General features: G+C 42.9%; 1 protein-coding gene across 18 annotated transcripts; it reads left to right on the plus strand.

Annotated features, from left to right (window-relative positions):
* Positions 1–20,582: 20,582 nt before the first annotated feature.
* Positions 20,583–104,624, plus strand: Cd44 (CD44 molecule (IN blood group)). Of its 18 annotated transcripts, XM_076847044.2 has the most exons (19): positions 20,583–20,782; positions 53,703–53,868; positions 57,871–58,004; positions 63,181–63,252; positions 65,888–66,112; positions 70,183–70,302; positions 72,425–72,550; positions 73,844–73,969; positions 76,593–76,706; positions 77,185–77,301; positions 79,030–79,158; positions 80,632–80,760; positions 83,480–83,581; positions 85,434–85,523; positions 86,404–86,607; positions 89,325–89,378; positions 92,964–93,035; positions 95,129–95,207; positions 101,594–104,624. In XM_076847044.2, the coding sequence occupies exons 1-19, from the start codon at positions 20,710–20,712 to the stop codon at positions 101,796–101,798; spliced, it is 2,337 nt and encodes a 778-aa protein (XP_076703159.2). In that variant the 5' UTR covers positions 20,583–20,709; the 3' UTR covers positions 101,799–104,624. The 18 variants fall into 18 exon arrangements, with proteins under 18 accessions (XP_076703159.2, XP_076703160.2, XP_076703161.2 ...); XM_076847045.2 differs by lacking the exon at positions 70,183–70,302 and having other exon boundaries at positions 20,622–20,782; positions 80,629–80,760; XM_076847046.2 differs by lacking the exon at positions 70,183–70,302 and having other exon boundaries at positions 20,622–20,782.
* The last annotated feature ends 24,687 nt before the right edge of the window (positions 104,625–129,311 follow it).

A 129,311-nucleotide genomic window follows, 5' to 3' on the forward strand; every position in this document is an offset into this window, starting at 1 on the left:
CACAGAGTAGAAAGAAGCAGAGTTGGGATTCACTTCCTCTTCCGATGGGCTCCGGTGCCTTTGGATCTGGTTGCTCAAGTTCCACTCATGTCTGTTACCACCATGTGCAGAGTTTGTAAGGCCCGCTCTTAGGAGAAGCTGCCCTAATGGAGGCTACCCGCTGTGATGTGTGATGGCAGCATTTCCTACAAACAGGCCTTTGGAGAAGCAGCATGAATTGGCCAACATTGAGGACACAATGCTGGAGGAAGCAACAGATCTCATCTGGGGACCAGAGTCATGGCTTGCTATGTGGGATGGGGCAATGATTCTGTCAAAACAAACTTTCCCTGAGCTCTGTGGCAATGGTGACAAGACCTGTCATCCACCATTAGGTTAGTTAACTTTCCGTTGCTGTATCAACTACTTGGAATAATCAATTTAGGAGAAAGGTTTACTTTTGCTCAGAGTTTTGGAGGTGTCTGGACATGATCAGGTGGGCCTATTGCTTTTAGGTTTCTGGGGTGTAGGGGCGTGTAGCATATCATGGTGGGAATGTTAGTGGAACAAACCCTTCCCACCAGGACATGGACACGAAAGAGGAAGGAGAGGAGGAGACTGAAATCCCACTATCCCCTTTAAGGACACCCCCAATAACCCAAAGACTTCCCACTAGCACCCACTTCTTAGAGTTTCACTTCCTCCCAATAGCACCAAAGTGGGAACCCACCCTTAAACACATGGGCCTTGGGGGGCATTTTAGACCCCAAACTATAGTGCCCGATCTGCCGACAGCAGGAAGGCTGGGAGACTCCCACCTGGCAGGTAGCCCTCTTGGGATAGCCCAGAGAGGTGGGCCCGTCTTGAGGATCTTGGCATCATATGTGCAAGTGGCAGCCAAAGGTGGGTGAGATGTACCCGTTTGAAAGATCAGACTGGGCTCTGAAGTTTCCTGGAGGGTGTGGCCTGGGGCTGGGAGAGTTCTCAGGAGGGCCATCTGAGCTTATCTCCCTCCTCCCCACATCCCACATCTCAGAAATCAGGCTTGGCCTCTGCCTGCAATGGCCAGGCCCGCTCTCAGCTGAGCTGGTGGTGAGGCCGGGGTCTGGCACCCAGCCCTTCCCCTGGAGACCCAGGAGTGCCCTGAGCGGGAGCTGCTGCTCCCAGACGGCAGCAAGACTGCTGTCATGGCCGCCTGCCCGCAGGTCTGAGCTTGTCTAGCTCCACAGGAAGGGGAACCGCCCCCGCCTCCCTCCCGCAGTGGGTGCAGTCTACCCGGGAGCTGCAGCCAGCCGAGCCTGTCTGGGCGAGGGTGACAGCAGACCCTGGCACTTCACCGATTTATTTTGTATTCTTTGAAAATCAATGTTTCAGGATTAAATGGTTTCCAGATAAGGAATTTAGAAAGTAGGTTGAAGGCAAAAGAAGAAGGAAATGAGAGCCCTCCAGGATCCTGACTCCTTCCGGGAAGTCCCTGCTTTTCTTCTCAGCCTTCATCTATGCCTGTGTAGGCTCCTTATCCAAATGGAGGCCACAGGATGCATTCTGCTTTGGAAATCTCTTCCTTTTTCATTTAGCGCTGCAGGGTAAATATCTTTCCATGTGAAAGTTCCGATAGGTCCTCCCTCAAAGGTGGGTAGGACTTGAAGGGGGCTGGCTGTGGACTGGGGCCATAGATCCCAAGTGATTTATGGGGTTTAGCCTTTCTCAGTAACAGTCCTGGGGCAGGCTCTGTGGTTCTGCACAGTGGAGAAGCCCCGGGCTCACTGTTGGCAGCCAGGTGTTCCTGCCCCAGCCCTACCTGACTCAGGGCACCATCTTAGACTAGTCACTCCTTCCCTCTGGGCCTCAGTTTCTTCATCTATAAAACGGGATGCTCAGGAGGGTTTTGCCAGCTCTAATGTTCCATGACTAAGCACTTACGGGCTCACAGAAGATTCTGGCAGCATTAGCGGCCCAGGGGGAAGTTGCTTCTCCCCGGTGGGTAGGCCGGCTTCCAGTTCAAGGCAGACGGAGGGGCTGGGGATGTTGGTGGGGAAACTAAAACCCCTTTGGGGTTACCAGTGCCCTGTGTTAGCGATGGCCCCCAGGGCTCTGCGGGTCACTGGCTCAATCTAGCTTCCGGTTCCCCACCCCTGCAGAGAGGGAAGTTGTAGTCCCAGTGCCAGACTGAGCTCACAGCTCCTCTGCCTCTGGGTCATGGTATTAGCAGCCAGAGCCAGAGGCCAACAGCTGCTGGTTACAATCTGAGATGCAAACCATGTGACTGGGCAGAGAGAGAGCACAGCCTCGGGCAGGGCCAAGGCCAAGGCCTGGGGACCTAAAGGGCTGAGGGTCCTGGGGATCTGAGAAGGGCCTGGGCCTTGCTTCCTTGGGTGGGCAGGCCTTCTTTTATCACCTCCCCTTCAGAAGCAAAAGCTGGGTTTTGTCAGTATACTTTGAAGAGTCTTGCCATGAAACTTGGAGGCCAAGGCAGCTGTTTATGGAGGCTTCAAGGGGTAGGACTGACATGAAATATGAGCACCAAGATCCCTAGAGCTTGGGCAGCTTACCCTCCAAATTCTCAAGTAGAAACAACAGCAATAGACCCATACAGCTTCTGTATTACAGCTACTTGGCATATGCTGGGCAATGGGCTGGATGTTCCACTAGTTTCCTCTGTTCATTAGACAGCTTTCTTATTCATAAGCACCTTTGTCTTATTCACTATGCATAGTGAAGTCCAACAGTATTATCTCCATTTCACAGGCGAGGGCATGAAAGCTCCCAAGGATTCCCAGTAATGAGTTCTAGTGCCACAACACAGACTCAGGACTGTCTGTCCCTGAGTTTGGTCTCTTAAGAACCCTATCCTTCCACCTACTTGAAGCTGCATGCTTCATGATTCAACTGGGAATCTCCCACTGTGGCTTCAGCTTTTCCTTAGATAGAGAAATTCCTGGAGGCTTCAAAACTTATCATTTCCAAGCATCTATGTGCTGGTTCTCATACTCTGCAATGGTGTATGCAAAAATGTGTAAACCTTGGTCTGCAAACACTAGAAGTTTAGTATTTCATTGATGAGATAAAAGATACAGATCCCATGGTTCTAGAATGCATTTATCTTTTCATGGCATTCTGGAAATAATAATTTTTAAAATGTTTCTATCGGTGCATTGTGCTCCTACATAACAGTGGAGTTCCTTTTGACATATTCATAAATGCATATAACATAATTTGTTCCATTTCAATCCCCAGTTCTTCCCTTTTCCTTCCCCTCCCCATCCCAAGCTCCTTCCTCTACCCTACAGACTTTCCTTCTGATTACTATTGTTTAAATAGATACACTGTAGCTAGGCATAAAAGTGGAATGAAATTGATCAAATGGTGCTATGTGCATGTCTATATCGCAATAAATCCACTTTTAAGACTGTTTTGGGGCCATGCTTTCTGCAACCTGCCAGCTGTGTGCCTCTGGATTAAATGTCTTATCCTCTCTGTTTCTCAGATTCCTTATCTCTCAAACAAAGAGAATACTATCCATTTTACAGAATTGACTCTTCAGGATTCAAGAAGAGGTATGTAGAGTACCATCACATAATAAATGTTAGCTATTATTTTAAAGTCTAAAACGATGGGGCCCTAAGTCAGACAGCTTGGATTTTATTCCACCTTATCTGCTTAATCAGTTGTGTGACTTTGATTGCTTACTCTGTCCTCCAATTAAGAACAGGATTGTTGAAGGAGTAAATGAATACACATGTATATATGTACATATGTATACACTGATACATATGTATTATGTGTCTAGCACAGTATGTATGTGTGTGTGTTTACTATGTGCCTGACACATATTCATATATGAACTGTTTCATGCATGCTAATGGGTGTGAGGTTGTATCTTACTGTGATTTTGATTTGCATTTCCTTAAATGACTACTTATGTTGAGCATCTTTTCAACAGTTTGTTGGCCTGCTGTGCTTCAATTTTTTTTTTTTTTTTTTTTTTGCATTTTTTCATCATATATAGAGGTCAAAGAGAAACTCTTATCCCAGTGAGAGGTGCTTCCAGTTCCCACTGATCAACTCTGCAAACAACTGCTCAGGTCTGGAACAAGCTACACCATGGCAGGGTAGGGAGTGCTCATGGGTAGGGTATTGTGCTCGTCAGATGCAAGGTTTACACAGCAGTTTGTAGTTTATAGGTATTATCTCACTTGCTCATCAGTGCAGCCTTGCAAGGTGCAGAAGGCAGATGAGGAAATTGAGGTTCAGAGATGAGAAGACAGAGATGGAAGGAGATTGGCCCTTTAAAATCATAGGCACGGACACAAGTGACAGGTGATACATGACAGACAGGGCTGCCTCCCAGCCCCACATCCGTTCTCCACTTGGCCTCTCATCAGAGCCTCGGGTTTGTTCTTTACCCTCTCTGCTCATAGCTTCAAGAATATGCCTAAGACAATAATGGCAGCTGCATTACTTGCCAGGAGATTGGTGTTGCAGTGGCTAATATAATGTGGTTCCTATGTGGGATGCCCAGAATTGCAGCATCTATCTCAGGGGATCAGACTAAGGAGGAAGCCCAGGAACAGAAAGAAGAACCTGGGTCCGATACCATTGTGTTCTCTATAATAACACCCTGGGTTTCTCCTTACTTCTCCTGGTATGAACTAATAAATTTCCTGCTTGCTGAACTCAATTTGGATTGTGATTGTTTTAGAGATGATTTTTATTTACAATAAAATTGATCCCATGAAATGGTGGATGAATCCTAAACTGACGGGAAAGCAGTGTGAAAACTTGATTTCAAAAGCACAAATGTTGGGGCTGAGGATGTGGCTCAAGCGGTAACGTGCCCGCCTGGCATGTGCGGGGCGCTGGGTTCAATCCTCAGCACCACATACAAATAAAATAAAGATGTTGTGTCCACCGAAAACTGAAAAATAAATATTAAAAAAAAGAAATTCTCTCTCTCTCTCTCTAAAAAAAAAAAAAAAATTGAAAAAAATAAGCACAAATGTCACAGCCTTGCTTCCCCATCTTGGGGGTGCTGGTTAGTAGGTCAGCCAGCTCAGGGACTGGACCAGGGAAGGGCCAGGCGAGAAGAAAGGACAGGGTGGGCTTGAACATGTCTGTGAGCAGCAACAAAGGTCCAAATAGTGAGAATGAACCTCTTGTCACCATGCCCAAAGCATTCATCCAGGAGGAGACAGGGGGTCTGAGAAGAAACTGATCCTATTTTGGCCTGATATTTTCATGTTAAGGAACGGGCCTCTCCGGCCATGCTTTACCCACTCCTTCCCTTGAGAGGCAGAGAGAACTCTCTTGACTGACAGTGAGTTTGGAAAATAGCTGCCACTTTTCACTGGGCACCTCCTACCCTTTCTGTTCCAGATGAGGCCCCTGCAGTGAGGGTCCATTCTAGGCTGCAGCCCACTCTGGCAAGTGGAGAACTCAGAAGTGGGTTAGGGTATTTTTGTTTATTTGGTTTTTGGCCAGGAAGGGGCTATCAAATGAAGCTACATTTTTTTTTTTCTTCAGTTTTTCCTAACAATAAAGTGGATACTGATCTGCATCTCAGAGCCTCCTGAATGTATTTGGTTCTAAACTCAGGACAGTAGGGGGAAGGCATGATTCACTGGATCCTAAATCCTAACCCAAACCTACAAAATCAAAACTTGTATCAGGAAAATGAAATTAAAATATGATAACCACATGATGTTGGAACATTATATCACCTCTACTAGCCTACTGCTCTTACATAATTTTATTATATAAAATAATTATAATTTTATTTCCTATAGGGTATGTATGTGGCAAGGGGGAGATCTGGAGGTGATTTCCAAAATTCAGAGAGCTGGACTTTAAAGACCCTTAAAAGAGATGGGCTAGGATGTGAGTTTTATTTATTTATTTATTTATTTAGAGAGAGTGAGAGAGGAGGAGAGAGAGAGAGAGAGAGAGAGAGAGAGAGAGAGAATTTTTTAACACTTATCTTTTAGTTCTCAGCGGACACAACATCCTTGTTGGTATGTGGTGCTGAGAATCGAGCCCGGGCGGCACGCACGCCAGGCGAGCGCGCCACCACTTGAGCCACATCCCCAGCCAAGGATGTGAGTTTTAAATGAAGTCTTTGACCTATGGTGGATGAGAGATGTGAGTGGGAGGAAGAAGATCTAAAATAATTTGACCTGCTGGATGACTGCAAACCAGGCTGCAGAACAGCCTCTAGGAAATATTTTAAATTTCAGGTGCGTGGTTTTTGCGTCAGCCTCCTCTAAAGGAAAGAAAATGAGCGTCACAGGAATTATAGCAGCAGTCATGTCAGTATTAACTAAAATAGTATGATATGCATTATTATATTCAGTCCCACTACAACTCCATATATATAGCCCTATTTGACATTTAATGCAATGGAAGTTTAGAGAGATTATGAGGTTTGTCCAAGAAGGGCCTGTAGTGACACATACCTATAATCCCAGTTACTTGGGAGGCTGAGGCAGGAGGATTACAAGTTCAAGCCTACCCTGGGCAACTTATTAAGAACCTGTCCCCCCCCCCAAAAAAAATACAAAAGGCTAGGGGTGTAGCTTGGTATAGTAGAATACCCCTGGGTTCTATTCCCAGTAACAAATACTCACATCATACACACACACACACACACACACACACACACACACACACATTGTTCAAGGTACAAGCTAGAAAGTGCTCAAATATGGGTTTTTAAACAAGTCATTGGGGGCTGGGATTGTGGCTCAGTGGTAGAGCGCTTGCCTAGCACGTGTGAAGCCTTGGGTTCAATCTTCAGCACCACATAAAAATAAATAAATAAAGTGAAGATATTGTGTCCAACTACAACTAAAAAAATTTTTAAAAATTAAAAATAGATAAATAAAAAAGTCATTGGAACTCCACTCTTAATACTAACTTCTTTTTTTAAATTTTTTTATTAGTTGCTCAAAACATTACAATGATCTTGACATATCATACATTTGATTCAAATGGGGTACGTTAATACTAACTTCTTTTTGCAATCAAACTGTTCATAACTGTTTCTGTTCCTGATTGAGCCTCTGAGAAAATAACTCAATCGGACAAAGACTACATGCACAAAAATTTCCATCGGAGTGTTTTATATCATCAAAGGAAGCAACTTAAATGCACATCAGGGAAATTTTGAATAAATTATGCCATATCCCATGAGTGGAATGCTAGATGAGGAACTTCAACTAAAATATGCCTGGACTTTCTGGCCATTCTTTACCCTCTTTGTCCCAACTGGAGAACTCTCTTGACTGACTGTGTGTTTGGAGAAAAGCTGGACATTATTCACCAGGCACCTCCAACCAGTCCCCTTCTCTTCCAGATATGTCCCCCGCAGTGAGGGTCCACTCTGGGCTACAACCCCTCTCTGGCAAGTGAAGAAACAGGAAGCAGATTTTCAAGGGGTGGAGTTGGGAGAAGGGAGAGTAATATAAACATTATTTTAAAAAATAATAACTCTTGAACTTACATTGAAAAATGAGCAATAACGAAAACAAAGTAGAAAATAAGGTGTGCACTATGAAAGCAGAATGTTAAAAAAAAATCTGTGCACACATGATCATGATTGAACACTGAACAGAAATATGCCAAACAAAACTACAACTTTTGATAATAAGTTGGATTATAGGTGAACTCCCCCATCCTCATTCTATCAAAGATGCTTTCAACATTGCAGAAGCATTTAATTGTGAAGAAGAGCAGAACAGATCTGCCAGGGGCCATATGGCAGCAGAATCACCTGTGTGAGGCAGCTAGTTCACTGGTGGGAGAAAGGCCACTGGGTACATATATGTCTGGGAGCATGATGGTCCTGGCTGAGACGTGGCTCAACTTCACCCGACCTGCAAATATCAGCCTGCCCTTCGAGAAGGCTGAAGCCAGTTGGGATTCTCCTCTGCTGATCCCAGCTTTCTTTTCAGTCTGAAGTAGAGAATGGAGTCCTGAGCATAGGTCCCTACAAGCACCCTACAGAGAAGGAAATTTTTGCTCTAACTCCAGACAGTCTGAATCCTGAAGCTCCATGGGGTGGGGAGGATTTTCTGGAGCTTGATCAAGATGCTGGTGACATCATCAAGGTGTGGGCAGAGATGCAAAGACACACACACACCATAAAATTTTCTAGAGGAAATGAGATGCAAATGAGCAAGGGGTAGGAAGAGAGAAACACATGCTAAGGTGTTGGATGGTAAGAGAGACTTTCTCAGATGGTTAGCCCAAAGAAGGGCAGTAGAGCAGGCTGGCACCCTCCTCTTCTCCATTCCCAGAAGCCTTTGTTACAGTGGAATGAACAGGGCTTTGGTATGAGACCAGCTGCCATCTCTGCCTTCTTGGGTTCCTAGCTGTGTGTGTGCAGACAAGCACTTAACCTCTCTGATTCTCAAGTTCTTTAAGTGAAAGTAGCCAGTGCTCCAGCACAGAAGAATAGTGAGATGTCCTGAGACAGCCCTTCTCCCAGTGTCCAAATTGTTCTTACCACTGAAATGGGGATCTCTAAAACCATCTCCAGTGTAGGCTTAGCTCCAGACTTAACACCAGGCAGCCAAGCATTTCCTGGACCCCTAGGCCCACACCATGAGATAACTGTCAATCATTCTCCCTTCTTCTCCAGCAAGGGCCAGAGAAGCCAGCCATGGCTTTCCTTAAAGAGATGGGAAGGGGAGGTGCCCTGAGGGCTGCACTCCAGAGCTACCCCCTGCTCTGGGGGGTGAGTTTCCAGATGGTGAGTGTTGAACCTGGAAACATAACCTTGAAAGGCCTGAAGGAGGCCACCCAGAGCCTGCATTCTGTGGGTGGGGGAACAGAAAGGGAGAAACCCAGGCTGAGGAGGTGGCAAGCAGCAGGAAGACCCAGGGTGGAGAAGAGAGAGTGAATTTAAACAAGTGAAATACACTTACGACGTTCCTAAGTGTACCCAGTGTGTGACCTGGGGGAGGCTGATGGGATAAGAATTCAATTGGCAAATGTTTACTGAGTATAGCCTGTTGGATGGGAGGAAGGGGTTTCTGCATGATGAACTGGCCCTTAGAGAGAAATGAGGAAGTGAGGAAGAGAGGGGGAAACGAGAAAGGGAGAGAAGGCAGGAGAAAGATAGAAGTTTAAAAAAGGAAGAAGGGGTGGTGAGATGGACCAGCACCACCTGAGAGTCCCCACCATTCCTCTGCACCATGGAGCCCAATGAATCACCGGCCCTCCGCCTGGGTGCATTATGAACACGGCCTGGTGGGGCAGCTCTGTGTTCCCGGATGTACGACTATTTCTCCATCAGACGAGGCAATGGCAATGTCATTGGTGCCAGGATAAAGATAGTTTTCCATCCGTGCAAAACAGCAAGCAATGGTGGGAACAGTGCCAATTACCCTTGGCAGAGCCTCATCTGGACTGGGAGAGGGGACCGGGATTTCTTCTGGGAAGGCCAGACTTGGTTACAGTTGGGACTAAAGCCAAATTTGTCTTTCTGGGTCTTCCCTCTAGTGCTCAGATTTCTCATGCCCTTGACCCTGGGCCACACTTGGCTGATGAAGGCAGATCTTCTAAATTCACTGACCTAAAAGCAAAAGGGATTTGAAGTTCAGATGGTGAACCTGGAGGCATCAACCAGCAAAAGAGGGGCCGGTAGGGTCTTCTCAGAAGGACATCAGATGGTGACCCGCATCCTTCTTCGGAGGCTGGGTCATCTCCCCAGCATCACTTTTTCAGAGGACATTTGATTGGCTGGTCACAATGATTGTGCTGTGAGCTGCATGTAAATCTGGGCCAGGGAGCCCTCACACCTTGCATCTCACAAGGCTCAGGTGAGGATGGGCGGGGCTTCCTTCTCCATTCTCCCGCAGGCAGAACCGAGCCGGGCAGGCGCAGCTGGCAAGGGGTCCAGAGTGCCCTCCGGACCAGGGCGTTTCCCTAGAGATGACGTCAGAGCTACTCAGTGTACGTGCATGTGCGCGTGCCCACGCACGTGAACACGCCAATTACCTGCACTGCGTCTTAATATGCTTTACTAATAAGATTGTTAGATAAAGTCATATATATATTTTTATCTCACATACATGAAACCTCTAATGGAAGAAATTTTAAATTACCAATAATGTTATAGTATTTTGGTTATGTTATTCTAAAGAGTCACGATCTTAGAGATACATACTGAAATATTTACAGGTGAAAGGATACGATGGCATTTATTTCAAAATAATCCAGCAATGGGGAAAGAAGTAGGAAGCAGAGATAGATAAAATGGGCCATGAGTGGAAGCTGGGGGCTGGTCACGTGGTGATTCATTATAATTTTCTCTCTACCTGTTTAGATAGGTATGGTTAACTTTTCAATAGTCAAAGTGTTTTTTTTTTAAAAGAGAATTTTGTCTTCCTTTTGTATCAGAGGTCTCCTTCCCTTAACTGCATCTTCATTCAGTCCTTTTTCTATAGATAAATGTGAAAAGAGACTGAGAAATTATACTCTTCATTGTTTGTTGGATGTATTGAAAATAAGGTCATATTTCTTTGGTCAATATTAATGTGTTGTACATTCTATTTCAGGAATTTCAAATTCATGTTTGGTACTAAATTCTTGAGATAGTCCTCAAAAAAAGAGCGTGTCTATGATCAAATGATCTTGGAGAAAACTGCTCACTATGTACAACACTCCTGTCCTGGTGAGCAGGGACTAAGTGGGCTTGCTCCCCACTGACCCAGTGTCTAACACAGGGCCTGGCAGCAGCCAACACTCAACAAGTGATTGAGAGGTGAAAAAATTAAGGACTAGCTCCATAAACAAAGAAACCTGTTAGCCTGTTTAACTGGTGTTACCCTCTCCCCACAAAAAAAAAAAAAAAAAAAAAAAAAAAAAAACACCTATCTATGAAAGCCTCTTATCAATAGCCTCTTATATTAATAGCCCTTGATAATTAACATTTGGGGAAATGGTTCAAAGCATTTTGTAAATAACGTTAAAATTAATCTCACAATGTCCCAGTGAGTTGACAGAGAAGACACAAGTTTACAGGCCAAGATTACTGGGACTGTTTGATCACCTGTAAACTGTGTCCAATTTCCCAGATGGCTGAACTGGCAATCAAACCCACGTTGGTACCCTGCTCAGCTTCTTTCTGCCCAAAACCCTTTCCCAATGTCTTGGGTTGCACAAACCTATTGTTCTGGTGGAGGATGCAGAAGAAGAGTGAATAGGAACTTTTGGAAGGTGTATTGAATAAGGATCAGTCAAGTGTCCCCTTTCCACCATTAATTGTGGCATAGCTGGCAGCATCAGTCTAGGAAATAAGTGAAGGACCAGCACACTGACTTGGCCAGCCCCATATTAAGGAGAAGAGATGGGGGAAAGGGCCCAAGGAGGAGCCAGGGATGGAGTGAGATGTGTATCAAAAGATAGCAGTTTACTAAACTCTGTTCTCCCCTTTCCCCTGGACTCACAGGTGGACTACATTTCCCAGCTTTCCTTGCACATAGGGTTCCAATTGATAGTATGGAAGTGGAAATGATGGTCCCCTAAACAGGCCTGGCCTCCCAAAGTGTACTCTTCCATGCTTCTTTCCTTTCCACCAACTGAATGGAAATGACCCCACACATTTTGGAAGTCGCGTGTTGAAAATTACAGAACTTTCATCAGCCCAAATTCTCCATCCTGCCTCACCATCCATCTGTGCAGAAACTCCTGACCCATTTTATCTATCTCTGCTTCCTACTTCTTTCCAAATGGCTGGGTTATTTTCCACAAAACTAGATGACTCCCTCCCATCTCCTGCCAATTTTCTACATGTTTGTCATTGCACATTATTGAATCAATTTGTTTTTTTATTATTTTTGGTAAACTTCCCCCCACCAAGCCAGTGAACTACTGCATAGGAAAGGATTGTCTTGGAGAGTGACCTGGACCCATAGCTGACTTAACATAGCAAGAAATCATCTGAGTAGTTGTGCTAAACTATTGATTGTACTGCAGCATAATCCAGACCATCCTGCCCCATACAAATTAATCCTCCATTATGATCAGAGATATCAAATATTAATTATTATTATTTCTTTTTTCTTTTTGGTGGTACTGGAAATAAAACTCAGGGCTTATTGTGTGCTAAGCAAGTGTTCTACCAATGAACTACATCCCTACTCCTTATCATTTCTTCATCCTGAAAACACTAATAGATTATTAATTCATCAAGGGCTTTCACCCAATAAGCTCTAAATTTTTGGAGCCTTATCACAGTAAACCTAAGTTTTCACTAGTAATTATTAAGTGAAACCCACTAAAATCATTCCATTGCCTCAGCATAAAATTCAGACTTCTTACCAAGGCCTATAAGACTGCACAAAAGCTGGTCTTACCCACCTCTTCAATCTCATTTCCTGCTCTTTGTTTTTCTGTTCACTCTGTGTCAGGCATATTAACCATTTCTGTTCCTCAAAACCACCAAGAATTCTTGAGTCTTTACTTTTGCTGTGTCTTTTTTTAAAAATCTCAGATTTGTTTCAGATTGGCTCAAATGTCACCTCTTCTCTTTATACAGACCTTCCCTGACCACCCTGCACCTTCTTCCCATTTCCTTGGTAATAACAAACTATGAATCTGTCTTTCTGCGCTGTTGTATCCTTAGTATCCTGGATAGTGCCTGGGACACAGAGGTGCTTCCTTAATCCTGCCTGAACTAATGGGGCAGTGGATCCGCCAACCCTGAACTGGACCATAATCTCTTTGAGAAGTGAGGGCATGTCCTGTTCATTGTTGGATTTTCCTCTGTACTTAGGCCATGCCGTGTATACAAAAGGTATCTATTAAGTTCATTGATGATGAGAAACTTCTATTTTCCTTCATATCCTGGTGGATTCATGCCTGGGTTTTGTCCTTTCACCTCCCTACACTCTATCAAGATACCTCTTTCTTCTCTCTCCTTTTCCCTCCCTCCCCACATCCTCCTCTAATTAAGTTCAGTTCATCAAGTCTCTTTCTCACCCACACAGTGCTGTCTGGAATAGCAGTCTTCTGTGGTTGAGGAACAGTATCCAGCAATGAACTTGATTTTGACCTGGCTTCACCTCTGTATTCCATACATCTTTTCTGCAATTGTTGATGCTGAGCCCATTCAAGACTTGGCTGGAGCCTTTTGCCTGAACACTGGAGCCCAGAAGTCTTACCCCATGGGTGTTTAAAAAATGTTGCCATCTGCCAACTCAAAGATTTTTGCCTTTCAGGTAGGCTGTGAGGCACGTTCAGGCAGAAAGGAGCTCCCTGCATAGGCCTGAGATGGCACGACCCCGAAGACCTGCCAGTCATCTGGATTTTCATGCCACCACATGGGCAAATCATCTGGGATGCCTAGTTTCTGCCACAGAAAAGAAGAGATCATTGCATTCTTTGGATAGAATGAGATGATGTTGGGGAGAGGTCCTAAGTGAGGCTAAGTGGTAAAAAAAAAAGAGCATAGAACTTGGAAGACTTGAGATTTCTGGTCAAATCCTGAATTCAAGACCTAGTAGTAGGCATATATAGTGTCCACATGAGCCTCTGTTTACCTGTCTGTAGAACAGGGGAATGAACTCCTGCAACTTCAAGTCCTTTGGGTTGCAAGGAAACCCGCTTAGGCTAACTAAGAATGAAAGGAATGCATTATAAGGACACAAGGATACCCCACAGCAACCAAGGAACCTGCAAAGTGCCCAGACTTTAGAAATATTTTATGCTTCTGTTTTTCTCTGAACTTCTGCCTTCTTCTTATTTTGCCTTCTTCTTATTTTTCCTACTCTCCTACTTCATATGGAGGGAGGTATATGGCTACCCCACAGCTTCTAAATTTATGTCATATATATTCGATCACAGTTCAATCCCAAATTTCAGGAACAACTCTGATTGGCCAGGCTTGTGTTGACCACTGGATCCAGTCAGTCATGGGATGGAGGTTGGGGTTACACAGTGAACTTATTGCTGCTGGGTGCTACTTTTCAAGATCAGAGAAGGAACTCTAACTTGTGGGCTGCCCTCAAATCCAAAGGGTCTCATGAGAAGGATAGTCACTGAGTGAACTCTCAGGTTCTATACACAGCATGGTGTTCATTTCTAATCAGAGCACACAGACATCTCATGATGAATCTCTAGGGAATAAAGGTCTAGCACTTTGCAAATCCCAGATTTCCAATAAGTTTTCAATGCCTGAGTCTATGCACTCAAAATAGTTGTATTCTAGGATTCTAATTTTTAGGGAGCTGTGAGAATCCCATATTCTGTCTTCTACCTTATCAACCCCATTCCACCTCCCCAGCTCCAACAAAAGATTCCAGAGGAGACTTTTTCCTTCTTAAAAGGAACTGACTAGAATCAAACTTGGTGAAGTCTAACTTGAACTCCATTGATTGAGCACTCTTTCCAGATCAAGAATCAGGAAGGAAGAAAACTTTTCTATTCTTATGTCTCTGAATGACAGTTGCTAAGTAAAATGAAGATGTGGAATAGTCACCTAACTTATCTCAGTGTTTTTCTGATTTGTAGAGAAGGAATACCTTTTCACAGGATTGTTGTGATAAATAAAGGACACTAGCCTTGACAGGTAGTAAATTCTGGTTATTATTGTTGAAGACAATGGTGGTTGTGGTGATGGTAGTGATAATGCTAGAGGTGATAATGGATGATGCTGGTGGTGATGGTGGAAATGGTGTTGTTCATGATGGTGGTGATGTAAATGGAGGAGCTGTGGTGATTAAATATGAAAAAACCAAGAAGGCATAAAGTTTGCCCAATAGGTAGTGGTCACATACTCAATAAATGAAGAAGACAAACGTTTCCAAGTGTACCGGTTACCACCTAGGTATCAATCATAGATCTGATCAACATAAGCCATGTCAGTAGATGTTTACCAAACTGTTCTGCATGAAATGAGAAAAGAGAATTTAGTTACTATATGCACTTAAAAGGAATAAAGTTACATTTATTTGAAATAATAGCGCACAATTATCAAAAATACAAGCAACAATAAATGTTGGTGAGGATGTAAAGAAAAAGTTACACTCCTACATTGCTGGTGGGACTGTAAATTGGTGCAACCACTGTGGAAAGCAGTATGGAGATTCCTCAGAAAACTGGGAATGGAACCACCATTTAACCCAGCTATCCCATTCCTCAGTTTATACCCAAAGGACTTAAAACCAGGATACCAGTGACACAGCCACATCAATGTTCATAGCTGCTCAATTCACAATAGCCAAGCTATGGAACCAATCTAGATGGCCTTCAACAGATGAATGGATAAAGAAAATATGATACATATACACAATGGAATATTAGTCAGCTTCAAAGAAGAATGAAATTATGGCCCTTGCTGGTAAATGGAGCTAGAGAATATTATGCTAAGCAAAATAAGCCAATCCCCCCCAAACAAAAGGCCCAATGTTTTCTTTGATATAGGGATGCTAATTCACAATAGTGGGGTGCTAGGGAAAAACAGAGGTACTTTGGATTGGGCAGAGGGGAGGAGTAGAGGAGGGGATATGGGAGTAGGAAGAATAGTAGAATGAATTGGACATTTTTACCCTATGTGCATATATGACTACATGACCAGTGTGATTCTACACCATGTACAATAGAAAAATGAAAAGTTATACTCCTTTTATGTATGATGTATCAACATGCATTCTACTGTCATGTACAGCAAATTATAACAAATATTTAAAAAGAAAAAAATAATAGCACACAAAACAGACTTTTTCATTGTCTTCCTTGCAAAGACCTTATTATACTCACCATTAATTCCAATTATATCTTCAAATATGCACATTTCTAAATTTGCTACTGTCTGACTGTGGAAATTGTTCTATTCATATACCATTTTGACCTCCCAATTTTTGTGTAAACCCATTTTGTGACTGACATGAGCACATCTAGAATCAAGGGGCACCTGTTCCCTGGGCATTTCCAGCCGCACCCACTACTTTATTGACCACAATTTGAAAGCCCTGCTAATCCTAAAGGCTTAGCTCCACGATCGCGCTTGGTTAGCTTGAGACCAATCATTCAAAGTCACTTATTTATCAGGAAGGTTGCTTCCCAGTTACCTATTTATTTGGACTATTTTAGTAATATTTATTTTATGAACTTTTTAAAAATTTCTCACCAGTACTCATTTGCATGTGTACCATTCACCCCGTGAGTGTGAACCAAGAATGGATTTCTTGAGGAGTTCAAGTTTAAAGGGAATAGCACTCTTTCTTTACTTTGATGGATTGCTCCTTTTCTGGGAAACAGCTCTGTGAAAGAATGGAACATTGTCCCTTTAAAAGAATTCATGACCTGTTGCATTTACAGTCCTTGAATTCAGCCCCAAGTCCCCAGCCTTGCTCCTCAGAATCCTATTCACATTTGGTTGAGATTTGACTTTGCTTAAGAAGAGCAAGATTTATATATTACTAGTCAGAAGCCATTAGGTCCCAGTATTTCAGCAAAAAAACCCTAGTCTGCCAGAGTGAGCAATGATGCGGCCCCACCTCACTCTCACTAAACCAGTCTCCCCAGATATGGAACTGCTGCTTGCATCTATTTAGAAATTTTCAAGTTGTCTAAGTGCTTCCACCTATTAGCCCATGTGATTCCTGAAACACCTCCAGCTGCAGTGATGGGAAGCAAAAGAAGAACAGTAATTCATGCATTTGTGTAATGCTTATTTATGGAGCCAGAGAGATATGGAGAGATATGCCAGAGGCTGGGATGTATCAGACACCGAGACCGAGTCTGTACTGGTGCCCAACACGGGCATGTCCCAGTTCTCAAGTAGTTTTGAGGGTGGTAGATCACTGACCCCTCCATAAGGCAAGAAAAGAATCCTCATGGCTTATTTCACTTACTGCTCACAAACTATGAGAGAGCGCTTATCACCCTCATTTTGTACCCGAAACTCCCAGAGGTTAAGTCACTCAACTGATAAGAGGAGAGACGATGCTCAGACTCTAGCCTTTGAATGCCAAGACCGCTGATTGCATTCTGGATTCTCTCCAAATAGTGTGATCTCATGTCAACCCAGATCAATTCAAGCTCTCCTTCCCAGTTTCCCACATGCCCTGGTTCAGCCTAGGTAGGTGGCTGGTGCAACACACAACAGACTGACTGAGCATTTCAAATGAATTGCTCTAAGGATTTCAACCTTGATAGAGGCTCAGAGGAGATGCTCGCCTGGACTTTGTGTGACTAGTGGTGTGGGTAGGTTGTGTTTGGGGTGGAAAGTGGATAGCAGGGTTGCTGGGAAAGGTGATCCAGGAATTCCCAAGGGATGGCCCTGACTCAGTAAGTCACCAGGCCAGTTATTTAAAATGAGTCATTTGGGGCATGATGGCAAGCAGCCTCAGTCCCTCTTTAAACTATCGGGAAGCCGGCAGCCAAAATATTCCCCTCTGAGAGAATAATCCTAATAATAATTGCTAGAATTTGCATGCCCCTCTACAGTTTGCAAAGCACTTTCAGACCCAGTTTTTTCATTAACTGGTGTTGTTTACTGGACTAGTTGCAAAAGGGAACAGGGCTCACACTTACCTAGTTTGATGGGTTTTTCTATATTTTTAAGAGTAAAATCCTTCATCAAAATGAAATCTCTCTCAGGACTCTAGTATTTAAACTGATGCAAATGGAATTTCTATGGTGGGAGGGGACAGGGAAGGGGCACAGTCCACTCTTAAACAACTTTGCTCTGACCACTATGTCTCCAAGGAACCCCCAGGACAAAAAAAAAAAAAAAAAAAAAAAAACCTGCACAAAACCAACATTCTTCCTAGTGACAACTCCCTTCACTCCCCACCTCTTTCTAGAAAGGAAGGCTGAAAGCCCTTGGAGGTGACATCAGGTTTAAAAGCCATTCTCATCCAGGAACCCACTGGGGCTGTTCTCTCACAGGGCTATAGCCAGAAGCTCTACCTGGGAGCCAGCCTGCCCCAGGCTTTTCAGGCAAGCAATGTCCTGGTCACAGACAGTAGCAGGGACAGCCCTTTCCTGCTATGGCAGCCTCTTCAGGTGAGGGCTCAGAGGTACCATCTTCACTTCAGATGTGGAATGCCCCACCACTGGGAGGGTAGGCAGTATTTCTAAACAGTGATTTTTCAGCCCCAAATGTTCTCTCTGAAAATGCAAGAAAATGTAAGGCTCTCCCCAACTGAAAAGCTTCAGTTAGACTAGATGGTGGTGAGGGTTGGGAAATATGGTGAATGTACTGAATGCCACACACTTGAAGGTAAGATGGCAAGCTTTATATTGTATGTATTTTATCATCATCATCATCATCATCATCATCTTAAAAACATACACTGCTCTTTAGTTTCTACAGGATCAAGTTCAAACTCACGGACCTAATTTAAAATCTGGACCCTGTCTATCTCTCTAGCTTCAGGTCTTGCTGTTCCCCCATCCCATCTCTTCATTTGATCTAATATTCAAGTTATTCCATGTACATGGTGCTTACTATATATACACATTCATTTATCTAGTACTTAATAGATGCAGGAATTTTGAGTCATTTAATCTTCATCAATTCTATGAAGTAGATACTATTATGAAGCTCACTTTATACTTAAGGAAACTGAGCTACATACAGGCTCATTGCCTTATTCAAGGTCAAGCAGCCCAGATGGGATTTGAACCTGGACGTTCTGTTCCTGAACCCATAGTATTCCTCACTACAAGACTACTGCCTGTGGATGACCTGTCCCTACAATTTTATCAGAAGACTTTCTCTTCCTCCTTCTAGACCTGGCTCAAATATCACCTCCCCTGGGAAGTTAGGAAAGTGGGTGACTTCTTTCTCTAGGACTGATGGCACTCTGAACATACATACAGTCATCCCTTGGTATTCATAGGGGATTATTTTTATGACACTCCCCTCACATGGATAGCAAACTCCTTAGATGCTGAAGTCCCTCATATAGAATGGTGTCATGTCTGCATATATCCTACTATCTTCCCATATGCTGTAAATCATCTCTAGATACTTACAGAAACTAACACAATGTAAATGCTATGCAAATGGTACTGGATGTATTGTTTAAGGAACAATGAGAATATCTTCAATCCACAGATACAGATAGTCGACTGTATTTGGCAGGATACTTCATATTGTGGGTGGCAGGCTGCTGAGTCTGGCTCCCTACTAGAGTGTGAGGCCTCTGAACACATGGCCAGGTCTTATTTATCTTGAAGTCCTTGGGTGCTCACGGCATGTATGATGAATGAGTGGACGGGTGGATAATTAGGTGCATTTCTCTCCATTTTTCATTTTCCTTTAATAAATTACAAAATCTTACCTTCCCTCAGAAGTTCCTTCAGGGTCTTACACAGCCACTGATAATCACTTGCATTTTTCTGTGTATCTCATCAGGCAAAAATTCCTGCTTTTGCTTTCCCAATATTAATTCATAGTATATTATGGGTAGATATGGATTAAAAATATGATTTTTCATGTTTTCCAACTTGAAATGCCTCCCGGGAAGAATATGATAATCTCTGTCCCTCTTTGAGATTTATTGGCCAGGATAAGGGGGGAAAGTGGATTAAGATTTGCAGAAGCAGGATATGTAGAAGCAAGAAAGAATGGGTGAATGGGTGGATGAATGAGAGGATGGATAAAATGATGGGTGGTTATGTTGATGGATGGCAGATGAGTGGAGGAATTCGTACATGGGTGGATGATGGAGAAGAGGATGGTGGAGGGATGCAGGTTCATGAAGAAATGTGGAAAAAGATGTATGGAATGATGGATAAGTTGTATGGTGGATGAGTGGAAGAACTAGTGGTTGGATGTGTGGTTGATCTAGTGGATGTTGGGAAGATGGATGAACATGGTGGATACTGGATGGACAGAAGGATGGATGGGAGGATGTAAAGAAAGATGGTAGATTGATGGATGGGTGGATGAAAAACTACTTGGGAGGATGAATGAGTGTGTAAGTGAGTGGAAGGACTGAGGTATCATCCTGGGACCTGAGGATGAACAACACATGGATTTGGGGAGGCAAATTCCAGCCCTGTGGCTGGCCATCAGTAGCTGCCCCTGACCCATCTGAGCAACACGGACTTCACTACTCTCTTAGGGGAAGAAGGACGAGCGCTCCCACAAGCTCTCCACCCCTCACTCTCCACTATGGCCCTGGAAGCGCCATCTGGGCAGGATTTCGCCATTGCCCCAGCTTCTCTCCCAGGATCTCCAGCCGTTCGCAGGGGAAAACCAGAGAATCCTTCCCAGCCTGACTCAGAGAAATTTAGCGGGAAAGGAGAGGCCAGAGGCAGAACTCAGCGGAGAGGTTTTAGAACTCAGTCATCCTCCGGCGGGGGGCGAACTGGCGGGAGAACCGGGCGGTGCGTCCGGCGGGTGGGCGCCTCCAGGCGCTGCCACGGTCCCTTCCCGGCAGCTCCGATTTACAACTTCCATTAAGAACCGGGCGGGGGCGGAGGGCCAGGGCCGAGGAGGGCTGGTACGTCTTTAAACCGCTGCTGGCTGCTTAGTCACAGCCCCTCGCTTGGGTGTGTCCTTCACTCGCTCCCTCCCTCTTAGGTCACTCTCTCAACCCTGGAATAAAAACTGCAGCCAACTTCCGAGGCGGCCTCATTGCCCAGCGGCCCCCAGCCTCTGACAGGTTCGGTCCGCCCTTGTCGCCGCGTCCTCGGCCCGCACCCCGCCCCGCGCCCCGGGACCCCCCAGCTCCACTTGCTTGCTCTCGCGGTTCGCGCACACACACCATGGACAAGCTCTGGTGGCGCGCAGCCTGGGGACTCTGCCTCGTGCAGCTGAGCCTGGCGCAGTTGCAGATCGGTGAGTGACCGCGGCCGTCGGGGCCAGCGGAGTGGGAACCCAGGACGGCGCCGCGGGAGCTCCGCGGGCAGAGTGGCCCTGGGGGACTGTAGTCCAGCCGAAGGCGAGCGACTTGGGTTGGATTCTGGAAAGCAGGGCTGGGATTGGCGCTGAACTGCCGGTAGACTCTGCTGGTGGGAAGCACCCTTGTGTTGAGAAGAACCGGGAAAGAGAGAGGAGGCTTCGCTGGGCAGGCTGCCCGCGCGCAGTTTTGGGTGAGGTCCTTAGGGCTGGAGCACATGGCCGCAAGTTAACTGTACTCCTGGATGCTTTGCTGGTGTCTGGACTAGCAGGCTCCTGCGCCCAAGGGCTCTCTGAGCCCCGCAGTCTGGTTGACAGGGCAGAGCTAGGCAGGGCACGGGCAGGAGCTGAGGCAGGTACTGGCACTGGGACAGGAGGGCTAGGTGCCTGGGTAAGGTGGCCACGCACTTAGAAGCCTGAGAGCCCTTGGCAATGAGCTTTCCAGAAAGACAACTGAGAAAGTAAGGGTGGCTCCCCCACTGAATCTGGTTTCCCAAGCCCTTATCGCCCCTCCAGTCACTGACCACCATAACTCTTGTGGAAACTTGAACCAGCTCTGAGGCCAGGTCTGGATGTCTATGAGGGACCAGCCCCGGCAGCTGGGCAGCGGCAGGGAGACTCTATAGGAGAGGCAATGACTGGGCCAGCTGCGACCTCCTGGTTCTGCCAATCAGTCAGGGAAAATCCAAACATTGATAGGGCTGCCTGGTAGCCTCGCAGCTGGAGGGAGCTTGGATATCAGGGTAACATCAGGGACCCAGAAGCTAAGGGTCCAGTATCCCATCCAGAGGAGGTTGGGGGCTTTGGGTGACTGTAGAGGGGAGGGGCTGTGAGGTATTCCAGCATGGCTCAACTCCAAGTGTTCCCTCTCTTTGTCTATATATGAACAGATAATTTTTACATGACCGATTTGCTTATCACTAGCAAAATTAATTTTTCTTTCAAGTAGTGCCAGCTGGGTCACAGAGACAGCTCAGCCTACAGTTAATTCTACTCAGCAAATACTTATTAAACCCAGTTCTTAGGAATACCAGGAAAGCAAAAGACAACCCAACCTGTGGGAACTAGAATTTTGATTCCTGGAACAGAAGCAATGCAAATGATGATAACAACAATAACAACAATAATAGCGCTGTGATAGCACTAGTCACTGTTGTATACTTTCACTGTGTTAAATCCTTTACATGTGTTATCTCATTTTACCCTTGCAATAGGAGGAAAACAGAGGCTCAGAGAGGTTAGGTGACTTGCTGAGGTTACACAGCCACAGGTGGTACTGAATATGAACTCAGGTTCATTGAGTTCTGAAGCCTAGGCTTAGAATATGTTAGAATGTACTCCAGGATGGGCGAAGTTGGATAGGATTTGGGGCAGGAGTAGACCAGAGGCCACAGGGAACTGGAGCTCCAAGGGGCCTTTGAAAGGCAGAAATGCTCTTATGGGAGGGGGAGCGGGCAGGAGCCCTGGGCCCAGCCTCAGAGAACAGAGGCCGGGGAGCTTCCCTGAGGCTTCCAGGGAAGGTTGCTGCATGTTACCCACCGGTGGTGTCTTCTGCTTTGTCTCTGAGTATCTTGATTCTTCTTAGCCTGTCTCCTTCTAAAGGGCCCCATCCTTGGGGTTCTCCCAGAGACCAGCAGGCTCACTCCTGCCTCGGGTTTCCTGGTCTCTTGGGGTGCATCATTCACAGAAGGCACGAGAAGTGCCAGCTGCAGTGAGCACCTGGGTCCTGACTTCCGTGTGCTTGTGAAGTTGTTTAAAAGGAACTGAGACTTGAAAAGGAGACGGGACTTAACGGCAGACCCAGGGCTGGGTAGGCAGAGGCGGAAGAAGAAGGAAGGGAGAGGAATGGAATGGCACCGCCATGGCCCATTCTTGGGTGTGGAAGACTCTGGAAGACCATGAAAATGGAAAGGGGCAAGGCTTTGAGCAGAGGAAAGAAAGGTCCAAACTCTGTATCAGAAATCAGAAAGCATAGCAATGGTCAAAGCTCTTTTAAGCACCTTTGAACCTAGAAACTCAGAGTTGGAGAACAGGTACCTTGAATGAGGTGTGGGGAGAAGAAAGTGGCCTTAGAGGCGGAGGAGTCCTCTGTACACCCATCGCCTTCCTCTGTGGTGAAAGGTCAGTGCTAGGGAACTGTACCCCTGGTTTTGAGAAAGAGGGGCGCCTCTGAGAACCCTGCTGCCTGGGGATGGCCGGTACCTTTCTGCTCCCACTGGGGCTTAGAGATGCCTCCATCTGCTGGGAGCCAGGGCTTTGGCTGTGTTCCCATGAAAGGAAACCAGGAAGCAGCGCTGCATCCCCTCGGGGGTTAGCACCGATTAATTCAGTGATTCCCCTGGCACACACGGGGCATCCTGAACACGCTTGGTGTGAGTACGTGAGTTGGAGGCTTTAGCCGCAGGAGAAGGGTCTATTTTCTTCCCAATCTTCCCACGTGGGAGGGGATGCTGGACCACATGAAATTCCTAGTTTATGACACATCCCCTTCCATTCATTCAAGAAATATTCCCTGATTCATTGTCATAAACTCAGAGCGGGGGACTCTAAGCATCATTTAGGGAAACACATACATAACACACACACACACACACACACACACACGCACATCAAAAAATCCCTTCTTTTTCCCAAGGAGGAAGTAGACCATGAAAGAGAGGGACTAGTGACTTGCCCTCTGAGACTGATTAGGGCAGGATACCTTTCATACATTTGGTCTCTAAAATACCTCTATCTTGGAGGTCTGTAGGAGGCTGCCCCAACCCTGCCGAATGCTTGTTTAACACCTTAAATACTGTCTTACCACTCATCCCAAGTCTGTAGTTTGCCCCCACAGTAGTTCTGTTTGAGCTTCATAAAGAATGATAATATGAAGGGAAGCTGGGGGAGGAGGAGGGAAACACTAGGGGAGAATAGTGACCAAATTTTATGGCCACAACAACATGTACATGTACAAATATGTAACAAAGAATTGAATCCATTATTATGTATGATCATAATGCACCAATAAAATAGGAATGAATATATATGTTCCTATTCCATAATATATGTATATAATATATTCCATGATACACACACACACACACACACACACATTATGGTAAAGCAAGTTCATGCTCAAGAACAATTCCACCTTGTCCTGGGGCTTCCGTTGCCTCCTGAGACATCTGTGGATGCCGGTTTTAAAATCTGGCACTTTGCTATTGTACCAGATGGTTCTATGCAAAGCAGGGTCCTAAGTTTCTAGGAAAATAGCACTCACTAAACACCAATTCTATGCTAAACATTGAGCTGGGGGTTGCCATGAGTCTCTTACGTAAGCCTCACAGCAGCCCTATGCACGAGTGTGTTCTTCACTCCATTTTCTTGATAAAGAATTTGAGGCTCCAACTTCACCCATCCTGGAGTACATTCTAACATATCCTCATTTGAGGATATCCTTACCCAAGTTTACAGTGGTAGAGTTATGTTTTCCCCGTGGTCTCAAATCCCCCCAGGTTGAACCTCAGGGCCTCTGCTCCGTCCATTCAGTACTTGCCTCTGGAGAACTTTGGGAACTGTGTGTGATCCTCCCATCCTCCTGTCTTCCGAGGCCAGCACAGCCTGGCATGAATGGCTTTGCCCTCCACCCTCGGGCTGGTTGTGGATTCTTGAATACCCTGCCCTGCCCTGCCCTGTCCTGACTCGTCACTCTGCAGGCCTGGCCGCAGCTGTCAGAGATGTCAGCCTTCTTAGTTGTTGCTAAAATAAGTCAGTCGATTCCCTTATCAGAGTCCAGCTGCCCTTCTAGACATGCTCTCATTTGCAAACTTGGAAAAAATGGAGAGGTTGCTCCCTAAGAGACAAGTCAGGGCAAAGGCCTCTCCTGAAATTGAGAAAGAGGCCCTGCAGATGCTCTCACACTGACCTTGCAGGCGCTTCTTATGCAGCAACCCGCGGGGGCCCTTGGTCACATGCTCATTAGCAGGTTATACCTGCCCCTGGTAAGGGGAAGTCTTGGTTCCCCCTTGGGCTGACATGGTTCTCTGCAAAAGTCAAGGATTTTGAGCCAAAACCAGTGTGGAATGCCAGGTGACATGGGGCCACCCAAGAGATGGTGAATCAGCCTGGAGTCTGCTGATGGTCAGGAGGTTGCAGGAGGCGAGCGAGGCCTCCCCAGCAGCCCAGCCAGGGGCTGAGGGAGAGATTAGCTGTGGTTGTTTCCCCAACACCTCTGTTTTAGTCAACTCCACCCAGACCCTGAAAGGGAAGTGATTCTTGTGAAAGAAGGAGCTGAAGCAGGTGGCAGAGGCCGCCTCCCACAGCGTCGTTTTCAAAGGGGATCTTTTGGACCCCAGAGAGAAATTCTGGGGGCTTGCACAGTGAGATGCCAATGACTCAATTTCCGTTGTGTCTCCGCTTGAAAGAGGACACGGGTGTTCTTTAGGGAGAACTGGTTCCTCCCATTTGAAATTTAAACCCTACTCTCCACTCATGGAGCAGATGAAATTTTTCTTAAAACACTCCCCCAAACCGGGTCTGAGAAGCCAGCCCCATCCGCCAAGAGGAATAGAAGGGGTATTTCTCTTATCTGTCTTCTACAGCTCTGTGGAGCCCCCTGATACCAGGGATCATATCTCCTTCATTTTTTGGAGTTCCAGACCCTAGAGCTGGTACACCTTTGTGACCAGAAACTATTTGTTGAACTGAGTTGAAGTTCTAGAATATAGACCTACTTCTCCATAGGAATGCTAGCTGGCTGGCTGGTCTGCTTAAGAGGCCAGTGCATTCATGTGCTGAATGTACGTGCCATCGGGGTGGGGGGGGGGCTGGCTGGCTTGGCTCTGGGCAGGGCTGAGGGGCAACTGCCTGCCACAGGGCTCATGTTTGGTCAGCCCGAGCAGAGAGCTCACTCATCTGCTTGTGGCTTTAGTGGCTGCTTGCTGTGGCCGGGGAGGGCAGGGTTGTATAGATGGTTAGGCCAAGAAGGGAAAGGGAGAGGATGACACCAACCCCAAACTGAAGCCTCAAAATATAACACTCCCCAGCAGTGCCCAGTGTGGAGGTCTGGCTATTTGGGAGCCTCCATGTTGAGGGTGGAATCCACAGGTGAGAGGCCAACCTAACCCCCACGCCTGCTTCTGAAAGGTGGTGGTGGCTGAGAGAGAAGCCGGAGGGCTTCACAGAAGCTTCTGGCTGTTTCCTGTGGGGCTCTCTGGGAGAGAGAGAATTATCAAGCTGCCTTCCAACATGATGGTGCTGCAGGAAAGAGGCCCATGTGCAGGGAAGCCTGACCTCTGGCAGAGAGCCACACTGACCTCCTCTTCCCAGTTTGCCAAGTGGGAAGTTGTCCACAACTGGGCCAAGTCCTGCCTTCCCATGGGTCCCCTGCCCCATGAGACTCAGACGGGAATTCAGGCACAAAATGAGTGCATGGGTATTACAGGGGACAGAAACTCATGGAACCAGATCTCCCCGAGTTTGGGGTGCACTGGCAACCTGGGTGTGTCCTCCTGAAGCAAGTGTCCTTCATAAGGGCAAGTGTGGGCAGATGGGTCTCAGGTGGGTGTGGAGGGGCTGAGTCACCAACCGCTTTGCAAAACTCAGATCCCTAAAACCTTCCTTGGGTCTTTACCTTTTTAAAATTTTTCTTTCTTTCTTTTTTTTTTTAACTAAAAATATTTTCTATTGGTTCTTTTTAGTTCTGCATGGCAGTAGAGTCCATTTTGACATAATTATACAAACATGGAATATATGTTGTTCTAATTCAGACCTCAGTAGGGTCTCGACCTTTTGAGAGTAAAAGTTAATTGCAAGACTTTGGTATGTGTGTGTGGGTATGCTCATCACCAGTCATTTTGAGCATTTACTATGGTGTCACAGCAAGTCTTTTCTGGTGGTGGCTGAAATTTCATGTTGTTGTTTCAGAGTTCTTGTATCTTCTGCACTTGCTTTTTTTGTGGCTGGTTCTATGTTTCTGAGATACCATCATCACCGTTGGTAATAATAGCAAACACGGTGTGCTGACGATGTGCTAGCACATACCAGTTGCTTCCTGTATGCTAACTCACCACACACCAGCCTCATGAAGGTGATGCTGTTGTTATTCTTCTTATACATATGAGGAAACTGAGCACGGGGAATTTAAGTAACTGGGCCAAGGTCACACAATTGGGATTTGATGGAGCTGGGATTCAGACCCAGCAGGTCTGGCTACAGAGTTCATGCTCTCGGTCAAAATTATGGTGATTTTCCTGGTATATTAAGATTTCAGGGCATCCCCCAAACCTGGATGATTTTACCTGGGAGTATTCTGGTTGTTTCCAAAAACTATTTGGGAATCTGGTTGTGTGTGGGATCATAATGCCCACAGAGCTGGTTTTGCTTTTCCTTTTCAAACACAATGTCAGAGGAGAGAATTGGAATTGCAAAAATGAAGGGGGGAGAAGTCGTCATGAAAACTCTTCCCATTCATACGATGAGTGGCTCATTCATTCCAATCCCTGCATGGAAGTTCTACACTCCTTTACTGATGGGATGTTGGGGAGGGTGTAGGACTGGAGAAGATGGTGAATTGAGTTCACTGTTACGTCAGTATTTCTCACCAGGATGAAAAGTGAAGGCTCTTGATTGGTATTTCTCCATCAGCTAGGACCATGACTCAAGATTGGGCAAAATGGAAATGAACCAACTGAATAGCAGCAAAATGTTGGCCTGTTTAAAAGCCCTAGGTTCAAGGGTCTTCTTTCTATCACTTACAACTGTAGGGAGGAGGCTATCAGGAGTCAGGCTCCCTGCATCCAGGGCACAAAGAACTCAGCCCAAGCCAAGTTTGGCCCAGTAGGTGAACATCAGTCACATCATGGAGCAAGTGAATTTTCTCCGCATACCCCTGGATGAAAAACAAGCCACCCAGGAAGGCAGGAGGCAAAGCCCCTTGGGGACATCTGATTTAGTTTGCAAGACAGAGTCCAGGGAGTTAGCATGGGAACAGGGAAGTGTCCAAGGTTCCCCATCGGTTTTGGTTTGGGTGCACTCAAGCGGGTCTTTGTGCCTTCTGGGAGGACCCGTGCACCAGTCAGAGAGTTAAGCCGCACCTTGTTGTACTTCATCTCCTTGAAGACATGGGTGATGACCGTAATGCCTCTTCACAGGTGTTCACACTATGCAAATTAAGGTGCCAGGGACTAATGAACAGTTCCATGCAGCCTCTGACCTAGAGTGTTGTTTTCACCCATACCTCTCGCCCCACACTTTGTAAACTATGAAAGCATTAAACGAGTGTCTCCTATATGTCAGCCACAGATGTTGCCAGTGCTGAACGTTCCCAGTTCAAAACCCAGAGTCCAGCAGGCCTGAGCACCCATCTGGCAGCCTTCAGAAGACCAGCCCTGTAGCCACTAGGGAGCTGCAGGCTCCACACCTTGGAGGGAGGACAGGAGCCCTGAACATACAGATGCAGACAAGAATTTGAAGAAGAAATCTCTTGCCCAGGAGACTGCCTTTGCACTGGATCCTCTGTGCTGGGACTAGCTGTTTTCATATGTCAGCCTTAGAGGTCAGGTTCATCCCTTTAGGCAACTTAAGTAACTTTCACTTTCCTTTATGATCTTCCAGTTGTTCCCCCTGATAATTTATAAAGACTCTGTGATATGCCTTCAGTTAAAAAGAGGTTCGAAGGATGCCTCTTAGCTGTGTAATGACTCTAAAGTCCCTTAGGGGAAAGCCCATGCCTTGGGTACATTTTTGTACAACTAGAGCTCCCAGCTGTTAGCATATCCCCCCAATTATAGTAAGTGCTAAATAAATACTTAGATGGTTGAATGAATAACATTTCTAGATTTGACTAGGAAAGCAATCCCCATCATTTACCATTTGTGATTTTTATAGGTTTGGTCTAATTCTTTTTCACGTTCTACAGGGGAAAAAATATTTTTCCTAATGCCTCTTGTAATGACTCTTGAACCTTGAAATATCTTTTCTCAGCACTGTCTCAGGTTTTAGTGGATCCTTCTTGAGGTTTGACATATCAGGCAATATAGGGGAAGTTTAGAGCTCATTCGTTTCCTTTAAGTCTGGCTCCTTCTATGCCTCAGTTTTTATTTTTTAATCTGGTTTCATGTATTATGAACTCTAACTCTCATAATCATATTCTCAATATGCTCAGAGAGAGTATGTTGGCTTTTTGGTCACTACGTTAAAAGGAAAATATAAAAAGTGTTGGTTCTTTCAATCCATGATTTAAAAATCTTCCAAACCAAGGATCACCTCCATATAACCACATAGCCCAAAGGAGGAGGCCGGGCCTTGTGGGAGGGTGCATGGAGGTGTTAGGGTTATAAAACAAGACAGACTTCAGTTTATTCCTCTCTCTCCTACGTGGAAGCAGTATGAGCTCAGGCAGTCGCACTGTTAAGCTTCAAGAAAGATATTTTGTTCATCATTTCTAAAGCTATGTGTCTAGTACATAGAAAGTACCCCAAGGGGCTGTGGTTTGGGCTCAGCGGTAGAGTGCTTGCCTTGCACATGTGAGGCCCTGGGTTTGATCCTCAGCACCACATAAAAAAAATAAATAAACAAAATAAAGGTATTGTGTTCATTTAAAACTAAAAATAAAAGAAATTACCCAAAGAATAGAAATGATTGTGCTATTTTAGTTCTGAGTACTGATTCATTATGTGATGTTCAGAAAATCTTTTTTAACCCAACTTTACCACCATTTTTCCATGTTTAAAATGAGAGGGCTGGATTCTAATGGATCTCTCAAGTTCTTTCCAGGCCTTGTGTTCTATAAATTCACCATTCTGTGGGCCCACTAATACCTCAGTTTCATAAAACTTAATGGAAAGAATAACACTATTATAATGCAGTACCAAAAAAATGTGATGTCTGGTTTATATTAAGTGTCAGAAGTGAATTATTGGTCCATGCCAGAAACAAGCATATGGACCCAGTTACCCTATAAATGCCAATAAGCCAGAATGACTCCGAGGGAGAAGGCACGTTGCCCGGAGTCCTCCACTCTCATCGCCTGGGGAGTGGACAGCTGAAGAAGCTCAGGTCAGAAAAGTTGACATGTCCCACCCACACAGCTGACACTCCAGGAATCCAGGCCTAGAGTTACCTGTAGGTTCTAAATGCAAGGTCCTTTAAACTGTCCTTCTGAAACATTGCTCCAAGTCAGAACAGCCAGCTCATAAAGGAAAGAAAAGATGGTGTCTTCACTCTTAAAGCTCCAGGAACACCTTTGAATTCTCAGCTTCCCTAAAGGAACCCTGCAACATGAACCACAACACTCAGCCAAAGCTCAACTTGGAGGATGAGCTTTAGTATCTTATGGAAAAACAATATGAGAATCTTAAAGAAAAAACAGAAAAGAAAAACAAAAGTACAAACCCATGTATGCACATATATACTACCTACATATAAAATTTAGTCAAGGCTCTGAGTTAGACAGGTCTGTGTGTTCGTGAGCTTCTACGGAGAGTCTCCCAGACTCCCTCTAAGTTTGTTTGTTTTCCCAGGAAGCCAGAGAAACTCTTGCTCTAAGTGGGCAGAGGAAAAAAAAAAAAAAAAAAAAAAAAAAGGAGCCTAAAGACTTTATTACTGAGGAGTTTGTCTAAATGGGTCAGAGGCTAAATCCTCTGTCTGGTTCCAGTCTTCTATCAGTCACTGAAAATCCTGGTCAGATTACAGCCTATTCTGATTGTTCCCAATTCACACCCATCACGAATCCTTTGACCATGGGTTTGGGTTGAAATTAAATTCCAGATGGGTTCAGGTCTCATGTCACATACAATGCCCTCCATTAGGGTTGAATGTGGTTGAGCCATCTGGATCTCCAGCTCATCATTCAGACACAAGTATTATTTTAGGAGAATTGAGAACCCACACATACCCAGCCAAGGTCTAGCATTTCTCCCTTAGACACAGGATGACAAGGGCAAGGTCCTTCCCTTATTGGTTGTTTCTCTTTCCCCAGTTGTAAAATGGTGACAAACAGACCCCTTTAGCTTATTAGAGTGTATGGTGTGATTGGTACTATGGAAAGAAGTGGGGGAGGTAGAAGAGCTAGTTTCCTCAGAATTTTACAGTTTAGTAGAAGAGAAGTTTAGTAGGTGAAAGAGTTGTACCTAAGAGCAAATAACCAAGTGTTGGTAGATCAGAAAACAAACAAACAAACAAACAAAACCATCATCTTCCTGAGCTGGGACTATATGGGAAGGCTTCAAGAATTTGAGGATGACTTGAATGTGGAAAGAAGGTGGATACAGAAGAGGAGAGAAACCCCAGGACAGGATAGAGCATGGACCAAAAGTTTAAAGCAGGAGAAATTAATATGACTGAATCAGGGACAGCAGAGGGGTCAGCCTGCCTGGATAAGAAAGTCCATGTTGGGGCTGGGGCTGGGGCTGGGGCTGAGTGGTACAGCACTCACTTAGCATGTGTGAGGCATTGGGTTCGATCCTCAGCACTGCATAAAGATAAATACAATAAAGGTATTGTGTCTATCCACAACTAAAAATATTAAAAAAAAAAAAAAAGGAAAGTCCACTTTGAAGAACAGTGAGGGATAGCGTTGGACTGATTCTAGGTAATTGGTTAATAGTGGCACTGCATTACTAACTTCCCTAGCGCAGAAGTCTGATGACTTATCTGTCAGGGCTAACAGAGTTTCAAAGCAAGACAGCTTCAGTATCGGCCGAGAGAGAACCCTGACAACTTGACCTGGGTTAGAAAGTGGCAGTTTAAGTGAATCCCAAACAGTCCTTAGCAGCCATAGCAAGTAGAAGTCAGCTCTTGTGACATTTCCTACTGACTCCCAGAGGCTTTCTGAAGTGCTGTACTAAGAAGTCAAACCTTGACTCAGCTACAGAGAGTGCTGTGATCCATTAGTGATGTCTGCCATGGGCAAAAAAAAAAAAAAAAAAAGGAAGATTTGACCCCCAGGTGATATCACTGGGCTATCACCATAGTAGAGCAACAGCTTTCTCCAGCTTATGCTTCTGATCGTTAGTATAGAATGTTCTGGGAGTTCAGTCATTCCTGAAGGTAGCCAACTAGCCACACTGTCGGCTCCACCTCCTTTCAGAGCAGTCTAAAAACAGTCTTACTGAGAGTTGCTTGGGCCTTCTCTTATGATTCACCCCCATTCTGTTTTCCCATCACCCCAAGTGCAGTTAGTTGCTGGGAGTCAGGAATCTCCTCTGAACAAGGGCCAGGCTTCCTGGCAAAGGGTGCCATCTCCGCATCGCCTTCTCCATCTGCAAACCGAGAAGACAAAAAATGACGCCTCACCCATGGGGGTGATAGGAGGAATAACAAGCTAATGGGGAAAAAGCCTTTGAAGATGAAAGGGTTGTACGTTGCATGTTAATTACAACTTTTATCAGCCCTGGAGCTTCTGCATTCTCAGCTGCCACGGGAGCTCTGCTTTGCCTCCCAAATGCAAAAAAATAGCAGCTTCCCGTGGACGGGCCCCACTGGGTCCTACTTGTAGCATCCAAAGTCAAGAAATCTGGATTCTGAACTCAGGCTGGCCAGCCAGCTTTGGGCCACTCAAGTTTCCTACTACTCATCCCCAAGGGGAAAAAAAATAGTCTCCCTACCTGGACAGGTAAGATAAGATAGAACCAAGGTATAAACAAAGGGCTCCATCAAGAGTCTACTAGAAATAGCCCCTGGGTAAGATTAGGACACTCTGCTCTAGTTCCCACCCTGTGAAAGCCTAATTGTGTGACCTTGGGCTATTGGCTCCAGTCTAATGCTTCAATATACTGTGTGAACCACCAGGGGATAATAATCCCTCTGCCTCCCCCAGACCTCTCCACCTTGGCCTCCTGGTGTGAAAGTGTTTTGTGCTGGTAGGCAGGAGCACGTGATGTAAAACTACAAGGTGCTATTATTACCTGAGGTGAATTTTGCCTTTATCTATGGCTCCTGTTGCTGGATGACCCCAATCATTGAAACTGTATTCTTCGGAATGCTCACCAACCTTCTGGGAGCTGCCTGCCATCCCCTGCTTATCTAGGAGGGCCCAGTCCTGGCTCAGACATCTTGGTTGTGGCCATTTCCTGAGGCATGAAAATTCATTCAGGCTGGCAGGGGACCAGGTACTCTGCCAAGATGGGTCTCAATGCCTTTGCGGGGGTAACTCCATAGAAGCACTCGGTGGGATGCTTCTCAGATGCTTTGCTAGGGTTGATGGGTCAGCTCGGAGGCTCAGGTTGAATGGAGCCTACACAGTAGCACTCAGAAGTAGAGAAAGAGAGGAAGGGCCCTCTGTGCGAAATTCGCCTGGCCTGGTGACCAAAAGTCAAAGACGATGGCATGTCAGAGTGGAAGGGGTGGTAGAAATAGTTTTATTGGACTAGACAAGGAAACAGAGCCTCGAGGACTTCAAGGGACTGGCTCGAGGTCATACAACTATTTAGTAGCAAAACGATCTGACTCCCGGACCTTTCCATTTTGTCCTCTGAAATGATAGAGGAGAAGGCACTGAGCAAGAGGACAATGGGCTGAAATTTCCCCAAGGAGACCTGAAGTTCACAAACAGAGGAAGACTAAATAAACGGTGTTTTGGTGACACAATGGGAAACGGTGAGGTGATTCCCCTCCGCTGGAGCCCGCGCAGCGCTGGACCTGGTTTCCTGTGACTATCTTGCATGTCCTTATTTGGTATCTGTTTTGATCCTTTTTTGCCTTAATGAACCTTTGGATCCAAAGGGCCCAAGAGCAACCTGGCCTGGGTTCTGCTCAGCCTCTCTGAGCAGTTCTATGAGTTGGATCAACAACCAGGGGTTTTCAAATGATTTTGTTTTTCACTCAGGGTGTATGCATGGAACACCGGTGTGTGTTCTGCTCTGCTAGGCATTGGGGTACAACTTGAAACCAGAGAGGCACGGCCGCTTCCGTGATAAGCTTACAGTCCATCGCCGAGACAGACGGTAAACAGCTAATAAGCCCCTATTTAATTATACTGTGTAAGTGTTATAAAGGAGAAGCCCAAGGTCCTGTGAAAGCGTGCAACAGGGAGCTCCCATCCAATCTAGGCCTCTTAGAACCTCCAGGTTGCCAGGTCCCCACAGTTCCTGGAGGACCCCACTTGTTGGATTTCTCAGAACCCTTCCTACTCTCATTTTGAGGATGGGATCAAAGCTTCCCACGGCAGCTCTAACTAGACTGTCCCCTCTCCTGACTGCCTCACAACTGGGTCCTCTGAGTAAGAAAGCAAGAAAAACACAGTTTCACTCCTCAAAAATTCTGAGAGCTGCTGGTTTGCCCTACCTGCTCTGCAACAGACAACGATGGGTTAAGAACCATGGGACCCTCCAAGCCGACTCTGGATTTTAGAAGCAGAGATGGGTTGAGAACCATAGGACCCTCCAAACTGACTCCGGATTTTAGAAGCAGATGGTGGAAGAGCATAGGAACCCAAATTCTAGAGAAAGAGAAAAAAAAAGGGGGCGCCATGTGGCTTGGAAGTCATTTTAGGCAGGGAAAGGGGAGGGTGTCATAACTGACTTAGGATCTTGAGTGTTGAATTTTGGTTTAGGGTTAAATCTCATCCATTTGCTTGACCCTTTCTTGGTCTTATAGCTGAAGCTTGGAACCAAGGTTTACTTAGCATATGTGTGCAGGGGGAGGGTGTTGCAGAATGACTTCTGGTGATTACGCAGGTGCATGTCGTGTGTCCAGGCAGGAGGAAAGGCAGGAACTCTGGGATATGAATGTCCAGCATCTGGCTAAAAGGGCCTCCATGTTTTATCTCCTTTGCTTCTGGTGACTTCTTGGGAGATGACAAGAGCAGATTCTTTCAAAACAGTGATACGGATGTGGCATTATTTAAGATCCTGTCAAATGTATGCACAGTCAATGATAAAGATATGTAACAATTGGTGGAGTGTAGGCAACTACTAATCCAAATGATCAGTGGTCAACAGCTGTGTCTGGTAAATGAGAACAGATTCAAGGTTATCCCCCACTAAGGGCACAAATATCTGTCTCACCACATTGAGTCAGATGTACTTTCTTGGATAGGAGAGTGAGGGTTATAACTCCCATGACTAAAGAGAAGCTGCAATCCATCTATGCATCAAACTATGAGATTGTTATCCATTGGGTCTTGGTTTGCAGCTATCGGTGCAGTGTAAGTAACAGAGCAATCAACTCTCCTAAAGTATTATCTTCCACAACAAGAAGTCTGGGATAAGACCATTCCAGGAGTTCAGTGATATTGATATTGATATTGGAGGAATGGTTTTTCCAGAAGTGCTTGATTGACTTCTGTTTACTTCTCATTGAACAAGTGGGATCACATCCCTAACCAGTCCCTGATGAGGAGAAACTGGACCTTAATGCTTCACCAAGGTCAATCATAACCTGTCCACTGGAGCTAGGAGTCTGGGCTTCTGCCCCCGCCCCAAAGCACAAGTTGAGGGTTTCCAGACAAAAGTTGGGTTAGTCAGAAGAAAACCATATTGCAGTGATAACAATGTGCATTAGAGTCAGTAAGAGCCACTTGGTGGAGTTGTGGTTTGAAACTCTATCTGGGCCAAAGAAAAAAGGTACAACTAAGTTCTTGCTTTCCTGAGCCACATCCTCCACTTTTTTTTTTTTTTTTTTTTTTCTGGGAAGACTCACTTAATGGATAGAATCCACATGGAGACACAATATAATTTGAGGCTTACATGGTCTTTGGCTTATTCTCAGTCATAGTAGTCACAACTTTATCCTTTCTTTTCTCCCATAAAAGGAAATAACTTCAGGGAATAACCTTAAGTTTGTTATAATTCCAAAAAATAGTCTATCTTTTGCATACTTGAGCACTTTATTATTAGAAACTCAGTATTTAATAGGCCATTTCAGCACTGTTGGAATAGCACCACACCCCAGGACTGCTATCATGATCCATTAACAACCAATCACCATGGCCTTGGATGAGCATCTCATCCTGTAAATTATGAAATGACGACCCCCAAGAGATATGGCTGGCTTCTTTTTTCTATTACACTTTTCTACTGGAGTGTTTTAATGGGTGTGAAGTGTTTTCGTCTCCATTATCTAATCTGGTCTTTACATTAATTTTGTGGTTGGCATTATCATCCTTTTGTATGGGAGGGAAACTTAATGACTTTCCCAAGGTCGTTACAAGTCAAGGTCATAGCTAATTAGGACAGGATGGAGATCTGAACCCCAGAGCTGATGTTCATGTCACCACACAACATTGGCTCCCCATGGATCTTATTTGGTTTTTAGGAGTCTGGGATTGGCTATTGAATTTTGGATTAATTGGTCTTTCAAAGGCAGAATCCTTCCTAATAGTTTCTTTGAGTTCAAAACTCAAGGGCCCAACATCTTGGCCTTTTAACACACCCAAAAATGAACAGGAGGGTTTTCTGGGCCAGTTCCCTGCCTCTATACACTTAGCACATGAATGTAACATCCTGGGGGAGGCCTTCAGGAATTTTTTGTGTGATTTTCACTTTTTTTTTTTAACACTTAAACAAAGTTAAAGGATCTATGATGACTCTATTCACATGTGTTTATAGATGGTTCTCACAGATGTGGTTGTTTCTTGCACAGGAAGGAAGCCAGTTCTTCTTAGTATCTAACCATGAAGAACTAGAAGAAATGGATTCTATTAAGCCAAAATGACTTATGCTTTATTTTGAGGCTGAATTTCCAGACTGGGAGCCTTGTTGAGCATTAGCCTGGCCAGCTAGTTCTAAATCCACCCCTCAGTCCTAAGCTGTAGTGCATTTCCTAAGGGAGGCTTCCCATGGGGACAGCAAGGGCCCTGGAGAGGAAAGGCTTCCGATTATAAGAAGCTTTCTACTGCAGCAGGCATTTCTGCTAGAATACTTGTCGTGCTGTGGGGTTGACTTGTTTAACATCTGTCTTCCCCACTCAACTGTAACTTTATGTTACCGTGACCTTGTCTGCTTTATCTGAAGTCCTGGTCCTACTAGCACATGTCTAGCACATGAAGGCACTGGACAGAACCTTGCTTGCTTGGTTGGAATTGGGGTTCTCTTTTGGAAGGCCTGTATCCACTTTAGTGTTGGGGAGGTTTGGATGAGATTGTGTTTTACCATGATGGATTCAGGTTAGGATTTCCAAATTCAACTTTTAATAATAACTTTATGGGCCAGGTGCAGTGGCACTCACCTGTAATCCCAGCAGCTCGGGAGGCTGAGGCAGGAGGATCACGAGTTCAAAGCCAGCCTCAGCAACAACAAGGCACTAAACAACTCAGTGAGACCCTGTCTCTAAATAATACAAAATAGGGCTGGGGATGTGGCTCAGTGGTTGAGTGCCCTGAGTTCAGTCCCTGGTACCCCCCCCAAATAACTTTATATCTATTAATCTCTATCATCTATTATCTATCTCTGTCTATCATCTCTATTACCCATTTCTCCATCATCTATCTTCTATTTATTCCTATTTCAATAAGAGACAAGTGTGTAAAGAGCGAGGGAGGGCCAGCCAGCAGGCCACCTCTCTCTCCTCCTTCTTCCCCGGGGCTGTGTGCCTCCCCACTTCTCTCGCCAGCTTTGTTAAGTGGCACTGTCTAAGAGTAGTGTCTCCCATGGTTTCCCGCAAGGGCCCCACAAGGGAAGCCGAATAAATGCAACATCTCATCACGTAGGATGGATGTAAAGGACAAGGGGGAAACTCTCTTCCAAAAGGAGAAAGTTGGGACAAGGTTCGGGGACGCAAACCAGGCTCCTTCTTTACTGGGGACCGAGAGAGGAGCTCCCTGCAGGTCCCTCCTGGGACATGTGGCAGCTCCTTCTCCCTTCCAACAAGCACCATCAGGTAGCTCACGGGCTCCTCCATCCTTTTGAAGCCTGTTGGAGCTTTCTGTTTTTATATTGTTTGGATGGTTAAAGTCAACAGCCACTTTTGTGTTCTGCATTGTTTGCATTGTTGAAAACTTTGAAAAACCCATCTGGTTTCTTCTCCAAAAGAGCTTCCCAGACCTCCTGGGATATGGTCAGAAACAGGCCCCTCTTTAAACAGGCACAGGAAACAGTGTTTCAAAACCAGGTCTCTATCTTCTTCTAAAGGCTAGACTGAGCACAATTACTCCAGCCTACATACTTGAGTCTCTGGGCTATTGGGGATCCTCTGATGTCCTGGGCGCTCAGAAAGCACTGTGGACCCTGTAGTGACAGCTACATTCGAGTGCTGTCACTCAACAATTACGTCTCTTTAAGCAATTCATTTACCTGCTCAGTGCCCTGATTTTCTCATCTTTAAAACAGAATTATAGTACCTATAGCTTAGGATCGTATTAGGACTGATGTGAGGGGGTCCATGAAGCCCTTGATAGAATTTCTGGCACGGAGTAAGCACTCAACAGTAATAATTATGATGGTTGTTATGATCATAACAATCATAGGCCTCTCCCTTCACCATTCACCCCTGACTGTGCTCCCGCCATACTCGAGAAGGCTTCCAGCTGCCTTTGACAGATTTCCGTTCCATTTCTGGGCATAACGTTTGCTAATAAAATCTCCTTTAATTTGGTGGGGCGGGCACCCCAGCGTGCTGACACACACATGTGCTTACTGGAACCGCTGCGGCAGAGCAGATAAGGTAGGCCGGGATGTTCCAGGAAGCTTTGCTGGAGCTGGTGAAGGCAGATGAAGGCGCACACTCCAGGTCCTGTCTTTACTTGCACAATTACAGTCAACCTCCCAGGCTGCTTGTCTCAGCAGGATCAAGCCTTTCCTGCCTTCTGTCTTGGCAGTTGGTGGTGGGGCTGGAGGAGGAGATAGCAGTTTCCTCCCTCTGGGGAGGAGGTGTTTCTTGACAGTGCTCTCCCTGGTCTCAGACGACAGAAGAGCCCTCAGAGGGGCTTTAACTTGGTAGCTTCCTTCTCATACGGGGAGTTCTGGACTTTTCCAGAACCTACCTCCTCCCCTAGAGCCCCAGCTTGGAATCTGTGGGTTGCCCATGGGGAGGGGGCAACTTCTGAGTACCTGAAAGTCCTGTCAATCATTAGGTTGTTCGGTTCTCTTATCTCCAAAAACACTTCATTTTTCTTTAACTGCTTAGTTCTGCTCCCCTCTAGAGGAAGGGGGGTCCGACCACTCTAGGCCACACCTCAGAAGTGAGTAAGACTTTTGCACTTTTTCATGGGAGTGTTTGCATCTAAGGCGGGTTCTCATCTTGCTTTTAATTTCATGAGGGTGGCTTTAGGCTGTTGCTTGGCACGAAACAGCAGATAATCAAAGTGTAAGTGATTTTTTGATGGCATAAATATATTATAAATTTAGAACCTATGGGTCCTCTCAGTATTGGGGAGCGCTAAGGCTGGTTGCTCAAAGTTTTATCTTCTGGGGGAAGAAGGAAAAGATTGACATCTATGGAGGACCTGTTAGGATACCTCCTGCATACTGATTCTTAACATATATTATCTAACTCCCTTTCACTTGTTTTTTGAGCAAATATATCTGGAATGAATGAGTGACTGAATTTCATACAAACCACGTTTACAGGCTGAGCAACTTAGGCTCACAGAGGGGAAGTGCTTGCCTCAGATGGCTCAGCTCTTGTGTACAGGCCTGGAATCGAATTCCGAGTGACCTTCTCCCTGTTAACATTACACTGCAAGTTCCCACTCAGCTTTATGGGGTTAAAACTCATCTTTCAATCCCAGAACTTAGAGGCCTTGAAAATTCAAGGATCTCTTTTTCTAAGAATTTTGATTTTTTTTTTTTTCTTGGCTCCTAGAGTATTAAGAGACTTGACGTAATGTAAACTGGCCAGCATCTTTGGGATAGGAGGTGATGGGAACTTCCCTCTCCAGACTCTTCCCAGGGCTGTGGGGCCTCCAAGACCACCAAAGATCAGGGAGTCATCGGAGGGGCCGTCTGCTCAGCAGCGCCGGAGGACTGTCTCAGGAAGGAAGAATGCTTTGAATTGGCCCAAAATGCTGAAATGCACCACAAGGAGCACTGGTGATGTTTGCAGTAATTGAGAAAGAGCCTCTCTAAGGAGATCAGTCACTGTGTGCCCGCCTCTTAATAGAAACCACTCGTTCCCTCCAGCATCCAGAAGGCCAGCAGTAGGCCTCTGTGCTCAGAGGCTTTGTTTGGTGTCATCTGAGAGCAAGGCACTCTCTCTCTCTCTCTCTCTAGTTTCGTCTATTCTTTCTTTTTACTGGCCAGAATACCCAGCCTGGCTATCCTCTGCACCATAGCCACCTTGATACAGTGAAATGCCACTGTCCCACGGGTAAGAGGGAGCCATTTGGGTTCCTGTAGTATTTGGAGGGTAAGTTAGGAGGAAACCCAGGCTTCTCTCAGAGGCAGGGAGGTAGGTTGAGGCCTGGAGGCCATCAAATCCAACTGCTTGCTTGTCTGATGAAGAAACTGATTCCCAGGGAGGCGAAGTGACTTCTCCAAGTGCTTGAAGCTTCTCAGTAAGCGGCTTGACACCAAACCCCGTGTCACTGGAATTTCAAATTAATATTTTTCCCACTTTAAAAAAAAAAAGACATTTATTGGGTATCATACTGTGTGTGGGACTCTGGGATGTGAAGGTGAATAAGCCTTTGTTCTCAAGGGGACCTGCTTTAGTTCCTTGGGTTAATACCACTTGTGGCAGGTCTTTCCTTGAGTTTTATAGGTAGACTATTTATGCATCTCCCTCTAAATTGTCGTATTGTCTCTATCAATCTGTCTCTTTCACATACTATATAGACTGCATCTGGAAAATTAGGCTCCTGAATCCTAATTAGCTGGAGTGCTGGAGGTCTCCAAGGGCTGTGACCAAGGATATAGTAAGCAACCGACCAGTTAATCAAGAATTAAGTTAGCCTGAGAGGCACTCCCCATCCAGGCTGCCTTGAGTACCCTTTAATCTTTGAGATGGTTGGCTAATAGCTATCAAGTACCAAGTGCTTTTCTAAGATTCAGATACTTTGCCAAGGGCTTTAGATGCATTTCTTCATGTAATCCTTGAAAGCAACCCATGAGAAAAGCATTACTTTCCCTTTCCTGATGAAGAAACTTAAAGACTAAGAAATCACAGCATGCTTAACATCCCAGAGCTGAGTCTAGGACCCATCTTTCCAAAGACGACCTCGGCCGTTATGATCTTACAATAAATACCATGCGGATAACACTGCAGTCGCCAGTTACTGTGAAATAATGAATGGCACAGATGCCCAGGGCCCAGGAGGGCCTTGGAAGGCGTTAGAGGGCTTGGGAGTGGCACCTCACAGGTTCACCCTGTTGGGCTCTTTGGGAACTCTGTGCCTGAATGGAATAGCCTTGACTTTCAGGCTAAGACCAGAAGGGGCAGACACAGCCCTCCTTTCACTCACTGTACTCAGCATGTGATTCAAATGAAACTCTTGTCCCCGAGGTCAGTCCATTTAGTTGTCATAGCCTTTTCCTTCCAATTCTTGCTTGTATATCCTGCTGAGTTCAAACTCCAAGGACATCTCTTTATGTGCAAGGCAAAGGTGACTTCCAAATCTCATTTAATCTGTGTATGGGGGCAGGGCTCCTTTTACCAGATATCTGAAACACCCCAAACCCCATAATAAATAAATAAAATATGCCCACAATTTCCCAGAAGAGTGAGCATCAGACCACACTGACCACCTGTCCATGCAGTCCCTGTCATTCTCTGTCACATCAGTACCAGAAATGACCTCATTCACAGACTGGCCACTTGTCTGTTTACCGTCTATGTCCTCACTCTTTGAGGGCAGGGATGGTATCTGTGTCCCCAGCATCTAGGGTCATAGCTGGCTCATAGCACACATATGGAAGATGGTGTGACTTGACACCTTATGTCACGCCTAGTGGGCTCCTGATGCTTCTGGAGGCACAGATTTCACAGGAAGAAGCCCATTTGTTCTCACCCAGAGATTTCTAGAACTCAGAAAGAATGAGCCATTACTGGGTGTGGTCCCTTGTCATGTTCATGGCCATTTATTTAAAGGCAAATCAACACCTTATTTTCTTCAACAGCTTCACAGAAGGATCATTTGAAGTCATATTCCTTAAAATCAGGAAGTTATGTTTGGCCTATTCCAGCTGAGCATGCAATAAACGGTAAAGACTTTGGTCCAAACCCCACAGCTAGAGCTGGATTTAAAAGCTTGTCAGCAACAAGTTCTCTGAAGCTTGGCATTTGAGACTGGCATCTGCTGTTACAGATAGGATGTCCCAGATTGAAAGCTCAGGAAGAGGTATGAATTACATGCTCTTCGTGCACAGGGCAATTGGAACTGTACTAATCCTGGAAATCTTTTGGCCCAGATTTTTGAACTATTCCCACAATCCAGGCTCTCCTGCTTTGAAATGTTTGTGTATCTCTCAGAAAGCATCTGAGCAACGAGCAACAGCAGAGTCATTGCACTGGGAACAGAGCTCTTGCTTCTCATGTGTGTGCACACATGTACACACGTGCTGCACGCACACACACACACACACACACACACACACACAAACACACACACACATCCCTGTTCACTGAAGCACTTGACAGAAAATGAGAAGAGAGAGATTGGGTTATTAAAATATCACCTGGCACTTTCTGAGCTTCCAAGTTCAGAATCAATGAAAATCTAGAACTCCACTTAGCCACTTGAAATGCTCCGTTGTTGCAAGTCAAGTGAATATTTTTGTAGCCACATCACTTCCCCATTGACATAATTGAAGAGGAAAAGGGAAAACCCAAAAACATGAATTTTGTTCTTTTTTAACCCATCTGTAGCTCAGAATTGGTTATCAGTAAACTATAGATAAAGTCCTATTGGCAGCCCAGTGTCAAGGTTTATGAATGACTTAGTTTTCTTATAGCAAAATCATGGTTATTTCTATAAAAGTGTATCAACTCACTTGTGTTCGGATGAGCCTTTTTGAGTGACAGGCAAAGAGGCCACTTGGATGATAGGCGTCTAGTACCCAATGGAGAATGACTGACATTGTGCTACCTATGAGTTGAAGTGATGGAAGTGGGGGGTAGAGGCTTAAAAAGCATCAGTCTGAGGAATATCTGAACTAGATCCCGTCTGTCATGAGAAGAGCAGAGCCGTTGACTGGTCCACTACCCCAGCCAGACAGAAATCCAATCCATTCATCAAGCTCTTATCTAGGTCCCTAGAGAGTCAACCCTATTTGGGCACAGGCCTCGAGTCCCAATGCAGGGCTGACATTTTCTAGGAAAGTCTCCCTATCTCTTTTGGTCCCTTAGCTACCCGCTGGAAGGAGAAGGTAGTAATCAGTTGTATTGTCTATTATTGGAACTCAACACTGTTCAAATTGCAGCAGTTAATAGAGGTGTTGACATGTGGTGGCTAAAAAGGAAGGGGGGAGTCTCCTGACCCCCTACAGTACAACTGTGGACATTTTCTTAGCTTCTTTCAGCCTCAGTTTTGTCACCTGTAAAAAGACTTAGTGACAGAATTGTGTTTACCTCATGCAACTATTATGGGGTTTGAGTTAGATAATATGAGGTGTCCCTTGTCGAGAGCCTGATGCATAGTTGATGCTCCGTTAGTATCAATGTGACTGAGAAACCCAGCCAGGGGCTCACTGGAGGAGCTGTCAGGACCCCAGTGCCCCAACCATACCTTTTGCCCTGTAGTTCTCTTGGATTTCAAGTCCCTAGTGTGAGCTTCTGTGCTGGCCAAGCAGACAGCTGTGGCTTTGATAAACCAAGTCTTGACTGACTCCTGTCAGAGATCGTGTGTCGTTCTGGAGTCTGACTCCTGCCTTTGGCCACTTTCCTAGTGGGATCCTGGGCCAGTTGTGCTGTGAACCTCACTCAGTTCGTCTGTGAAGTGGGAATGATAATTGGGCCTCTCAGGGCTGCTCTGAGAATTATGTGGAATAACATCTGGACCACATTGCCACACAGGAGCAGCTCCATACATTCCAGAATCCTCTCTTTCTCCCTGGAAAAGATACTAAAAGAAAGGCAAGAGGAAAGACAATCAAGATTGGAGATGCTGTGGACTGTGTGATAAAGCTAGGCCCCGTGGGAACGAGGGGTGGCCTTTCTCCCCTCCAGGGGCACGGCTCTGTCTTAAAGGACAAAATGGCTTAGTTGAGTTTCTGATTCTATAAATCTTGTCAAGCCCACTGTTCATCCAGGTCCAGCCCCCATAGAGTAGATTGGAAATTCAGGCTTGGCTCTCTCCTCTCTGCCCAGTGAACGAAGGATAATCTTTATCTTTATAACTGTAAGTTGCAAAGTATTTTTATGCTGATATGGTGAGGAAAAATATAAAAATAATAATGCTAAGCCTACATCACCCCCACAGCATGTTTGCAGGATGCATTTCCTATGAGCTGCTACCTTTGACCACAGAACCCTGTGAAAATTGCTTGACCATCTCTTTTCGTAGCCATGACATGGGTGACTGACCCTCCTGGTGCATTGCAGGACTTCCTGATAATCATCATCATGGCTATGGTTGGTCCCTACTGCACTGATTTCTAGATTGGTCCGTGTTGCGTCCTAGGGAATAGCCAGACCTCGGTGGGTAATGTGGGCACTGGGGGAGAATGAGCAGCTGGTGGATCAACCTGATACATCATGTAGTTCTGCCGGATACATCATGTAGTTCTGCCGGATACATCGTGGTGGGGAGGGGAAGAAAGTCCTCTCTGAGTGCAGTTACTGCTCCCTTTAGCCTGTGGACAAATCAAGGCAAAAGGGCAGTAGCCCCAGGAGGTAATGGGGAAACCCAGGGGACCTGGGGAATCTGCATTGACACCTGGGTTCTTCAAACTCTGTAAGATATTAAGTCTCCTAATCCTATTTCTTCATTTGTAAAATGAGTCCATTGCTTCTACTCTCTGGATCTTATAGGGCTTCTTTTGGGTATGAAAGTGCTTTATAATTGGCAAAGGAAACTCCGAAATGGCAAGACTATCTGCCACACTTTGATTCGTTCCATTCAGCAGAGGGTGAGACTTTAATGAGTCTCAATTCATATGTGATTTTTGAGAGGCTTTCTGAGATTTTCATACTGTCCCAAGCATGCATAGTTACCCTCCCCATTTTTTCCTACAAGCTCCAAGGATTTCCTAACTTCTTATTTCATCCTGGGAGGCAGGAAGATTAGGTGTGCCCAGAGGAGCTACTGTGAGTTACTCGAGGTCATGTAGCTTATAATTAACAGGATTTAGGCTAGAATCAGTGCGTCCTACTCCCAGATAGAGCCCCTGGCTCATCAGCACGTTGGTGACCTATTAATCACCCCTGAAATGCAGTTATTACCTGTGAGTAATAGTTTCTCCTTTTTCTCGACTCTCACAAGGTACTTCTCTCCATCTAACTGTTTCTTTAAAGTTCTGGCTGCAGACCTGAAAAGAAACTGGGTACAAATTAGATGATGTGGCAGTCACTGTAGCTACCCAGAAAAAAATATATATATAATTATAAAAAAAGGGGAACGATCCTTTTTCTATGTAGAACAGGAAAACCCCTATGTGGTCCCTGAGATGCCTTCTGAGATTATTGACCACATCCTGGGTTTGTGCTAGTCAATTTGCTAAATCAATAAGATGCAAAAAAGAAGAAAACAAAGGTTTTGACGACAGTGGATTTCCTGATTGCCATGGCGACACACAAGGGACACACTGTGGTTTCTTTCCGTCATCTGTCTTCCTGGAGCTTTGCTCTGTATGGACCACTTAGCCCTACAGAGTTCTTGTGCACGGAGGCAACCATTCAGGGCATGTAAAATCCTTTGCCAGGAAGACTGTGGACTCAGGCTCAGGAGTGGGGGCCTCAGCAGGCTTTCAGTATCCAAGTCCCATACTTGCACTTGAGGCGAGGAAAGCAACCCGATATTTTTCTAGATTGTGTGTTAGGTTGGTAATGTGGAGGCCTTGGCTGAAGAGCTAGAGGAACACTAGGAAAACAGTTGAGAGAACCCTTTGGAAAGTTCTCTGATTGATAGAGTGGAGATATGGTGGGCTCTACTGGTTCAGATTTGGCTGCCACGACAGTTTCCATGCTCCATAGACAAGAGACCGAGAGACCTGGGGCTTTAGCCAAGAAGTTGGGGCAGCTTTCTTCTCTAAGTACCAGGAGATGAATGGCTCAGTTGAAAGCAACCCAGAACACATTCTGGAGGAAATTCCCCTGGTATGATTGTGTATGACTGTTTTCTCTGCTCATTAAGCCCTCATCCACCTCCAGGGCAATTCCGGGAGAGACTGAGTCACTCGAGACTCATGGTCTGGACAGCCAAAGGCGACTCGGCCACCAAGTGTGATTTTGGCCTCATTTGGAAACAGATGCTGAACAATATCTCCTTTCACTAAGTGCCCATCACATGGGCGTCAGGAGATGGGAGCAAGTGACATGGGGGCAGCAGAAAGGCTGTCAGCCTCCTGGACTGGCAGGCCTGGGTGGCAGCAGGGGCTGTAATAGCTCGAAAGAGTCAAAAGATTCCCAGAGGGAGACTTCTGGACTTTGAAGACATCAAACAGATGAAGAACAGAAAGACTTCTTCATGTCCTGTTAAGACAGCAGGGCTGTGGCTTTATTGGGATCAGCTTGCTCGAACCTCTTATAACAGAGATTTTGGTGGCAAGAGTCCTGGACGAGGAGTCAGGAGTCTGCAGTTATGGTCCCCTGAGGTTCTGCTTTTCTCACAACTGTGTGGGAAACCATGCCCAGTCATTCTTGATTTAATTTTCTCTTGTCTCTCTATTGTTCTTCCTGGCTCTAAACATGGAAGATCTAAATAGCAATAATGCTTTAAAACATATTTGGCCCTTTCCCTCCCCACGTCCAGTCAGAATCAGCTCACTTAGGTTTCTGAGTTGCATCATCTTCCATTTTGGACACAAGCTCAACAAATCAGAAGGCAGAAACAGAATCCTGGCTTTTTAATGATCACTCCTATAAAAGTGAAAAACGTGGCGAGCTCACCAGTGCCTTGGGCTGCCACTGCCCAAGAGGTTGGTGTGGCTTGACTCCCAGGAGTCCCATCAAGTTGGATGCAGTCAGCCTAAAGTTGGGTGCCAGGTTCCAGCTCGATCAGCCTGGAGCCTAAATTTGATCTGTCTAGACCTTTGGGTTGGGCAGTAGACATCTCAAAGTGTCACAAGGGTAACATGGTGTGGCAACCCAGCCCTGGGCTCACTCTGAATCCCAGGGTCCTCTCCCCATAGCTCTGCCTGACTGTGACTAGAGCACTGAGGCTGTAAATGGCAAGTGGCTTGAGGGCTGTAGCTAGGATTGGACTCTCAGTTCCCAAAGACGCCACGGGAAGGGCAAAGGGCAGGAACAGAGCAAGGTAGCTGACTTACTGTCGGGAAGCCCGTGAACGTTAGGACTGTAGAACTTCTCCCCCTGGGAGAGAGCGGATGTTCCATTGTGAGGTTGTTTTCCACTGAAGCCTCACCAGGCCCTTGGGCGAAGGCCCCGCCCTTGAAGCCTTATGATCCAGAATCAAGGGAAGTCTGTTCTTAAATGATATTCAATAAGCTCAAGTTGTTCTCTCTTGAGCTCTCTTTTAATGATCACCTCCCAACACTTTAAAAACCACGTGGAGAATAGGTGGGGTTCTTCTAGTTTTAGAATCTGTCCCATGCATGAGCTGCCATTGAACACTGTGAAGGGATCAGCCAGACCAGCCTGGTCTGAAACCTGGCTCTACCAGGGACCTAACTTGTGACTTCTCCATGAATAGGTTAACTCAAAAGAAAAATGGAGATAATAAAAGTGCCCGTTGCGTCTTCACGGGAATAAAATGAGTTTATTTAGTGTGAAATGTTGAAAACTTTCAAACCGGAATAGATAATGTCTACACCTGCTGATGTTATCACTCCTGGTCTGTGATAAGTGAGCGTGGGAATTAGACGAGTCACTGAGTCGCCAGAACGGGTCTGACTCTCACCTTCAAGATAAAGCAACACCTCATCTCCACACACATAGCTGATTCCACAACCAAATTAGGAGGAAGATACCTAATTCTACCTCATCCCTCCTGTGGAGATGACAGACAGGGACCAGGCCCATTTGGTTGACTCCTTAGAGAAAAAAAATCCTTCATTTAGGGCTACCAAGAGAAGTGAGGTTTGGAGAAGTCACCTTCTCTCTTTGGGCACAGTATGGTGGCATGTCTTCTTCCTGAGATCTTCATAGGGCCTGCACTGTTGACATCCTCTGTCTGGCCTCAGCAACGGCCCTGTAATGGTACTTGAGCTGTACCCTTTGTGGAGAATATGGCTGGAAAGTTCAGACAGGTAAAGCCAGTTACAGAACTGAAAATGGGTGTTGGAAACATTTGCTTTCAAGGAAAAGAGCAAATGTTTCAGACTAAAGACATGTTTAGGGCCCAATAGGCAATTCTTATCAAAGCCCCACAAGTGAGTTTAGATATACGTGGGGAAGGGATCAGAGAGACATCCTTCTTGTGCCTCCTGAGTCTGCTTGTCCTGTGTGTTTGTGGCGGGTGGGGGGGGCATTCATTCTTATTCATTCATTCACTCACTCATCTATTCATTCATTTGTTCTCATTTGCTTGCCCTAGACAGCTATATGGAGTACTGGGTAGATAACGGTAGGAAGAGAGAGATAGTTCTAGCTGTCGTGAAGCCCACAGGGATTTGCAAAATTCCAGAATCCTTGAATTCCTGATGACCAAAGATAACAATTTGTTATACTCTTTACTGGGTTCTGTCACAGACTTCTTTGAGAAACTCCTGAGACTGAGGGTCAGTACGCCATCAAATCACCTGTGCCCATGAGTTCACACACAGCCAGTCTTACACACAGTCCCATGGTTCACAGAGTCCTTGAAGACCAGCCTCTGGATTCCAGGTGGAACACCTCTTGTCACCCAGCTCTGTCACTCTCCAGCTGTGTGAATACTTCCACTTGCTTCTTAAGCAAGTTTGGAAAGATGTAGATAACAGCAACCTGAGTGAAAATTACACAATAATTTCCTCCTTGAAGATGTTGCTTGTGATTTTCTACCACTTGGGAAATGACTGGACGGGACCAAGAAGCTTATTTCTCACAGGCTCCACAATGTAGGCAAAGTTTTGAAATGTGTGTGGGTGACTTTATTAGTGAGATTTATTTTTCTTGTTCTGAAGCTTAGGGGAAGCTATGGATAAGATTAGTGGTGTTACTGGTCTTCTGTGGCTTATCAAGTGATGATAAATTTAAACAGGAGCCAGGATAGAGATCCAGCTCTCCCACTTGGATGACTTTGGACAATTTACTTTACCACTTTGGGACTCAATGTCCTCCTTTCCTAAAAACGGATTTGAGAGTAGTGCCTACCTCATAGAATTGCTATGATATTTGAGTTAGCTAAAGTACTTCAGGCAGATAATAAGTTGCAATGCCCATTGGCTCTGTTTATTAAGTGCCAAGCCCCATATCAAGTGTTTGACATGTGTCACAAAATAGTCCCTCAAACACTGAGAGGTTGGTATTGTCATCCCATCAAAGGGGAGGCTGAGCATCTGAGGCGTTAAGTAATAAACTAGCTGTGAAGGAAAGATCTGAGCCCAAAGCAGCTTTGGCCAGGCCCCAAGTAAGCTGAACCATGAACCTATGGGCTCTATAGGCTGTGGAGTCTGGAAGAGCTCCTTCCCTTGGTCTTCCTGACAGGTCACAAGCCCACCTGGGTGGATGAGACTCCATGTAATGAGCATTCTGCAGGTTGGGTGACATCCTGGGGAGCCTTCCCTCTGAATCTGAAAGTGGTCTCAAAGAGTCAATGTTTTCCACTGGGCCTATTCCATCTCTCAGAGTGTTGTGTGTGGGGGGAAGGGGGGCTTGGGACAGTTTATTCCTTACATGATACAAGAGATTTATTGGAGACTCGAGGGTTCAATGGAAAACCTAACTTTATTTCCAGTTACAGAGGCTTGTTGGAGAGATGCAATCAGCCACTTAACATTCACTTCTTGAGTCAGAGTGGATTCTGAATCCACTCTTGGTTTCCCAGAAGACACATGAAAATATCTCAGGAGTCCTTCCTGCTGTGTTGGCAGCATGGCCAGCACCATTGCCGTGGACACTGCCACCCTATGCAGAGATGTTCTGTGGTCCATGAGGCTCAAATGTTACCCTTACTTTAATGCTACTTAAGTCTTGGGACTATTGTCAGCAATGCCTTGATGAGGTTAGAAGTTAAAAAAAAAAAATGGCCTAGCTCAAGGTTAGAGGACTGGGCAGTGGCAAAGTTTGTGGGCACCTGGAGCTCAGGCTGGTTAGATTTGGTCTTGGCTCCACTCTTATTACCTCTGTGAACTTAAGGGTTTTTTTTTTTTCTTTTTTTAAAAATAGCTTCCCTGCTCTGAGCCTTAGTTTCTGTATCTGAAAAGTGATGATGAAAATATCAACCACCTCATAGGGTTGTTTAAGGATAAAATGAATTAGTACTTGTAAAATGCTCACAAAAGTGCCTGGTATGTATGTAATAAGTGAATAATAAGTATTAGCTATGATTATTGCTGTTGGTATTGTGAACATCCTTTAGGGTGATAATTTGGGTTTTCATAAGTGTTAAAGAAGCCTGTTGGAACATCTTCATAAATTGTCAGGGCTTGGGTGATACACAGCCCCGAAGGCTTGGTCCCTTTTTAAGGCAAAAGGGACTTACAGGAAAGGGACTGTGAATGTTCGTGACAGTTGACTTCATTTTTACAATTCCTAAACGTTTGAATGCCATCAGAGTTAGGAGTGGAAACTTCTGGTGAGTTAACATAAATGCAAGCTGTGAGATTTTCACTTTGCCAAGAATTTCTTCCTCCATTCAGTAGCTCTGTATAGATACCTACAATGTATCAGGCCCTGTTTAAGCTTCAGAGTCTTGCAGAATTGAAGGTTGATGTTCTCTGTTTCATCCTGTCTGGGCTGGCCACAAGCCTACATACTCACTTACACGCATATCAGCATGCTCGCCCAATGCATGACGGTACTGTCTATAAAGTTACATTTGGTGCTGCACATGGAACTCAAGGGATTTTACTCAAAAATCTCAGCCTGCATTGATTTCTCTTACATTCACATCTTCTGTCTGCCAGGTGGCAAGCTAGAACTGATTTTGATAAGCAAGAAATTGCCATTCGGCTCCAAACCACTGTCTAGCCTCAGACTTTATTTTTAACCTGGGAGTGACAGCAGCCACCTGGGCCAGGAGCAGGTAGTTTGTCTCTCCTGGCATCTGACGGAGGCCTCCCCTGGCAGCCTCCCCTCCGAAAGCTGATTGGGATGTTTTGTTTTTCTTTTGCATGCTGGACAAGGAAAGGCCCGGAAAGGTTACAGAGTGACAGGTTCCCTTTGTGAGATTGGCCAACTGAGACTCAAGGTGAAAATGTCAGTAAAAACAAATAGTATTTCAAAAGGGCCTGTGCATTTCCTTCCTCCTCATTCTCATTGCCTCATGAGCCAAGTGTTGCAGGAGTGGTCTGGGAGGACCCATCAGACCTGATAAGGAACACTCTGCACAAGAGCATATTTTGTATTTCGCTGATTCTGATTTTTTTTTAATATTTATTTTTTAGTTGTAGTTGGACACAATATCTTTATTTTATTTATTCATTTATTTTTTTATGTGGTGCTAAGGATCGAACTCAGGGTCTCGCACCTGCTAGGTGAGCGCTCTACCACCGAGCCACAACCCCAGCCCTGATGTTTTTTCCTTTAAGCACCCACTTCCTAATGACACAAACAAAAGAAAACACAGTTGACGTTGGCTTATGTCTTTTCAAGTGCCACTTCTTCTTTCTTTTACTATTTTCAGAATAAGGGAAGATAATGTAGAATTTTAATAGTTCTCCCGTTTTTCATTTGCTGAACACTGATTTCTAGAGTTTGGAACCTCCTTTAGGCTCTAGCAGGGGAGAGTAGTTGGTTATCACCTGTGCACTCCATAAGAATGACCCTATCCTTCTCATCATGAAGCAACCATTCACATGTGCCTCTCCCTTTCCTATAGCTGGTCTAGTGACATAAAAGGACCCCCACAAAGCAGTTCAAAGCATGCCTTTGGTGCTAAACACAACTGTGATTGTTTTCTAGCTCTAACATTTAGTAGCTGGGTGATTTGGGGAAGCTGTTCAATTTTTCTGAGCTTTGGTTTCTTCACCTGTAAATAATACATAAAACTCACCTCTTGGAGTTCTGCTGAAGTTGAGGCAACACAGCCCCAAAGGGACTGGGTACCTAGGGACACTGCTGTGAAAGATCTCTCCCACAGCTGTCAGCTCAGAAAGGCAGGATAAAGCAACTGGGATTCAGGAGAAGCCTATGATTCTAGATGGAAATATTCATTTGGTTAGGCAACTCATTTCTCTGAACTTCAATTTTCTTATTGATAAATAAGTAGAATTTTCCCAACTTTCTTTGGACTTGCCCAAGGAAAAAGCCTGGAGTCTGGCTTGAAGCCAACCTTGTCATTCTATGTCTTAACTAACAGAATGCTGCCCCACGTGGCACCTGGGCGTTTGTCCATTGTCTCCTAGAGAACCACAGGCCCTGAGTCTCAAGGAAGCGCTCAGAAGGAATGGAACCTCACCAGGCCAATTCCAATGACTTCATTTATCTGGGCGGAGTTTACTCACGTGCAGACTGGGGATAATAGACTTCCAAAAGAGTAATGAGTTTTCAATTAAGGCCTTTGAAGTCTTTTGAGATTGTTACACACAGAATCAGGCAGAACCAGGATGATTTCCAGCTCCTGAGATTTCAGAGTAATGTCTACAAAAACTCACAGAATTCTTCCTGTTAAATAGTCATTTACCCAGCTTCGTTTTCAATGCCATTAATTCTTGGGAACAAATAGCAGGACATGGATCTGTCGCTATATTAAAAATGTGTTTTTGAGGAAATTTCAAGGAGTCGTTCATTCATTTGACAGACAGCTGAGGAGCATCTGCTCTCTGTTGGGCACTGTTATAGATGCTAGAGTGAAAACAAGTGAAAGGCCTTTGCTTTTTAGACTGTCACTTCAGGCAGACCAAGAGCCAAATGTCCAAATGGATGAGCATGTTCTTACGCAGACCCCAAAAGCCGGCAGAAGGAGAGGGAGAAGCTGGGGGCTGGTAAGAGTGATCAGGGAAGGACTCCAAAGGAAGGGGTCATAAAGTTGAAATTCTGAATGATGAACATGAGCCACCCATGTGAATCACTGAGGATGGAACATTCCGGGCAGAGGGAAAGCAGGTGTGTGTTCTAAGGAGCCAAAGTACCTGAGGGAATTGATGGAAAGCTTTTTGCTTAGAGCAGAGCAAACCATGTTGAGGCTGGAGAAGGAGACAGCAGCCAGAGGGCTTTGGTCTTGCCATGATGAGGACCTTTGTTCTGGGTACATCCAGAAGGTATTGGAGGTTATGGGTGGGGAGGCAATCACACTCGAGTGTGGAATAATGCTGTGAAGGTTAAGGTGAAGCAAGATTCCCAAATATAGGACCGTGAATCTAGTACTATTTCCACTATGCAGCCCTATGTGTGTACATATACATACGCATAGGTGTTCCATGTGGGGTGTGTATTCAGTAAACAAACTGGAGGAACATTCAGCAAAAGACTCTGGCTTTCTCAGTGGTACTCTTGTTTTTCTTCATTATTTTCCTCAATTTTGTAAGGTTTCCATGAGTTTGTGTTACTTTAAATCAGATGCTTAAAAAAAAAAAACAAAAAAACTCTTTTGCGTAGTAACACCCATGGGGACCATAAGCATGATGTGCTTTATTTACCAGGTCTCATCTCAAATTTGAGCTTATGGAATGTTCCTTTGATGTGCCTGAGTGAATCTTGAAGGCTCTGATCAGTAGAGTTGTTTATTTGAATATTTCCTGAGTCTTCCCTAAAATGATGCAAAGTCTGTCTGCAAAAGAGCTGACGTTTCTGTTTCATCCTACAGATCTGAATATAACCTGCCGCTACGCAGGTGTATTCCATGTGGAGAAAAACGGTCGCTACAGCATCTCTCGGACGGAGGCGCCTGACCTCTGCAAGGCTTTCAACAGCACCCTGCCCACCATGGCCCAGATGCAACAGGCTCTAGCCAAGGGATTTGAGACCTGCAGGTAAGGGACCAGCACCCACCCCTGGGAAAGCCAGTGGTCTGGGTCCAGGGGACCGGACTTAGAACTGAAGGCTCCTCCCCGGCAGCTGAATGGATTATTACCTAACCAGTCAGCCCCACCTATTAATTTGGCCAAGTCCATGTGAAACCAGCCTGACAACTGGAATTTCAAGTCAGCTAAAGACACTTTTGTGAGTCATAGAGAGGGAGGCCTGAGGAAGACGTGAAGGGTCATATCGGTTGGAATCCTCTTAGGTAATGTGCTTCCACAGCGCTCTCCTGGCTTTGAAGAAGCATGCAATATCATTGTCGGAACCACAAGAAAACATAAACCAAATAATAGTGTTTAAAATAAATATGTGGCTGGTTGAGTCTTGGCCCTGCAGACTTGGCCCAAAGCATGTTTTGCAAACGTGTGTGTGTGCGTGTGCGTGTGTGTGTGTTTATGTTGCTTGGTTTGAAAAAGTCAATAAATAGCCATGAAATAGTTTAGCCTATGTTCCATTAAGATACATCATTATATGCCTCAGGGACCCCAGTGCTCGGTAGAGCTTTCCTCAAATCAGTTTGTTCGTTTGTTCTAAGGTAATCACAATGGCCAGGGGCCCTGTTTTTAAAATTATTATGGCAAGGTTGCACACAAAGAGCAAGCCATGGTGACAACCACAGCGGAGTGCCTGGTTTTGGTTTAATTTCACTACAAGAGGTCAGAGTAGTGTTAGTAAACCCTCTGAAGTTTCCACTCTAGCTTGTGGTTCCGGAAAAGTGGGTCTCCTTTCTCTTCAATGCACACACACACACACACACACACACACACACACACACAGGCTGCTTTTGCAAAGTCAAGCTGCAGCACTTTTTATGAAAACTACTAAGTGTAAGTTAAATGCTGCTGTCCCCTGCCCTTGGGTACAGTCATGCATTCACCTCATGAGAGGTAGCTGAGATTCTTTTCCTAAAATGGAAGGGGAAAATCTTTAGTCTATGATGGTTCTCATATGGTAGCCATTAACCACATGTGCTGATTTCTACTTATATTAATTAAAATTAAAAATAATGAAAACTTGAGTGACTCTGGCTACATTTCAAATGCTCAACTAGCCACAAACGGCAAGTGGTTGTTGTATTGAATGACACAAATTATATGCAGAACATTTGCATCAGGGAAGAAAGTACTCTCAAGCAGTAACACTCTGAAACAAAGAGCAGATGTACTTGACATCTCTGTGTCTATATAGAGCTAAGTCTGGAGAATGTAAAAGGAGCAGAGGGAGGAAGATTTCTCCTGTACCTACGGAAACTGAGATGAAAGAAGACCCATTAGCAAATCAATTTATTGGATACCCAAGGTTAATTGTTCAAATTTGGCCTTGACTAGGCCACTAGGCTAAGAAAGTGGATTTAGGAAGTTGCACTTTGACTGTGAAATACAGACAAGTCTTTTGAGAGACGGAGAGGTGGTCTCATATGCTGAAACCAAGAGGAGATCTTGTTGTCAGGGCCATCAGGGAGTGCTGAGGTGCTGAGAGCCCTTCTGGCCCCTTAGCTGCATCTTCCACTTAGTCTTTAAACCATGCTGTGGATTGATTTTTTTACCCTGCTTTATGAATAAAGAACTGAGGCTTAGGTAAATTCCTCAGCTTTTCCTGAATCACACAGCTTGCACAGGAGTCAGGATTTGGTCTGCTTAGTCTGAGTCCAGGACAAGATTTTAGTGATCAAGCTTTCCTGAGGGGAAGAGGGAAGTTAAGCATGCTGTACTGATTTGCTGAACATTTCTTTCCTCCTTGTGCATCTCTCTCTCTCTCTCTCTCTCTCTCTCTCTCTCTCTCTCACACACACACACACACACACACACACACATACACACAGATCAATTTTAATATCCTCAACTTGTATATAGTGCACCACATAAAAATCACAGATAGCCAGGCATGGTGGTGCATGCCTGTAATCCCAGCAGCTCAGGAGGCTGAAGAAGGAGGATTGCAAGTTCAAAGTCAGCATCAGCAACTTAATCAATTTAGTGAGACCCTGTCTCTAAATAAAATACAAAAAGGGCTGGGGATGTGACTCAGTGGTTAAGCACCACTGAGTTCAATCCCCAGTACCAAAAAAAAAAAAAAATCACAGCATGATATGAGATAATATCAGTAATAATTTACAAAGCAAGTGTGTGTGTTCTAGAACATTAGCGTTGTACTTCCTTGTCAATGTGACATGATGCAGTAGGGTGAGGTGGGGAGGTAGGTTCACCAAGGAGTATTATTTAGCAAAAAGAAAAAAGTAAAACCAAGCCAAAGAAATAGATCATTTCACCCGTCACTGGTATTAAGTGTTGCAAAACTCCTTTCCATAATTTCACTCAGATAGCTCTGAATCAGACACCTGCCACAGGATAGATAGCAGAGTCTCACGGGTGAGAATAAAACCTCAGCAGCTACTCTTCTTTCACTTGCCCCACCCTGATCAGTAGCAACACTCAGATACATGAAAACCTATTAACATTTAATTGTGACACTCCCCCTCGCCAGCTAAGAAAACTTTGGGAAAATCAGTCTCTTGGTTTAGAGGAGGAATTAGTCATGCGAGCTATCGTTGCAACATAGACGTAATGAGCTCTGTGTGCTTAGAAACTTCCAACTCACACACATTTCCATGGATCTTGCAGGGCCATGCACTCTGTGCTGTTGCCCCTGGCAGGAAAGATGAAAGGCTCTGCACAGAGCCTTTTAGTCAGCGCTGCATTTTCAGAAACCTGCTGGATTTAGCTTCTCCCTCTCTGCCCTCCCGCGGCCATCATCCCCTCCCTTGAAAATGGCATGTTCTCATTTTTTGAGTCATTTTCTATTTGGGGAAAAAAAAAAAAACTTTTGTCATGAGTATGTAGCCACTAGCATGTTGCTAGAAGAGGCTGGGCACTGCACGCTGTAATGAAAGGGTCTCCAGTGACACATAACATGCTTCCAGAGACACCTTGGAAGAGGGAGAAGGGTTAAACATCCCCTCCCACCACCACCCCTTTGCTATGTCTGAAATGTTCTCTAACTAAATGAGCCATTGCTACCTACTTCCTTAATTGCTCTTTCTCTCATTTTGATGATGGTCAATTTATTTCCACTGGCAATGGAATTGTGCACAGGATCCTCAGGAGACCAAACATGCTATGCAACTGGCATATGAACAAGGGTTTATGTTCAGAATAATGGAGTGTGAAGTGAGGGACTCTCAGGATAAGGTCAAGCTGGGAAAGAAGAGTGGTGGAGAGGAAATAAGGCAGATATGAAATCTGTGCCCTGAAATGAAGAGCCAACCCTTCCTGTATCATAGGAGTAGTCTTTTTAGGTCTTTTCTGGAAAATATAATGGTCATCGAGTGCCAGAGTGAATCTCTCATCACTTTTCTGGGACTCAGTTTCCTTCTGCTTGTTCCAACCAACTTGACATGGTTGACTACAAGTTTTGTTTGGAACTACTTTTTTTTTTTTCTTTCATGAATTTTATTTATTTGGAAAGAAAAAATAGCTGGGGATGGCACACATGCCTGTAATCTCAGAGGCTCAGGAGGCTGAGGCAGAAGGATTGTGAGTTCAAAGCCAGTGTCAGCAACTTAGCGAGGCCCTAAGCAACTCAGGGAGACCCTGTCTTTAAATAAAATTTATAGAAGGGCTGGGGATGTGGCTCAGTGGTAAAGCATCCCTGGGTTCAATCCCTGGTACCAAAAAAAAAAAAAAAAAGAAAAGAAAAAGAAAGAAAACAGAAAAAGTAAAGGCTGTTCATGGATCTGTAAATAAGATAACTTTGTTTCTGTTAGTCTGGTTGATCTCTTTTACTCTCCTGTGATGTTATTATGGGATTTCACATAACTCAGTTGTTGAAACCTCTAACATCCCTAGGGTTGAATTCAAAGAAATGCTACACTGCATTAAATGTCATTTGATGGGATATTATGAAATTCCCACGGCAGCCATGCAGGTCAGTAACCTCTTGCTTTTCCGTGGCAGGTACGGGTTCATACAAGGCCACGTGGTGATTCCCAGGATCCATCCCAATGCCATATGTGCAGCAAACAACACAGGAGTGTACATCCTTACCTCCAACACCTCCCACTACGACACGTATTGCTTCAACGCTTCAGGTTGGTTCTACGTGCACCGTCTCTGTGTGGCCTGTGGCAGCATGGTTGGATGACAGCAGTTCAGTGTCACCATCTATGGGGATTTATGTAGCTTCTATCATATAGCAGGCGCTCACTGAGTATCTCTACAGCAGAGAGAAGGTGTTAAGTTGGGGAGGCAAATAATGAACACATAAATATTACATACTTACTATGAACGCAGAATGCTGTAAGTGCTCAAAAAGAAAGCAAAGTAAAAGAAAAGGTTAAAAAGTGATAGGAATGTTTTGTTTTGTTTTTTTTAACCGAGTAGGTGCATTTAGGAGCCCTGATCAAAGTGATGCATGAAGCCATTAGCAGAAGGGGCAGCCAGTGCAAAGCCAGGTATGCAGGAGCATCCTGTCCTGTTCCAAGGACATTGAGGAGGCCAAGGTGGCTAAAGTCCAGTGATCAGAAGGGTGAATGCCAGGGAATACAGTCAGAGGGGTCGGCAGGGACCAGCTCACGAAGGGTGATTCATTCAGTATAAAGGGAAAGTCATTGATCTAATAGTGGGGTACAAGCCAAATGGTTTCGCTGAGAATATTTATTATATGTGGGATTGAGAGGAAGCTAAGAGAGTGCATGATTGACCATCCACCTTCTTGAATGTCACTTACCAACAGTTGACACAACTACACAACTAGAGAATAAGAAAGTTAAATGAAGGTGTAGGTGCTGGATGGCTCCCCACCTATGCAACTCTTCCAACCCCTAGCCCAGAAATTCATGCTCACACATCTAATTCAAGCCCCAGAAAAATCAAACAATTCTATGTACTATGAGTCTTCAGGTTCTTTTGAGAAGGATCATTTCCATAAATGTCAAATATTTCAATGCCAACAATCAGAAGTCTGACTTCTCAAACTGAGCCTTCTGTTCCACCTGAAGGTTTGAAGCTGCATTAAAGGAAAAGGTGAAGCTTCGAGGTAAACATGACACATCTTCATGAAGTGTCAGTTTTCCTTAAAGGTGAGAAGGGGATGCTAAATTAGCTCTAAAGTGACTTAAAACATTAACTATATGAAAAAAAATAGATATCATCTACGGCAGTAGAATATAAAATCTGCATGAAATTTTAAGGGACATTGCAGTCATTGTGGAGTTGCATCAGGGGCTGGAATCAGGCTGTGCCACCCACCCATTATTGCAGGACCTTGAAGGATCTGCATGAGAATTCAGAGAGGAAATCTAGAATTTAGGGGAAAGGAAAAAATACAGAGTTGGTAGTAAAAACAGAGTATGTGAAGTTGGTGAATTCTGCCAATATAGGTTACTACAACTACAATGTAGGTTACTACAACTACAATGTAGGTTACTACAACGATGGAGAGACACTCAAAACGATGAGAAGAAAGCTGTAGAACATTGACTCCTCTCTGTTGCATGGATAGGGGACCCAAAAAGAATTTGATCAAAAGGGGGAAAGTCCAATGGAGGCTAGACAGTATGTGGCCCATGCCTGGAATGTCTAAGGCTATCCTAATGAACGCAACCACATGGGGATAAACAGGAGCTCCATGCCCAGCCAACGTGGGGACTGCTTGATCCATCTTGGCATGAGAAGTGAGATAAAGGGACTGGTCAGGTGCAAGGGCTGGCATGGGCCTGCAGACTCCAAGCCTCTGGGCACTGCTTGCTGCTTCTCCTTGCTGTGACCAGGAAATATATTTAGTGAAGTATGTAGTTGTGTTCTCATTTTCTCTTGCCTGTTTTACAAGTCCATATCGCCTTGGTTAAGGTATTGAGACTCTTCATTCAAAAAGGCAAAAGCTCATGCTGTTTTCTGGGTCTGGAATCAAAGCTCTGTAGGCAGAGATGGATGAGGCTTTTCTCCTTGCCTTTAATTTTGCCCATGATGTTGGGTTCATTCCCAAAGCCAGGGTCAATAGCATTGATTAACTTTTCTCTCCTTAGAGAGGGGGATGTTAATTCACTTAAAAAACTTTATACTAGAGATGTATTTCATACCCAAATGACTCTATTAAAGGAGCAAAATTAGAAGTAATGGTTTTCTTTTTCTCTATTTTCCTAATTAACTCAATGTGGTTTTGCTTTTTGCAGTATTGGGGATTGAATCCAGGGCTTGGCTCATGCCAAGGAAACACTCAACCACTGAGCTACATCCACAGCCCAACTGACTCAGTGTTGATAGGCTTCTAAGTTTTAAGTTTAAAGAGAATATTTATTGATCAGCTCTCTGTACTCAGTACTGCTTGAGAGAGTGGGGATAGGAAGAACCAGAGGCTGTATTTCTGTCATGTTTCTCTTGGCCCTTTTTATGCAATGGAGCTCAAGTTTCTGAAAACACAGCCCACCGGGAAGCCCACCTTAGTGTCTAACAAATCCCTGGGTTCAGGGACACCTCAGCGGCTAACTCTCCCAGCCGAGCAGAGCTCATTAACCAGAATGAAAAGCTGTCTAATGAGGTCCCATGATCTGACATGGGAGCATGAATATATTAATTGGACATTTGGGTCACCATCCATCGCAGTATACTTGCTAGAGTTGATGTTCTTTATCAAAGTTTAGGTGAAATGGAGCATGAAGGGGGTCTATGTGAGCACACGCTGTCACCATTCACAGAATGGTTAGTGTTCTTGACATGCCCCATCCCATTTCAATGTATCTCTTGGAGATTCTCAGTGTGCTCTTCTCATCTGCCATTGTGTCTGAATTGAGGGGAGGATGCTGCATCCCTGGCATAAAACATCCATAATCCAAAACCCATTTCTGGGCACCTGCAGCATACAAATACCAAAATCATCCCAAAGATGGGACCATTCTCTAGCAGCATCTCCAAGATAAACGGGATGGAAGCCCCACAAATCGCCCAAGTTGGCTACATGATTGTATTTTCAAATAAGAAAATTTTGGAGGATTTTTTTTAATATTGTAAAGAGCTAAAGAAATAGTACTATCTTCTCCTATAACCTTGTGAATTGATCAGGAAAAGGGACAGAAATGTGTTCGTTTGTTCTTTTATCTCCATATTTTTTTAAATGACTTGGCATAGAAGTGTCAAGCAAATACTGACAAATAAATATTGAACACCTGTACCTGTAATTTCCTTTAACATTTCTTATGGCATGCCATTCAGAGTATATCTACATGCTTCTTGACCTGCTCATATTTGCAAACCATTTGGGGGAGTTACCATCTTTGGTATGCTTCCTGGGAGAATGGACCTTTGGGAAATTATATTGGTGTTTTTTGCCTTTTTTATTAATTGATCAAAAATTTATTAAGTGCTTTTCTGTTCCCATCACACATAACTATTTTGGCCAAGACAGATAAGATTACTCCTCAGGATGGGAGTGTGGCTCAGTGGTAAAGTACTTACCTAACATGTACGAGACCCTGGGTTCCATCTGCAGCGATGCCCCCCCCACACACACACACTTACTAGTCATCTTTTGGAGCTTATAAATTCCTATGGGCAGTGGTAGCAGGAGATAGGGGTCATGGTAAGATCTACCATGGACTGCCATCAGGTAAAATGAGAGAGATAATTTTAGACAATGGTGAACAAGAAGAATAAATTAAAGCAAGATGATACACGTTGGGGTGTGTGGGAGTGATGAAAGGCTGGTTTAGATTAGTTGGTAAGGAATGACCCTACCAAGGAGGTGACCTTTCCCTTTGAAGAATTTGCTAGTTATTTTCACGATGAGACCAAAGATATGGTCAGGTAAAAGATATTCCCTTTTCTGGTGGGAAAAAGATGTGGGAGGTACTGGGAAGCAAACAACTCCTGTATAGTCCAACTCTTGTTTTGCCTAATGCTGAGTATCCAACAACTTATGGCAAGATACTTACAATGCTTGTGATAGCAGCTCTCCTTGTGACAGCAGTCTGTCTACCTCCATTCCTCCATGCACAAATGCATGCATGCATGCATGCATCCCTCCCTCTCTCCCTTTTACTTCTTGTTTGTCAAGAAGCAACTCCAGAAGAAACCAACCATACAGATATACTGCCATATTACATTTAAGCAAATACATGTATGCTCAAACACACGCACACGCGCGCGCACACACACACACACACACACACATACACACACACATTACGAAAACTGTAATGCACAAGTAAATCCAAGCTTCCTTTAACAGCAAAACCAGTTCAAAGCTCTCTGAATTTTTAGGGCCCAATACAAGGTATGGCATGCCTGAGTGGGATGGTGGGTTAGGCTCTCTGCAGCCTGCTTATAGGACTCCAGGGAAGGCATGCAGGCAGAATTTCAATGCCTGTTTTCCAAAGGTTTCAGACAGTGCTGTTCAGGGGGTTTCCCAGCAACATCTGTGGATGATCAGACAGCCCAGAAATCTTAAAGAAGGGTTGGGAAAGGAGAAGATAAATGGAGAACAAAAGAAAAAGAATCCAGGGTTGCCCATGATGAGATATGCCAAGACAATATTCATAAGAGTTGTTCTGGCTGTCTATGTCCAAGATGGCCGACCTCAGCTGAGACACAGTCTATACCGATTAGGTACTTAGGAAGAACAGTTAAATTAATGAAGTAATAAAGTACTTAATTAATAAAGTAATTAGTATATTAATAACAATGAATACCAAGACTATAAATTAATTGGTTTTAAGATATTTTGATCAGGCATTTTCCTTATTGACTATTTTAATCTGCAGATCAACGTGGTGTTCATACTAACCGTGTGTCTGCCATGTTTTTCCATCATTTCTATTGGTGCCTGGGATTACAAATAATTTTCTCACGATACTTTATATGTTTCTTTGTTTTTTAAAATTTTTTTTTACAGGATCCTACATTACTTTTACAGTAGAAGAAATTTAAAAATCTTCTTTAGTATATATATCACTAGAGAAGGACCCATATCTATCTTGTTCACAATTAAACCCTCAGCCTTCCATAGTGGCTGATACAGAAAACACAGATTTTTTAATAAATGAAATTGTTGGAGAGAGGAATAAGTATCCAGGACCTTATGAAGTTAAACAAAAATGGAAAGTGCACCACAAAGGGCAGAGAACTTTCTAGCAAAATACCAAGTTTCATGAAAAGAAAATCACTTGGGATAAATTTAATAAAATCCCATCCTTACTAACTTATAGAAATGGAGTCAATTTTGCTAGTGACTTTTTAGAATTTTCATGCTTTTTTTTTCCCCCCACCTCCCAGCTCCACTCGACGAAGAAGATTGTACATCAGTCACAGACCTGCCCAATTCCTTTGATGGCATAGTTACCATAAGTAAGTCTCTCTCCTCATCTTGAGTTTTCTCTTTCTTGGGAAGGGCATCCGGTGTGTTCTCTATGGTTTATATTTGAATAGAATATTAGTCATTTCCCTAGGGCTGGGGAAGGTTGGCTCTGATTCAGGGTTCCTTCCCCTTTTGGTTTATCCTGAAGCAGTGTTCCTCAATCTTCAGTCATTTGGAAACCACTTTCACATTCTGGACGCATATCTCTAAATACTACACAGCACTCTCACTTTATCTGGTATTTTTTTTTATTTATTTCACCTATTCTCTTCTACTTAAAATATATTTGTATTTATTTATTTAAAAATAAATTTACTTATTGAAAAAGAATAAAAGCTAGATAGCAAATGGAAAACCCACACCACTTGTCATAAATAGAAGATAACCTTAAAAATAAATTTAAACATCACTAACATTAAATAATATTTTAAAGTTCCTGCTGCTGACACCCAAATCCTTCTCTTATAAAGAAGGATTAAGAAGTGTTAGGGACAAGGGCATTCGGGCTTCAAATGGAAATTTTATGTTTGCTATCACTCAAGTTTTGAAAGATAATTATAAAAGGTTAAAACTTCCTGATATGTGTTATGGCATTATTTATACCATGCCCACTCCCAATCATCTTGATTATCTGCAGAAGTATGTATATAGGACTTTTAAAAGCAAAAAAAAAATCTTAACCAGAACTTTTTAATATCTCAACCTATTAATATCTCAACCTATTATTGATCATACTGTACCTGGGATTCATTTCTTTGGTAAGTAGCACAGTGTTGAGGAAATCTGCTTTCTGCTTGCTCAGAGCCACGGTGCTTGGGCTTGGTGGTAGTAGTGGTGGGTGATGGGCATCTTCCTGGACCATACAAATTCAGTCTCCCCTTTATGTAAAGAATCTGTCCTTGGCCTGTGCCTTGCTGCAGGAAGGGTGACCTCACACAGCAATAGTACAATGTGAGATGTGTTAGATCAGTTGGGTCAGTTTGACATCTTACTTCCTTAACCACCTGGCTGACAATAGAGGAATGCCTTACTTTTCCTGAGCCTCAATTTTCTCTTATGTATAATCGAATGACATGTAAAAATTGTCATAAAACTTAAGAAATACATTTATTGTGTGCCTGGTCCATGGTAAATGCTCAATAAATGCTTTGATTCCCACAGATCCCTTTCAAAGCCCAGATTTGTACACGTTTGATCAGTGGTATATTTGAATATGTCCCCTCAAAAGTTCACATGGGGGAAACAACCCCCAAATTTGTATGTTAATGGTTTTTGGAGATAGAGTCTTTGAGAAATAATTAGGATTAGATGGAGGGGGTCAAGAGAAGGGGGCCCCCATGAAGGTGAGGCCTCAATAGTTTTATAAGAACAGGAAGAGACTTGCTCTGAATCATTACTGGGTAATACCCTCTGCCATATTAGGATACAAGAAAAAGCCCCTCACAAGATACTGTGAACCATGTTCATATTCATGAACATGGACTTCCTAGCCTCTAGAAATGTGAGCGAAATAATCTTCTATTCTTTACAAATTACCTGTTCTGAAGTATCTTGTTACAGTAACAAAAAATGCCCTTAGATGGTCTCCGTATTTCCTCAGATCATCTACAGATATTATCAAGGAGACTGAGATTTGGGAATTTTTTTTTTTTCATTTGTGGTTTTGTTTTGTTTTTTTTTTTTTTTTTTTTCATAGTTCCACTTGAGCAAGCTAGATAGTGGACAAAAGGAAACTTCAATCACACTGATGCAATTCAGCAGAAAATAATTTCTGCTAAATGCACATGCGTGTAGTGAGTGGCCCAGACTTGAAGGCAGCAAATATTTTAAGCAAGAGCAATGAATAAATTCATCTGAACTTTTCCCCCCTCTAGTCCATTCTAGCCATTTACTTGTTTAAACCAAAGATTTAGATCTTTATGTACATCCGTGTTTGTTAACATCAAGGTCAAATTTCACAGAGGATGGCAGAGCCTCTGTCAATATTTAGACACACTGATTTCCTAGCTTAGAGTGGAGGTTTGCTTCAACTGACAAAATTTGCCCTTTAGAAAGAAAATCTGTTCCTTCATGGGTTTGCAACCATGCCTTCCTTGTGGAGGTTACTGGTCTGCTATTTCAAATCTTTTCTGGAAATGGATGGAGTTAATAACAACACACTTTACACATCCTTCAGAAGGCAGAGTCAGGAACCAGGTAGGGAATTATCATTTATAGAGCATTCATTTATTTTGAATACTGTGCTGAATGCTTTACTCACAATGTCATAAGGCTCGTGATAATTCTATCCAGAAGGTGACATGGCGCTTGCTTTCGAAATGAGGACTTAAGCTCACAATTGTGCCTCATCCAGAGCTACATGAAGCTGGGATTCAAATATGAGGGTTCCCCAGAACCTCTTCTTTCTCCTGCTCATTTCCAGGCTGTGTGGGATGGGGTGCAGGGAGAGCAGAGAAGAATGTACTTTCTGGGTGCCACCCCCCATGTGTCCTCACTAGATAGAAAGGTATCCTTCCTACTAAAGAAGAGTTTCAAAGCCACTGTGCTATATGACAATGCAGTCTTTCTTCAAGACTCAAAAAATATCAGCTGTGAAGTTCTCAAAGTGCCCTTCTCTCTCCCAAGCCATTGTCAACCGCGACGGGACCCGCTACAGCAAGAAAGGCGAATACAGGACGCACGAGGAAGACATCAACCCGAGCCAACCTATCGACGAGGACATGAGCAGCGGCTCCTCCAGCGAAAGGAGCACTTCAGGGGGTTACACCATCTTCCACACCCACCTGCCCACTTCACAGCCGTCCACAGACCAAGAGGACGCCGGGGTCTCTGAGAACAACCCCACCACCAGTAAGGAGAAGGAGCCCTTCTGCTTCCCAGTAGCAATTCCTTGGCCACACGCCTGGGATCTCCTGAGCCACATTCCCTTGAGTTTTGATTTTCTTTTGTCTCAGGCATGGAGGCAGTGGTGACGTCATCGGGGCGGTGGGTGACCGTGCTGGTCCCAGCTCTATATGCCTCGACCACCACAGCCTGCAATTGTCTGTCTGTCTACAACTATGTGTTTCTTACCTTGGAGTAAGAAGTGCCACGGGAAGTGTTTTAGAAGACACCCCCCCCACCACCCATCCTGATACTCTGATCCCTGGGGATATAGTTAGGGTTCAAACCTGATACAGAAACAATTTTTGGTTTTGCTTCTTTATTCTTCTTACTCACTGTAGATACAATTGTTTCCATAAAGGTGGGAGTGCCCAATACGATTACCATTCCATAGGCTCCTTTTTCTACCTAAATGTGTATTTTTATATATTGTAATTGGATTTACAGTCATTCATTAATTCATAATCATCAATCGTGATTTACTAAACAATTCCTTTCCTTTGGGTCTAAGGAAGAGTTTTATGATCAAATTATATCAGCTTCAGAGTTTAGATGCCAGCCTGCGGGGAAGGTCCTTAATGCTTAGCTGGTGTGTGGGTCGTTCATTCCTTAAGACTGTAAGAGAGGACAGATGCAAATGCTGCATTTGGTGGCTCTGGTCTCATGCCACTGGCTGCAGTTCTATTGCACGTCCTCCCTCTCCTTTGTCACCTTCCTCTATCCCCCGTGGTTTGTTTTCAACAGGTTTCCAGATGGGCTCTGCTCCTGTGGGGATTATTCATATTGAAGTAGTGCAACTGGGTCCTGGGTAGATTTCTTAATATGGTGCCGATTTCTCTTTTCCTGGCTTCAGCTCTTGAGGGGTGACACTCCAGCCTCCAGACAGTGTGGCAGAAATATACTTGTTGGTCAATATTCGAGATGAGGTCCTTTCTATCCCTTATCACCCCGAGGCCAGGGAAGTTTCCACATGGCTCTGGTTTAATTGAAGGTTATTTGCTCAATGGCATTTTAAATTTATGTTAGAAACTTGCTGAGAGAGTGATGCAAGTAGGTTTGGGGTTCTGGTAATTCCCGGCAGATTCTTTGAAGCATCTCAAAAAGTGCATCTATTCAAACTGCCCATGCGTTCCTGGGCCTGGGCTCTCTAAAGATGGCACCCCCGTTTTGTTTGTGGTTCCATGGGCAACACTTCTCAGGACAGACATCTGGAAACCATAGTGCCATGGGCTGCCTGCTGCTTCCCGGGTGCCTTGCCTTTATTTTAATATTTTTTTAGCACTGGAGATTGAACCCACGGACACTACACCAACCAAGCTACACCCCCACCTCTTTTAATTTTTTTTTTTTTTTCTTTTGAGACAGGATCTTGTTAAGTTGCTGAGGCTGGCCTTGAACTTGCGATCCTCCTGCTCCAGCTTCTGGAGTAGCTGGGATCACAGGCACTTGCCCGGCACCAGGCTGGTTGCCGGCCTTTTTAACATCACTTTGTTGTTAAGGTGCACAGTTCTGTTAGACACTGGCAAATACAATAATTAGGGGTGTCAGCAGGAAGTAGAACAGTTCTAAAGTCCTATTTCCCACCAAAGAAGAAAATCCTGACAAAATACATCTTGTGGGGATGAGATGAGCCCCCACCCTCTTGAGCTTTAGAAAAGGCAATTATCACATTTTTATTAGCATCTTTTCTAAGTTAGTCAGTCAGCAAATGTGTTTTGAGGACCTACTATGTGCAGTGTCTATTCTAATGCTTGGGATCCAATGGTAAAAACCCTAGAAAGTAATATTGAAAAGAATAAGTTTGAGTGAGATTTTCATTTATTCAACCAAGATTTGGAGTCTGCGCCAGACACTGCTTTGGTTACTGGGGCTCGATGTTAGTCCTTCCTTGATGGATGCAACATGCTAGTTCAGATATTAAGCAAAAGAAAAACATACTTAAGAGAATAATTATGTTTTCCTCCTTACAGAGCACTTAGCTGTTTCTTTTAATAGTTAAGGACAGAAGAGAAAAACTAATTTGTCCATGTGGGTGAGTCCAGAGCTAAGTGGAGAATTATTGAAGTGTTCTAGGATTCACTAAGGCCAACGGCAGCTCCAAGAGATTAATCCATGCAAAGAAGGATATCAAAACAAAGACAAGAAAACAGAACAAACAAAAGCCGGGTGGAAACTTGAATGCAGCCTGTGGCATACTGGGAAGAGTTAACAATGCTGAGCTCCTAAGTAGAATCAGATTTTCTGAGTCCAGAAAGGAGATTCCCTGGCCTTATCACGGTTGGACTGAGCTGGGCCATCGCCAGATCCTCCCTAATGCATGCAGGGAGGCAGAGGTCAAGAGGAGGGCTGGCTGGGGACATGGAAGCTGCCTGTCTTTGGCTTGACTGCTTCATTCCTTCTTAAGGGTCCTTAGTGGGTGGCAAAGGGAAAGCTAACAAGACCAACCATCAATTAAAAAAAAAAAAAAAAAAAGACCAACCATTTACACAGCTCTGGACTTCCCCTGGGCTGTTTATCATAATTGTTATTTTTGGAAGAGCCCTCCTGGAGGTGTGTCAATCGGTGCCTTCCTATTGGTGATTGGAACTCTCTGGAATCAAGAAACCAAAATTAATTCAGGAAGCCAACTCCTGCTTTGGAAGTCTCAATTTCCTTGTCTTCTGGGTGTCAAACAAGTAATTTTTTTTTTCTTTTGGTTTGGCATGGCCTACTTGGGTGGGGCAAATTGGAAAGTGCTGGCGAGGCTGTAGCTGTTTTCATCTTTCCCTCTCATACAACTCCTTTCAGGAAGATGAAAATAAATGCCTATTTCTATCTTGCTCTTGTACATTCATTTCCTTTGTTGCTATTTTTTTTCCTGGTGTATTGTAGGGTGAAAGTGCAGGAACTAAGCTATTTTCATAAAGTTACTGAGGTGAGAACAGGGTGTCTATGGGCTTTCTAAGGGATGCTCAGGTTTACTGGGGACATAATAAGGGGAATTGGCTCCTATCTCTCTGCTTTCTGTTCTGAACTAATATGTTCTTTATAGCATGGACCATGTTGTTCCTGTTAAAGGAATTTGGCATGTATAACGCCAAAGTTTATAATGAGAAGGTATTCAGGAACCACTTGAAACAACGCACAAAATGTTGAGTGTTTATGTATAGGGTCACTTTTTTGAAGGAAGAGTCCATAAGTTGTATCACATTTTCACAGGAATGTATGATTTGAAATATGTCTTCATAATCTCAGCTGGTTTATGTATTTGTCCTGATGATTTTTACCTTTCGGTTTTTATGGAGAAACATTTTGGACTCAAGTCCAAGTTGAGAGTCAAGTGAGAGATTTTTAAATTACAAAATGCTACTGTTGTCCTCTTTCTAATTTGAGTAGAGTTCAAAATCTTTAACTTTGACATTTTTTGCTTCTTGTCTGGAAACATGGACTGAATTGAATCCAAAGTGACAGAAAGTGACGAGTGGTACTTGAGAAAGTTTGATCTGATTTCAATACTTAGAACACACACCCTTCATGAAATTCTTGCTCAGGTATAAAGTGTGGTCTGAGTTTGATGTGTATGGGTAGAGCTTTGAAGTCCCAGTTGTTATCACAAGCTGGGAGTGTTGCTAGATAGATCCGAATGATGTATGCAAGCATCTCCAAAGATACTCCAAAGGTGAATGAATGAAAGCAACTTTATGTCATGCTGCATATTGCATGGTCCGGTCACCCAGTCAAGAAAAAAACAAATCTCCTTCCATTGCAGTATTAAGCTGTGGCTTAATTTTTGCTCTAATCATTATTTTAGGAGGTTCAATTGGGAGATTGAGAAGCACTGGATTTATACCCATACAAATTTGCATTTCTGATGTTGTTCTAAGATGTTGGGAGATGTTAGAAAGAAGGCCGGAAAGATTAAAAAAAAAAAAAAAAACACACCTCAATATCTCTTCTTTAATCTTCATTCTATAAGAGATACAAATGTTTGACATAGAATGGAGAGTAAACTCTGACAGAGAGAATCTCACTGAACAATGTTTTCATAATCGATCCAGTTACCTCCACTGTGCACTCAAACAGCCGTGCATCAGCTCAGAAGAGAAGTAATTGGATATGGTCCTGGTTTGGTAATTCACAGCCTAAGACTCAGGATCTCACAACAACAGCAGCCACAGGTAAATCGCTATGTCTTTTGCTCATCGATAGTCTTGAATGCCAGGTCTTTTAATGATAAGAAAAAGAATATCCATTATCACGCCCAAGTGTCCCACTGAGGGTCCCTCGGCATCGCTAGTGAGAGCAGGATCTGCTGCTGTTTCCCTTGTCACAGAAGCCAATAGCTCTGGGGATATGACAAGATCCCCTAAATACCTAATTTGTTCTTTTTATGGCAACAGGTATGTAGAATCAAAATCATTTTTCCTTCAGAGGCTTTGATTATGCGATTCATTGAGAAAAATATCTTCTAGGAAAAAAGTCTATTGGAAGATGCACACCTTTATTTCCTGCTGACCCAGTTATCACAGTTAGTAGTAAAAGAGGGAACCATGATTTACACCTGGAAAGGGCAGGCCCTGGACACTTGTTTGGATACTTCAAACCTTTACTGTAAGGTAGAAAATGATGTGGTTCTACATCAGAGTCTAGGTCGCCTACAGGTTCCTGGAGGTTTGCCTATGATTTCTAAATTCCTGCAAAGTATTTTGAAGTGGGAGCTTCAGGGAGAAAGGTTTTGTCTATAACAACGGCGGGGGTTTAGAAGCATATCTCCATTTATTAGCTTTTGCTGATGGAGAATATGATCATATTTCAAAATAAGCAGGCATCCTTTCTGCAAAAGGGAAGAAATAAAAATAGAAAGATGATACTTCACATTTGCTTTTAAGACAGAATAAACTATATTCTTTACTTCCATAAATAATCACATATGACAACAGTGCTATGTTATGTTATGGTTCTATGTCGCACTGATTAGGATATGTTGGGGTCAGGTGGGAGAGAGATTGCAGCACACTGAAAGGCCATTTTTAAATGTTCACAGTGTTGACCTTTGCAGAAAAAAAAAAAAAAAAATAGTGTGAAGGAAAAGGTCTTCTTTGGCTGTGTTTCTTTTGGGATCATTTCTGGGCTTTCTTGAAATCTGAAAAAAGAAATCTCACTTGTCTTTTGTATTTGGGATTTTAATGATGGTTTCAGCCTCTCTGCTTGAACTTGTTCTCAATTTTTTGTCGCCTCTTATCCGATATTCTTCTGTTGCACGTCATGGTGGCAGAAATGTCAGTCTTTGGAAATTTTCAAGTCAAGATTCTTGCTTCTGGTTTTATCAGTGGGTCACTCTCTTTTCCTGTGTTGCTATACTATTTTCAACTCAAAGGGGATTAAAAATGGACTGTTCTGCTTTGTAAAATAATAGTGTTGATATAAAATAAATGACTCTGGGCAAGGTTCCCAGGGGATTTGGAGTCTCCATGGAGAAAGTGGAAAGACATCTTCTACTTTACATGTTCTCTTTTCCTGTGTTTTGGATTCCTGGGATTATATCTGGCAGAAATATCATACCCTAAATTCTTGGAGAATGATATTGGTTAGCCAAGATAGAGTGTATGGAAGATTAAGGGGCTAGGACTCTAAAGACCTGGGGTGCAGAATCATAAACGCTCAGATTTGGAGAGGATCTTAAATAGTCTGGTTCAATCAGCATTTCTAATCATTTAATTACTTACACAACTTTCCTGCCAAATGATCTTCCTTATCATGGGAAACAAAGCTCTCCTTGAAGAAGTTCAATGTTGGATAGTTCAGATTATTCCATTAAATCTAAAGGAAGCTGTAGCATGGGTGTTGGAAGAACACCCATCTCCCTGAAATTCTTACCACTGGTCCTAGTTTGGCATCATGGCAGAGAAGACAAAATTTCCCTCCCCATTTCACATTGTAAACTTTTAGAATTCAGAGCTCTCATGCTCTGAGGTGTCTCTGTTGCTAATTAGCTTTCTGACTTCACACAAGTCGGCAAACTTTTCCGGCACTTTTATTTTTTCATCTTTAAGATGAAGAGCTTGAGCCAGATTATATTCAAGGTCCTTCCATCTCTGACATTCTATGAATTCTAGTCTGGGCCTCTGAAAGAAATGGAATTTCTTGGCCTTTTCCCCCTTTCTTTCCACCTTTCCATCTATTGAGTATAGATGATTCTCTTGACTAGGGGAAAAAAAATAAGTGAAAGCATACACAATGCTATCTCTTCGGAACTCACAATTCACTTTTCAACAATCCGTTCAGTCATGGTTACCACAGCTTTGATGAGCACTAGTGCTACGGCTCCTGAAACAGCAACCAAGAAGCAAGAGGCCCAGGACTGGCTTTCATGGTTGTTTCAACCATCAGAGTCCAGGAATCATCTTCTTACGACAACAATGTCTGGTAATGAGTTATGGTTATCTTATGCATTTTCTTGACCATCTTTAATGATTTTCATTGCCATATGGGATAATGTTCAAGTCTAAAGTCCATTCTGGTCACACAAATATTTGTGATGATTTTGGAAGGACTATGAGTTCTGAGATCAGTATCTTTGATTACATGGAGCTAATATGCAGTTTTCTTTTTTTTCTACTCTGTGGGATTTCTAACTCCTCAGAGGAGGATAGTAGAGGAGCTATGAACAGGGACAGGTTTGTCTTGAGGATAGAACAAAATTATAACTTTGAAAGAATGCTTATGCCTACTCCAAAATTATTGAAGTCATAAAAAGCTTGTAACTTTTTTTATGAGAAAATATAAAAATATAAAAAATATATTTTTATATGAGAAAATATAGAAAATATAAAAAAAATATAGAAAACCTCCATCAGTTGCGTTATTGGGGTGGACACTAATGGTATGCAAAGCAAATGGTCATTTCATAAGACAGCCTGAGCCTCATTCAGAATGCAGAAAACCTCTTTTTAATAAAAAAAAAAGAGGTCTTCTGCAGTAACCACTGAGAAGCTGAAAGTTTCCATCTCCTTTTCTATGATTAATTCCAAAAGAAAAGAAGGAAAAGTTCTAAGAATTTAGACTGGAATCCACTTTCATCGTCTCTTCTGGTTGACTAATAAAATGCCAGACATTATTTCTCTGTTAATTGACTTTTTTTTCCCCTCTCTGTCTGCCAAAGTACTGTTGGGAATTACAGCATTACTTCCATTTGCATTTAGAGAGATACCATAATCTGATGCTAAAGATTTAAAAAAAAATAAATTAGAAAATTATGAATGCCACTCTACCATTTTAGAAATGATTGACATGATTTCAAAGTTTTCTTGAAGGTGTCTTGATAAAGCAAATAGGCATATATGAAACCTTTCCACTCTTTTCTTGGAACTCAAACTTTTAAAGAATGTGTTCTTAATGAGTTATTAAGAACTGCATCTGAAAGCACAGGGGAGTTTTGACTATCTTTTCGATGTTTTTAGTTTGCTGTGTTCTGTTTTTACTTCTTTAGTGGAGCGGTGTCCATATTTATTCTTCCTTAAAGTGAAGGTTCTGATGTAAGGATCATAGCAATTGCTTTGAGATCTATAGATTAGATCCAGATGCAAGTCTGCAAGAACCCTCTCCCTTTCCTCTTGAAATCTTGGGAAATCCATTCCACCTGCTGTGCCTGACTTTCTTCCTCTGTGGAATGGGTTACTTGGCATCCAGCTCCACCACTAACGCAAGTCACCATAACAGGTACGGATTCAAATACCATCTCAACAGGCTGGGAGCCAAATGAAGAGAACGAAGATGAAAGAGACAAACACGTCAGTTTTTCTGGATCAGGCATTGATGATGATGAAGACTTTGTCTCCAGCACCAGTAAGAATGATCAATTCCAGTAGAACCACTTTTGCAAGTTTTACTAATTAACCTAAGTGACACCTGATAGTATTTCTCTTGGAAAACAGTCAATGTGAAAAATGGGTGGACTTATGATGATCCCTTAGTTATATCCCCATATGATTGTGGAGGAAGAAATAAGATGCGATTTCTTTTTTTTTTTTTTTTTTTTTTAATGACAACCTAAACATATTTGGAGAAGTGAACCAAATGCCTTAGGTTCTTCCTATTTTGTTTATCGGTGAGATTGGCTACTATAGATTCTCTTTGAGTTATCGAGGATTGTCAGAGAATGACATGTGAAAACATCACAACAAATGCTCATTGTATACCTGCTCTGCTGGGTGCTGGGAGCACACGGATGAAAAAAGCCCTTGCATTTGAAGAGTGATTAAGAGAGTATTAATTCAAAATTGCCAATGACCCTGAATTGAAGGCTTTTAGAAGGGCCTAGAAAGGCTTAAAACAGGGGAGTGAGAACTCAAGAGTTGTCTTAATCAAAACCTGGTTGAAGTCAAAGGAACAAACCCAGAATTTTAACAAACATGTAAGTAAAAGACGTTGAAAAGAAAGGTAAATATTAGCTCACTTAAACAAGGCAGTGCTAGTTATTAAAAGCAAATAGTGAAACTGCTTAATAGTATACAAATTTGTGACCATTATAAAACTTTTTGAGAACTAAGACATGAAATTTTTTTTTCAATTGAGTTGAAAAAAAATATTCTTTTAAAATTAAAATATACCAAGTTTGGTCAAATATTCTGCCAGATGACTGAGTTTCTCACATGAACCTGTAATGACCTATGGTTTTGCTGGACAGAATGAGAATCTTGAAATTAACTCCATCACAGCTTTGCTTTTCCTTAGAGATAAGGCTCTTGGGGTGTTACATGAGCTCTCCCAGGTCACTGAATTTCTGTCTGTCCTGTTGAAACTTGAGAGTTTCATCCCCAAATGAATAGCACCCAGGGAGAAGGGGATCTAAAAGAATAGCCCAGATTTTGAAAGCACCTGAGCATATGGCAGCCATACAACAAATACTCAAAATGAACTCCATTCTTTATTTTACAGCTTTAAAATACATATTCTTTAGCCTGGACATCTCTGCAGAGCTTAGTCTATACTCTTTCTTTTTTAATTTTTTAAAACTGTTTTTTGTAGTTGTAGATGGATACAATACTTTTATATAATTTATTTATCTTTATGTGGTGCTGAGGATCGAACCCAGGGCCTCACACATGCTAAGCAAGCGCTCTACCACTGAGCTACAACCCCAGCCCCTCTATGCTCTCTTTAATACCTTCAGAAAGAAAACCAAGTAACCAAAATCACTGGAGCTTTATGAGTACACTGTCTCCTGGGTTCAGGATGTGGCCCAGTCTTGGGTAGGTCCATCTGTAAAAAATATGGTTTTGATACTTGAGAAACCAAAATCCCTTGGATGGTGACCCCAAAAGATCAACCTGCAAATAAACTGTATGATCAGGCTCCAGGGGAAAACTTCCTTCACTATTTCTTCATCTCTAGAGCATATTTTTCAATTTCCATTCACTTTTTTGTTGAGTGTCTATGCCTGTGATTCAACAGGATACCCTTTTCCTTTTGGAGGGGAAGGATAGCTACCATTTTTCATGCCTATTGAGAATGTGTTTCATGATTCTAGACATTATTCTCTTAACTTGTGAAATAGTTTTGGGTTATTTGGGTATCAAAAATAAGCTTTGAAAGAAGATGGATTTGCAAATATCCTTTTCATAAAAGACATTCTAATTTTGTCATGATCCTTCTGTTGGATGTTTATGCTATTCTAACCCAAATATTTTTGTATGACAATATCAGGGAACTGTTATATGGATATATACCTCTTTTTTTTTAACGCACTTTTCTGATGGTGATGGGTTACTTCTGGACTTTTTCTATTGACTGTAATGCATCTTGTTTTTCTTTCATTGGCTATGAATGGCTTGCTCATGATATTTGTATTTGATGAGAATTACCATGGGTGTCTGAGAAACATTCAGAGTTATGTGGCCAAACCATATTGCTATTCTAGGTAGATGTTCTTTCTCAGAACCATCTACAGGAAAGTTCTGGATGCTCAGGGTATTTGTTTCTCCAGTAAAATTAACTAACAAAATAGTGATCATTGTGGTATAATTTTCAGACACCTGCCTCTTCCATCTGAGGTAGCAAACATGCCAGCGATACCAATTCTTTGGCCTTTCAAGTGCAGAGGGCCACCTACAAATCTGCATGGATGGGCAAAGCTCTGTCATCTCTGGTGATCCTCGGTGGAGGGCTGGTGTATTCCAAGCTGTTCTTCCTGCTACCACAGTTTCTTTGGCTGCTTTCTCCAAGAAGATCTCATGTTCTGAACCCCAACGTATTCTATGACAGAATGCAAAGGACATTGAGATGCTTCACAATATGGTGGATCAAGCTGAAGGCTCTCTCCGCTTTCTCTCCGTTTCCATGCAACCATCTATACAACCTGGTATAGATGCCTCATTGTATAGACTACAGAAGGAGTAAATGTGCAGTACAATTTGTGAAGGCTCAAGAAATAACATTTTCCTAATTGCTTCAATCATCATTATCACAGTTTCAACCACTCCACGGGTTTCTGACCACACAGAACAGAACCAGGACTGGAACCAATGGAGGCCAAGCCATTCAAACCCAGAAGCACCACTTGAGACAACCACAAGAATAACTGGTAATGGGTTATATGTAATTAAAGAAAGATATTTTTCCTTCCAAAGTCTATGATGCTGCAATTGTCAACCCTTAGGACACAGTGGAAAATTTAGTTAATGTCGTATCACAAATTCTCAGTGAACTTTCATAAGGATGCTCAATTCCATTTAGGAGTCAGATAGCAGTCATATCATCTGGGCACAAAGTATTTTGAGGGGGCCTTATTATAAAATGAATACATTTGAATGGTTTATGGCACCATCTCTGACAAAGTGTTTATAGTGGAATACCAAGTAACCTTGAAGAAATTTCATGCCCATTCATTTTTTTCTTGGGACATATTAGTGAAATCATTCAAATTTTTGAGAGTGGTTGCTCCGAAGTAGTGTTCAGACATAACACCTTTAGATAGCATGTACATAAATGGAAGAAGAAAACCAATAAAAGTTGATTGATAAAAAAAAAAAATCACAGCATGTATAACCTCACCATAACAGATGTAGACAGAAATGGCCCCAGTGTTCATGGAGAAAACCGGACCCAGGAATCCCAGCCTCCTCTCATTCACCATGAGCATCAGGATGAAGAGGAGGCCCCACATTCAACAGGCACAAGTAAGGATGGCGGTCGGCAGCTCTGGTTACGGGAGTGAGTAAAGACATTCCGGGGGCTAGGGAAGACAATTTTTAGACACTGGCCACACTCTGTGTCTCTGAACAGTCCTAATCTCTGCAGAGGCTGAAAAGGGGCCAAATCTGCACACAATTTTTAGAAACTGGAAGAAAAATGCTAACTTGTCAGGTTGCACGAAAGGCTAAAACGTTTATCTGAGATAAATTCTATATCTGAGATAGAATTCTGTGTTAAAGATTCCCAGAGGTCCCATGTGGGTGATTTGTGTGGGTTTATGGAAATGTATGGTGAGGAGTGCGTTCTTTGAGTGCTTAGTGGAGGATCTGGAAGGAAAGTTTGACAAACAGAAGGATCTTTGGAATACTTCTTTCTGTGAGGATATATGATAAACCCACTTTCTGTTTCATGCTCTCTTCCTCTGTTATAAAATGGCATCCCTTGAACTCTTGGAGAAAAGTCAGTAATATACATGGTCTGCATTTGAATTCTACAACTGCTCTTTTTCTGTTTCCAAACCCAGGGGAACTTGAGGGACGCTTTGATACTCTCACTGTCATTCTCCTTATGCACAAACACCTCAGGTTTTCTAAAATAATCTCCAGGCTCACCGCTTGACTATCAAAATAGGATGAAAACAAAAAGAGAAAAAGTAAAAAAGTATGTTCTCTTCTTTCAGATTTGTAGCTCTGAGAGATGCCTACCTTATTTGGAATAAAGTAAGCTTTTTTTTTTTTTTTTAGATAACAGTTTGTAGCATTTTTGAAACTGTGGTTCAACTATCACTCTCACAACCTTGAATACCCCTGCGGGGGACAGGTACTAAACAGTGACTTAGAAGCTAAAGGAGCTTTTGGGAATCACTCATCTGAGGGATCCCAGACAACCAAAGAAAAATTTAGGACACTGTTCAATAAGTCCTGCACATTGTACTGAACATGTCCAACAGGCAGGCCCACATGTGATTTCTTAGCCTAATATATTTGATATATACATAATGATTGTGAGCTGGGTTAACAAAGAAGAGTTCTAATAGGAAAAGGAAGAGAGAGGAAGTCTATAGTCCCCTTTGGGCTCTAATAGTGTATCTTAGAAATTATTCTAAACATTTTGTACTGAAGCAGAACACGTCCTAAGAGACCTGGAATTAATGAGCCTAATGTCAGAAGGTAGTGGTTTGGGGACATTGCCATAGGGTTGTAACCATGTTATAGGTCAGTGTTGTAACACCCTAGACATTGTAACAGCTTTCACAATGGGTAAAGCCATTGCTGGTACATTTTTGTTGAGTGTGACCCATGTGAGTTGTCCGACTATACTTATGTCATAAGTTGTTATACTCTTCCTCCAAAGTCAGCAAAGAGTTTATTCTTTGAACAGTTCTCTTAGGCAGGATATGTGAGGCCACTCACCACAGTAAGATAAGAATAGTACTGGAAATTCACAGGCTATGGCCTGGTCTTAACTTTGCACCAATCCAGCCACATGATTTTGAACCATTTAAAATTTCTTTGGATCCTAGTTTTCTCAGCTGAAGAATTAAAGGATGGGGCCATTTCATTTCTAATATTTCTTTCTGAATATTAGTGGTGTATCTCCTCGTTGTCTTCCTTTTCTACTGTCTCTCCTCATGAGTCTGTGCCCTTAAAGTATAAGAGCTATTGATGAGGAAATGGGACCACAACGGCTCACAGTTGACATTCTTCTCACAGCCTGGGAAACTTCTAGTAGTACAACAGAAGAAACAGCCACCCAGAGAGAACAGTGGTTTGGGAATGGATGGCACGGGGGATATCACCAAACACCAAGAGAAGAATCTCATTCAACAGCAGGGACAACTGGTAATGGATGGTTTAATAAGCAACCTTGAGTGGGAACTTCCTTTTGAATTAAATACTGAACACTGAGGACCCGGGACAAAAGAATAATGAAGGAAAGGTCCTGTTAGGTTTCTGAAAAAGTCATGTTGTGGTGAACACAGAGGCAAACCCTAAAGGCTCCTAAAAATCACCTGAACAGGAATAGCTACAAGCACACAAAGGAAACACAGGGAATATGTCCTCGAGAATGTCACTTTCAGATCTAGCTTTGGGCATCCCCTAGTGAAATTATAACAGAGACACTAAGCTTATAAAATGCTTCCTTTTGTAAAAAAAATCTACTCTCTAATGTGGGCCCATCTTTATAATATGGCCGTGCGAAATACTAGGCTTCTGAGAAAGAATGTTGTTAGAACCCTAGAGTAGAAAGAAGCAGAACCCGATATTATGAGAAAAATGACACCTAGCTGACATCATTTGGGCTTTTGTGCATATCTGTTTGGTGATTTCTCCTTGAGTGTACAATTGCTTTCCTCATATTTATAACCAAGTCACCTCCTCTAATTCTTGAATCGTGGGACTGTAGAAATTGGACTCAAGTCATATCATTCTCTCTAAGTGATGCCAAATCACTTAGTTCTGCAAGCTCTTGTGCATGACTCTTTGGTCTGTGTGACTGAAGTATTGAAATACACCCTGCTTTGTAAAGAATGTGAATTTCACATTCTTACTTGCTACCAGTGGGAAATAGTCCCATGTTTCCATTTGCAATATAGAATATAATGCAGAATATCTTTCCAGTGCATGGCAACTTTTGAATGAATTCCTAGTAGAGCAAGGGATTCAATGACTGGCTATGTGGTTATGGTTGTTGCTGGGGAGATACTGTTGTGAGCTTTTTTAAAATCTATCCTTCTCCATAGGTGAAGAATGAGGCAGAGGCATAAGGCACATTTTTATATGTCATTTGTGCCATGAGTCCCATTATTAAAAGGTTGTTTCTAATAGATTCCATTCATGCTTTGGTGATGAATGGTATTGACTTTCATGCTTAGCCCGTGGCAATCTGTTATCTATCTGATTCCTTCTCTAGATCACTAACAATCTTTTGTGTATTTCACTGGAATGTGGTTTTCTCTGCATGACATCATGCACTTGGGTGCTTGTACTTTCCCCTTAAGGGGATTGACACAGCACGGATCAAGAGCTGTTTCTTCATCTTCCCTTGATGCCTATAACTCATTCTGTATCCACTTCCACTGCAGAAATTGTTAATGCTTTGTGTCCTCTAGTTCACATGCCAGTTGCCAAGAAAATGAGCATGAATGAACCCAAACCTGCTAAAACATTCTGTATATGAAATCTCTTTGCCCTGTGTACTAGAAAGAGAGTTGTAATGTTTGGTCTAGAGAATCTTTTGAAAAATATCAGTGTGTCCCTGGACAAATGTCAATTAACACTTTGACAATTGCTTGAACTGCATGGTCATAGAAGCTTCAGCCCACGACGGCCATCCAGATCAAAGAATGACAACACAGCGTCAAGAGGACGATTTCTGGACTGATTACTTTGACCCAATCTCACATCCAATGGGACGAGGTCATCAGACAGAAAGAACCATGGGTAATAGTCTCTGAACATTTGAAATTTTTTTATATATATATGTAACAGCAGAGTGCATTACAATTCTTGTTACACAAATAGAGCTCAATTTTTCGTATCTCTGGTTGTATACATAGTATATTCACACCAATTCATGTCTTCAAACCTGTACTTTGGATAATAATGATCGTCACATTCCACCATCATTAATGAATATATTATGTTTTTAAAATCATGCAGTTATTTCTCTTAGCAATGTGTCCTGGGTTTTAGGCCAATCTACTTTCCCTGGGAACTTGAAATTTCTTCAGAACTCAGTTTTCTTGGTAGGAGAAATAGACACATTCATCTGAATATGAAGTCCTGATATTAGAATAAATAATTTTGCAAGAGCATTAAAGGATTATTACTTATATATTGTGAAAATGGAAGTCTTTTCCCATGTGGAGGGGTTAGTCCCAAGATTGCTCTTCCATTTACTTTTTTTTTTTTTTTTTGAGGTTTTAGTTGTAGTTGGATACAATACTTTTATTTATTTATTTAAAATAGTGGTGCTGAGGATCGAACCCAGGGCCCCGCACGGGTTAGGCGAGCGCTCTACCACTGAGCCACAGTCCCAGCCCTCTTCTATTTACCTCTAACCCAAGGTTTTCAAAAGAACAAGGTTATGGAGTCAGTGACTATTTCCATTGCAGTCTAAGAAATAACTTGTCTTTGGCAGAAAAATCAGAGAGGTTAAAGAGTTGATGAGTAATTATACCAAAAAAGTAACTAAAAGGCTCAGAAAACTTGATTATTCTTGTCACATTTAGAGATAATATGGTATTTAGTGATTTGAAATTTAGACTCTTCTTGACTTTTGGTGAAAGTTCATGAATTTAATGGGTGAACAACTTTTAAATGAGATGGAATTCCTGACTTCCTAGATACCCTTCTTTCTTATTTACCTATGAGCAATTCAAAAAGAGAGAGAAAAAGACAGTAGTTATCGTTCTGCAAGATTAGAATATTGTGAATTGATCCTATCAACTTGTATAAAGGAATTTCTCTTCATCATAACAGGTGACAGTTTGCTTGGGAGAAACTTCAAGAATTGATAGTATGTAGTGCTCCTCTTTTATCAGTAGTAAATAAGTTGAATAATCCATAGCCCATGCTCTTTAAGAAACAAAATTAGCTGGCAAAAGAAAGCATTTAGCATCAAAATAGACCTAACAATGTGAAGCAGAAAGAGATGTGAAATCACTATTGCCAACAGTAATTGCTCAATAAATTCAGAGCATCCCACACCCTCCAGAGAGCATTAGAGGAAGATGGATTGGATCTGTTTTGGGGGAAATGGGAAAAAAAAAAAAAAACTTGGGTAGTTAGAGAAAGGAAGTAAAAGATTTTCTTTTTAACAAAAGGAGATTCACATAAGGAAGGCCACAAAGCAAGAAAAGTCAAGAAATAACTATGTCAGATTGGTGGATCCCTTGTCATAGGGAAGAAGAGTTGAATGGCTAGGTTGGGGCCATTGCGTTGAATTCCTGTTGTGCCTCATGCAGCCTCTGCACACATTTTAGTACAACATGGCTCCTGGGGGCTCTGATGTCATTCAGTAGAAAACAAAGGAAGTAAGAGATCCTCAGAATCAAACTAAAGGGTCTTCAAACTGAGGCAGAGAAAGGGATCCCATTACATGGTGAGCAGGTAAGGACAATACAGCTGGCTTCAACTGAGGAGTAGCATACTACCTCTTGAAGGAGTCTATGAATAAAATGAAAATGAACAAGAGTGTTTTTTTCTGGCAGAATATCTACTAGGAATTTTAATTTGAGTTAGTTGGACTTTCCTCTTCTTTGAAATCTGAGATAGTAGAGTCGGCCATACATTTCTATCCTGCAAAGATCTTGATGATCTTCTCTTTTAGATTGTGAAGACTTCCCTGCAGATGCGGGAGCCCAGTATTTCAGCACTTTCCTCTGGAGCTATTTGGAACTGATTACATTTCCCCAGAGGCAATAGTGTGGGTGGATTGACCAACCTTTGGCCTCTGTTTCACTCAGGATTTGTTTTTTCAGCAGAATAGACCTGTGATAACTATTAAAAATAGGATCTCAAACACTTTAGTGCTAAGTCTCTGCACCACTCATCACTATAGAGAGTAAACTTCAAAGATACCTCCTATTTGTGCTTCTTGGGGAGGGACTCGGTGACATACACTGCTTCTTGTTTCTTGTCCCTGCTACTTCCTGTGGCCTCTGCCTAGGAGTATTATATAATGATTGTTTTGTTTTTGTTTTGTTTTTCAGTTTTATTTACATGTTCACTATGTGAAACAAAAAAGGACTCAATGAGGGAAGAAGGGTGTTAAAAAGTCATTTTGCCTACTAGGTGGGAGGTGATTCTGCATGTCTGGGAAAGGCCATGGGCATGGAATGGGACTAACATGGGTTATGTTTCTGCCTCTGCAAGGCTCGGGAGTCCCATCCTGTGCTCATGTATCATCTTTCTAGACTCAGCAAAAACAAACCAAAATCATGATTTTGAGACCACTCCGCCCTCCAGTGAAAGCTGGTTACTTCTTGTGACATTCTGAGAAACAACAATTGTCCCCACTCTGGAGCTCTGAAATCAGTTGTGTGCTTTCTTTCCTCTGACCGGTTTCAAATATAAAACGAACTTGGCTACAGAACATAAATGACCCTTAGGCGGTGGTTTAGGAAATAAAGCAATAACACTGATTTAATTCCTTCAGATGTGGACTCCAGTCATAGTACAACGCTTCAGCCTCCTGCCGATCCAAACACAGATTCGGTGGAAGACATCAACGGGACAGGACCTATTTCAGTGACAACTCGTAAGGATGATGACACTCAGCCTTGTTTGTTGATCTCTCTTCCTGCTTCAGCTCTTTCCCATGTTGGTCAAGATGCAGTGTTTGGTGGTGGAATCGTGCGTTTTTTTGTTTTTGTTTTTTTTTGCTATGTGGCTCTGCTCAGCCCGGGGTGTTATGCTATCTTCATTGTCTATATTTCTTGTGGGTCGTTGAAACCTGGCGTTACCTTCATTCTTGGTGCCTTTCAGATTCAATGACTTTCTGAAGGGGGGGAAAATAAAGGAAGGAAGAAAAAGAGGAAGAAAGAGGGAAAATAAGAAGGAAGGAGAGAAAGGGAGGAAGAAAGAACAAAGGAGAAAGGAAAGATCAGGAAGGAAGGAAGAAGATAAAAATGGATGTCCAAATGCATTCTAAGTACTCATATTAGGGACACCCAAGACCTCAGAGAGGACAGAGGTTTCTCTTTGTTTTAACTGACCACCTCCTTGGACTCCCAGCCTTGCTTCAGTAGAGGCAGACGGATTGCTTTCATGGTTGTGAAAAGACATTTTGGGGAGCCAGATCGTCAGAGAGAGGAGGGAAATCACTTTAATCTACAGAAGAGGGCAAGGCACATTGTGGACAATTGACAAAGGTGGCAGGGTCCCCAAGGACCTGGAAAAAAGAAAGGAACATTTGCCAATGCCCCCCCCCCTTTTTTATCACTAAGCATTCGGTAGGAAGCAGCATTAAACTTCAAGTAGCCTTATTTTTCACCATATGTACAGGCAAATCCTAGAGATCAGGCTGAAGTCATTTATAATTTCTTGGCAGAATATGAAGGAAATCCAGAATTGAGAGGGTCTCATTTTACTGCTTGCTACTCATAATGGGGAGAGTCTTTTATATGAGCCCTTGAGGCCCAGCAAAAGATCAGCAAGCATGTGTTTGATTGTCGGCCATATAAATAGCACAGTGTGAAGCATCAAAGGAGCTGGTAAATAAGCCTATGAACTGGCTTCTGCCAATGAAGAGCTTGTATTTCCATTTTATGTTTCTTCTGGCTTTTGTTCTGATGTTGGGTTTGGGATTTGGTGGATATCTGTCTCTTGGTAATGTTTATTTGGTGGTGGTCACGGCTGATGGGTGTGTTTTATGGAGTGCTTGCACCTGCAACTCAAAGGTCAGTACCTTTCCTAGAAGAATGCAAATGAAATGAATTCAAAACACTCAATTCAGTTATGGGCAATGGTTCAACCTCAGAACACTGAGGGTCCTATGTTTGCCCAGGGAACCATTTCCTTGGTGCAGTGATGAGAATCCCTGTCCACAGACGAGATCAAAAAACCAATAATAGAATGAAATGGTATCTTTCACTTAATGGTTTTTAGAAGGGAGTTATGTATTTCCTTGTATAAATTTGATTTGAGTTACTCAAGCAGGTCATCCTAAATGCGATCTTTTCTCTTCTGTGGTTACAGGTATCCTACACAGTGTTATTTTTTTTCCTACAGTCATGTTTGTTGACCCTCAATTAGATGCTTTTGACTACTGATAGGAACACTAAAATTTAAATATTCCTTTTCCATGTCTCCGCGTTCTCTGGTTTTCTTGAGGGTCTGGGTGCCATGCTGTAGTGGGAACTGGGCTGATCCATGGTGGGTGGGGAGTTCTGGTTCAGGCTTCACCTTGGCACTTGACCTTGATGGGCTGTACCCAGAGACAAAGGGGAAGAAGGTAGAGACAAAATGGAATTCTTCTGCATATTTCTCCATGCGGTGTGGCACATCTCGTCCTCCCCATGCACCTGTGCATAGATCCTTCCTGTTAGCAGATCTCAGAGGGCTTGTATTACGGTTCAAAATAACACTGGCTTCATCCCTCATTGAAACAGAGCACAGTCATTCCCAGAGCTTCTCTACGTCACATGGAGAACTGGAAGAAGATAAAGAGCAAACAACCATTTCTACTATCACATCTAGCAGTAAGGATTATAAAGCTCAGCTGGCTTCAGCTATTGATAAAAATCACTATTTTAAGGGTGCTTTTTCAATGTCTTTGGTGGAGGGACCTCAGCTGGCTGTTGCTATACTGCTTCTTTTGATCAAAAGGTGCATCTGGTGGTGGTCTCTGCATTTTCTGCTCTGTAGACCTCTTAGAAGCCATTGTACATTAAATGTAAACTATGTTGCTTAATCTCTAAGGCCATACTTCTCAAGCTCTCGAGTTGGTGACTTGGTTTAAAAACAATGTATTGCTTCCTTACTATTTGCGATTGCTGTAAAAGTCTGATTCTATCACTTTACGTTCTTTACATTAACAACATTATTTTGCCATTTGACCTCTGGAAAGCAACTCTGTGGTGCTGGTGACCAAGAAGCAGTGCCCTCCGGGAAAAGGAAGGAAGAGTTAAGTTAGTAGCCTTAGGTCTTTGAAACCTTGTGTTTTCTATTTCACTTGCAGGCAGCATAATTTTATCTTTCACACTTTGCTTTTCAATGCGGTGTTCCTTCTAGATCTTTGAAGGAGCATTCCACTGAGAAAGAGCGCAAAATTGTCTAGTACCTGAGCTGACTTCAAGGCCACAGCTGTCGCGGCCTAAGCCTTACCTTAACAGCTCAGGCAGATGTTTCAACAAACGCTTCTTCTGGGTATTACAATCACTTCTGTTGAGTGCCGTCCAGGTGGCATCTATTGAAAAATACCAGTTTTGTTCAAGAGTGTGACCAACTTCCCTGTCTTTTGCTTTTGTTCTTGGATAACAAGAGGAAGGCTTTTGTAGCAATCGCATGCTCTGAAAAGAAGCACGTGGAGGGTGGTGATCTTACACATGTGGGGTTTTCATCGATTCCACCTCCACACAGATAGGAATGATGGCAGAGGTGGAAGAAGAGGTGGAAATCCTCCTGAAGACTCCACTACCTCATTGGAAGGTAAAACCTCCCACTACCCAGACACAAGGGAAAACAGGACCCGCATCCCAGTGACCCCTGCTCAGCCTGGGGTCTTTGGAGTTACTGAAGTTCCTGTTGGAGATTTCACCTCTAATGTTGATGGCTCTTTACCAGGTAATTTGGCCACTTGTTATCTGGTTTGCTTTCTTTACAGAGAGAAACCACATGCACTTTTTTCCTATTAAAGGGCTATTTTCTGCGTAGGCTGTGATTAGGCAACTTTGTGACTTTCATCCTGGACATCAACTCTACTGTCAATAAACTCAGGTTTATTTAGGATAAAAATCATGCTTCCATTTGCCAGTGCACTTTCCATTTTTTTTTTTGTGTGTGTGTGACTTGGTTGTTATGGTGAGATTTCTTTCTTTGTCTTCTTCTTCATCTGGTGATCTATCAAGTTGAACCATATGAAATTAATGGTTTTGTGGAAATAATTGAATATTGGCAATTTCATTTGATTCAACTAATAAATGCTGCCTATTTAGTATAGTTTACCCAAACGTGTGAGTAATTTCCTCTATTATCTTTTATTGGTGATGGATTGATCAATTTTACCTTTGGTGATGGGCTGGTGGCTAATCTCTTCTAGTTACGATGCACTAAAAGCTTCATGATCCAATCTACTATTAATGAATAGAAACCACTTCTTTTATTGTAATGGCATAGAAATGACTCATTCAATTAAGTCTGATATGCACTTGGAATGAGACTTTTCTTCTCAAATAAGCAGTTCTCTAATTATTCTTTTGTTTGTTTCTCACTGTGCATTAAGAAATTCACAGTAAAAAGGGGGGAACTAGAAAACATTCACTCTAGCTAGGAAACTAAAAACAAATTCCCTCTTCCTAGTATCAGCCATTTGAGTACTTCTTATGGCTCATTAACATATTAAAAATTAGTGAATTTAAATATACTATTTTTTAATAACAGAGACCCTCCCTCCATAACCCTTCCTCCCAAAAGAAGAAAAAAAATATGAAACCTAATACATAAAACAGGTGGCTGTGTGATGCTATGCCTGATGTAGGAAAAGAAATTCTAGAAGGTCACTTGTTTGGCCTTTCTTTTGGGCTGCCCACGCCAGGAATTCAAAGAAAACAGTTTAAAAAATACTGACCTCAGCAATACTGGCAGGACAGAGTCCCCTCACATTTCTTGTTTTTTTTTTGTTTTTCCATTTAGCACGGTTCTATTCTTCCTTGCTAAAAACTCCAAGAACCATTGTTGGATTTCTTCTGGAGACGTGAATGTTATGAGTACTGCCAGCTGGGAGTACCCCTGTAATTTCAGCAGCTCTGGAGGCCCAGACAGGAAGATCATGAATTCAAAGTCAGCCTTGGCAAAAGCGGGGCGCTAAGCAACTCAGTGAGACCCTGTCTCTAAATAAAATACAAAATAGGGCTGGGGATGTGGCTCAGTGGTTGAGTGCCCCTGAGTATAATCCCTAGTACAAAAAAAAAAAAAGAGTACTGCTTAGTTTCTCTTGGCAAAATAAGGCCTGTTGTGCAACCTAATGGATTTAAATTTTAAACAGCAATTTTAATAGTTACAGTATCCTATAAGGTTTACAAAACCTTGGTGATAAAAGGCCTTCTATACAATCTGTATTCCCAGATACTGATCCCTTCTGTGGAGTATACAAGAGGTGGTAAACCATACGGACAGACTTTTCATGGTTCCCCGTGGAGTAAATGATTAGTGAATAGTCTGATTCCCATCCTTGGTTTTCATTCAAACGCTCATCCAAGTGTATTTCTTCCCATACATTTTTCTCAGTCTCTATGTTTATGGCTAGGAACTAACACATTCAGAACCGTGGTGGCAGTGCTGGTGATGGTTTTGGTGATAGTGGTGGTGCTTTTGGTATCTCGGATTACAATGGGGCATTTCAGCAAGTGCTGCCGTCTGTTATTCTAACCATCAACCAAGGAGCAAAGCAATCTCGCTAATATAATTATGAGGGTGATCACCTTTCCTCATCAGGGAAATGAAGATGATCAGGTTGCTGTTTTCTTTCCAGGTACCTTCTCAATGGATGACTACAGCCACTTTATGAAACCATTGTCGTGATTTTTTAAAAACAAGATTCTAGTATGATTAGTATATTTTTTTTTGAAATGTGGTGTTGTTGTGGGGTGGAGAAGACAGTGAATTCCCATAGGCTAAATCGGGATTCGACCTGTAGATGCAGATTTTAGCAATTCTTGAGTTGGTCTAAGATTAAGCTTCATAGTAATGGATGTTTGAGAAGATGGGATTATATCAACTATTGGTATTGAAAATATAGACTTGATTTTTGGAAAATCATTAAGAACTAATTCTAATACCTGGATACACATCGTTCACATGTTATCATCTCACAATTTCTTTTTTCACTTTTTTTTTTACCCCCTTTCCCCTACATAGGTGGTTGACTTTTCTTTTTGAATCTTTAAATCATTCCATCACAAGATTTTTTTAATTTTAACTCATTTCCTGCCTTCAAGAAATCTCTTTAAGTGTTCCATGCCCTGAGCCAGAGTACACAGTGATCAGAAGTCTCCTAATCCAGTTTTTACTGTCTTTATTTAAAATACACAATGTCCAGTTCCAACCTCAGACCTGTGAGGGCATCATATTTTTGTGGGAGAGTTCTTTGCCACCGTTCTTGGATTTCTACCAAAAGCACATCTCCTAGGGTCATCCTTGAGGACCTATGCTACATCAGCTCCCTTAATTCTGGGATTTGCAATGTTGGGGCAAGGATCGCCTACAGATTTAAAGCCAAAAAGTGATGGGTTGTATGAAAATGCAAGTACTCCATACTGACCTTCCATCATTGCCCATGACAGGAGACCAAGATGCAGGTGGGAGGTCCCATACCACACATGGATCTGGATCGGCTGGTGAGTTTGAAACTGCTGTAGTCGTTTACTGTTATAATCGTGGAACCTGAAGATTACCAATGAAGTGTGAGTCAGTGTCTCCAGAGAAGTTGTTCACACATTTTTAGCATGCATTACAATCGCAGGGAGGTTGACTGAAGTCACATTGCTCGGGCCCCACCCTGAAAGTTTCTGATTCAGTAGGTCTGGGGTGCAGCCCAAGTATTTGTACTTCCAATAAATTCCCTGGTAATGCTGATGCTTCTGGGACAGGGACCACACTTTGAGAACTACTGCTCTGGAGGCAAGTCTTCCATCTGAAAGGATCAGCGAGAATTCAAGCAGGGCTGCTTGTTAACATTTGCCATCTGCCAGAATGACTAAGAGTGTGAGTCTGAAAGAGGAATATCCTGATCCCAGTTCCTCTACACATTAACCAAGAAAGATACACAAAGGGTTGGAGATTCAGTTTCCTAACTAATAAATTTTCGATAATTTGTCACAGGGCATTGATTTAAAGTCACATGATACAATGGCTAGCATTTAAGAGTTTACTGAGTGTTAGCAGCGTTGTTCAAAACACTTCAGAGGTTAGACCATATGCGACTGCTATTTCTTCTATTTCTATAGGGCAATAATTATCAGTAATTATCAAATTCAAAGTTCATCTAATATTGATTCATTTAATTAGACTGCAAACCCTGTCGTATATAAGGACCATTTTTTATTCCCATGTTCCAGATGAGGAAACTAAGGTTCAGAGAAGGTAAGTAAGTAACCTGGCCAAATTGGCATGACCACTGAGTGACAGAGTCAGGTGTTAAACCCAGAGATGCATTGCCTCTCATAAGCACAATCTAGAGAAAGCAATCCATTACGACCATAGTTACTGCCAGGCACACATTATTAAATAGATTCCTGTTTGCTCTCAGATCTCATCCCTGAAAACAGTACTTCCGGCAGCAAAAGTTTGACGTGGGGCAGCTGATCTCTCATGCTGGGGCTAGTGAGAGGCTCTGCCATTGCTGCCTACTGTGGTTCCCCGTTAGCACTGCAAATCCAGGTGACCTCACACAAACCAGTTAATCCATGTAAATTATCATCCTCCCCTTCATGCCCAAGTTGGGGCAAGGATCGCCTACAGATTTAAAGCCAATCTGAAAATGGATAGTTACATGGTGGCTTTGATAATAACCCTTTATGGAAGAGCATGGGAACGTAGGGCTCATTTGAAATACTTCTGAAGTAGAGACAGAAGTTGAAGGTTCCTTGGGTAGGGCCCTTGACCTTTCCCAGCCTCAGATCCTTATTAGTAAAGAGCAGAGCAGACCAACCAGCCTCGGTTACCCCCTAGAGTTTTTATGAGGAGCACAAGGTGTCAGGAATGTGCAAGTATTTTGGAAACAGTAGGGAGTTATTATTAAAAGTCCTGCTCTTTGAAACCAAAAGACTCCAGCTACTCTGAAGTGTGGTCCTTGGACCCGCAGCAGAGACACCACTGAGGAGCTGGCTAGAAATGCAGCATCTCTGGCCAACGCAGACAGACTGGATTAGTATTTGCATTTTAACACCCTCCAGGTGGTTTGTGTAGAAGTCAAAGTTTGAGAAGCTCTCTCCTCCACTGCCTTTCTCACAGCTGAAGCCAAATGAAGGCTCTCTGCCCATGTCTCAGGTTGGGTCTCACCTCCCAACAAGGGTGCCTGGTGCCTCTCTTTGTAGAACTTGCTCTCCCTGCCAGTCCCACCCTTGATGGATTTGTGGACCTCTCTAGCTCAGGAGAGCCTGCTGTCTCTTGTCCATCCTCTTCAGCTTTTGCCTGAAGTGAGAATCTGGTGGGCGGGAGCTGGTCTCTTTGTTTGGCTCCTGTGCAGGTGTCTATTGTTCAAACAGGAGGTTTCATGTTGTTGTGTACACACCCAGATCTTTCCTTGCTGGGAGCACTTTTTGGAAAATCAAAATAAAGAGATTATCATCTATTAATGGTCTCCCTTTCAAATATCAAAGGCTGCTGTGAGTCAGGAAAAAAAAAAAAAAGACCAGAGAGAGTGACTGTACCTTAGGTGGTTTCCAAGGCCAAAGATCTCCAGCTTAGATGGCCACTATCCCACGACTTGTGCAGGTGAAGACCTGCCAATGACCAAGGACCCTGGAAGGCACTTAGGGTAAGTGCTTTGGACACTTTTGAGGTTTGTGGAGTAAAAGGCCATTGTCAAAAATGGGCTGGAGTATGTTGAAACAGTAAGACATCTGGTAAGAATTTGCTCTGAGTTTTAACAAAAACATCAAATTATATAAACAGGAGTCTTCCTACCCCAAATAATCATTGTAATCAAGATTTCAGGGTCTGTTCTGCAGATTCCAAAGTCTGACTCTCTAAGAAAAGCTATTCATTTCAGTCCCTGCTGTCTAAATCTGCTGACTGGCTAAACATCTGAGTTTTCTCTCCTCAGTGGCCTTCGGTAGATTATGGCAGGTTCCCATTTGCTAGAGGAAAAAGCTCATAGTCTCTTAGCAAGGTGTCTTACAGGGGTTTTGTTGTTGTTGTTGTTTTAATTTTAATATGATACCCTTCTCATTTTGATAAGCCACCTATTGTTTTGACTTGTGGATTGTATGTCTTGCAAATGCTTCCCTCCCATTTGGGACTTTGGGATCATTTCCTTATTATTACAATATTTAGTAGTAGAAAATGTTCATTTTTTCCCAACAAAGTCATGTTCCACCAATACGTGGGTAAGGAATCTACTAGGGTGATTTTTCATTGACAGAAAAGGTCATTGCTCCCAAATCCTTATTATTTGGTGTTTGTTTTGGCTTCTGTGATGATATTAGAGGTGATCTTTAGATTCAATTTGGACATTACACGTGCAAGCAGTGAGAGGGGTGGACACCTGACTTTTAAGAGTGTCAAGATTTGAGACATCTGAAGCCAATTCTTTATTTGGCTCAGGACCAGAACTGACCACTGCAACCCCTAGAGATCTTGTTAAAATGAAGACCACTTCGGTAGGTTTTTAGGAAGGCCTGACATTCTGCATTCCTGGTGAGCTCCCAAGTGATGGCTATGCTGCCAGCCTAGGGGCCACACTTGGAGGAGCAAGGTCCTAAATTAAACATAGAGATTAATAACTACACACAACTACCATGTACACAGTCATACATAGTACCAAGTCTCTGTGAAATGATGATTAAGTCGATTCTATTATTATCATTCCCATTTCATAAGTGAGAAAACCAAGACTTAAGGAGGGTAATTTGACCCAGCACACATTGTTAGCAAGAGGCAGATGTTGGACTGGAATCCAAGGCTGCCCAGCTAGAGCCCAAAGCCTTAACCACTGCACCACACAGCTTCTAAGAATTTTCATGTTCCTTGATACAAAATAACGTTTCTGAGCCTTCCCCTTAATTGCATGGAACTCTTGAGGGGGGTGGATTGTCTTGTAATGTCTTTTATATAACACCATAAATGTCTGTGGCTTCAATCTATAAATAGTTTCTTAGTGATGCAGACCTTGGAACTTGGCCCCACGTGTTGCTCTGGAAAGAACTCCTGGTTGTGCATTCCAAACTTGAGCTAAGAGATCTTGTTGCTTTTCCCCTTAGGACATTCAAGTGGGAGTCAAGAAGGTGGGGCAACCACGACTTCTGGGCCTATAAGGAAACCCCACATTCCAGGTGAGTTTCAAACTGTGAAGCAAAAAAAAAAAAAAAAAAAAATCAAAGAAAGTTTCTCAGAATGTTCCAGGAAGAAGAAGAAACCCAATCAAATGCCCATTCTCCTAAATTAAGGTCCCCTGAACCTGATGGCTTCTCTTTGAAAGTTTAAGAATGAATGAGAGTACCATGCTTCTTGGAAGAAAAGGATGGAACACTCTTGTTTCCTTGGTCCCCTGGGTCACCTAGGTGGGCTGAGCTCACATTCAGATCCCCTGGCCTGTTTCAGAGAAGTGCTATGTTATTTACTAAAGTTTTCTTCACAAATGAGTGATTACCCAAACTCTCTAGGACCTTCCTACCCACTGTCCCCTTTATTTCTTGGGCTGGATTTTTTTTTTTTTTTTTTTTTTTTTTTTTTTTGCATTGCAAATAAGGAGGAGACATAAGGACCATCTGTGTTGGGTGGAGAAAAAACATTCTTCTTTTCCCTTCATTACTTTTTTCATGAGGGTCAATCCACTGATCCAGTCAAAAAAAAAAAAAAAACTTTTCAGAAAATATTACATGTGCAAGTAGTGAGAGGGGTGGACACTGACTTTTAAGAATGTCAAGATTTGAGACATCTGAAGCCAGTTCTTTATTTGGCTGAGGATCAGAACTGATCATTGGTAAAGGGCGATTACAGAAAGGAAGGGCTCTCCCAGCATCGTAAATTACCCTTTTAATTGTCCCCTCTTTGGAGGGCTCCAAACTGAGCCACCTGTGGGGAAAGAGAAGAATGTGGTGTATGCCTGGCTCCTCTGCCTCAGCTTGTCTGAGCACACTTGAAGGCAGAGCCTCTGGAGAGAGGGGATGGGCTGCCAGGGAGGAAAGGGAAGGAGAAGGGAAATGCAGGAAGCTGTGATTGGCAGTAGACATCTTCCCAGCTCAAGTGAGAATGAATGTGGAACATCTCAGGACTGGAGACCAGGGCCAAGGTGCAGGGTAGGCTGGAGAAATAGTACACTCCCGTCAGCCTCCCCACTACTTAAGATGAGCCAAAGGTGGTACCCAGCAGGAAATAGGAGGAAACCAAGACTTCTCAAGAAAGTGGACAATGAATGACTTTACATCTTTCTTCTTTCTCAAGCCCTGGTTCATTGCAAACATATAAAACTTCCACTTGCCAAGTCCTATTTAATCCTATCAAAGCCTGATCTTAAAACAAGTGTATAGTATTTCAATAGGGCACAGTCATACATAGTATCAAAGAGGTTTTCAAAAATATAACTAAACAAATGGACGAAAATATCTCACCATTCAGAAGCTCCATGGTTACTATTTTCATCTGTATTCTTCCTGTTGTCTTTCAATGTAATTTATGTACAAAAATAGAACTGTATGGTGTGTGCAGTCTGGTCAACCATTCCTGGTGGTTGACCACAGCTTTTTCACATAGTTTACTATTTTCTTTTTGGACATATACAATGGATATATCCATTTATTTATTTAACCAATCCCCTACCATTGGATATTGGGTTGTTCCCAACTTTTAATATTAGAAACAGCACAGTAAAGTGCATCTTTACAGCTAATTTTGAGATTCTATAAGTTCCAGGAAGTATAACTATGGGATCGAAAGCATGAATATTTTTGAAAACTCTTGCAAATGGAGCCAAATGACCCTCATTACGTGTGCACAGATTCACCCACTTTCTACCTCCTGAGCAGGGTCCTTTGCCACACTCACTAGAATGTGATCTTCATTTTTGTTTAGAATGTTTCTTTCAAAAGAAGCATAAATTTCCTTTAACCTATTTAATAATGCTGCACCAAAGGCATCTACAAGTCTCAACAAGTCACCCTAGGTGTTTTTGGAAAGAGATTTCTCATGGTAGGACTTGAAAATGCTGACTGATGATAAAAGATTCATTCAGGAGGCCTGTTGGACAGCAGCTACAGAAAAATTCTTATTTTACAATGACCTGCCTGGTGGCTGGACCTTTTGGTTGGAGGGCTCTTGGTGCTGACTGTGGTTCTTACTTGAAACAGGTTGATTTTTAAACTGCATTTTTGGTTTTACAAAGTACATTTCCAAAGCTCACGTGTGTCCTTTGGTTCCTTCACACCAGAGTGGCTCATCATCTTGGCCTCCCTCTTGGCCCTGGCTTTGATTCTTGCAGTCTGCATTGCTGTCAACAGTCGGAGAAGGTAAGAGGCTGCCCCTTGGGGCCTGCGACTTGGGGGAGGCATCGTTTAAACTGAGGCTTTATGTCCTTGCTGCTCGGAGTGTAGTTCTTGTGACCAGCAGCCTTGACTTCCTGGGAGCTTGTTAGAAATGCAGAATCTCAGTTCCACCCCAGACCTCCTGTTTTACAGTTTGGGCTTTAACAAGATCCCAGGGCTTGGTGGGCATGGCACAGTTTAAGAAACCCTCCTGTCCCATTCTTTAGAGAAAGGAGGCATTTGTGATTAGTTGGACCCCCACTTTTAAATGGTGGTTGAATCTCATGGTTCTTAATTTTTGCAGAGTTAAACCCACTGAAGACTCTCTCTCATAAAAGTTATGAAATAGCTCATAGGGAATGCACAACGAAGTATAGATTCACTCATTGATTTGTTAAATAAACATTTATTAAGTGCTTTGAGGATCCACAAAATATGGAAAGATTTAGGGATCTTTAGCCTGAGGCCCATGGAACCTTCCAGAACCCTTGCCTGAAGGCTTTGTGTGTCTTGTTTTTTTTTTTTTTTTTTTTTGTAATAATGTCTTCTATTTTCTGGAAGCTGCAGTTACAAGAATTCAGGTTATAGCCTAGGAAAACTTGCTAACATTGAGATCTATGGAACAATAAAGAACTTTCTTTAGGAGAGTGGGTAAAGACAGAGCACTCCAGTGGATAAAGATAGAGAAGACCTAGAGAGAGTGGACAAGTGTTCTCTTTGCCTGTCCTTAGAGGCCCCCCTGTCTTCCTACCTCAACAGGGGCTTAGCAGTTTAAAGATTATTTGCATGGCACATACACATAGTTAAGCCACAAGCTGGACCAGAAACAACGCTACCTAGGGTGAACAGAAGGACAGTAATAATTCTCGCAACAGAGGAAATGAGCATTAACCAGGCAGACTTTAAAATAAAGGTGTACTTTTATATAAGTGGAAATTTTCTGCCCAAGACTCTTTAAAGACTCATTATGAAACCTTTGTAACATTAAACCGTTCGTAGATGTCCCCCGGGATTGCTTCTAAAGTAAGAGAATCTTATTTTCAGGTAGGGCTGCCTGTATTGTGCCTCTGAATCATCTCACAGGCCAGAAAATGCCCCTTAGTTTGGGAGAAGACCTAGAGAGGAATTATAGACTCTTGGTTGTTCACTTTTAGAAAACAATAAACAACTAATACCACGTTGTGCATAACCTTTGTAGTCTCCAATTATCTGAGGAAATCAATAGTACCAAATTTATGCTGGTACAAGTTAATAAAAGTAGTATATTTTGGTGCCCCTGGGTTCAATCCACAGCACCAAAAAGAGAAAAAAAGTACTATATTAAAGTCAATAGCTGTGTTGCTCTCTATACCTTTGAGAGCATAAAAAAAACAACAATAACAACAACAACAAAAAAAAACAGTCACACAAGGAACAAGAACCAGGGGTCTAAAAAACCTATGTGCTCCTATTAATAAAAAGGGATTTTTTAAAAAGATGAATCTAAATAATGTGACTTGGGGAAACCGTTACAAAAAATCTTTATACTTCCCCCCCAGCTTCCTTGTCTTCCCTTGGACTACTGTTGCTCAATTAAATATGAATTTCCCATTGTTTGAAATTAGTCCTTGCCCTAGAATGTACCCCTAATGCTCACATATACAGTCCATAAGTTTTGCACATGTCACCAAGGAGACCTTGGCCTGCATGCTGTCGACGTGGTGAGCCCTCCGAGAAGCAGCTCAGCTGTCCCCAAGAGCAGCTGGGGTCTGTACGTCTTGGAGGGTTAGCTCCCTGTCTTGCCAGCAGCAACAGAGAGGACAGGGCCTCATGGTCCCGGGTCCCCTCCTCCCAAGACCAGCAGTCACCATAGCAACAGGCAAACAGGGACACACAGGACCCAGCAGAGCAAGTATCTCACTGGGAAAGTAGCTGCGTGGATGCCATAAATTACTGTGTCCCGATTTGATAATTGAAAACAGATTTGCCACTCGGCTAAAGGATGGTTAACGGCTGCACAGGCCCCGAATGTTTACTGCATTCCTAAAGCCAACAGCCCATTTCTAATCCTGTTAGAAGGCTGGGGCCTTTCTGCTTTGGGTGCTAACACTGAAGAGTGATGCAGAATCCTATTTTCATCAAAGAACGTTTGGTTGAAAATAGGACCTCAAAGCAGACTTATTCATTCAGCAAACATCTTTTTAAATTTTATTTTGGTACTGGGCATTGAACCCAGGGGCACTTTATCACTGAGCCACACATCCCCAGCCCTTTTTTATATTTTATTTAGAGACAAAGTTTCGCTGAGTTGCTTAGGGCCTTGCTAAGTTGCTGAGGCTGGCTTTGAACTCTCGATCCTCCTGCCTCAGCCTCCTGAGCTGCTGAGATTACAGGTGTGTGCCACCGTGACCGGCTCAGCAAATATCTTTTGGGTGGCTCCTGTGACCATCAGCACTGGTGAGAAGGAAGAGAAAAAATGAAGAGTGCTGTTCCTTCCATAGAAGAATCTTGAGTTTTAGTGGCTGTATAAGCCTGTCAGATTTGAGTCACTTCTTATTTGTGGAGAACACCGTCAGTGCCAGCCATTGTATAGGGATTATGGTTGAAAGAGGAAAGATGCTAGTGGCTGATGTTGACGTGCAGGATTGACCATGACAAAGTGCTCTGTGAGACACTGACGTAGGGTGTTCCATGACTTCTTCAACTTTCCCCACCCCCCGCCATCTTCCAAAATTGCTTTCATTGATGTTCTTTAGGAGACCAGCCTCGATGAATGACAGCTCCCCAAGGGGAAATGGACTTGATTCACCCCCACTAAGAGCACACCATTTCAGGAGTCAATTGGGGTGGGAGATATTGGATGAAGTCCAAGAGAAGCAGCCTGCAGGCATCTTTCCCTTAAAGAATTTTTCCAATGTGTCTGAAGAGGGGAAAAAGACCGAGGACATTGTCAGAGAAGACTTTCCAAGACAGGAGGGATTTAAGGACATTTCTAGGCTGATTGTGCAGAAAAGACCTCCGCAGGTCTCTGCTCTTATGGGAATAATCATATTTTCTGTGAACCCAGAAGGCAGTTACCCACCCTCTTCTTGGTAGGTCCCCTCCATAAATCTCCATGATTTAGAAATGTCTTCCCGGTCTGTTTCCACTGTCTAGCTTGCTGGGATCCTGCTGTCTACAACAGTGCTATTCAATCACACTTTCTGAGTGATGGACACGTGTGCATCTGTACTGTTTGTCCATAGCCACTAGCCACCTGTGGCTCATGAGCACTTAAAACATGGCTAGTTCCACCAAAGTAGTGAATTTTAATCCCAGTGGCTCAGGAGACTGAGGCAGGAGGATCGTGAGTTCAAAGCCAGCCTCAGCAAAAGCCAGGTGCTAAGCAACTCAGTGAGACCCTGTCGAGTGCCCCTGAGTTCAATCCTCAGTACCTCCCAAAAATAAAATAATAATTTTAAACTTTACTCATTTTCATTTAAATTCAGTTGACACTTACATAGCCACCTGTGACTGGTGGCTACTGTGTTAGATGGTACAGTTCTTAAACAACGCGAAATAAATTCCTAAATATCTTTTAAAGATTTTCAGGTAGAAGAGACGTGAATCAGTTAAGTTAGTTGCCGAAGACGTCTTTTGAGATAAATTCCACCATGTCCTAAAAGTTTGTTACCTGGATTTTAAAGCCCATCCAGGCTGCCCTGCCCCCTCCTGGTGAGCCCTTCATCTGGTGGTCACTGTGTTCGGTCACAGCGGGACATTTCCATGAGAGAAGACAAAGGCAAAACACAAGTCAGCAAGGATCCCCAGCCTTGGGAGTCATAAGGTCTAAGCTGTGACTCTGGCAATGTGACTCTAGACAATACCCGTGACCTCTAGACTCAGTGTCCAGTTTACATAAAAAGGAGTTGAGCTGGATGATCCCTAAGATCTCTTCAGCTGCTGTTCTTCCTTCATTCCTATAACTAAGGAAAATGGAAAATTTAGCCCTTATCTTTTGAAACTATTTATTAAGCACCTAGATCACTCAATATTGGACTGAGTTATTAACAAGAATCATCTTACCCTCCTCCAAGAGCTCAGACAGATAATGGAGTTACATAAATCCAAAGAGGAGAGGAGCCAGCCAGAGGTCAAGTGTAGTATTCCTGTGTTCTAAGGTCAAGTGCTATTTACTTCCCAAATCAGCTTCATTTAGATTAATAACGTTCGTCCCCTCCCCTGCGTGCAGAGACAGATTTTTGGTTTTTATGCTTACAAAGCACTTTGCCACTTCATTCCCCTGCTCACCCATCCACCGGCAGGCAAATAGAAATTACTTTAATTAGGCAACTTTCCTCCAAAGAACACCTGAGAATTTAGAATCATGCAAGTGGCAGTCTAGTTGTAGCCCTTTAAACCCTTTTAATAGTACACAAAACATGGTAGGAGGAGGCAGCCAGAGGAAATCAGCCTAGTCCATTTCACATGGCTCTCATTATGCCAGCAATTACAGCCAGTCACTTCTTGGTCGCTTCCTGTATTCCGGATACCCGTCTAAGTGCTTAGTGTCCTCAACCCACATTGTTCATAAAAGCAATAAATAATATCCATAATAGACTCTTTTATTGAGTACCAGGATCTATGTCGAGGTCTCTCCATTCTACTGTGAGGCTGATAACTCTCAATTGCCTCATTTCACAAGTACCCAAAACTGAAGCTCAGAGAGGTTGAATAGCCCCAGGTCACACAGGTGCAAGGTCTCACAGCCCAGCCTCCCAAACCCTGCTCTTGACCATGCACCCTACTCTGTGGGCTTTATCCACGCTCCCTGTCCTCGTAAATGTGCTCCATAGTTAAAGCATCTTTCCCTCCACCCTTCACCAAGCCTCATGCCAGAGGATATAAGATCCACCTCCTGTGGAGGAGGTATAATTTCTATTTCCCCAAACAAGAGATTAAAGTTTATAGCCTTGGCAGTCCTACAGGGAATGGCCTGTGATCATGAATAATAGAGGCTTTGTCTCTATAACTCAAATATCCAGCGGCAAAGTGAACAATTCCGACTTCATACTGTTTCCAGATATCCAGATGGTTGGCAGCACTGATAAGAGCCAAGCAGGGCTGGGCTTTTGGTCATAAAAGTCTAGATCTGAATATTGACTCTGTCAGTCTTATCCCTTAGGTGACCTCAAGAAAGTTATTAAACTTCTCTGGGCCCCAGTTTCCACTGCTGTGTAATGGGGACGATTGCTGCTTTGTGGGACTACTATAAGGATCATGGAAAATTATTTGCGAAGAGTCTGGAGTTCAGAAAGTATTTAACGAATGCTAGTCCTTCTCTCCTCTTCCCCGCCCTCCTGGTAGTTGTGAAACTGTGCAACTTTGCTTCCGTTAAGCACCGTTTTCTAACTGCTCTGTGTGTAGCTGTGATCATGTTACAGGAAAGAGGAAGCCCTGCACCAGGCCGGGAGGGTGAGGCAACGCTATGACAATAGCAGGACAGTCTCATGCTCATTTGTAGAAAACCTTCTTCTGCATTTGAGTCTTAAGTAAGGTTATGAAGAAACCTTAAAGTAACAGCGAATAATTTATCTTCTACTCAGGGTTATACGTGAGTGAACCAATGTTAGGGAAAATCAAAAATATGGCCTCTATTTCTAGAACAATGTTGTTTTATTCTTCTCTGTGCAAGCAGTAATAACACTGACAAAGCCAACGAAATGTTGACGGGGAGAGGAAGTGGTGCGACTTTCTTGAATACACAAATCAGAGTGATTTACAATCGTCATGTTGACGGTTCACCTGAGTCTTCAGGAACTGCTGCAGTGTTCACAAAAGGCAACATTTCCATTGCATGGTGTGGTGGGAGAAGAATTAGAGCTTGGGAGTCAGACCGACCAGGGTTTGAATCCTGACTCTTTTACCGCTTGTTGAATATTTTGGGAAAAATACTAAATATTCAGATCTCCAATTCTTCCTGTGACAGGATGATAATAATAGCACTGGGTTCCCAGAGTGGTGATCACGGATTCTCCAACTCGTCCGTGCATCAGAAGCCCCCACAGACTGTTATACCTCAGGTCCTGGGCCCCAATCCTAGAGTTTTCTGATTCACTGAGAATTTCCATTTCTAACAAGTTCCAAAATGATGCTTTTGCTGTTGGTCCAGGGACCTCACTTTGAGAAATGCTGGTTGTTAAGAGTTGATAAGATAAAGTAGAGACGGTATCAAGCTCAGTGCTTTTAGGTCATTATAAACTGTGGTGATGGTCATGGTCATGACCGAACAGTGATGATGGTCATGAAGATGGTGATTGAGTCATTTGATCCTGTCTCCCCTTTATCTTAGTCAAAAGGCCAGGAACCCATGCTCATTTTACCCTTTCTCTCGATGTTTTACAAATGATTAGGTGTGGGCAGAAGAAAAAGCTGGTGATCAACAATGGCAATGGGACCATGGATGACAGAAAGCCAAGTGGACTCAACGGGGAAGCCAGCAAGTCTCAGGAAATGGTGCATTTGGTGAACAAGGAGTCATCGGAGACCCCAGACCAGTTTATGACAGCCGATGAGACACGGAACCTGCAGAATGTGGACATGAAGATCGGGGTGTAACATCTACACCATTAACTTGAAAAGAAACCACAGTTTGAAATATAACCATTACAGGGAGCTGGGACACTTCACAGATGCAATGTGCTACTGATTGTTTTATTGGGGACTTTTTTTTTTAGCATAAAATTTTCTACTTTTTTTTTTTGTTTTTTTGTGGGTTTTTTTGGTTTTGTTTTGTTTTGTTTTTAAAAGTCAGGTCCAAAATTTATAAAAACAGCATTGCTTTCTGACATTAGGACTCAGTTAATAATCCACAAGAATCTGACAGTTCCAGTTCCCCGCTAGAGGCCTTCAACCCTGCAGGGGTGTGCTAAAGATGGCTTCTAACAAGACCACAAATACATGTGTCTGATTCCCAACCTTCTCCATACCCTACTTCCCAGCTAACAGTCACCAGCTAAGGACATTCCCAGGGGTTAAGAGGGATTGGTCCCTGGGAGAAAATCTGAATGGGCCCATATTGTCCCTCCGGCAGCCCGTCCCTGGGCACTGTTCTCCAGTGAGGTTAGGGGTTTGGGGTATACTGGTTATACATCCCTTTTAACAAACAGACCCCCCTGGAAATTTTTCAGATGCTTCTGGGAGACACCCAAAGGGTGAAGCTATTTATCTGTAGTAAGCTATTTATCTGTGTTTTTGAAATATTAAACCCTGGCGGTCCTTTGATCAGTATGATTTTTTTTTTTTTAGGTTACCTTGTCAGAGGCATAAAAGGGTTTCAGCTGATACATAATAAATATCTGTACTTCTTCCATTTTAACCCTTTGTGCTGTGATCCTTCTGTCTCTAAAACCAGCAACGCCTGGGTCTCTAGAGCTCATTGGGATAGTCTGAGAATGGTCCTCCTTGAACTCATCTCAGAGTCCCTGGACTCCCACTCAGGATCCCTCAGCCAAACCTCACAGATCAAGGAAGGCAGCACTGTTTGATTTCTGGGGATGTTCAGAAGCTTTGTCTCGGATTCTGGAGTCAGAATTGTGAGCAGAAGAGCTTCAGCCGCTTTGGGGTTTTAATGGCCACTTTTCTGTACCCTTGAAGGGCTTTAAGAAATCATATTCCATTTTATCATCTGCCATTTGTGGGGTCCCATTTCATAGTGGTGATTTCCAAAAACACATATCATAATGCCTTTTGACCTCTCATGATTATAAACGAAAAAGTATGGTCAGTGGCCAACTGATTGGCATAGGTTGGTGAGGGGGGATATGTGGTATAGATCTTATTCCACTATTTTATGGCATATTTGTTTGTCTGCCCCTCCATGCAGTTTCTGACTAGGATGAGTTAAGTTCCTGGGGAATCCCTCAAAAGGTTATAGGGTTTCCCACGACTGGAATCTTATCACCAGAAAAGCAGGTTTATGGCTAAACAAGAGAATAATGGCTTTATCCTCTGTCCTGTGTTTTTCCAACTTGGCAAGTCCTTTGGGGCACTTCTTCATCATTCAGGATGTGTCATTGGTCCTGGAACTTCCAAGGGCTACTCATAACCGATAAGGTTGATGCTCTCAAGTAAGGGTTCTCCTTTTTTAGGCTTCCAGAAAAGTCGCTCATTGCCTGAACTGCTGTGCTTCACAGGCAATGTTTTTCAAGTCAAAAATAGGAGAAGAAGAGGGGAAAAAAAAATTCCCTACGTAAAAATGAGGACTGGTTTGTACAAAGAGTTGACAGGAAGGATGTATTTAAAGGAGAGATGCAAACTTTCCACTCCTTCCCGACCGCTGCTCTTCCTACCCGCTCTGACCTTCTCCCTCTGCTCTGGCTACAATCTTAAAAATGAAAACTCCTTTCTCTCCTTCTGTGAATGTTTTTGGCTACTTGCATGTTCAGATGCCTGGTTTTCTTTTTTTATTTTCCTTTTCAAGTTAAAAGAAAATGGACATCAGGTTTCTCTGGGTTGTTACTCCCACTAGTATTAAAAATTCCCCTTTTTTCTAAGGGATTTCTTGGCTCTGCCACACACCCAGACAGGCTCCCTCAGGCTCTTTAACCTGAATGCCACAAGCCACTCTGGGCCCTGCCAGGCTCCACCTGTCCCCCAGATTCTTTTGGGGGCACATTGGAGAGTCAAGTCTCACAGCTACAGAGGATTTCCTGCCCGTTCTAGACATTTTCCAACAAATAGGCGGGGTAGGAAATGATTTGACATAATGGCCATGACTCTGAAAGCATAATTTGACCACATGTCATTCCTACCAATGACATGCCAGGTGGCCTGGACTAAGTCATTAAACTGGGCCCTTGTTACAAAAGTAAGGGGCTACCATTTAACTATATCACAAAGCAAACCGAGAGCTTAAGGCATAATTTTCCCTGCAATTGTCAATCTTTTATGTCTCCTAAGGGCCTTCCTTAAATTAGCTCTGGGTAAAAAATCAAATGAGGCAAAAGACACCTCCAAGTCCACATTTTGCAGGTTCTAGCCTGTCAACTTGTATTCTTCCAGCAGAACCTCTCAAAAGGTTTTGCATTGAAACCCATAACATCAAGAATCAGTTTTGTGTCGACATTCACTCAATGATGTCACAGCAGAGCAGTAGAAGAGAGGAAATATCCAACTTCTCTGGAAGAATGAAATATCTTTAAGAACAAGAATAACATGTTCATTTGCTTTTGTCCTAGGTGTGTCTTGTTGTAAGTCCTCGGTGTGGATTTAGCAAAGACTGGCCCATTGTTCATGTTTGTACAATGATCATTGCTGTTGCTACTTGGATTTTTCAGAGCATACCCTTCCTCTGGTTTTTGTATATTTATTGATGGACCAATAATAATGAGGAAAGCATGACATGTATTCTGCCCGGTTGAAAGCACTTATTGGAAAATATTAAAAGGCTAACATTAAAAGGCAAAAGGAAATGGACTCAGAAGTCTCTAATTCAAGGGAAATGGGAGGCTGGGAGGGACGAGCTGTGGTTGTCTCTCTGGGTAAAATGGAAGCACAAAGTCAAAGGTTTCTGAGGTGGTTGAAGCCTCACACTCATCTTGTGTTTTTTCCTAAAAAAGAAAAACTACATGGTTTCCAGCACTCAAGAGTCTTTTATTGAAGAAAGTTTGGTTTTTTCATAGGAGGTGTATAGCCTACATTTTTCAAACTAAGTGAGATTCTGTGACGTATTCATTCTTTAAAAGCAAATAGCTATTCTTGGACTCCGCGCTGAAGAGAGGAAGGTGAACATATCCTCTGTGCCATTGACTATTGCTTTCACCTCCATGCCCTTAAGCAGGCCTCTAAATAAATACAATGAAGAGATACTGACTAAAGGATAAAACAAATCGGAGATCGGAAGGAAGAAGAGACGATACAACAAAAATTTGAAACTAGATCAGAGAAAAATATTCAGCCTTTGGTTTTTGAGGATTGGCTTATTTCACTTAGCGTGATATTCTCCAGCTCCATCCATTTACCTTCAAATGCCATAATTTCATTCTTATTTAAGGCTGAGTGATATTCCATTGTGTATATATTTTATCTATTCGTCTGTTGAAGGGCACTTAGGTTGGTCCCATAGTTTAGCTATTGTGAGTTGAGCTGCTATAAACATTGGTGTGGCTGCGTCACTGTAGTATGCTGATTTTAAGTCCTTTGGGCAAAAACCGAGGAGTGGGATAGCTGGGTCAAACAGTAGTTCCATTCCATGTTTTCTGAGGAATCTCCATACTGCTTTCCATAGTGGTTGCACCAATTTGCAGTTCCACTAGCAGTGTATAAGTGCTGTCATGTATGACATGACAGCGTATCATTTCCACATGTCATTTCCACTGTCATGTATAACTAATTAGAACAAACAAAAAAATTTGAAGCTAGAAAATAATAGTCAGTTGGTAGCTGACTAAACAAATCTGGAAGAGCTAACAAATTCATGCAGCAGAATCCCCAAAAGTTCAGGAATTGGCAGCCTTAACTACTCTGAAAGTTATGGGGAAGGTGGGGATTAGGTGGAGAGGCTTAAAGTCTATTTAGGAAGCAGTCAGAACTCCAGACCCCCTTCCCCACTCCGTGCAGCTAAGAACTGTTCTATCTCAATCCCAGCAGAAGACCAGAAGTTTATTCTGGTCTAAAAATAGTCCCTGGTTGAGTCAGGGTTTTATGGTTTGGACCTGAAATGCCTCCCCAAAGCACGTGTGTTGAATACTTGGTCTCCAATGCAGTAATGATCAGAGGTAGGACCTTCAGGAGGGGACTGGATCATGAGGGTTCTGACCTCATCAATCAGTTAATCCATTGAGGGATTCACAGTTTAATAGGCTTCGGGAAGACGGTGGAAATTTTAGGAGGTAGACACTAGTTGGAGGAAGAAGATCAGTGAGTCCGTGTCTTTGGAGGACATATTTTGTCCTAGGACCCTTCTTTCCTCCACCTTTATCTCTCTCTGCTTTCCAGCCACCACGAAGTGAGAAGCTATGTCCCACCCCCTGCACCACGGTGCACTCCACACCATCCTGTTCTGTTTTCAATGGTCACAAAGTGATAGGTCCAAGTGACCATGGACTTAAACCTCTGAAACAATGAGCAAAACTAAATCTTTCTTCCCTTTATTTTCCCAGGCATATTATCCCAGTAATGGAAAGCTGACTAAAATTAAATTGATACCAAGAATGGGGTTATCACCGGGCCTGGTAGCACATGCCTGTAATCCTAGAGGCCTGGGCAGGGCTGAGGCAGGAGGATCTCAAGTTCAAAGCCAGCCTCAGCAACAGTGAGGAGTTAAGCAACTCAGTGAGACCCTGTCTCTAAATAAAATACAAAATAGGGCTGGGAATGTGACTCAGTGGCTGAGTGCCCCTGAGTTCAATCCCTGGTAACCCACCCCCCACCAAAATGGAGTTAACTATATCTGACGATGAATTGAGACCCCCCAGGCCACAAGATCAACATGTAATAATAGGAGATGTAGAAAGAGAAAACACAAAATGGAGAGGAAGAAATCATCCAAGAAATAAATCAAGAAAATTTCCCAGAACTTAAGAACATGAATATCTTGACTAAGGGCAAGGGAGTACTTAATGGAGGAAAACAGACCCATGCTAAGCCATATTATCTTAAAAATTCATAACACTTGGGGCAAAGACATGATCCTGTAAGTTTCTAGAAAGGAAATATAGGCAACACATAGAGGACTGAGAATCAAAATAGAATCGTACTTCTCAGCTGCCACATTGGAAGGTGAAAGGCCATGAAACAGTACATTCAAAATTCTGAGGGAACTTTCTCCAAGCTAGAATTCTATCTTATCAAAATCTCAAATGAAGAACAAGGCTAGAACAAAGATATTTCAGATATGCCTAGGCTCTAAGCCTATGCACCCATTCGCATGTGACTGCCAAAGGATGTACTCCACCAAAACAAGGGAGTTACCAAGAAAGGGGAAGACATGAGTTTCAGAAAACAAACTAAAGGGGATTCCTAAAATGATAAAGGGGGATACCAAGAAGATAGTTGCCCAATAGGTCTAGGGAACAATGAGTCCAAATTGAGGTACTGACTAATAATTGAAACAATGCAAGTTTTGCCTTTATTGCCTTCTAATTAAAAATAAAATTATGTTTTTGTTGTTATCAGTTAACTATTGATGCACTAAAAGCCACTTCAAAATTAGTAGCTTAAAACAACAAACATCTATTTATTTCTCATGAGTCAACTAGTTGGTTGGCTGCTTTCTGCTGATCTGGGCAGAACTCAGCTGACTCACACGTATGTGTAGTTAACTCACTGGTCAGATGGAAGCTGTCTGATCTAGGATGGCTTGATCTTGGTGGCCTGAAGCCTCTCTGTCCATGTGTCTATCATATGCTCCCCTCTGGCCAGTCCAGACCTGGTAGGAATCCCAGGGAGAACTGATGCTCAGATGATTTCTGGAGGCCTAGGGTACTAGCACTCTGCCATTCCACAGTATTGTATTGGTCAAAGAAAATCACAAGAGCAGTCCAGATTTAAAGGAAGGGACATAAATTCTACCTCCCAGTGGGAGGAGTTACAAAGTCACATTGCAAAAAGTGAAGCCACAAAGAGGTCAATTGTCAGGGCCACAGGTGCAATCTATGTATGACAGGTATGTTGAAAGACTCTTGTGCCTCAAGGGTACCTTCACGTTTACATGCAAAATATACTCACAATTTGGTCTATGTAGACGATAACATTAATTTAAAAAAAACATAAATAACTTCATAAATGCAGTGCTTGCTGGAAAAAGAAGAAGCAGTTATGTGTAAACATATGTTTGCGAGATTGCAGAAGGATCATGAGCTTTGGAATCAGACATGTCACGGGGGTTTTAAAACTGATCCTGCCATTGCTTAATCGTGAAAAATACTGCTTGCACAACTTAGATAATTTGAGTCTTAGTAAAAGAGGGACAGTTAAACCCTTATAAGATTGATAGGAGAATTCCATGAGATAGTTTGTGTGATTCTGACTGAATTCTATTATTTGATCAAAAATATTAATTTCTACTGGCCAAATTTCACATGTGCACAGTAGGTACTTGATTTATTTCCTCTAGTCCCCTGGATTCTAAATCAGTGTTTAATTGTGTGTTGCCATTAAGTTAGAGCCAGATTATTTCAGGATCCATGGCACCTCTTTGTCATTTAATTATAACAGAAAAACTTTTGCTGTTAAGCCAAAAGCAAGGAGGCCAGGCAGCTAACAGGCAGCTACTATCCCTTGGTAAACTCTTGGTCCTCTGAGTTGTAACTGCACATTAACCAAAATTGGGTATCCATCCATAGCTTTGATCATCACCTCTAGGAAGTCATCTCACTTCACCTCTGCCCAGATGAGCTCATTTCTCTCTTCTTGCTATCAACTCTTGACCTTGTCTATCACTGATGTAGTTCTTACCTGGCAATTTCACTAATTTCCGACAAAGCCCTGCTCCATTCACTTCTGAAAGCAAGATCTGGCTTTGTATCTCCAAAGCACAACAGCAATCCCAGCTCAATCATGGCCTCCAAAGTGACCATCTGCTATCAGTCACTTTTTATTGAGGTTTACAAAAATTTACATCTTTTAATTTTCCCTACTACCCATAAGGAGGAAATTCCTATTCCACTTTTAGCTGGGGGTTCAGAGAAATTCATTGTGGTCCCCAAACCACATTGGTAGAAAGCTGTAGAACCAGCCTGGAGCCCCGCTCTGCCCAAACTCTCTGACTACACATGTCTTACTGCCTATTTTCAGAAGCTTGGTGGATTGAATTTGTTGACATGGAGGGAGGATCATCTCCAGATGTTGCAAAGAACCCAGAGCTCTCTGTGCCTGGTGTAGCCAAAGGAAATCTCCAGAAGCCACTGGGGAGGTTTGGAGATGAGTAAGCTAAATAGATGCACCGTAGGCCATGTTGGCAAAGGAATGAATTCAGGAATCCATAAACAGCCTCAGAGATGCTGTGTTTATTGGAAGGGAAAGGATCAGGTCATGTGGAACTATGATTTTTTGCCATGATGCCCCAGGCGAAGGGTCAGGGGGGGAAAGAAGTCTGGCTGAACAGCGTAGCCACAAGCCCCATTCCTGGCCTGTGCTGACATCTGGTCTTCAACACCAGTTTGCTTGTCAGGGCTCCCCATAACCCGCCTCCTCCATCCCACCCCCTCAGGCTTTCAGACCGCTGACCTCATCGTGCGGGGACTACTATTTTCCACAAGTCTCAGCCAAACCACTTTCTCCTTCCTCGATCCCTAAAGAGGAATGGCAAGAACCCCAGACCAGGGAGCCAAAGACAAGTTTTAAAATGATGGTCTTGACCACTAGACTCTTTGTTCATACCCAAAATTTACATAAGTGATTTCACAGCCCTGGGCCTGGGTTTCCTCATCTATAACATGGGAATAATAATTTCTACCAGAAAGGTTGAGAATATAAAGTAGGGACCTGGAAAGAATATGAACCATGATTCAGGATGTTCTGAGAAGTTCTGAGCCTTTCCCGAACCCTCCCGAGAATGTGGGTTCTGAAAACTTATGCCCTCCCCACTGAGATTTCAAATAACCACTAGGAGGAAGAGAAGGGGGTTCCTGTTTTTTGTTTTTTTGTGGGGTGGAGGGGGTGGAATGGTGAAATATGCAGGTTTGTTGTTGTCAATATCTTATTACACAAAGCCCTTGCCAGAGTCAAGCTTCAGGGTGGCTCCTAGACAGGGAGAGAGAGGAAAGGGGGTGAAATTCCAGGGCTTGGCTCGGTGATGATCCTAGGCCTTGGAAACTTGTCCATGCAGAAGTGGAGAGACAGGTTTTCAGCAACAAAGGCTTAAGGGCAATTCAAACTTCAGGTTGGGTTACTGGAGTTCGGTAAGAGCTTTATTGTTTATTTTTTTTTCCTCCTCCTAGGATTCTTTAAGTCTCATTATGAACTGAAGAAAAAACAAGTCAGGAAAAGCTGTCAAAGGGGTAAAATTAGTTAGAAGAAAGAAAAAAAAGAGCAAGACTTCGAACAAGAGTTTGGAAAGAAACGAATTTAGTAGCTATTTACTAAGTCTCAGCTATGCATAGAGCTGATAGATAAATCATAATAGGCATAAAGTAATCTCCCCAATGTCTCTCTCCTCTCCTTCTCAGCAGGGCTTGTCAGTTACATTTCCAGGGCAGGATGGACTGGCCACACTTTGGCCCCTCTTCCGCCCACTGGAGCCACTGGTGCTGGGTTTGGGCGGTTGGGGAGCACAGCTCAGAAATACAATCTGACCTGAGTTACAAAGTCAATGGCAATGCAGGCTCTGTCTCAAGGCTGTACCATATTGGGATTCCATTTAATTGGCAAGGAACCTCTGACCCCTTATTTTGTATTACTTCCTCTTGGAAAAAAGGTAGAGCTTTGTGTAAAGCTGGGAAAAGTCCCATGTGTTCATAGGACAAGCCAAGGTAGAACACAATGGGAGTCATCCCATCCTGATTCATATTCTTTCCAGAACTGATGTTTTCTCTACTGTTCCCAACCCTCTTGTTGGCTTTCTATGGCCTGTTGATAATGCGCCCCCTAGTGGCTGCTTCAGCACTTCCCCTTGGTCTACCTGGAAGTTGAGTCCTGCTGGACTTCAGTCCTTGGATCCTCAAGGAAAAAACAGAAAGAATCTCCACACTGTTTTCCAGAGTGGTTGCACCGATTTTTAGTCCCACCAGAAATGTATGAGTGTAACATTTCCCCCACATCCTTGCCAACATTTATTGTTACTCGTTTTCTTGATAATTACCATTCTGACTGAAGTGAGATGGAATCTCAGTGTAGTTTTAATTTGCATTTCTCTAATTGCTAGAGATGTTGAACATTTTTTCATATATTTATTGGCTATTCATATTTTTTTCTGTGAAGTTTCTGTTGGGTTCCTTTGGCCATTTATTGATTGAGTTATTTGGGTTTTTGCTGTTAAGTTTTTTGAGTTCTTTATATACCCTGGAGATTAACGCTCTATCTGAGGTACAGGTGGCAAAGATTTCTCTCCCATTCTGTAGGCCTGTTCTTCATGCTCTTGATTGTTTCCTTTTCTTGGAGAAGCTTTTTAGTTTGATACCATCCCACTTATTGATTCTCAATTTTACTTCTTGTGCTTTAGGAGTCTGTTTGAGAAAGTCACTTCCTAAGCTGACATGGTGGAGTGTTGGTTCTGTATTTTCTTCTAGTAGATGTAGGGTTTATGGTCTATGAAATCACTATTTGACCCAGTTATCCCACTCCTTGACATATACCCAAAGGACTTTAAAACAGCATACTACAGTGACACAGACACATCAAAATTTACAGCAGCTAAATTCACAATAGCTAAACTATGGAACCAAGCTAGGTGCCCTACAAAAAGTGAATGGATAAAGAAATTGTGGTATATATACACAATTGAATATTACTCAGCCATAAAAAAAGAATGACTTTATGACATTTGCCGGTAAGTGGATTGATCTGCAGATTATTATGGGAAATGAAATAAGATAATCCCCACAAAAACAAAGGTCAAATGTTCTCCCGATATTGGATAGTAACACACAATAAGGGTTGGGGAGGGAAGAATAGAAATTCAGTAGATTAGACAAAGGAGAATGCAGGGAATGGATGGGGGGACAGGAATAGGAAAGAATGGAATGAATCTGACTTAACTTTCCTGTGTACATATATGAACACACCACAGTTCCACATCATATAAGACTGGGATCCAAATTAGAATAAGATGTATTCCATGCTTATATAAATATATCAAATGTATGCTCTACTGTCATGTATAACTAAAAAGAACAAATGAAAAATAAATAATTTTAAAAAACATAAAGTTGGGGTTCTTTGCACTAAAGGCTTGGTGTGGAGGAGTCGAACCAGGTTGCCTGGGTGGGAAAAGGGGTCAGGTTACAACCGGTGACTCAATATTTTCTTTTTAATCAACATTTTGTGTTTTTTTTTTTTTATAAAGAGAAAAGGTTTATTTTGACCTATGGTTTAGAAATTTCAGTACATGATTGGCCCTCTTGCTTCTGGTTATATCACAACATTTTGCGTTTTGAAAAGGACCCATGGGTCGTGAAGGAAAGGAAACATTAATAAGTTGCAATTTAACTATTGTTTACTGAGTATCTACTGTACTTTGGTCACTCTGCTATATGCTGTACTACACAGCCTTGTCTGAGGTCCCCAATCACCGTAGTCAAGCACCTGCCATGACAGAGGGATGCACACACGAGATTGTTGATCTGTGACAGCTGACACTGGGCACTGTCTTGAACATGTTGTATTACTCAGTTTAGTCATTCATCCTCCCTGTGGTTGATTATAGATAATGGAACATAGCTCACCGAGTTACCAAAACTAAACAAGGCAATCTGTTAGAGAACTCAAGACAGTGCCAAGCAGAGAGCATTAAAAAAGGCCGTGCTATAGTAAGACAACTGAAATGAGGCCCAGCAAAACTCCACGAGAGAAAGTTCCATCTTGTCTTTATTCTGCAGATGGGGAAACCAAGACACAGGAAACACAGTCACTGCACTAGTAAGTGGGGAAAGGATGAACAACCTGGGGCCAAAACATACTCAGTTGTCTTCCATGCCACACTGCTTCTGCCTGAAAATACTGGTCCTTTGAATAGGGATATTTTTCTTTCAGTTCCTGAGGAGGACTGGTGTCGGCATGCACAAGCTATTGAATGAGTTTTGAAATGACCAAAAGAGATTAAGGTTTTAAAACAGGTTTTGCTTAAAAAAAAACAAAAAAAAAAAAAACAAGTGGCGAATGTTTTCTCTGATATAAGGTGACTGATTCATAGTGGGGTAGGGAGAGGGAGCAGGGGAGGAATAGATGAACTGTAGATGGGGCAGAGGGGTGAGAAGGGAAGGGAGAGGGCAGGGGGTTAGCAATGATGGTGGGATGTGATGGGCATCATTATCCAAAGTACATGGATGAAGCCACGAATTGGTGTGAACATCTTTATACACAGAGATATGAAAAATTGTGTTTTATAGGTGTAATAAGAATTGTGATGCATTCCACTGTCATGTATTTAAAAAGTAAAAGCAATTAAAAAAATAAATAAACCCACTAAGCACATTACCCCCCAAATAAATAAATAAATAGATAGATAAATAGAATTTTAAGGAAGTTAAAAAAATAAATAAGTAAAACAGGTTTTGCCTTCATTTGTAGATTCTAGGTAAATCACAGATCAAGTGTCTGTCTGGTGTTTGAGGTTAAGGTCAATACTGTGCCAACCTTTGGCTCTGGATTTTCATTTGAAATTATCCTTTTCACTAAACGTTTTTATTTAAAACAAAATAGTGTGGGACTGTCACACAAAGAAGTTGATTTATTGACTGCTTTTTATTGTTCTTGGAAAATAATTTAATATTAAAAACATATAAGTAACAGTCTACTCCATTCCCATAAAAAGATAATTAAGCAGTCACTCATCTATTCTTTGGAAAATTCTTTGTTCCCAGAAATTTTATTCTGGAAGAGTTTTCTGTTCCAAAAAGCGTCCTCTAAGCTTGTGAACATATTGTGCAAATGGGCTACACTTTAGATAGTATCAGTGAGGCTGAATGCACTGAGATTCCCTCTCTGCCTCCAGGGTTTGGGGAAATGTGATTCTGTCAGGATATTCTTTCTTTATTGTCAGATAACAGTTAAATTACCTCAGAGGCAAGATGGGAGTGAATATTCTTTTAGTATACAATACTCCCAAAGTACTAACTCTGCTAGGAGAGATGTCAAAACGAGTGGGAGAAAATGGTATTTGTTGTCTAGGTCAGAACAGGGGGTTTCTGACAGAAATTAATCCTGGAGGTGTTGAGCAATGCTTATTTTTAGGTAGTCCAGGGGAAATCCAGCTGCAGCCCAGGGTGGCAATATCTCCAGATGTTTCTTTTTCCATTCCCTCCAGTTCCCGGATGTAAGTGCTCACTCCCGGGGAACCCAAGGGCACGGAGACAATATGCACTGCTGCTCCTGTTTGAGAACAGATGGTCCATCTGGGTTTTCTATTAAAGTCCACAGATTGAATACACTCACTTTTGTATTTTCGTCCCTAAGACATGCTTAGATCATGGTACTGTATCCAAAGAGGGCAAAGCCACTAAAAAAAAGAGAGGAAATGAAGGGACTCTAGCAGAATAAGAGGCGAACAGATTTTGGAGGAGAGAAAGGACATAGCCGAGGAGTCTCTTCTTTTGCTGGTGCAGGAAGCAGTAACCTAAGATGTGGGCAGAAAGGGCATCTTGAGATGGGGCTGTTTATCCCAGAACAGCCCTGGAGATGTTTATGAACTGGAGGCCCCGAGAGGGCAGAGATGGGGGTGAGGAACTCAGGGGGTCCTCCTGCCCAGGACTTTGAATCTTGAGCAAATGGGACATGCAGACAACAGAAGCAAAGTGACAGCAAGAGCAACACACAGCTGTGTCCAGTAGGCAGATTCCCTCTCTGCCTCCGTGGCAGCTGCATCCAGACTCCAAGTTTCCAAGAAAAAAGAAAAAAAGGGGCATCCCTCTCTCCCCAATCTCCAACTTACTCATTGGAATTTATGACTGAGGACCTCTTAATACATCTGGGGCTCAGTTTTATTGCCTGTCCAATGGAGTCAGTGAAGGTACCCATGCTATTGACTTATAAGGATTCAAAGACTTATATATATCAGAAGATGGGGCTTGGCACATGATCAATAAATTTTGACCAAGAGCATCCTCTGTCTGTTTTACTGGGCATTTCCCCTTGGGAAGAATCCAGCTGGACAAAGAAGACTTCTGTCTCTTTAGGGATTAGCTGACTATCCTACATGGGCAGAAATAAAGGTGCAACATCAGTGTTTGGTCATTTTTAAATCAACCGATCCATTGTTTTAGCTTCCCATAATATCAGTGTTTAAAATAATCTCTTTTCATTGAAATGGATACAGAAAAGATTTTTTTTTTTTTTGAGATCCCAATACTGTGTCGTCTCAATCTTAGAAAAGCAACTTCAGTATCCCATTAGAAGCTGACTTTATCTATCCTGCCTTCCCCTCCATCCTGCCTTAGAAGGGAGTCTTGGGTGACTGAGCTCCCCATTCTCTGGGAACAGTTAAACACATATCATTTTCATAGGCATCATTTGCTACTGGCACGAAAGAAGCATTTTATTTTGTTTTCAAATGAGGCTGCACCAGGGAGGAAACATCTAAGCTGAAAAGTCCCCACAGAAGATAAATTTGCCAGGCAATTGTTTGCACTTCACACAACTGCAGCCTCCCGGTGGCCTGGAACACAAGGTTTATTGCTCATTGGTGCTGAATGCTCATCACAGGTCCCAGGCCGGCTCTGTCTTCTTAGTTGCTCAGAGACACTGACTAATGGCACAGTTTCCATCTCCAATGTTTCTATTACCTTCTAGAGGGAAAAGGAGATCCTACAAGTGCAAAAACACAGAATTGGAAGACCCTACTGCTTCTCAATCTCAAACAGCCCGAGATAAGATAGATGCTTCTTGCAATAAAACCACTTTAGCTTCATGGGCAAAAGCAATTCCAGGGCCTGATCATCCTCTCTATTGCTGAATCCCCTGCATGGATTCATGTGGCCTCCAGTTTATTCTTTCATTTAAAAAATAGCTTAGGAAAAACAAATGCAAGGATGTGGTTCTCTGCCATAAGCCTGGGCTCAAAGTTCCCACAGTAATGAGACAGGGGCTTGCTTCTGAAGTGCTGAGGCGATGGCTGTTGGAATATGAGGCTGCTGGCATTAGACTATCACTAGCAGAGATTTTTAAGAGATGTAATATCAAGGAAACCACAGACTTGACTTATGAAATTCTTAACTTCAGATTTCCACCCCCGAACCCAATTCCAGGGATCAAACCCAGGACCTTGAGTATGTTAGGCAAGAATTCAATCACAGAGCTATACCCTCAGTCCTGTTCAAGACTTAAAAGAAACCCTAAACTCTAACTTTTGGTGAGCAGAAAATAGAGGGTGTTGCTAAAGGAGCAACAGCAAGTTGGTACGGTGGAAAATGACTTTCTAGAAAGTAGAATGAAGGGCTCTGGGGTAGGTGGTGAGGAACGGACTGGAGAAGCCCTCTCAAGGAGCCAGATCAGGATCTAATCAAGAAAATGTCCTTATCTATAGTGCAGGGGCCCTCTAATGTCTGCCCATCGCGATTTCTGAAAAGGGATGGCTCAGCCCAGGAGTTTAAGTCCAAACTGGGTAAAGAGAACTCCCCACATCTGAAAAGAAAAGAACACGGTGACTTGTAAGTCTTCCAGTGGTCCATTTCCAGATGGGAGTGTCTGCAGGGCCTGAGCTATCTCTGTTCCAAATGGCAGTGTGTGGGCTTAGGATGGAGCGGACGGGAAGAGCTGCAGAACATCTGTATGATTCCACTGTCATTGGGATCTATATCTGGACAATACCTAGGAACTTCTGCACAGCACACTGAGATCCTGGATTCTGAACCTGATGCCATGACTGGATGAGACTTTTGTGTATCTCCCTTCAGAAAGAGCTGAGTGCATTTTGTATGTGGGGAACAATTATGAGGTGACCAGAGAAGTGGAACAGGGTTATGTATTTATGCTGTTCACCAAATGTTTCTGGATCTCCCCTCCCCTTCCTGTTCTGAAAATATGGTGGTATGACATTTCATTCTCTCTTGGAGCCAGATGGGAGTACGTGGCTAGTTTGGGCCAATAGGTTATGAGATGGGGTGACATTTAACCTCCATGTGAGGATCTCCCTAGAGCTCTTTTCCCTACTGGTGTGGCAACAAAAGCCTGCTTAAGATAGTGACTGGTCAATAAAGCAACCCTAGAGACATTACCTGACTTCAAATTATACTACAGAGCTATAGTAACAAAAACTGCATGGTGCTGGCCTAAAAACAGACACATAAACCAATGATACAGAATAGAAGACACAGAGACAAACACACAGAGATAGTCACCAGGTCCTCGACAAAGGTGCCAAAAACATACATTGGATAAAGTGTCCTTTTTAACAAATGGAGCTGGAAAAACTCTTTATCTGTATGTAGACAATGAGACTAGACCCTTATTTCTCACCCTGCATGAAAATCAACTCAAAACATATCAAAGGCCTAGGAATTAGATAAGAAATTATGTAACTCCTAGAAGAAAACATAGGGTCAATACTCCAACACACAGGCACAGGAAACAACTCTCTCAATAGGATCCCCAAAGCTCAGGAAATTATGTCAAGAGTTAATAAATGGAATGACATCAAATTTAAAAGCTTCTGTACAGCAAAGGAAACAATTAAGAATGTGAAGAGAGAATCTCCAGAATGGGAAAAAAAAAATCTTTGCTAACTACTCTTCTGACAGAGGATTAATATCTAGAATATATAAAAACTAAAAAAACTTTAACCCAATTAATAGGTGGCAACTGAAATAAACAGATGCTTTTCAAAAGAAGAAACACAAATAGTCAACAAATATATGAAAAAATGTTCACCATCATTAGCAATTAGGGAAATGCAAATCAAAACTACCCTGAGATTTCATCTCACACCCATCAGAATGGCAGCCATCAGGAATACAAACAAATAAATGCTAGAGAGGATGTGGAGGGAAACGAACACTTCTCCACTCTTGGTGGGATTGTAAATTAGTACAACCACTATGGAAATCAGTATGGAGGTTCCTCAAAAGATGGGGCATGGAACCACCATATGATCCAGCCATACCACTCCTCAGGATTTATCCTAAAGAATGAAACTCATTCTACTATAGTGGTACATGCATACCCATGTTTATAGTAGCATGGTTCACAATAGACAAACTACGGAACAAGTCCAGGTGCCCATCAATGAGTGAATGGATAAAGAAAATGTGGTATATATGCACAGTGGAGTTTTATTCAATCATAAAGAAAAATGATATATCATTTGTAGAAAAATGGATGAAACTCAAGAACATCAGGTTAAGCAAAATAAGCCAAACTCTTCTGAGGTCAAGGGTCATATGTTTTCTCTCAAATGTGGAAGGTAGACAGGAAAAAGGAAAAGAAAAGTGAGGGGGATATCTCATGAAATTTGAAGGGAGAGCAATAGAGTCAAGGGACGGAGGGAGGGAGGAGGAGAGGGAAAAGGGAAATACTGGGGAATGATATTGGACAAATTATGTTATATGTTCTATGAATAGTTAACAACAAATCCCACCATTATATACAATTATTATGCACCAATCAAAACATGGAAGAACAAAACACAAAAATGCAAATGGCTAAATAAGCAAGTTCAAATTATTTTTCTTTGCTAATAAAAAATAAATACTAATAAAAAAAATAAGAGGCATTAAAAGAAAAGAGAGTGGCTAGTTTGTCACATAAGGTCTCTGAACAACGACAGTGAGTGGAACCATCTACAGACCTGCAGTGGAACCATGGTGTGAGCCGATAATAAACTTATCTTGTCGCCATCACTGAGATTTCTGTATCATTCACCAACAGCACGACTCAGCCCACCCTGATACCATGAAAGATGGCAGATGTAAGACAAATGTCAATCATTCCTCTTTCCTTCTTCCTTTGCAGTCAATGATAATCAATTTTGATTCTTTCCTGGACATCCTGTAGAGTGACTGAGAATCCTCCTCACTCTCAGTAGATGAGAGTTGACATTCAAGATTGACACTCTTTGGCCCATTGACTTTCAGAGGTTTAGGGAAGAGAACTATTTGCTTGAATTAGTGAAGGCAACTATTACAGGTGCACCTAGAGACTCCAGGTTCCTTTGAGACAACCTCTTTACCAACCCTGGGTTTCATGATTCCGGAAGGCAATTGTATAGGTGATATATGACCCTATGGCATGACCAGCAAGACCAGTCCTCCTTGAGTGTCCTGAAGTCATGTGTAACTGGACTTCAAGATTAGACACCAAAGTGGGTTGCACTCGGCACAGAGGTCCATACACTGTAAGGAATGGGTAGCACCAGCACTATACTCACCAGGTTGTTTGGGGAAACGGAACAAATCCCGGGAAGCATTGAATCTAGAAAGACCTCTGGGCCAGCTTCTTTCTAGGTGTGCACATTTCCCCCTTTGAGTCTCAATTTCCTTATGAATAAAATAGGGAAAGTGATAGCCTCTACCTTACAGAGTTGTGGTCATAACCAAATGACTGAGGTACATGAGAGTGAGCCTGCCACGTGGAAGGCACGTAGGGGATGAAGCATCAGGAGATGCCATTGGTGCTCTGCCTGGGTCCCCTTTCCAGGCTGGAGCGCTCCTCCCTTAACTGCTGTGTTGACAGTTAATCACTAACAGCTGTTCCCTCCCATTCGTAGCCCATGTCTGACTGATAACGGTGCTCAGAGAAAAGCTTTGTTTCCTTGAGAGGAGAAATGCACAGACTTCTTCTAAAGCTGATTGCTTGCTCAATGTTCTCCATTCCATGCACGGATTCCCCATACCTTCGCAAGTCTTCCTAGAAAATACACTCTCAAAAAAATTATTTGAACTGGAATCCTGCCTCAGACTATGCTTCTAGGAATCCCAACTTAAGACACTTAATAACTATGTTATTATTATTAATATGGTGATCAATTGATACTTTTACTATTAATAAAAAGTAGCAGACCCTTAAGACTGTGAGGGTGACCTGAAGTTGCTAAAAACCATTGAGGGCCGTCATTTTGAGAAGATCCTGGCATAGCTGTGGATGAACTCCCCCAATCAAAAAGGTCTCAAAAGTTTCCTCTCAATCTGGAACTATTGGGGAGAAAGCAAACATAATGTGTGGGTGACACACATTATGATGGTTTAGGCAGCTGCTGGGAATAGACCCGGCCAGGGGAGTTCTGGATGGTTCTGCTAGGTTGGGCACATTCCACAGAAATGGCCTTTCTCATGACATTGGTCTCTACGAGTGCATGCAACTCTGGGAACTAAGGACTCCCCAGGGGACTTTTCCAGTGAGGAAAAGACTTGCTTCATTTCTGAAAGTCCTGTTTCCTGTTGGTAGGGCCAGCTCAAGCTCCCGTCTCAGTGAGAGGGTACTTTGGCCAGGCTGAGACTGACTTCTCCCTGAAGGAATTCTGGGCTTCTTGTGGCCAAGCATCAGAGCAAGAGAAGGCATCCAATAACACAACTTCATCATGACCAGGGAGCTTCCCTGGAGTAGAGGGTGGGTATCCCTTGCTCAGTCAGAAGAGACAAGGATCCGTCACTAAGGCTCAGATTTGGGGGAGGGCAGTTGAACTGTAGGTTACATGCTGATGTCCATGTGATATGACTGGGAAAAAGGTCAACCCAGGAGGAAGGATACATGACTTCCTCCAGCTTAGTCACTAAGACGCTGTGATCGGCAGCACTCAGAATGATGAGGAGGAGGATGTTGACAGCTATCATTGATTAAACCCTTACTATGTGCCAAGTCCTATGTTAACTGCTTTATCAGAGTTCTCTCATCAAGTCCATTATATTAAAGGCACAATGAGCACCATCTCACAGAGGAGGAGAGTGAAGCCCCCAAAATAATCCAATGGGCCATAGCTAGGGAGGGGACCAGGAGGTAACCTTGGTTTGGCATGGAGTTACCTCTAGTTCATTTAAATCAGAGTATCCATTTCCTCATCTGCAAAAAGGCACCGGCTAAACTGGAAATAGTCTCCCTCTGAGATCCTCGATAGTCTCGCATTCTGGAAGGATCCCTGTCCTCAGCAACATGAAAGTCTGAGACCAGGTGGAGAAGGAGGACTGTTCCAGCTGGACCTTTCACTCAGATGAAGGCAACTGGGAAATTCCACACCTCCTCCCGCTGTGACCAGGGTGATCTCCAGGCCTGGGAAATATCTGAGAGGTGTCAGAAACCGCTGGAGAATTCCAACAGAGCCAGGTCATACAACAGAAAGAGGGTAGCTCAGACAACGGCAGTTCTATATTTTTTTTCCCTTAACTGGAAGCCACTAGATTTTTCCAGGCAATATTTGGAAAGTTAAAATCTAATTACCCTAAATAACAGACAAAGATTTTGAGGTTGTGCATGTTTCTTGTGATTCAGTAAAAGAGGGCGGGGGGAACAATAGAATAATGTTCTACTCATCCACTTAATGGTATCCGTGAAAATTGAAACTCAGTGCTTCAAAATGTTTGAAAGTAAAAACCCTATTCCTATTGGATGGATTTGTACTCTTTTGGGACAAGCTATGTAGACATAATTGGCACTCCTGAACTTGAACTTCGCTGTGGCTCGGTTTTCCTTACAACAACATGGAAACTAAATATGGTTCCTCAGTGCCTCGTTGGGAGCCATGATTAACTAAACTTAGACAACTACCAGGAAGAAAAAGCATTCAACTAGAAACATTTGTGTTCTTGCCAGGGAGTCCATGGTCTCTAGCGTGATCCACGTCAAATGTGGGCAACATCTCCACCCCCACCTTCCTGTCTGGGCTGACAAGTGGGAAGGAGACCCCGTTGCCTGGAAGCGGCTGAAACTTCTCTTACCTGTGGCTCTTTGATATGCACACGCTGGCTTCCTGTTTATGTCACTGTGCCTGGAAAGAAGGTGCCCACAAGGTTCAGTGCCTTAGGTGGGAGCCACAAATGCATCCTCTTCAGAGATGCTGTGGTTTATGGTCCTGCGGTCCTCCATCATGGGGTAATGAACAGAATGTTTGTGTCACCTTCAAATCTGCATTTTCTTTTTTTTTTTTCCTGAACTGGGTATTGAACTCAGGGCCACTTATCAACTGAGCCACATCTCCAGCCCTTTGTATTTGTTTTATTTTGAGACAGAGTCTTGCTCAGTTGCTTAAGGCCTCGCTTTTTGCTGAAGCTGGCTTTGAACTCATGATCCTACTGCCTCTGGCCTCCAGCCGCTGGGATTACAGGCATGAGCCACCACCCCTGGCAATTCACATGTTAAAATCCTCACCCCCAAGTTGATGGTATTAGGACGTGGGGCCTTTGAGAAGCGCTTAGGCCATGAGCATGGGACCCCCATGGAGGAATAAGTGCTCTGGTAAAAGGAACCCCAGAGATCTTTCTTGCCCTCTTTCTGCAACCAAGAGGAGGGCTCTCACTAGAACCCGACCATGCCGCCTCCAATCTCAGAGTTTGAGCCTCTAGAACTGTGAAAACTAAATATTTCTAGTTTATAAAGAACCTAGTCTATGGTACTTTGTTATTGCAGCCAGAACTGATTAAGACAAGGGTGTAGCTGAAGGGGCTACAAGCAGTTCTTGGGTAGGTAGAGGGGTTTTCTGTGACTTCCTGTAACTTCTGTCAAATGACGGAAATGAACATCACAGCAAGCGACCAGCTGCTTTTGGAGGAGCCCGCTGGGCCTCACAGGCTATGGCTCAAACAAGACACCAAGGACCAAGTGGGCCCTGCCCAGCTACCATCACACCTGGGCTCAAAGGCCTGACCGTGTGAGCCTCAGGAAAGAAGGCCTCCATTTTTAACCTTGAACTCTCCTCCTAGAAATGTTCCTTGCTTGCCTCAGTGCTCTCCTTGGAGAAGGGGACTCCATGAAACAGGTGGCATTTTATGGATACCAGGGGTGTCATGGGTGGTGCACAGTGGGGCCCAGTGAGGAGACTGTGGACACATAGGTAGGCAGTATAGGAAATTTTCACTCACGTACACATGATATTATTATTTTTATTATTTCACCTAAGAATGCACGCTAGGTTATACATATAGGAAACAGAAAAGAAAACTAGAAATAAGACAAAGCTTTTTGGCTAGAAAATGAATCAACAAAATGTGTCATATTTCACATATTATGATACAGCAGTGAAAATTAATCAGACACAGCTACTTGAAACAACATGGATGAATGGAGAAGTACAATATCTGATAGGAAAAAAAAAAAAAAAAGGCATGTTCAAAAAGACTACATGCAGCCCAGTGTATTGGTGGATAGCTGTAATCCCAGAAACTCAGGAGGCCAAGGCAGGAAGATCTTAAGTTTGAAGTCAGCCTCAGCAACTTAGCAAGACCCTATCTCTAAACTAAAGAGTAAAAACTAAAAAGGGCTGGGGTGTAGCTCAGTTGCAGAGTGCCCTATATTCAGCCCCCAATAGTGTAAAAAAAAAAAAAAAGAAAGAAAGAAAGAAAGAAAAAATAGAATTAAAAAATAAAAAACTTACATGCAGTAGTATTTAGAAAGACTGATATAAGCAAAGCTTATTTAGGGATGCATATATGTGGATGAAACCATTCTTCAAAAAGCAAGGAAATTATACACCCAAATTAAGCAAAAGAATATAGTATGGGAGAAGCACCAGGGTTCCTGCCCTGGGCAATGGGTTTGTGAGATTATAGTTCATGTGGCATTATAACTTAGATCTGAATTACATGTATTCTATTATGTTAATAGTAAATGATAATGAGATATTATGTTAATAAGATCAACAAATAAATAAATAAACATCTGTAGTCATGCCGATTTACCTGGGCAAGATAATTCAAATTTCGGTGTTCAAAAGACTAGAAATTATCTAACCCAAAGCCCTAATTTTATATACTTCCAAAGAGAATTGGCCACTGCTCTGGTTTGAATCTGGAATGTTCCCCCAAGGGCCCTCGTGTTAAAGCCTTGCTCCTCAGCTTGGTGCTACTGGGTGGTAGTGGAATCTTTAAGAGGCCCGCTGCTGGGAGGTTTTAGGTCACTGAGGACGTGCTCTGGAAGAGACTGTGGGTCTCTGGTCTCACCCTCTTTCTCCTTCACATCCTGACCATGAGGTGGGTGGCTATTTGCTCTGCCAGGCACTTCCTACCCTCGTTAGTTGTCTCACCACAGACCTAAAAAGCAACCAGGGTCAACAGACCATGGACAGAAACCTCCCAAACTATGAGCCAACACAAACCTTTTCTCTTTATAAGTTTATTTATTGCAGGCATTTCTTTCCCCCCAGTAATAGAAAGCTGCGTAGCATAGCCACATGTGCAGAAGTCTTGAATCACTCAGTGGAGAGGAGAACTCCTATGTGACATCACTCAGTCCACAACTGCTCTTTTCATACTCACCCTCCAAAATATTTTTTCTCCTCCCCCTTCTTTCTCCTCTTCTTCCTCTTGACCTTCTCCTTCTTCCCCTTCCTCTTCTTCTTTGGGAACAAAGCAACACTTACCTGGCCCGCACAGCGGGTGGATTTAACACCTCTGATCCAGGAGAGAAGGAGTCATGGCCCCAGACCTCACGGTCCCAGCAAAATCAAATTTCTTCCTGGATAAGTCATCTTTGCAAGGACTGGCTGATTTTGACCAAGATGCATCCATACTAAAGTGTTTAGAAGTGGACTTCATTTGTGGCTCTTTGCTCTCTTAAAATAAAATGGCAGCCTGGACTCGTACGGTTAAGTATGTTTTCTGTAATTAAGATTTGACCAGCGTTTTGAAATGTGGATGTGGGTCAGACTTGGCCTTCCAGGGAAGAGAAAAATGTCTGTTCAAATGAAAGCGCTCATTCCCACCAGTAATTTAAATAAACTGTTGCCATTAATGAAAAAAAAAATTGATGATATAACACATCTATGTATTTTACTTACTTAAAATCAAATACTTGCCTCCTTTCCTCTACCTCCCCCCCAAAAAGAATTCTAGAGAACAACTTAATGAGTCTAGGCCGTCTGCAGTGGGTACCCTGAAATGTGGAAAGGGATCTCCCAGTGGCCTGCATTCACCACACGCACATCTTGCCACGCTGAGGGGATCCCACTGTTGAGGACCACGCATTTCATTTCTCTAACAACGTTTCCATGCTTGCCACTCAATCCCATAACTATAATTTCCCCCATACTGGAGGAAAGCGGGCTGCGCTGGACCTACTAAGGAACCATGTTTTGTGAATTATCTTCTATGAATAATGTAAGGAATTTCCATGGCCTGAGAGTCACTAGAGCCATTTGCCTGCCACCTCCAGCTTTCTTCCTAGACATCTGGGAAGGTTTCACTCCCTCGCCCCCTTGAGGTCAGGTAGAGCTATGTGACTTGCTTTTGCCATTGAAATATGAGCAGAAGTGAGGTACACATGTTCACGGGGCAGCTCCAACAGTCAGGCAGGGTTCCTCATGCTCCGTTTTTCCTGTGTTGGTAACTGCAGGAGCATGGAGATGGAGCCCCCCTTACACTTCTGGCCATAGTTTGGGTGTGTTCTTCTTCCCCACCCCATCCTACCCCACCTCCCCCCCCACCCCCCCAAAAAAAACATTCATGTGCTGGTAACTTTGTTCCAAGTGTGGGTTTTTGAGAAGGGATGGACTCTTTAAGAGGTGGAACCTAGTGGGAGGTAATTAGGTCAATGGGGAAATCACCTTCAGAAGGGATTAATGCCCACCTCCAACTTGAGTAGTTTTCATGAGAATATGTTGTTATAAAGCACATGTTTGGCCTCTTCTTCAGGTTCCCCTGGTCACTCTTGCATGTATTTCCTCAATGTGAAGCCATCTGCCAAGTTATGATGCAACATGAGGCCCTTGCCAGATGTGGACACCCAAACTTGGACATGTCAGCCTCTAAAACCATGAGGCAAAAAAAAAACCTCTTTTTCTTATAAGGTACACAATCTCTGGTATTTTATTGTAGGTACACAAAATGGACTAAGACATTCCCTGGGGATATCAAAGAGCAGATATCGCCCAGCTTACTGGTGGTAGATATGTTACTTGAGTAAAAAATAAACTTTGGTTGTTTTAAGCCCCTGAGATTTGTTGAGCTAGCCCATACTAGCTCGTTCACTGATTATATGCCATTTTTTCCCCAAACTACTAACTTCAGATAATTATATGTAACCCCAACATGTATTCTAAGCTTCCAAGAAAACATTCAGCATATTATAGCCTTCGGTCCATGCATATCTTCAGAAAGACCCTTTCTATGTATCCAACAAGAAACTAAAGTGGGAATTGAAGAAGAAGCAACCACCAAGAGAAATTGAAGTCCACATTTATTGATGAGAGATATACACACAAAAGTTAAAACACTTAGTGAAATATTGGATTCACAGGTTATTTCCAGCACATAAAGAATATCCAGTTGTTTTACACATGAAATGTTACATTAATCAGTCCACTCCAAAAGAAAGCTTGGAAAGCTAAAGGCGAAAATGTAAGACCTCAAATCCCCAAAATGTGCTTTGCCAACAAGGCATTTCCTAGAACCATATGCAACAAACAATCCCAAAATTAGTTGAAGTTTTATCTTTTTGCATTCATTAGTACCATGTGCTATAGATGTTGTATGCTACATGACTTCAGACCAACAGGGATTGTGAACATGAGGGAAACTATGATTCTTGTCTTGGAGTTACAAGAATCTTCAAAGATAATCCTGGCTCAAGGCTTGTTTCTTTCTGCAAGTTTTCAATCTGAATTGGAAGAAGCCACATTTTCAAAGAAAAAAAAAAAATCTGTCCAACCACCATATCCCCTCACTCCACTTATCTGCAGAAAACACTGCAAATTAATGTGCTTCCATGCCCTTGTGAACTCAGGCCTCAGTCCCTTGAGAAAAGAGAGAGGAGCTCAGGGTTCCCCACAGCACATTGCTGTTTCTTCTCTGTTCTTAGGGAGGAGAAAGGGATTAGAGGAACTACAGAACTCCTAGCATGGCATTTAGTGGAAATTAGATAGAATGTGTTTTCAGAGACAAAGGTATAATTGCATTCAGTAATCTCACCGTCAGTCATTCCAAGCATACACACGAAGCATACTGGGTAGAGGTCAAACTCCCTTCACACATATGGGAAGTTGCCCCTCAGCAGTCCCCAAGACTGCAAACTGACTGACCCTGTGCTTCTAGGGCACTCTCTTTCTAAAACTGTGCTGTTTGATGCCCAAACTGTGCTTTTGTGGGGTTTCACCTGAATGGCAGTTAGTCAGAAAATGGGTTTCCCATATCCTCAATCAATCAAAAGGCCAAGGGAGACTAGGCTCTTCAGAACCTTCGGAGCATGAGCATCATGACTGAGTATTTGGCAACCAGAGAGAATGATTCTTCCCTAAAGACACGATGCTCACATGCTTGGGAGCCTACCGACCGTTTGTCTCAATGAGCCTGATCCACCAGATGCAGGAGGACTGCAGGTGAGTGTCCTCATTTTGAACCTACCAAAGCCAAGATCATCAAAAGCTCCCCCATTGCATTCACCACCGGGTATTACACCGATATCACATGACCTTCCCTAAGAACCAGACCACACATCTGACCCATCCCTGCTCTGAAAAGTGTATTGACAGAGGTGCTGGACACCCACAGACCTTCACACAATCATTACTAGAAAGGATTCATAGAGAAGTTCTTCATTCATATATATCCTCAAATGACATTGAGAGGAGAAATGACTCACTGCTTCTAGCTTCTAAGAAGAAAAAGAAGGGTTTTTGAAACACAAATCAACATGTCTAATTGCATTTAGATGAACAGCCAAAAATAACATTTAAATTAAATTACAATACATCTATACACCATTTCACTGAAATTACACTTAGATACCTACATTATAGCTACACAAAGTGCTTAGGCACTGTTCTTCATGCGTGAACCAAGTATCAGCGTGTACACACAAGAACTTCATGCTTTGACAGCTAGCTGTACTTGAAAACAGATACAATCTTAGCCAGTTGAGGACACATCTAATCTATGTGTTTAATGAGGAGCAGGTTCAGCTACACACTAGTATGTTTTCTATGTAACTGGCTACTTTTTAAAATGGGAGAGAAAAAAAAACTAATCCAACCACCCTATCAGAAAGTATGTTTGGCAGAGGAAAGACACCTCATCTTTTCAGTGGCTAGTGATTTACCACTTCCCTTTTGGGAAAATTACATAGTTTGTTATTCACCTGAGGACAAAAATCTACCTGGGCTTTTTCTAAACAATTTCAGTGTGACTCTAAGCTCCCACCTACAGCCCCCAGTGACACAGCATTGCTTCATTGTCAGTATTAAAAAAAGAAGTTTTCAAATTTTCCTTAAAAATATGTGCTCAATTCATATAACAATGTGATATTTACTAGCATTTCCCTTAGCAAGAATTAACTGCAACAAATAGCTTTCCAATTTCCTTCCTAGTACTCAGTCTTTGCTACTCAAAGTTTTCCTAAGCCAAATTTCATATAAACATTTAGAGGTAGGGGAGATTCTGATATAAAAATGATCTTGCTATTATTATCTTGCCTTTGATCATCTTAAAGACCATCAAAATTAGAATGCTTAGCTGGAAAAACAAGGCCTGGTGTCAAAAATTTAAAATCAGCACCATTCCTTGAGTTAGAAAGATTGTTTAGATGCACATCCTAACAATCTAAGGCATTTGAGTAATTCTTTGTTCTTCATGGACATGTTCATTGCATTGCTAAGAATGGGTCCTTCGATTTTTGAAATGTGGTGATATACTCAGGAAAGAATTGATAGCTCTAAATTGCTGTAGAAACTTCTTGTGCTCTAGTTATAATTCTATATATGTGGTTATATAGAAAATACCATAAGAAAATATCTGTCTGCAAAATTACAGATACTAAATAGATTACTTCAGTCTATACTGAGTTCTTTATGATTTCTGAAGAATAGATACAAATGTATAGCATTATGGAAGGCTAAATTAATATTAAACATATAATTTCCATGACTATAAATACATATTCTCGTGCTTTTATAAATAATAGCAAAGAGGCATGGGGATTTGTTTAAGAAAAAAAACTGCAAGACTGAGCTAAAGTGATTTGTAGTTTTTGGGGTGCAATACTGATGAGAGGACAATATGTTGTCCCTGGTACCATAGATTCTTACCAGGAAGACAAAATATATCCGCTGGCAGCAAGATAAAATTAGATTCACAGTGTGCCAGCTCTTTCCTCAAACTGTAGAAAACAAATAGAAAAGGAATATACAAAAATTCTCAAAAAAAGTAGCTTTTTTATATACAAATCTCTCTAGTGATCAGATAATCTGATCTGAGTTGTGCAACATGGAGATGGAATGCTAAGCTCTTCCAGGGAGAGGAGGACAAGAGGGAGTGAAGGGGATCTGTAGAAGAATCTAGAAGCCAAAGGATGAGTTCCTGCTCAGGAAAGCAACCCTCATGGAGTGGTAAGCCAAGAGACCATTGTACA

Source organism: Callospermophilus lateralis, chromosome 2 (genome assembly GCF_048772815.1).
Source record: "Callospermophilus lateralis isolate mCalLat2 chromosome 2, mCalLat2.hap1, whole genome shotgun sequence".
NCBI classification, from domain to species: Eukaryota; Metazoa; Chordata; class Mammalia; order Rodentia; family Sciuridae; genus Callospermophilus; species Callospermophilus lateralis.

Coding starts and splice junctions, on each gene's coding strand:
- Cd44 (XM_076847044.2), top strand. CDS start 20,710: ATGGACAAGCTCTGGTGGCGCGCAGCCTGGGGACTCTGCCTCGTGCAG. Junction 77,302..79,029: donor CCCACATTCAACAGGCACAA/GTAAGGATGGCG, acceptor TTCTTCTCACAG/CCTGGGAAACTTCTAGTAGT. Junction 83,582..85,433: donor ACCTATTTCAGTGACAACTC/GTAAGGATGATG, acceptor TCATTGAAACAG/AGCACAGTCATTCCCAGAGC.